Below are 144,179 nucleotides of genomic sequence, written 5' to 3'. Positions count from 1 at the left end.
AAGTTGTATTTACAACACTATTCCAGAACAGTTCAACCCAAATATTCAGATGTGTGCAGCGCATTTTATGGAGGACTATTTCCTGATCCTGGTAGAGTAGACTACAATGCCGGCTGTTCTGACTCACAGACTGTAAGTACGTTTTCATATTTAAAGAATTTGCCACTGACAATTCAAACGCGAGTTTTGAGCAGGCTTGTTGTTTGTCATTTCTCTGATCACAAAAGCAGACATGGTTTTATGTTTATGCGGCGCGATGCAACGCAACGTGTAAAAAGACAGTATACGTCACTATAATCCGTAATTATGTCCCCACTGGATGCAACAAATGCCTCGTTTGTAATGGGTTTTAATGTTTTTGTCTCGCTGCTCCATCACAATATGGTAAGGGGCGTAACATTTCCGTCACACGCTTGAGGTATTCAGCCAATCACAACGCACTGGATAGCTGGCCAATCAGATCACACCTCACTTTTCAAAACGATGAGCGTTGTAAAAATTGACGCGTTTCAGAAAGGCGGGGCATAGAGGAGAAACAATAATATATATAGAAAATAATGTGTTTTTTGAACCTTAAACCGCATAAACATTTCATTACACCAAATACACAAAATAATGTTCTTTTTAGCAACATCATATGACCCCTTTAACCTGTTCTATAAAATGCACAAATTAAATATCTCAAAACCAAATAAATGCTTTCCCAAAAAATATATATATAAAAATTACTTTGCTTTATTCTATGACATGCAACAACAATCAGCGTGAATAATCAAATAAATGCTTCCACAAAATCTAATAACATTAAAGTAATTTACAGAACCATTGTATATAAATATGACAAGACAATCAAACAGCACCTTTGTATTATACCATCACTGAACTAGAGTACTGGCATGCTACTCTTTTTTTATTTTTTTTTTTTACATTTTAACATTTTTTTTACATTTTCCTCGGAAATAAAGATCTGTAATAAAGAAGCCAACAAACTAACCACAGATACATTCCAATTATTTTATCATGACTTGACAGCTTTGATAAAACCTGATCCCCGGGTGGGGTTGTGAATCTGGTATTTGGGTCAGCTGTGAACAAAAGATTACTAGCGATAAATAGGACAATCTGAGTGATGATGTAAAAGAATATCATAACTTCAGCATGGCGCGAATATTATTCTCGACATCCCCTTTAAGACGGCTCAGTCCAGAAGGCTGGATTTCTATGTATAGAAACAGGAAGTAATTTGTTAGTTTGAAGCTGTCATACTGTTCTATACCATTCACCGTAATAAGTGTGAATGAAAACACATGGAGCCTGAGAGCATCTTTCTCGCTACTTTCAAAATCAAGCAAATGTTAAAGCCGCGCATTAAAATTCAAGACTTAACGTGTTCAAGGAGCATGTCATCTCCAACAAGTTATTATCTGCCAGGTACATGATGAACAAAGTCACTTATAGAAAAATCTCGGCTCAAAATAAAGCCTGTGAATCTCACTGGTGGCTCGTTCAAAGCTCTCGACATTGAGCCGCTGTCACTTTGATTTGGTTCAGACTTCTGAGGCTGTAGGCGTCCCACATTATGACATCAGACAGCGTTGTTCATTCATTCCCACTGTTGTCGTATGAATGCGGTTTGAATCAGGCTTGTAAAAATCAGATTTCATGTGAACAAAGTCTCAGCATGTTGCTGAACGTGTTCTGGAGTGTTCTTGCCTGTTACTTATAAAGTGTGCTTGCGATACTAGGCGTGTGTGATTACGGAGTGCATTCAGGTGTGCGAAAGGCCTCCCGCTTGTGCCTGCGGCTTTCTGCAGGTCATTCATATTCATTAACGCCGCCAGGAGAAGCTTTGTGAACTGAAGGGCTGTTCACCTGCCTGATTACTGCTCGGGAAGAATAAAAGAAAAAGAAGAAAGAGGAGCAGGATCAGGGGTTCTGGATCAAGACGGTAATTAGAACTGTGAGATTTGACCAGATTAGCACAATCGCTCGAGCTGATAACCTATCGAAAAGCACATCAGTGTGCAAATGAGACCGTTTTGTCCAAGGAGGCAAGAAAGAAAAAAAACACAATAATGAGAAAATATTAAGTATGATAACAGTAAAACAATAGTACTATAGTGAAGTGACATGTGGCCAAGTATGGTTACCCATACTCGGAATTAGTGCCCTGCATTTAACCCATCCTAAGTGCACACACACAGCAGTGAACACACACACACCGTGAACACACGCCCGGAGCAGTGGGCAGCCATTTATGCTGCGGCGCCCAGGGAGCAGTTGGGGGTTTGGTGGCTTGCTCAAGGGCACCTCAGTCGTGGTATTGAAGGTGGGAGAGAGCGCTGTACATTCACTCCCCCCACCTACAATCCAAATGAAATATGAGATCAAACAGTGAGATCAAATAGATAATTATTAATACTGTTTAACATTTATAATATGAAAACATTATATTTTATTATATTATATTGTATTTTATAAAAATTTAGGAACTTAATGTAGGATATACATCTATAAAATACACAATTTAATTTTAATATATAAAATATTATATTTATATAAAATAAAGGAAATAGATGTAAGATATGCATACATATAAAATGCACAATATAATTAAAAACATATTGCATTATATTATATTATTATTATATTATATTAAGCAATATTTTATTTTCTTTGAAAAGATTAACTCTCGTGGGGGGTGGAAAAAAATTGTAGGTCAGAATGAAGAACAAAGACAACTAAGATACAGACAACTAGACACAAATGAAGCAAAACACAAGGCAATTAGCTGAAATGGGGTAATGGGGATGAGATTTGCTCACTTCATTTAATGGTTATGGAGGGAATGGAGAAATAAAATGTTGCTACGGTGGATGGTGGAAGAGGAGCAGTGCTGTACCTCAGAGAGAGAGAGTAGTCCAAGCGACTGGTCTCGCTGTTTCGTACCAAATAACTGCACTCCTTACAGAGGGTCAGCAGAGACTCGGCCTCTGAGCGCGAGAGAGCACCGTGATACCATCTGAAAGACAGCATGCATGCAAAGAAAGAGGTCAGCAAATCATAACAAAAGTCATTAACCCGTAAGTGTTAAAGGTACAGTAACAAAAAGAGCTAATTTAATTCTAAGGATCAAAGAGGATAGAAAATGTTCCTAAAAAACTAAATCAACTGTTTAATCATACTAAATCATACTTAAAATGTGTTGAATATGACACCTGTAAATATTTTGTGAGTGAGCGTGTGTTTGCGACTGTCGTGGCATGTTCCCCTGTGAGACCCCAGCTGCCATCTGATGTGTCTGGGGAATTTTGTTTCCTGAACAGCTGACTAATTTGCAGCAATATTTTGGACGCACTTGACTGCGCTTTTTAATGGCTTAACCATGCACACCGCCCCCATAAATCATATTCTCATAGCACTAAAATAATAACACACTAGGTTGGCGTTCCCAAAAGTACGAGACGTCGCAGTGAGAGCATCAAGTGCCTTGAAATTGTCACCATTAACTCCCCCTCATGTCGTTCCAAACCTGTATGACTTTTTCTTTTGTCTGAGAAACACAAAAGAAAAAAATAGCTTGATGTTTTGGACCCCATTGACTTCAACTGTACAGTTGCAACATTCTTCAAAATATCTTCTTTTGCGTTCCACAAAAAGAAAGTACACTCAGGTTTAGCACAACATGAGGGTGAGTAACTGATGACAAGAATTTCAATGTTGAGACCACGAGATGCATTATGGGATAGCAATCTAATTGCGGTATTTTTAGCTTAGCAGTCTCTGTTCCTCTCTTAATTTTTTCTTCAAACCTCTAATGGTTTGTGGTGCGTGTTGGACGTACACTTGTTTCTCCAGGGGCAGGGTGGGATCCACTCTCTCTCCGATCATGGAATGAGGATCGCTGGGCTTGCGTAGCTTCATACTGCCTGTGGTTGGCAGAGGCCTGGAACACCTCAGGCGCTCTGTGGGAGAACAGGAACGGTCCCACTCAGCACCCTCAAACTGCACTGCATGGGCACAGTGAGAGAGAAAAAGACTTAATTCAATGTCAAACAGCAGTAGAAAAGTGACTGAAAAAGTTGTTTGAAAAATCTTTTTTTAGGTTTTATAACATTGTGTAAAATATCTAGGAATGACATGACAAAACAATAAAACTCGATCATGATCATCTCAGATTTAGGGTTCACATGATGAATAGTTTGTGGCATAATGTGAATAAAGCTGACAATTGTCATTGTTCAATTGACAATTATCTTGTTGCACGGGGTTGAGCCACCTATTGTGAAATGTCATCGGTCGAAAATCCTGTTTCATAAATCTGATATTAAACACCAGATATGTTTGTCACATCATGCCTGGTTAGGATAGTTAACACAGCAGGAGGAGTCTAAACCAGAACAGCAAAGAGTAACAAAATAGGAGGGTTGTAGGAAATTAAGGTGGCACATTTATAACACAAACGTACTAGGGTTCAGAGCCAAATAACTTAATGTGAAAAAAGACCTGCTGATCCAGAAAAGGGGTGAAATCAAACTCAAGTATCAAACCGAGTGTGAAAACTAGGGATGCATAAGTTTTCAGCACCTTATCAGTTATCAACTGATATTTTTAAATGTATTGGTAGATTTATCGGTAGATAGGTATTTATTTCTACATGCTCATTTCTCATATTTTTACATTTAGATTATCGTTGCCACCCCTAATTCAACTGTGCTGTTAAGTGTGGACACTAGGTATGCACAATTTATCTGTACCTAATTGGTTATCTGCCAGTATTTTTATTTTTTTATCGGTAGGGTGGATATTTCATTCTACATACTAATTTCTTGTGTTTTTACATTTAGTAGGGATGCACTCTATTATTAGAACGTTATCGGAATCGATATGAAAAATTATGCTGATATGACGAATAACATGTGCTCAAAGTGTGCTAGCGATAAAATCACATCAGCAGTATGGTCATTCTTAAAGGGGTCATATGATGTGATTTCAAGTTTTCCTTTCTCTTTGGAGTGTTACAAGCTGATTGTGCATAGATAAGATCCCTGAAGTTGCAAAGACTAAAGTCTCAAAACCAAAGAGATATTCTTTATCTAAGTTAAGACTCTGCCACGCCCCCCTAAAACGGCTCGTTCTAACACGCCCCCACATATCTACCTCACTATGTGGAAATATTAGCATAATGCGGCCCAAATGTGCACGTAAAGAAAGAAGGCGCGGTTTCAGTAACCGCAGTTAGTGTTGAAGCAGCATGTCAGGGAGACGCTGTGTGTTTCTAGGCGAAAGCAAAAGCACTTTATTTGGCATCCAGAAGTAGATGCATTTAGGAATCACAGAACAGCAATGCATTTTATGGACGACCATTTCATGAACCTAGGAGAGGAGGTAATTCTGACTTTGCTATGACAATCTGGCGCTTCTGAATCAGCTACTGTTTTGTTATTAATTTAAGTATTTGCTATTGACTGTTCAAATGCGGAGTTTTGCGCATCGTGTGTGCGCGCGTGCGAGAGAGAGAGAGAGATCACAGTGGAGTCAGCGGTCTTAACCGTGGCTTGTGTACTGCACACATACCAGCTTCATCACTGTCTGTCACGCGACTCTGTTCTCCTTTCCGGCTCGGTCCTTACATTTATTTTGAAAGATGAAGCTCGCGATTATGGTAAGGGACGTTACATTTCCGACGAGTGCTTGCGGTGTTCGGCCAATCACAATGCACTGGGTCAGCTGGCCAATCAGAGCAAACTGCGCTTGTCGGAAGGAGGGACTTTGTAGAAAACGAAGCGTTTGAGAGGCGGGGCATTTAGGACCTACAATAAATGTACAGTATTTGAAAAATAATGTGTTTTTTGAACATTAAAGCATGTCAACATATTCTGTTACACTAAATACACAAAATAATGATCTTTAAAAAAAGCATCATATGACCCCTTTAAAGCAAACTTTTGCCTGAATGATGATTAGATTCACTTAATTTTGATTCACCGCATTTAATCTGAGAATGCAAGTACAGAATGACCTGTCAGTTGTACAATAGAGTAAACCGTTACTAGCACTTTCAGCAGCAGCAGCCTCCCCCGGGTCCTAATGCCCATCCATTAAGGCCTTTTATTTATTTAGGGGGAGCTGTAGGCCAACTTGTAATAAAAATAAAAGTAAAATACACAAATAACATTAACATTGAGTTTCTGAATAAATAAAGCTGTAATTTATGTCATATAATCACGAGTATGCTTTGATTTAAAGGTCAGAAGTTATTGCTTGCATGAATACAAAATCACAAACATGAGACTTGTAAATTAAATAATTTTATACAGTATATAAAGATTTATTCATTAATGTGCAATATATTTAACGGATTATGAAAACATACATGGAGCTCTAAAAGTTTTTTTTTTTTTATGGCTTGTTTGCTTTAGATTTAGTTTGTTGGTGATTTTTTTATAGTTATTTTCAAATGTTTCAAACGTACGCTCATTATAAAAATAACTTTATTATTGTTTATTCAGTTCTAACAAAACTAACCAAAATTAAAAAATAATTTGTTTATAATCTCTGCACAGGAGAGACTAGGTGTTGTTTCCAAACCAAAGGAAATATATCAGTATCGGCATTGGGTATCGGCCAAAATATCGGCAAAAATCCAATATCATGCATCCCTAAAGATTATTTTTGCTGTCATCTAACGGTCATTTGAAGTTAATCTCAACAAATACTGTTATAATTTTTTTCATACTGTACATTATAAAGTTGCGATGGCTAAATTTGCATTTAAAATGATTGATTTTAGTTTTTAGTCTTTTATAATTACAATATCCACCATTTATAGGTGATCAATCACAAAATGGAAATAATTATCGCCATATCTGTATCTCCTAGTGTTATTTTAGTGTCATTTATATATGTTATGATATTTATTGATATTTCGAATTAGCTTTTATTTTTTAAGACTATTTAAATTTTAGCATACGTTTTTAATAATTTTTATTGCTTTTGTCATTTTTATTAGTTTTTGTATTTTTTTAAATATTTCTATTAAAGGGGTCATATGATGCTGCTAAAAAGAACATTATTTTGTGTATTTGGTGTAATGAAATGTGTTTATGCGGTTTAAGGTTCAAAAAACATACTGTACATTATTGTTTCTCCTCTATGCCCCGCCTTTCTGAAACGTGTATATTTTTATAAAGCTCATTGTTCTGAAAAGCGAGGTGTGCTGTGATTGGCCAGCTATCCAGTGCATTGTGATTGGCCGAATTCCTCAAGCGTGTGACGGAAATGTTACGCCACTTACCTTGCATCGCACCACATAAACATAAAACCATGTCTGCATTTGTGATCGGAGAAATTACAAACAACAAACGCTTCTCTACACTGCTGAAAACTCTTAGTAGTGTCCTCTTTTGGAAGATCAAACAAAGTAGTTTCGCTTTCACAACGAAACACACAGCGGGCTAGAGTGAGGAACGGCCGGAGGGCTTGAGAAAGGCACGGCCGGCGGATTCGATGAAGGAGCGTCCGGAGGGCTTGCGTCAACCACATGTGATGACCACATGTGATGACCTTCGTCCACGGTGAAAGCCGATCTTGGCGATCCACAGCGCGAAGTTGATGTATTCCCTCAGCGACCAGCACAGATCAGCTCTAGGCATGAAGAAGCGGATATCGTCCTCTTTTGGAAGACCAAACAAAGTAGTTTCGCTTTCACAATAAACACACAGCGTCTTCACGACATGGCAGCAGCAACAATACTACAACTAATAAAAGTTACGCCTTCTTTCTTTGCATGAGCATTTGGGCGGCGTTATGCAAATCTTCCCACACAGTGACGTAGACATGTGGGGGCGCGTTTAAACGAGGCGTTTTAGGAGGGCGTGGTTGACTCTTAACTTTTAGAAAGAATATCTCTTTGGATTTGAGACTTTAGTCTTTGCAACTTTACAGATCTTTATGCACCAAGAGCTTGTAACACTTCAAAGAGAAAGGAAAAATTGAAAAGCGCATCATATGCCCCCTTTAAGCTTAATTATTTATTTCATTTTAGCTTTAGTAATATTGTTACAACTTAAACTTCTGTTTAAACTTTCGTTTAAGTTAAAAAATTTAATCTAAAATTTATATCAGTTTGCTTCAGTTTTATTTCAGTTAACGGAAATATTTTTTTTAAGTTATATTTATGGACTTTTTATGCCTTTTTTTTAATGAGACAGGTGGAGAGCTGACAGTAAAGCATTGGGTGGAGAGAGGGGAGCGGGATCGGCAAAGGACCTCGAGATGGGAATCGAACTCAGGAACTCATGTCGGCGCACTAACCACAAGGCTATCGGCGCTGACAATGAAAACAATTTTTCATAGTTTTAGTTAACAATAACAACACTGATATCAGCTCGAATTGTAATATGGTGTCATCCCTAGTGAAAACATAACTGAAAGACAGAACTGACCTCATGCAGTCATCACATGCTACTGTGATGACAGCAGCACTGAGTGGGAGTGATTTAAATCATATGGGAAGCAAACGGGAGGTTTCTAGCAAAATAGTGAATCAGCGAGCTGGACAGATGCAGGACACTGGAGGGGCAGCAGTGGCAAGGGGTTAAAGTTCACCTTGCTCGCCACAGATGGGCTCCTCCTCCAGCTGTCCGACCGGAGAAGGCCATGGCAGCTCGGTCAGATCTTTCATATCTATGTCGGCGCAGAGCGAGCGAGTGATGCAGACAGTGAAAGACAGAGAGAGAATGGTGAGAAACAGAGATAACTGAGAAAAGATATGTTCACACATTGCTTATCAGGCAGGAAATGCAATGCGAGAGCTGACTCAACATCTAATTACCATCTCAATCCTATAAATCTCATTACCAACACATATATACACACTCAAACAGGAGCCATTGGGATGTATTAAAGCTAGATATGCACATTTCACTGCTTTTGAATTCCAATACTTTCAGAATAAATACCGAATCCCATTAAGAACTTAATTGATGATGTACGTATGTGCCACTAAACAACAAAAGGTATGGTCCAAAATTCATCTTATTCTCAGATTATTTTAGGAATTGGTTTTAATTAGCTATCTATTTATCAAGCTAGAACAGGTTAAAACTTCAAAAAGTAAAATTATCGCCTCAAAAACTCACATTTGGGCATCCCAATTGTCTAAATTCCAACTCACACACTTACGTGGGGCGTCTTGTAACACATACAAGCACATCACACTCTCAAACAGGATTACAAGATGAAGAATAGGTCAAAGGGGAGGTGTGTGACATCTTTATAAACAGACCACCATCCGACACCTCCACCCCCTTCATCGCGCCCTCTCAAAAGAAACCACGACGGGGTGATGTTTGGAAAAAGAAACAGGCGGGCCCATACGTCCCCCCACTGACTGGTGAATTATTGAAGACAGAATGTCACAGACTCTTTCGCCCCACTCCCTGTGCATTATTGATGCCTGGCGTGGTACAATGGTCCCATCTGGAGAACCAGAATCAGAGAGTGGACCCGCTAATCCTCCTTCAAACCCAGCTAACCCTCTAAATAATCATCTTAATTCCACCAATAATGCAGTTGATTTCGCAAATAATCCAGCATAATTCTTAATGAACCAACTGAAGTGACTAACCATGTAGATAAACTATACTACACACCTTATCATCTAAGTGAAAGAAAAAAAGTGATACATATACACACACACACACACTGACATTACTGAATAATGATAATATAAACAAACCATATAAAATACACACACATATATATACACACACACACACATATATATACATATAAAAATCAGGGAATATGCTATTAATCATATATTTGTAAATTAGTTATTGAAATGCAACTATTGAAATTATTTGTAATTATCGAAATGTAAAATATTGTCATACACATACACTGATATTAGTGAAACATAAATAAAAAACACAAATTGAATTTAAATAAATCAATATATTTCTGTTGTGTAAAAATTGTATTGTGTATAATAAATAAAAAACAAAAATGTTGTACATAATATAAATATCAGGGAATATGTACATTTTAAAGTACTTAGTTTTATTTTGTTTATTATTTCTATTGGGTAACATTAATATATATATTTTTTTTTTATTCGTTTTAATTTGATTTTTATATATTTGAAATATTCATATATACTAATTTCATTGTGACATTTCTATATACACCTAATAGATCTATACAGACAGAGATTTACATACCTTCTTGTCTAACTCTATAGACCCACAGGTGCACATGCACAACCATCCACTCTGGCTTGAGACATTCCTGGTCCTTAACTGTATGACTGTAATGCTCTACATTAACTGTACCATCACTCCTGTGGTTCCAGCATGCCTGTCAGACACAGTCAGGCAGACAAAGGGCAGCGCATCAGTGCCTGTTAGCGGGCCTGCAAAAAAAACCCACACCGAAGAGCGACAGCCACCCACCACAAAGGTCATCTCTGGGCTACAATATATCAAGCTGGGACAGAGGGCCACACCATTCATACATTACTACTAAAGTACAAAGCTATAGCGAAATCCGTCTCTGGCTAGAAATGTACAGAGACGGCAGATTACTATAAGTGCGAGAGCTCATCTGGAATAACAAAAGCCTCATTTGAGCATGTAATAAAAAGAAACGATATTACATCACTGCAAAACTGTGATTAAGTCTCAATTTGCACAATAGATGTTATTACCGAAGGTGCAAACAAACTCAATGCGTTTTATGCTTTGGTAGAATTTTATGTCAGCCGTAAAACCTCATCTGGTGGATTTTTTTTCTTGGTGTCTGGATTCAATTAACACATGTTGTGGCATCTAACGTGCACAGATTTTATTGCCAATGTGACAATTAAGGCTGGGAGATACAGCTAAGTAGATCTCAATATTTTGCAGCCATTTTACAATATTCAAAATATATCTTGATAATCACAATAAATACCTAATTACAATGTAAGTTTTTGTATTGTTTTTCACTAAAGTAACAAAAAAAAATGTATTCATTCAGTCTGCGTATTTTGTAATCTGAAGAACCTTCTTTCGCCACAAAGAATCTTTTGTGAAACAGAAAGGTTCTTCAGATGTTAAAGGTTCTTTATTGAACCATTTAGACAAAAAGGTTCTTCTATGGCATCGTGAAGCACCTTTATTTTTAAGAGTGTGTGAGGCAGGTTTGTGGTTAACTGGCTTAGGGGCAAAAACAATTATTGCCTTTCTGTGGAGAATACATGTGATGCTGCTTTAGGCTACTTTTACATGACAATGATGTGCTAAAAATGGAAAAGTCTTTCCTTTGCGTTTTTCACGTACAGACAACAATGTCAAAACAATCCATTTTCACACAGATTCGCAAAAACAACTTAAAATGCTGTTTTTTTGCATGCCAGGCCAGTAGTTGGCGATGTCGCTTTGTAAACAAACACTACACGAACATGTAATAAGCAAGCACATGACATCACATTTTCACAAATTCACAGTTTGAGCGGATAATGGTGTAGTTTTCAAAAGTTTGCATTTTCAGGCACCCAAAACACTGTTGTTGTGTAAATAAATGGCCAAAACGCATTTCAAGTTTTCAGCTTTTAGTTGAAAATTATATAGCCATTTCACTTTGGAAAACAAAACGTAATGAAATTAATGTTTCATCTATAGTAACTAGGGGTACAACGGTTCTCGACACACAGTTTGGCATACACTAGGACCGTGGTTCAACTTAAATCTGACAATGCATCTGTAATGCTGCGAGTGCTGTATGCTGGAATAACTGTCATTTATAGCGCAGGTGAGACCTGAACAGCACACGTTGCTATCTGTGTTTAAACTAAACTCATTTAAGCCTTGCCAGTTTAAATATTAAAGAGCCAGAAGACGCGAACTCGCGAGAACTCGCACGCAAATATTAAGCTCTCTTTGACGTATTGTGCTTGAATGGACAAATTCCCACAAAAATTATGTAAAATGCCCGTCTTGGTGAGTATCCTATAGCAGACATAGTCGGCTGAACAAACAGTATCAGTGCTTTCTCTTAAAGTGACAGCACTTTCTTAAAGTTAATTAAACCGCAACAACACGAAAATCACTCACTGCTCTTGATTGAATAACTTTTGTAACTTTAATAAGGAATAATTTTTAATTCATACAGTTAAATATGCAATGTAGCTTTACATTTGATTACTTTATTCAATTTCTGTACCTAAAAACTGTTAGACCTCCCTAAAAAACCTGAAATGCACTGTTTATTTTATTTGTATCTTTGCTCTATTGCATTTATTTGTGCTGTTACTTCTAGTTAGATTATTTGTTCTTATTTTCTTTATTTTTATTTGACAATATAGTTTTGTCCCTAAACATAGCACATACCGAACCGCACCGAAACCGGGACTCTAAAACCGTGATACAAACCGAACCGTGAGTAAGTTGAACCGTTGCACCCCTAATAGAAACTGAGCATCTGATAGGCTGAAGATTTTGAAATGATCCAATCACAGCCCATTTCTCAAATTGAAAATGGCTGTATATGTGCTAAAGATGCTTTAATGTGTCCTTCAGTCTCTCTGTCCCCCTCAGCTCATCCCGCTCTCAATCCAGTCGCCTTTTTCCCTCCGTTCTCCCCTGAGTGTGATAATCACCACTGCTGGAGGGGTAGATGGGGGAGGAGGTAGATGGAGATGCCCCTGCACCCCTGCGGTGGTTTATCAGCCCGAGTGTGTCAGCACTGCAGGAGGACAAACATGTCAGAGCTGAAAGGGTGAGAGAAGGAGGGAGGTTGAAGGAGAGAGGAGGTGTCAGCGTGTGACTGATTGCAGCCCTCCATTCACAAGGCTATAGCCCCCTCCTCACCATCACCCCCGTCTCTGCACACAAATCTCTTCACTCACACTAAAACACACAAGTGCTTTCAGCATTGCTATTCAGAGGTGGAGCTGTGCAGCTACTAGAAAATGTCCAAAAAGATACAAAGATTGGACAATTGACTAGTTAATCTTAACGAAGGTCTCCATTTCCAAAACATTAATTATCCAGTCATCTATAAAACAGGCCTCAAATCAGTAGTATATGAAATATTCAACTTAAAACCCATTTTACTTGTAAAATGGCACATTTATAATCAACATATACAATATTCAACTATTTAATAATATTGATTTTCATTTGCACCATCGAAAATTTTTTTCGGCAGAACAACAAGTGAACCTATTATATGGCCTTGTGGAGAAAAAATGAATTAATTCATTAGTCAGAGCTGAAAGGGTGAGAGAAGGAGGGAGGTTGAAGGAGAGAGGAGGTGTCAGCGTGTGACTGATTGCAGCCCTCCATTCACAAGGCTATAGCCCCCTCCTCACCATCACCCCCGTCTCTGCACACAAATCTCTTCACTCACACTAAAACACACAAGTGCTTTCAGCATTGCTATTCAGAGGTGGAGCTGTGCAGCTACTAGAAAATGTCCAAAAAGATACAAAGATTGGACAATTGACTAGTTAATCTTAACGAAGGTCTCCATTTCCAAAACATTAATTATCCAGTCATCTATAAAACAGGCCTCAAATCAGTAGTATATGAAATATTCAACTTAAAACCCATTTTACTTGTAAAATGGCACATTTATAATCAACATATACAATATTCAACTATTTAATAATATTGATTTTCATTTGCACCATCGAAAAATTTTTTCAGCAGAACAACAAGTGAACCTATTATATGGCCTTGTGGAGAAAAAATGAATTAATTCATTAATTGATTGATTGATTGAATTAATTGAATTTTTCATTTTAAATGATGTAATTTTGTATATTTTATTTAATGTTTATTATTTATTTATTCCTTTAAAAATGGTAAAAATACAAACTAATACAATTAATAATTAATAAATTGGTACACTAAAAAGAGTAAATGTTTAAAAATGAGATGAGTGGCCCACAGAATTACTAAATTCTTTATTAATTTACTTTTGAATTTTTCTTAAATTATGTTAGTGTATATTTGGGTCGAAGACGAAAAATGGTTTAAGCATAAAAACATTAAGTGTAGCACTGCTTTATAATTGTTGTCCCCCCCCCCCCAAATTAAGAAGTTTTCAGTTTAATTTAATTGCAATTTTGTTTTTGTTTTTCTGAGCAATAAATAAATATCATACAGTTTTCCCTGATTTACAGAAGAGACCCGCTAAAATGCCATTGTGTAACAATCTTGCCAGGCATATTTACAACAAAAATCAATTTATGACATATTAAAAGACTAATTACTTTCACTCCAAATACTGATTAGTTGTAATTTTACATTTTTTAAATTTTCCACTATCCTAGGTTTTGCCCATTTGTCAGTAAGAATTTTTTTCTCATTTAAAACACAATAAAATGTAATATGCTATCTTATTCTTTTATATATTTTAATATGTACACGTCAGAATAAGCATGTTGTTTGAATTTTTAAAAATATTTTGTTACACTGAATGACAATGTAACATTATTTCAACCAAATTTCGACATTTTATTCTCCAAAAACATATTTAAAATCTTAAAAGTAGACACTTTCCTTACATTTAATGTGCTTTCTATGGACATAAAATCACTTTTGTAGATTTATTTTCATGCTTAACGTCTTTGACCCATTTATTTTATGTGTCATTATTTATATTTATTTCTCATTATTAAAAAAAAATCATTAATAAATTGGTAAATACAAAAATAAAAGCGTACAAGAAATAAAAATAAGTCAAAAACTTAAATTACACAAATGAAAAGATGGCACTGTGGAGACCAGTCACCTACAGAATGAATGAGCGAATGGACACATGAATAATGAACTAATATGCATAAATGCATTCTTCATTAATTTACTTTTGAATATTTCTTATTACTTATTTTTATGTGTATGTATTTTTGTAATTTATTCATTCATTCAAAAAAAAATTATTTTTTTAAAAATTAATTAATAAATTGGTACAGTAAATATATTAATAAAAAAAGATACAATAAATAATTTTGAAAACCCTGAAATTTATGACCATTTCCTTTTGACTAGTCGGTCTTATCAGGGTCCATCAGACCAGGATCAGATGCAATTTTATAGGGGCACTCACATAAGGAATCATGTCATATGAATTATTTTTCTTTATTTCTGTGCTACAAAAGCAGGTCGTCACATCAGCAGTTGCCACGGGCCCCTTGCGCTCACTTTCTGTCTCTCAGCTAAAAATACACAGTGCTTCTGCAGCAGTAAACCATTGCAGTTTCGATGTTGGATAGTGCTATGCTCATGGCACTGCTGACCACTGGTTCTGCTGTACTGAAGCTCAGACATGCTGAGAAAGGCCTTAATTAATGGAAAAAAGTGTGTGTTTGTGTGTTGGAGGTGTGCGTGGTGAGCCAGGCTGGGGGGATGATTTATTCCAGTGTCACCTTGACCCCTGACGCAGAGATACAGCTCAATTAAACAAGATTGGCCCCACAGCACTGCTTTCATCTACTGCCCGTGAGTTCTGCAAACACGCACACACAAGGGGCCACATTCACTGGATCCAATAACATCCATATGGAGCGCTTTTCACCTCCCTCTGCCACCAAAAACCAAAAATGTTAATGACCTAAACCAAAATGGAGTAGCATGAAGAATTGATTCCTACAGGCTGTATTGTTTCTTCTGTGGTTCCTAATTACGGTTCTAGGCTTCTGTTTCCAAAAACACTTTAAATCATTATCCAGAGATCTATAAAACTGGCCTCAAATCAGTGGTAGATCATGAAACAGAATCAACATGAAACCGAATTCGCAATCCTTTTACTTCCATAACGTGGAGCGTTTGCAAGTGAAATACGGTATTCAACAATTTAATCAGATTGATTTTCCTTTGCACCTTTTTCTGCCAAAGGCAACAGTGAAAAATACTTCCCCACTAAATCCTTCAATTAAATCTTGCAGTTAGATTGGATGAATCCATTGGGTGGTGCTGTGGAGAAGTGCCATCCATATATTTAGTAATTTCTAGTAATATCTTAATTTTTTTAATTAATTTACTTTTAAGTAACTCTTAGGCTTTTAAAAAATATATATATTTTATTTATCATTTAATTTGTATTAAAATGTAAAAGTTATTTAAAAAAAAAAAAAAAAAACGAAAGAATGAACAAATGAATTAATATATGCATTCATTATTAATGTTCTTTTGAATAGTTCTTATAACTTCATTTTAAATTATGTAATTATTCTACATTAATTTTTATTTGTTTGTTTATTCTTTTATTTGTTAATTAAAGCAATATAAATGTAAGCAATATAAAAAATAATACAATTAATAATTAATAGACACTGAAGACATGCTGCTCACAATTAATTCCTTTTTTTTACACACACACACACATATATATATATATAATTATTATGCATATATTGTTTAAAAATGTAATTTAAAAGAAAGTCAGTAAGGTAAATTAATTAAACTCACAATAAGTAATAAACATTTAAATTAGAAATGTAATGCTAACTTTTGATGAAAAACTTAATGAAGCCTGAAGAATAGACAACTTTAGTTTTTTTCACAATTTTGACACACAAACCCAAGCAAGTTAAAGTGGCTAGTCTGTTTACCTGCAAAAGCCTTGGAGATGTGTTCCTTCTTCCACTCCCACGGTTGGTCGTATTCATCTGCGGGCCTCTCGTCGTCCTGCGGCAGCCTGCTCTCCCTCCCCTCCTCGGGCAGATCCGGCTGCCCTGGGACGCGCTCCTCATATGGGGTGTCATAGAGCTGGACCTCCCCTCTCCCCCAACCTCCTGCTCCACCACCAGCTCTCCTCTGCAGCTCTGCAACACCAAATAAACCAGTTATAAACTTTGTTCAACCCTAATCTGGCTCTGTTCTACAAATTTCCACTTAAGAAAAGCTGGTACTGACCCCTTAAAGGAATAGTTCACCCGAAAATGAAACTTTACTCATCCTCAGGCCGACCAAGATGTAGATGATGTTTCTTCATCAGGTTTGGAGAAATTTAGCATTACATCACTTGCTCAGCAATGGATCCTCTGCAGTGAATGGGTGCCGTCAGAATGAGAGTCCAAACAGATGATAAAAACATCACAATAATCCACACCACTCCAGTCCATCAATTAATGTCTTGTGAAGCGAAAAGCTGCGTGTTTGTAACAAACAAATCCATCACCTTGCTTGATCTGTGCATATTTCTCTCCTGATTCAGACAAGATAACTTTTACACTGGAGAAAGCAATAATATGGATAAATGACTCATATTTTAGCTGAAAGCAACAGTTTAAAGTTAAAAACAAAATCTTGATGGACCCGTTTATTACAAACACGCAGCGTTTCGCTTCACAAGACGTTAATTGATGGACTGGAGTGGTGTGGATTATTGTGATGTTTTTATCATCTGTTTGGACTCTCATTCTGACGGCACCCATTCACTGCAGAGGATTCATTGGTGAACAAGTAATGTAATGCTAAATTTCTCTAAATATTGAGTGTGAGTACATTTTCAGCAAATTATCAATTTTGGGCAGTTCGTGATCAGAATAAGTTGCAAAGTGTACCAGATTTGTGTTGATAGTCCAACGTCTGGCCTTGTAAGATTATTGACATAACATTGGGTTTAAAAGCGGATTCAGGCATCTTCTAGAATTTTCACAGTGGCATGTGTTCATTAAAACGGTGCGAGACAGGCCGCGCTGTTAAATCAAGACACAACAATAAATCGATATGTTCTCTGGGCTCCACAGCTGGGCTCCCTCGCCTGGGCCACATTAATTATGAAAATGTCTGGTGAAGAGTGGAGGAGAATGAATCTAAAGGAGAGACAAATTGTGTTTGCACAGCTTGCCGATTTCATACGGGAGGGCTTAACAAAAAGAGAAAGAGATGCATGTGTGCGCATAGATCGAGTCAAACTCAAGGACTGGGGTCTCTCATCTCTCCTGATGTGCATTTTCATTTCCATTATCATCTCTCTCAAACAACAAGCGTTAAACAACAGGATGTCTGAATGACCTTCAAGTGCTTTTCAGCAAAAATAATAGTTGGTTAAAAGCCTATATGAAAAGAACTGCAACTACAAAATGTTTTGAGGAATATTATGCTTTCATTTTAGCTCAAGTTAGCTTGCTAAACTGTTGTCTTGAATCGGTAGATGAATGTGAACTAGCAAGACACCAGTATTACAATTCTGGCCTACACAGATAAACCCATAACCATTTAACCAAATTCTAGAATATTTTGCTTAAATAAATTTTAAATAAAACACTAATAACTAAAATCAATCGTTTTAAATACTACAAGTGAATTAGGGCATCAGGGTTATTGTTGTTAACTAAAACTAAATTAATTTAAAAACAATTTCTGTAATAAAAAAAAACCTAAATGAAAATGAGAAATTTTGCCAGGGCAACTAGTTGAATTAAAATAAGTACTAGAATAACTAAAACTTAACTATATAGACAAAAAAAACTAATAAAATAAAAACAACAAAATTACTAAAACTTTTAAGTTCAAATATCTAATTCAAAATATTAAAGGTCCCATATCGTCAAAACTGAAATTTCCTGGCTTTTTTCACGACTACTGAGGTCTAGGGGCTATTTAACTACCATATAAGTATCAAAACAGTCAGTCCACAGTAAAATGCACACAGCCTGCTTAAATTGAGCTATTTTTCACGAACCGTTGTGACTTCCGTAAAAAGTTGACGTCAGAACTACACAGTCACTGCCTTCAGTCACCACCCCAAACACCGCTCACCGTCCCACTCTCCTTTTGCCAAACCCCCAGACAACATCGCGTCCATGCTTTTGCTGCGCAAGGACAACACGGAAACATGTCAAAAAGGTTAACTTTAACCACGAAACCAGATCGGCCGACCTGTAACGTTACACTCTCACTCAAAGGATGGACGATCTGACAGGATTGTTACTATGAGGTGGATCACATCTAACCTGTATAGTAAAGACAAACTCACCATGTCTATCTAGTCATGATAATGTGTATTGAACATGATATATCAATTTCAGCAGGAAACTATTTTTACAGCTACACTATTGTTCCAGCCACAATTAATCACAACAATGTATATACAATTACAAATGATAATATATAAATCGTCAGTTTGTTGTTTTATACACATGCACACAGACATTATTTCATACACGACATAGTCGTGAGATGCAAGAAACATAGACATATGGCAAGAAATCTGTAGACACGCCCATAACAACAAAAGACAATACTTTATTGAACCTTTTCTGATAAGTATGCGTGCTGCAAACGTGAGCATTTTTGACTATCCTTTCTGTCCAGTCTGCTCGTTTTATCGCGTTTAACCACAGCTGTCATCGGTTTTTTGTCTGGCAGTGGTAGCAGATATGCGATCAAATTTCTAATTTGAGGCTGTATTACGTCGATTCTGGCACCCAACATCACAAGATGACATTTTAAACTCCTTATGTAGCCGAACCTGCGCTGGTTTGAATGGGCCGCCTCCCGTTTCCCCTTTGTTTTGCTACCTCCAGCTAGTGCTGTGACGTCGCTGACCCTAGTTACCTGTAGTTGGCCTGGCCGTGCGTCACTCAGAAAACAACAGGCCAATCAGAAGAGAGGCTCATGAATATTAATTAGACAGACCAAACTCAACCTGTTCTCAGAAAGAGCTCCTGAGAAAGGAGCTGTAAAAATATATTGAGATGGTTTTTGGTACTTATACCGCAAATATATATTCTTAAGGACATCAAAGCCTAAAATAAAACTCCAGAAAGGTGTACAATATGGGACTTTTAACAAAAATATATATATTAAAAAGTATATAATGATAAAAAAATAACATTGTTCGGCTTCTCAGCACTATGAACAGCATGAAAAACGGAAAAGTTTACATTTAACTTGTTATAAATTTTTTTTTTAAAGATATTGACTGTTAGAATATTAAGTGTTAGAAAATAGCAAAGGAAATCTAAACATTAAACTGAGATGTTCATGTTATTTTAGTATTATTTACTTGTAACTTGGTTTATTTCAGTTAGGGAAACAAGGGAACATTTCTAATGTTCATTTAAGCTATTTAATTTAAGTTTTGAATAAGTTTATTGAATATTTACATTATTTTATTTCGACATAATATGCAAAAGCTTTACTTAACTATAACAACACTGGCATGCACAATTAAATATCTACTATTATTCAATACAATAAATGAAATTTTTTATATCAGCTAATAACCTATATGGTACCGATATATTGTGCAAACACCGTATTTAATAGACACTTTAGGTAATAAAGGACACAAATGTTGTTGATTCAAAGTTGTATAGAACTCTGAACATTCTCTTAATCTTTTCAGCACTAAATGTTCAATTACAAAGACATACATGAATTAATCACTTGAGTTTCATCCGGCGAACAGCCCAGACATAAATTATGAGAAGTGTGAAACCAAACAGACAAGACATGGGACGGACCACCTGGAAAGGAGCACTGGCATGTACATGTGTTTCAGTGAGAAAGAAAGCAAGCAGGACAGAGAAGAAACCAGGCAGGCGTACCGTAACAAGAGAAAGACAAACTTTAACCTTCACACATCCTGCTTCTATTGGGCTCCTTAGCCGTCTCCATAGCGACAAAGAGGAGGCCCTGAGGGACAGACCCTGAGGTGGATGGAGAGAGAGAGCTATGGGAGCATGTGTTGATGTTAAGCGTTTGTGACGTGTGAGAGAGGGGCTGTTAGATTCCCCCGTACCTGAGAATTGATGGAGAATGAGAGAAGAGATTAACCTGTAGAGATGGATTGAAAATTAAATGAGGCTGCCTTGAAGGCAAGACCGATCTGAGGAGAAATTAAGGTGGATGCTGGGGTCCTACAGAGAGAAAATGGAACACAATTCCCTGAAAATATCTAAGGAACATCACATTTCAGCTCCGTTCCAAAACCTAGCAAAGTTTGTCTACGGTCTATATAGACAGCTACCTTCTAAGTGTCCGTTCACATAGAACATGTTTTTTATATTGCACTGCGCTGCTTTCTCATTGTTTTCCATGTAAACATGCACTAGACGAACATGTTTGACCATTTCGCTCACAACTTTTGCAGCATCTTGCAAATGACATCCTAATAATGTGACACTCAAGGTAAAAATAGTTAAACTTTTAAAAAAACGTCTCGTTTAACTCAAATGGAACATCACAAGCAATTGATTTGCAGTAGCTAAATAGCACTTCTCACATGAATTAGATGGGAGCCATGTTAGCACATTGCTAAGCTAATGCTAGTCATGATACTCTAAGAATTAAAGAAAATACAACCCCAAACAAATCAGGTACAACAGTCAAGTTTTAATTATGTTGAACTATTTAATTAATACTTTGAATGCGAATTAAATCGTGTCCAGAAGAGTTAGCATTAGCAGTTTTGAGCCACTGGTTGACTGAGGAAATTATGCAATTGTTTTCGTGAGTAAAATAAGGTTGTGTTTTGTTCTACAACATAAATTAGTCATTGACGTCATACCTCCAACGTCAATTTGGAAGAAGTTGTGTGCTTCAAAAAGCAACTTGCTAACAAGTCATTAAATGAGGACTACCTACGATAAAGATCTGAGTTTACATATTTAAATCATGCAACCATGTTAGCAACTTGCATTTTTAAGTAACTTTTTTTAAATTGACATTTTGCAATGCCGGTTAAAAGCCTATATGAAATTAACCACAACTACAAAATTCTACAATATATTACGACATATTCCTTAAAAATATTTTTTTATTAATTATGCTTCCATTTTAGCTAATGTTAGCTTGCTAAACTGTTGTCTTGATTCAGCAGAATGTAAACTAGGAAGGCACGGTATTAATATTCTGGCCGATACTGATAAACAGAGTTATTTAACAATACATGACAATATTAAAAATCTATACTATTTTGTATAGTATCTGGGAGTGTATCCGGGTATAGTATCCGGGGTGTGTGTGTGTGTGTGTGTTCACTACTCACTGCTGTGTGTGTGCACTTGGATGGAATAAATGCAGAGCACAAGAAATTAGTATGGGACTGTTGGGACACAATACTTGGCCATGCGTCACGTCACGTCAATTAAAACACTAAAAACTAAAATGATATTTATTTTGATATTTGCTAAAGATTACTGTTAACAGTCCTATTCAATTATTAGTGCTTTTAAAGTTTGACTTTAAGTGAGCGTTAGATGACAGTAATGGAAATTTAAGATGTAAAAATAGAAGAAATCAGCATCACAATTAAAATTTACATTTGAGGTATATATTGTATGTCATTTATGTTGTATAATAAAACAAAATGTTAAAGCCTACTCAGCTTATGCTAACTACAGACCCCATTTTCTCATAAAATCAAAAAGCACTATTCTAAAAACCCATAGGAAATTCCTGAGGGAACCCATAGTGAATTAGCCTTCCTGGCCAACAAACTGGCATCATGACTAAACAACTCCACACAAATTTGTTATGATCGTCATTTCTTTGGACTCCGCCAGTATAACCAATGCATTGTGGGCTTAGAAAGCAGTAAAATGTTGGTGGCTACTTTTTGGAATGTTCTGTGTGTACCGATGAAGTATTAAAATGCTGTCTACGTCTTGAAGCAGATAAAATCTCTCAAATCAGTAAGTGGCAAAAGTCAATGGGAATAAAACAATGGAACAAATTGCATGAACACAGAACTGTAATCTGTGAGACTCCAGCAGAGAATCAGCAGTGAGTCACTGTCTGACAGCACTGGATGACTGGGGACTTGCTGAGAAAGACACACTCATAATTCATTCTCTCCATACGACTCAAATGGCAAACCAGACTCCCCTGGGCCATGGGAACACACACCAAAAGAAATAGGACGAAATCTGACTGACCAGTTATCACTTTCTGGGCCTCGTAGGGCTCCATATAGCCGTTGTTTTCAGGAGTGATTTGGCTTTGGGTGGTTTCGGGACGGGGGTCCAAACGAGCATCGAATGGGTCGGAGTAGTCGGTATCTCCCATAACTGGAGCTGAAGGGACCACCTGAAACAAGATCAAAGTCATGTGATGATCTTCACCCAGGAGAAGGAACATACGATATCCCTTTTATTCAGTGCAACAAATTGAAGAATATCTCAGTTTGCTGAGGGATGAATGAAAGGGAAATCGTTTTTTTAATTCTGAGGCAAAAAAACACTTCATTTTCAGTCAAACAGACAGCATCTCTCTTTTTTTTTTTACACTGCTCTTTTAGCACCAACAATAGTCATAATTTGGTGTTGTATGGACATTTTTTTCCATACAAGTTCTAACCAGGTGTGCGATAAAGTGACAAGCAGCATGTAAATCAGTTTTTTTTCCTAACTGACTGCAATAAGCAGCAAATGAAAGTTGTTAACTACTGACTAATTGTTCTTATGTAAATATATTTGGTCATGTGCTCATGGTTGTGACATTATGATTTCTGAACGACATGTTTTTGCTATTTACCCTCTTCTTCTAGGGCTGTACTTTTAATCTAAACAAATCCAAAAATCGCAATTTGGCTGTGCAATTATCCCATCGCGAAGGCTTTGTAAAATCTGTGATTCAGTTAAATATTAGTGCTGCCATAACTGATTAACTGCAATTAATCGCATCCAAAATAAAAGTTTATTTACATAATATATGCGTGTAGTGTGTATATTTATATATAATAAATACACACACATACATGTAAATATTTAAGAAACACGTAATATATATTTATATATAATATAAATCATTCACAAACAGGATTATATGTTTTGGTCGTCCCAAACGTCTTCCATTTACGGATTATGGAGGCCACTGTGCTCTTAGGAACCTTAAGTGTAGCAGAAATTTTTTTTAACCTTGGCCAGATCTGTGCCTTGCCACAATTCTGTCTCTGAGCTCTTCAGGCAGTTCCTTTGACCTCATGATTCTCATTTGCTCTGACATGCACTGTGAGCTGTAAGGTCTTATATAGACAGGTGTGTGGCTTTCCTAATCAAGTCCAATCAGTATAATCAAACACTGAATCAGACTCAAATGAAGGTGTAGAACCATCTCAAGGATGATCAGAAGAAATGGACAGCACCTGAGTTAAATATATGAGTGTCACGGCAAAGGGTCTGAATACTTAGGACCATGTGATATTTCAGTTTTTCTTTTTTAATAAATCTGCAAAAATGTCAACAATTCTGTGTTTTTCTGTCAATATGGGGTGTTGTGTGTACATTAATGAGGAAAAATATAACAAAGAGTGAAAAATTTAAGGGGGTCTGAATACTTTCCGTACCCACTGTATGTTCCGTACCCACTGTATGTACATATAAATACACACGGTACACACACAAACTTTTATTTTGGATGCGATTAATCGATTTGACAGCCCTAATAAATATATGAGCTGCATGTTTCAGAGCGAACCTTGGCACAGTCTTCTTTTGATGGTTTAACATAAAAAATTTTTGGGAAGGTTACTTTGGAAATGTAACAAGCTACAGATTACAAGATTACAATTTAAAATGTAATAAGTATTGTAACTATTACAATTACTTTATTAAAGTAATGTAACTGATTACATTTGATTACCTTTCTAAATTTCCAACTGTTAATCATTTTCAAACCAGGCAGGGTTATCCTTACAGTAGAACTCAACACTGATTACTGTCAGATTTACTAAATCATTCATCGCTTGAATTAAGATTATAATAATTTAATTTTAAAGCACAGCCACCACAAAATCAGACTTTAGCACCTCTTTTTACTTTGAGATCGTTCTGAGTTATAATACAGATCTAAAATAATTTCAAGAAATAGTTTAATAGCTATGATACTGTTTTTGAAATCAAATCTTTGCATATAGCTATGACAGGAAACGCTGGCATCTAACAATGACTTGGAAAAAAACAGTTACTGAAACTCCTGAAACATTGGTGTCTCATATTTTAGAGCATTCAATGCACTTTGGAAAAGATATCAATTTAATATGTATGTGTGTGAAAATATTCAGATGTAACCTCTTTTGTAATCATTAACATTTTCAAACTCATTTAATTACATATTTTTTCTCAGTAACTGTAACAGATTAGTTACATTTATTTTGTAATTAAATTGCGTAACGCCGTTACATGTAACTAGTTACTCCCCAACACTGCACAGTGCACACAAACACATAGCCCCGCCTCCAGACTTGGTTGTGCACATTGTTGTGTTGGGATGGTCAGTTGGTTTTACATTAAAAAAAATTTTAAATGGACACTTTCAATTTGAACATTTTACACAATATTTATGCAAAATTCCCTCAATTATTTGAAAACAGGAAAATTTACAATTTACTTTTTACGTTACGTGTTACTCGTAGACTTACGTTAATCGTCCAACGCAGATAAACATAGGCTTTCTACTAAAGTACTGTCATTTAAATAACTCACCGGATCTGTTGGTTCCTCTAAAGACACAGAGCTTAGAAGAATCTTGCTCCGTCCCAGGTCTTGCGAGTCCACCTTTATAAGGCGATGTTTTGGCGAAACAACCTTGATATCCAGACTTGAGGATTTCAGAGGAGAGCCGAAACCCATGTGGGACGTTTCAGTCGACCCATTGTCATTTCTAGCCCTGTTCTCAAAGTCTTCATATGGATCTTCAAAGTCAAGGTTCTTCTGTGCACGATACGCCTTCAATATCTCACTCTCGCTGTAGTCTGGTTTTGGCGGTTGCGGGGGAACTCGTTTGCTCCCGAAACTTAAATAGTCCTTTAACCACTTTGCCATTCTATTCTGTTTGTGAATATCCAACAGTGAAGGACACAAAGACTCCAATGGTCCTCAAAGTGTCCAACGGTGACCTATAACGAGGTCAGGGATCTAGAATATGGATGAGATTAGATGTTTATCCACAAGCTAAGCAGAATACCTTGGGAATAATGCACTGAATTCATGTTTCAGTTCAAAGGCACGAATGTGGTCCTCAAACAAGGTCGATCCCTGGATATACCGACCTGGATTTAGAGGTGGTCCATGGACCGCAATGATCTTGATGTTCTCAACACCTCTGCAACAGCAGAAATGAACATTCAGGTATAAGATAAATGCATGTGACGGAAAGAAAAATAATTTCTTCAGCTAATAATATACACATTGTTAAATCTGAGAAGTATTTTTCAAATATACATATATGAACAGTCTTCTGATGAATATGATGTCCTACCACAGACCTGTCAGAAAGTGATTAGAGATCAACTGCTAGATAGATAGATAGATAGATAGATAGATAGATAAGCTTTTTGCTTTGGTAGATAGTAAAACTGCTTGGAAGACCAGCAGCTGCAACAAGCTGTTTAAGAACAAAAGCAAACAAACTAGAGGATTCGCACGTGCTTCTGATACGCACAAAAAAAACATTTCAATTCGACTATAAGAAGAAATTATTTCACAAAACCTGAACATTAACATTCAATTTCGATTAAGAACAACTGAGAACGAGCAACTCTATGAGATAACACCTGAGAACTTCTCTGGTAAACTAAGCGTGAACAGTCGCACTTTCAGTCAACGTTAAACATTTCACAGCTGACATGATGAACACTTCATCTAAAATATCACTGTAGATGATTTGAGATGAAATGAAAAGCTGATGATGAGACCAAGTTGTGATACTCACGTGTTTGAATTCAGCATTAAATGATCGTGGTACGAATGTTACAGTGTCGCACGAGGACAACAGCACACGCGCCGATAATCTGATGAAGAACGCGCTCGCCGCTGGAGAACAGACGAGAAGAACATGAAGCTCGTCTGAACGCGTCTGGATGTAAGTGAGCGAGAGAGACTCGAGAGACACAGGCTGATGAGCGAGAGAGCTGTAGCGTTTAAAGGGGAGGTCCTCACATCCAGCGGTACTGTATTTTCGCTTTAGCCGATCATTATTAGAAGCTGTATGGCACAGATTTGAAAACATGTATGCTTATTGTAGGTGTATTATGTTGGCATAGTTTAAGATTGATTACTGTTAACATCATTAAATAAATAAACAAATAAAAATATAATTTTTTCCACTCCAGTGAATATTTCTCAGAGTTGGTTCATTTTTGAAACTCAGTTTGTTTGGTCTTTACTACAGAAAAAAACACACACACACACACACAGATGGTCACACTAATGGGGTAAGTTGTCAAAGTGGCTATTAAACAGGCTCTTATAGCATAATTTAATGACATTTTATGAAAATAAACTAAATTAACTGGACTTCTTACTCAAAACCTTTTTACTGAGATATAGTCTTTATGACAACTCTGTGTGACAGCTAGCCTCTGCCTGCCATAATGCTGCAAGCCTGCAACTATTGTCATAATCTATTAATTTATTTGTTTGATTATGTAACTAGACAACTAAAAAGACAAATTGAAACAAACAGAACTTTAAGAATGCTTTTATTCCACATTTTGTCTCTTCAAACACTATAATCCACAAATGTAAATGTACACAATAAAATGATTACATTTGATCCCAATCAGTGAGGATGGATAGAACGATGGATGGACAGACAGACAGACAGATAGAGATAGATAGACAGACAGACAGACAGATAGACAGATAGACAGATAGAGATAGATAGATAGATAGACAGACAGACAGACAGACAGATAGAGATAGATAGATAGATAGATGATAGATAGATAGATAGACAGATAGATAGATAGATAGATAGATAGATAGATAGATAGATAGATAGATAGATGGACAGACAGATAGATAAAGACAGGCAGATAGACGGACAGATGGACAGACATTAGATAGTTAGATAGATAGACAGACAGACAGACAGACAGACAGACAGACAGACAGACAGATAGACAGATAGATAGATAGATAGATAGATAGATAGATAGATAGATGGACAGACAGATAGATAAAGACAGGCAGATAGACGGACAGATGGACAGACATTAGATAGTTAGATAGATAGACAGACAGACAGACAGACAGATAGATAAACAGACAGACAGACAGATCGATAGATAGATAGATAGATAGATAGATAGATGGACAGACAGATAGATAAAGACAGGCAGATAGACGGACAGATGGACAGACATTAGATAGTTAGATAGATAGACAGACAGACAGACAGACAGATAGATAAACAGACAGACAGACAGATCGATAGATAGATAGATAGATAGATAGATAGATGGACAGACAGATAGATAAAGACAGGCAGATAGACGGACAGATGGACAGACATTAGATAGTTAGATAGATAGACAGACAGACAGACAGACAGATAGATAAACAGACAGACAGACAGATCGATAGATAGATAGATAAATAGATAGATAGATAGATAGATTCTGATTAATTAAGTGAAAGCAGCTCCTCAAACAGTTTTCACACCTGTGATCCGCTTTGACAGTCTCACATGAATCAGACAGACTCACCAAAGTGTTAATGATGTGAAGGTGAAGGTGTGTGTAAGTGTTTTGCACACCAAAATCCTCCTCAGTTACACATATGGAGACTGAACGCGGAGGGAGAAAGTCATAAAACTGAGGCCCAGGGCTAATCGTTTACAACACACAACAAATAACAGACGCACATCTGTGCCGCTAGCTTGAGGTTGCCGTCCTCTCATACAGATGTCTTAATGTTCCTCAATGCTAATTGAATTCAAAGAAGAAGCAGATGACATTGAATCAGACAGACTCACCAAAGTGTTAATGATGTGAAGGTGAAGGTGTGTGTAAGTGTTTTGCACACCAAAATCCTCCTCAGTTACACATATGGAGACTGAACGCGGAGGGAGAAAGTCATAAAACTGAGGCCCAGGGCTAATCGTTTACAACACACAACAAATAACAGACGCACATCTGTGCCGCTAGCTTGAGGTTGCCGTCCTCTCATACAGATGTCTTAATGTTCCTCAGATGCTAATTGAATTCAAAGAAGAAGCAGATGACATTGTCAGCATATATATATTTTTTCCCATGCTGTTAAAACGTGAAGCTGAAAATCTCACTATATAAAGACACTGTTTATACGACAGCAATGATCTCACTCTCTCTTTCTCCCACATGGAGGGAAGGATGAGGTCATAGCAGACGCCATCCGCCACCCCCTCCATCCCCAGCCAGCGTCGACACACAGCTTCCCCTCACTTTTCTAAATTGCCCCTTTCAAACGGGGACATGTTAGAGAGAGGAAGGGCCTCCTGGGACAAAGAAAACGCCAGTACAGAGAGGGAAATTGCCCTTTTCTAAAGAGAGACAGAAGGGAATAGGAAAAAGGTTAATATATGATTTGAACATTATACACTTAAATGTGCATTTTTGTACCAGTAAATGCTCTCAAACCATTTCTATACATTCAGAATATATAATGTTTTTTTTATATTAATGCTTTAGCAGTGCAAAATGCTTTCTTAAAATATGAGGCCGCTAATCCCAATTTTAGATTTTTGAAAAGTAAATCTGGAATAAAAGTCCCTTTTTCATACACAATATGTATTACGTCTTAACGGAATATGAGAAGTATGTGATAATGAAATATTTTAAATGAATTAAATTAAATATTAAACTATACATTTATTTTAAATATATTAAATTACAAATTATATTTAAATGAATTTTAAAATGACAGATATTGCATTTTCAGGTCAGGTTTATTTATTTTATTATTATATTTATTTTTTTATTTTATTTACATTGTTGTATAAAGCTACTGTATCTATAAAACACATATTATAATATATAATGTAATATATTTGATTTTTAAACATAAAATATATTGCATATAGATTGGATTACACTGTATATGTCCTATTGAATTGCACTAGCCAATATGAACAAGCGCTTAGTATTTATCGCCCCCAAGTGGTCACTCATATGTGTTGCCACTTCTGAACACTCACTATGTATTTGTTTCTTCACAAAAATCTTACCGTACTAACATAATTATTACAGTGTGTTATATGCACTTTTATTGATTAATCAACTATATAATCGATAATACTATGGGTGAATTAAAACATAGTATAATACTCACCACCAGCTAAATAAATAATAATTTGGGCTCCAAATGAAATATGCAATGCAATATTTGTGCTCTACAGAAATGTCTGGCCGTTGATTGGCTTATATTTATTATTATTTTATATATATATCTTACATAATTCATATTAAAGTCAGCCTCTTATTTTATTATTTAACACTGTTTTATATATATATAAAAAAAGAGGCGCGTCTGGTGAAGCGCACATGACACCTGAAGTTTGAAACATGTGGTGTGCGAAACTGTCAATCAAGACGCTACTGCCCGCCCCTCGCCGCTGATTGGTCGGATTTCGTGCCCAGTCAGCCAAGTCCAACAGGCGTGTGTTCTGCACATGACATCAGGGCATCCCACCACAGGACATCCAGCAGACCTGAGGAAAGCAGAAGAACACCACCTAACATCAAACACTGAATGTAAGTCATTTTGCATTGATCTTGTTTTATTTCATGTCTTCTGTATAAAGCTTCCGTATTTCTATGACTTATAGTGTTGAGTCTTCAACAAGCACGTTCTTAGAGCAAGAATGATTATTCAAAATAAATAATTATTCAAAATAAACTAAGTTGCTATTGATTTAATGCCAGACATATTGAACGCATTAATCATAGAAACTTCTGTATTTATTCAAATTTTATAAGACTTTCAGGAGGCGTGTGTGTGTGTGTGTGTGTGTGTGAAATATTTTTAATAATAATTAATAATTTCCTAATATACATCAAATTTCCTAATATACATAAAATGTGTTTTATTCATTACAGCTCATGGTCCAGAGGGTCTGAATACTTTCCGTACCCACTGTATATATATATATATATATATATATATTACAGTATTTATTAATATTTTTGAATTACATTATTTTTTATAAATATTAAATATTATATTATAATATATAAATTATAATATAAAAATAATATATTTATATATGCATTTGTCTTTTTTATTTTTAATTTTTTTTTTCAGTTTTACTCATTTTAGAACTTCAACTTAAAATTTTCATTTAAGTTTTTTAAGTTAAAGTTTTCCATCTAATATTTATATTTTATTTTATTTCAGCATTTTTTAATTGACAATTTTTTAAAATAGATTTAGTGTTATAGATTAGAGTTAATAAGCAATAACAACACTGAATGATTTTTTTTTTTGTTGCAAAAATTGGAGACAAGTTGTCATTGTCTAATCAAATCCTGCATGATGGTTAAAATCAAGTCCTGGCCTACATTTGTTTATTGTTGAATGTTTAACTCGAAGCATGTCACATTACAGAAGTAACATGTTTTAACCAACCAGCCCAGTTCTCCTCTAAAAGAAGTTCAAAAGAGCTTTTCATCAGACAAAAATATTACTACGCCTTTGTGTGAAAAAGATGAGTCATCAATATTTACAACATGAAAAATGCATCAACATGCCTATATTTGCTAAAAGCTAGTTTTGTCAACTTTAGGAGTGCGTTAGCATATAATTTACCTCAAAGGACTTAAAACCACAATATTATATTATTATTATTATTATTATAATATACATGCATCTGTATGGCATCGCAGGAAGTGATTCAATCAGACTGACTTGGCATAAAAGTGATACAGTAGTGTGCACTAGACACTGGGAGGGGTTGCAGAACCCAAACTGTGTGTGTTTTTATACTTCCATTTAGTCTGATTGCTGAGTGTGTATTTCCCCATTAGCATATAATTTACCTCAAAGGACTTAAAACCACAATATTATATTATTATTATTATTATTATATACATGCATCTGTATGGCATCGCAGGAAGTGATTCAATCAGACTGACTTGGCATAAAAGTGATACAGTAGTGTGCACTAGACACTGGGAGGGGTTGCAGAACCCAAACTGTGTGTGTTTTTATACTTCCATTTAGTCTGATTGCTGAGTGTGTATTTCCCCGTTGTGTTTGCTGAGTTCTCACCCCCTGATGCTAATACAGTAGCTTTGGGATCAGAGAACGATTAGGCGAGACATGAGACGTATAGGGAACGGCGTGGACGGTAAGTGGTGGTTGGAGAGAAGTGAGACAGAATTGGGATGGAGAGTAAAAAAGAAGGGCAACGGGACAGGGAGGTGTGTGTGTGTGCACTAGGCAGTGACTGCAGTGTGTGTCGTATATCTCTGCAGACAGCAGAGCAGGACGGCATAGTAAGAGTTGCACATGACAAAGCTGTATTTGCAGGACAGATTTCAGATATATAATCAGAGTTAGGTATTTAGTAGCATTTAGGCCTTCGTGTTACAGAGAGATTAGATACTAAGTCATAACCTTGGCTGTTTTATGATGGCTTTGGCACAATGAGGAGTGGTCGTGTTCAGGTTCAGTTCAGTTCAGTTTTTGCCAAAGTATTTATTGTCATTGCTGAGAGCACATAGTGTGGATGGGTCGTGGAAAGAAGCAGAGGTTTCAGACGTCCTCTGAGCTCTATGGATCCTAATGCCATCTTTAACCCAATGAAAAGCTTCTGCATGTGTTACAGCGGGATTACGGTACGTACAGCCCCTCCTTGAGAGAGTATACAAGAAACGTTATTATTTGACATTTTTTAGCTAATATATCAATAAAAACCTTAAAACAATAAAAATGTAGCAAGAAATTTTGCACAAAAAAAAAAGATATTGTTGCCACGAATTAAGAATTAATTCCTACGATATATTCAATTGTTTGTTTTAGGTAAATGGTTGCCATGTTATTATAAGATGTTCCATAATTTTAGTTTATCAGATTAGAACAAGGGAAAGAATAAGTACAACATGGTCATGATTTAACTAAAACAAGAGAACGTATTTGTTCAATGTGGACGCGATTTATTAAATCGAGGGAACAAACTAGTACAACATGGTCGTCATTTAACTAAAATGAGGAAACTAATTTGTACAATGTGGTTGCGATTTAATTAAAACAAAAATTCTAATTTGTACGTGTGGTTGAGATGAAACTAAAATAAAGGAACAAGTTACAACATGGTCGCGATTTAATGTGGTCGCAATTTAACTAAAACAAGGGAATGAATTTGTAAAATTCATTCCCTCGTGCATTTTAACTTAAACTAATGCACAATATAACTTAAACGAATGAACGAATTAGTAAAACACGGTCGCGATTTAACTAAAACAACGGAGCGAATTTGTACAATGTGGTCGCGATTTAACTTAAAGTACACGTTAGTCGCCTACATGTTCACGATTTTACTAAAAGGAGGGAACGAATTATAAAACATGGTTGCGATTCACCTCAAAGAAGTACTTAGCTTTAACTAATAAATGGAAAGCAAAGTTACACTGAAATATTTTTTTTTCTTGCTGATCCATGAAAAACGGTAATATGATCCGAACCGTGAGTTTTGTGATCCGTTGAACCACTGTTTGAAGAGTTTCACGATTTAAACTTAAAAAGGGCTATGCAGTAGATTTTGGTCAAATATTAAAGGCCTAATATTAAAATAATATGTGTTTGTGTTCAAATAAGTTATGTGAGTAATAATGTGCTTTGTGTGTTTGTTTCTCTGTGTTTTTAGAGTCAGGACTGGAGTAAGACAGATGACAGATTGTTGCTGGCTGTGGAACAGAATGATCCAGAAAAAGTAGCCACGCTGCTGGTGAAGAAAGGTCTCTGCCCGTTCAAATTGGACGCGGAGGGCAAATCAGCGTGAGTGGACCTTTGATTTCAACCTATGATGTAGCCTTGTCAAAAATATCGTACATTTATGTAATTACTTTATAAAAAAAAACAACAACACATGAACAATGCAAGAAATTGCTGAACTCACAGGTTCCATCTTTGTGCGTCTCGAGGTCGGTTGGACTGTCTGGAGGTCATCCTCTCTCATGGGGTGGACATCAATGTAACAGATGGCACTGGTAAGATTTAGTGTACTAGTAATGGATGTTCATGGATGTTCTTAAAGGTCTCAGATTCATTCATTTCTCTCTGTAGGGTTTAATGCTCTCCATCTTGCTGCTAAGAATGGACAGTCAGATTGTCTAAAGAGGCTTCTTCAGGTAGGAGTCATGAATTATTGTCCCAGAGTCCTAGAAAGAGCCGATGCTGATTTGATGTTGATGTTGAGGTATAGTTCAAATGTTCATTCTGTAGGAGAGGATGCCTGTCGATGCCACGGACAGTTTTGGGAGGACGTCCTTACACCATGCTGGTAATAAAAACTCTTCCAATATTCAAATGTTTGAACATTGCATTTGTTCGCTGTTGTTGGTTTAGATGTTATTCTGCCTTTGTCTTTGTGCAGCTGTAAGTGGCTGCTTGTCCTGCACTGAGATTCTATGGGATTTTAAAGCCAACCTTGATGTTCAAGATGGAGTAAGTTCATTTGAACAAAACACAAAGTAAAAAGAGGATTTATTTTGTACATTTGGCAGAAGATTTGATCTGGAGTGACAATCAGGATACACTTTTTATTATTAAGCATGTATCCATTGGGACACTAAGAAGTATCCTCCCAATATTGTGCACAGCAAGTTGAAAATTTTGTTTTAAAAGGTTTAACTTACTGTTTTCTCTTAGGATGGGTTAACTCCATTGATCCTGAGCGCCCAGATGAGCAGAGTCGAACTTTGTGCCTTCCTTTTGGAACGAGGAGCCAATCCTAATATACAGGACAGCCAGAGCAGGTTATATATGCTTTAAACAGCTTGTGTACAAAATAAGAGCTTTATTTGATTATTATTCTTATTTTACAAATTGGAAAATACTGGATGGTTTAAATCATTGTTGTTATTGTGAACTAAAACTATTAAAAATAATTTTCATTAATTGAAATAAAGCTGCAATAAGATATTCATAATGAAAAAAATAACTTTAAAAAATAACAAATGAAAATTAGAAATGTTGCGTTGGCAGCAAACTGAAATAAAATAATCTGAAGTTGAAAATGACTAAAACTAAAAAATCTATTAAAGCTATAGAAATATTTAGTGGAGAAAAACAAAACCTATAAAAATTGCAAAAGTAAATTAAAAATAAAAATATAATTTTTTTGATTTGTTTCTAGTCCTACAGTTGAAATTTGGAAATTATCATGTTATTTTATACAGAAAATAAATATATATACTTCGATTTCATGTATTGGACATTTGAGTTCAAACTCATGTGTTTCGAGGCAGATCAGCAATGATGTTGGCCTGCGAGAGTGACAGTATGGAGACTGTAGAGGTGTTACTGAATGGTGGAGCTAACCCACACCTAACTGATGCCCTGGGTCACAACTCCGCCCACTACAGCATCACCGCCGGCAACCACAACATCACCCAGTTTCTGCAGAACATAGGCGTTTCCACAGGTAACCACACACACATCTAGCCCTCACCTTTAAATCCTTAGAGAGGGACCATCTGGTGCTTAGTGGTTCTCTGATGTTTGGCCCCCATTTTCATTTGGATACACTCGTAATCTGAGAGGAGAGACTAAAAAGCAGATGTTACGTTGGGTCAGGAGATGAAAACAGAGAAGTTTGCTAACTCAAGTTACAAAGGACGATTGGAAACATATGTCGCACTGACTTGGAAATGGATCCCAGTGTTAATAAAGGGCCCCCGTGGTCGTACAACCTGACAGATTGATAAATGTGCTGCCTGCCTGCTTTCATGTTGCCTCTTTTTTAATGCAACAGTGAGCTTGTGGTGGAACGGGAAGATTATGTATAGTTATGTGTTTGAACGTGGCTTGCAGAGTGTTTTTAGAGTGATAGTGTGTGTGTGAGTCTCACCGCACTGCTGTCTGTTTCTTATTTCTGTCCCATGCATTCCCAGCTGCTGAGGGTTCGAGTGAGGAGGTAATTGTCAAAAGAAACAGCCTCTCCCAACACTTGATCACATGCTTACAAATAACTAAACCACAGAAAATCCTCAAGGACATTCAGGGATGCATTATGATACTCTAAAATACAAATGTTTCACAAATATAGTCAATTTTGTTCCTCAGCTAAGTAGGGTAACTGCAGTATCCAGACAGCTCGATTTAAAGGTGAAGTGTGCCATTTTTGCACCTCTAGTGGAAACATGTGGAATTACAAAGTTGCGAAGTTGGAATTACAAAGTTACAAGTTGCGGTCACATTTACTGTTCTTCAGCTAATTTTCATAGGCAAAATAGTAATTTTATTAGGAATTCCATTGCAATTGTGAATTCTGCATAAGAGCAAACAATTTTTCCACACAGATTTCAAAATTTTGCTTGAATTCTGCCTATGTGACCACATCTTTACATATAGTTGTCTCTGCATGTTGGGAAAGGAAAAAGTATTTAAACATGAAAAAGATGGCGCACTTCCTCTTTAACATCACAAAAGTATGCACTTCACCTTTAAGAAGTCATATTAGTAGTTCGAGGACAGAAGCGTATGTTACAAATCTAACACTGCTGCTGCTGCTTTGCTTTGCTTTCTAACCTGTCTATCCTGAAACTCCGCCCACACCAGCAGGCTCCTCCTCCCAATCCCCCATCTAGTGGAACCACACCCCGCAAAAGGAAAGCCCCTCCTCCTCCTAAGTCTCCTGCTCAGGTACAATGGGATTCATGAATCCCATGAAACATTATAAAAAGAAAAGCATTTAAAAAAATTAATTGTCTTAAAGAGACAGTCCAACCAAAAATTTTATTTTTTTCCATGGAACACAAAATTAGATATTTTAATAAATGATCAAGCTAGTCTATTGAAAAAGGACAAATAAATACCATAAAAGTATGACAGAGTTTCTATTTTGCTCAAAGTATTCCTTGAAATGTATGGCACTGGGTCTTATTCATTAATAATTGTATGTTTCATTCATATTTATGCACACATTCGCAATGCAGATGAATTTGTTCTTTACCTTGTTCTAATGTAAATGAATTTGGAATATTCTAAATTAATATTCTAAATAAAACACACCAAAACCATCTCCATATAAGGGCTTTCGTGAAAATTTGAAAGCTATTGATGAATCATGATTTGTTTTTGAAAACGTTCGTATGCAGATTTCACACACAAATTAATGCATACGTAGGGCCCTATGAAATCTGTTTTATTTTTTACCAAATTCTGTTTTTATTTTTTCCGAAATTCTATTTTTCTATTTTTAATTGTTCTGTATTCCGCATTAATGATTACATTTTTGTTTTTAAAAAACATGTCTAATTAATTGAAATCATGAAACTTGAATGTAACAATTTATTAAGTTTAACAAAAATTTCATTTTCAGGTCTCTATGAAATCAGTTTTATTTTACCCCAAATTCAGAGTTTTTCTTTTTAATTCAACTTCATATTTAAATAGCAGAATTTTTCCCTTTTTATTCACAGACACCAGTCCACATCGAGATTTGATCAAGCGTACAGTCCTTTTTCATTTATTCATCCGAAATTAGCAAAATTCTGCTAATATACTGTAAATTCCATTTTTATGACTGGATTCTCTCCGTGTTTTCCACATCACGGAAATCATAGGGCCCTAGTATCATACACATGGTTACTGAATGACACCCATTGTTACAGTTAAATATGCATGGCTTATGCTTAATAATTCTGCAGGGCCCGCCTCCTTCCTCAGATGCCTCAAGCACACCACCTCCCCCTGTCCCCACCCAATCACCTGACTCACAGGGCCCCGCCCCACCTTCTCCCGCTCCCAGAACCCAACTTCTCCCATCTGAGAACCTTGTGAGTGACAAACTTTTTGCTTTTAACGAACTGTAACCACAATTTGCCCAACATAACCCATAGTCAGCAGTGACAATACATTATAATAATGTAAACATTTAGTAATTTGAAATAATCACATACACTATTTCTACGTTGCAATGTGTGTTTGTGTCAGGTGGAGGATGAGGAGGTCTTTGAAGAGATCCGTAAGCTCAGGCTGGAGAGAGGTCGCCTACTGCAGAAAATCAAGGTTTTGGAGCAGCAGCAGAGCAGCGCCTCCACTGCCCTGGAGGAGGTACTGCACAAATAATAAACTTAATGGCAATTTCCACTGAAAAGGAAGAAAATGGGGTTTAAAAGTCAAATTTCAGTGAAAGTAGTACTTCTGATTGTGCCAAATTTAGGAGTCCAAAAAAAGTTCTGAGTGGCGTTTAGATCAATAAAATATTAAATATGTGCTGCACCCTTTCCTCTCAATAACAGAAAAACCACTCAACAACGAGCATTTTCTTTTGAAATTATGTCACCAGCTTGTTCTTCATTTTAGTTTAAAGTATATCAGGGCCTTAAAGATACAGTTCACCCAAAAATAAAAATGTGTCATCATTTACTCATGTTGTTCCAAACCTATAAGTTTATTTCTTCTGCTGTAGACAACATTTTTTCTTCTGCTGTAGACAATATTCTTATTTCTCAAAATTATTTATTCTGCTGTAGACAGTATTTTAAAGAATGTTGGTAACCAAAATATTTTATGAAAGACATTATCCATACAATTATTTTTTCATATTATGGAAGTCAATGGCTACCAGCAACTGTTGGTTACCAACATTATTCAAAATATCTTATTTTGTGTTCAACAAGAGAAAGAAACTAATACAGGTTTAGGACAACGTGTGTGTGAGTAAATTATGACAGAATTTTCATTTTGGAGGGATCTGTCCCTTTAAATGTATGTGATTTTGTCATAATATAGCATTTATCACTAAATATCAGAATGTTCTGCAGCTAACCAGTCTGAGAGAGCGTCTGAGCGAGGTTGAGGCAGAGCGTGACAGACTGCTGGCCGAGCTGGAGGAGTTGAGAGCGGCTCAGGTGAGCGGTGTGACCTGGGACTCTGAAGACGCGGAGGACTCCGATGATATGTTGGACTTCCCAGGTGAGCCAAGAACACTTCCTGTCACAAAAGTAAGTAGAAGAGCTGGAAAAAGCCCCGGAGCAAATTAAGTGGACATTAATGAACATTTTCTGTTTATGTCATATCAGGAGCAGAGAAGTTACTATCTAAGCAATCACGAGGTCTGGTTGCTGAGGGCGCCTCTCAAGAGAATCCTGCCATGGTGGAGCAGCTTCGCAGAAAAGTGGAGGAACTGACCTCCCAGAATGCAGACCTGGTTCTCAAAGTGCAGGTGGAGTTTCTCTCCTTTAATCACACACATGCAGAATGCCAACAAAGCACTAAATCACAGGCATTCACACACACATACAGATCGCAGACCTCATTGTCTATGTTTAGATGTGTTTTCAGCAGCTTCTTAAAGGTTGTTCAGATGGGCAAGATAAATATGCCCTAACCACATACCGCACCTGACCTGCTTCTTAAAGCCTCGCATCTGCTTTAGAGATTTCAAGATGGGAACACACAACACATGCACTAGTTCTACCTGATGCTGTAAGCTCAGATTTTTTTTGCATATTTTACATTAACATATATGTTGAATTACACTGGACGTTTTTTATTTAGTATTTTTTGCATTCTCAGTGGTAATTCTCATCAGTGTCATTTTTACATTGAAAATAAATCCTTAACTTGTATTTTTTTGTATTCTCACAGCAATTTTTACATCGAAAAAATATAATTACTTAATTAGAAGAGATTTTTTTTGCATTACAGTAATGAGAATTGAGATATAAATGTGCTTAATTGTAACAAAAATAATGTAAAATGGCTTTATTTTCATGAGAACAAATTTCTTTTAATAAACTTAAGAAAATACATATTCATTTGTTTTGGTTTTGAGGTGAAATGTGACCTCAGCATGTTCTTCCGACTGATTTCTTGTTATTCAACTCAAACCCAACTATAATCAAATGTTTCAAGGTCTAAATATGCAGAGTGGTTATTTATATATCTAAAGCACAGCTGACATTATAATAGCACTAATCAGATCAGTGTGGTGCTGTATTCTCGTAAAAATAGCATGGCATGTATGCAAAGCACTAATATGGCATTCCACTTACATGGAAAATGTTTGGGGAACATGTGCGGCAAACTTGTGCTAATAAGCTTTGTAGAAAGTGTTCGTAGCAAATTGATCACTTACACACATTTGACATAAATCAGCAATGTTTTGGGAAGGTCCTCCAAAACTGGGTTCTATTTCATTGAAGTCCAGGGTTAAACAAACAGATCAAAGAACGCTATGAGGATAGTGGCTGAGGCAACATATGGCAACTCATGTGCTGTCTGTAAAAGCGAAAACCAATAAATACCTTTGTTATTGCAATATTTGAAAAAAAATATCCATTGTGTTATGGTCTGCAGATGCTGGAGATGTTTGAAAAGGATGACACTGATATGCAGAGCTCGGGCCCAGATTTTGTTCCCACAGCTCAGTATGAATCTCTGAGGAGAGAGTTTGAGGAACTACAGGAGAAATACTCCAGAGCCCAGGCTTCAACTGAAGCCTCAAGCATCGCAGAGGATCCTGGGTAATGTGGTTAAAATGAGATCAGACTGATATTTTGTTAATCTTTTCCTTGATATAATTCAGAATGTTTCAGATTCAGGTCATTAACTAATAGCACATACTGTATATGTCTCCTGTATCTATACATTTGGTGTATTTTTTCGTTCAGAAAACAAGTTTTTGCTTATTGTCAATGTCATTAATATGCTCCTTGTTTCTTTATTGGTTGTTATCGACCTTATTTTTTATTTAAAAGTGGGCACGGGCATATTTTACATTTCCAAAAAAGTTTGTTATGCTGCTTGATATTTCAAACTTATGATATATTGGGAAATTGCTGAATTGAAATGCTAATTTTACAAAATATTTACTCAAAATGAACAAAAAATATTTGAAAAATATTTAACCATTGATAGAGAATGTTGTTGGTAGATATTGGATATTTGGCTTTGTGACAATGTAGCAATACATGAACGCCAAAGAGCAATATTTTATTATAAAAATTGCAAATATGAAAACCTGATTAACCTTTTGGTTCTGAATAATAAAATCAATTGCTTTTTTATATCATTTATATATTGCTTTACAGTTTTTATGACAGTGTTGGTCAGTCTGTCTGCTTGATATTCTGCCTTTGAAATAAAATGTAAGAAAATCACAATAAAATTGCAATAATATCGTATCATGGCTCAATTCTCACCCCTATTGACAAGGAAGTTATTGGAGCTGGAGCTGGAGCTTACCTAACCCAAACTAGTATCAATCCCTCATGCACTTACGAATCCTGTCAAGTAATTTAAATGTTTGCTTTCCTTCTTAGATCAGAGGAAAAAGATCAAAAAGTTCTAGAGGAACAGCTGGCCCAAGCCCAGGCCGAGTTAGAGGAACTCAAAGAACAGATGCGTCTGGGGGTCTATTCAGTGGAGGAAGCAGGAGAGAAGCCAGAAGGGGGCTCCGAGTCCCCTGAGGAAGGGGCAAATCTGGAGAACCAGCAGCTGAGAGCAAGGGTGCAGGAGCTGGAGGTGGAGCTAGCTAGCAAAAAGACAGATGGGGAGGGGCTTAGTGAAGGTGACAACGACACCATCCAACAGCTGAAACAGAGGGTGACGGAACTTGAAGCAGCTCTGCAGGATAGAGAGAAAGGGAAAGAGGGAGAGGAGGAGAACGAGACAGTTGTGAGCTTTAAAAAGCGGGTGGAAGAGCTGGAAAAAGCCCTGGAGCAAAGCAAGACGTCAGGGCACGAGGAGGGCGAGGGAATGCCGGTGAACGGGTTGCAGGCACGGGTGGAAGAACTTGAGCAGGCGTTGAAGGAGAGTGTCCCTCGAGGTCAGTTTGAGGAGGTTCAAGTCACTTTGGGTCTTCAGCTTAACCAGCTAGATCGAGAACGAGCTGAAGTGGCTACTCGACTCAACCAGGCCTTGCTGGAGCTGGAAAGGCTCCGCCCCTCATCCCACACTGGCAAAGATGAGGACGACGAGGATCCGTCCGAGAGCTCAGAGGTTTCTATTGCATCTGGTGAGTGCACCTGTTGTCCCTCTGAGACTCTCCGAAATAACCATTTGATTCCTGCCTTTAAATATAACTTCAATTTTAAACCAATCAGAGCACTCCCTGCACCTGTCACCAGGCGGACGGACCTTGGAGGCGATACAGGAGGAGCTGGAAGTTGCAAGGCAAGAGGCAGCACAAGCTCTGGACAGCCTGTGTGCCGAGAGAGAAAGTTGGGCTCAGGATGCGCTACAGCAGAGAGATGCAGTGCCACTTGTAAAACACCAGGAGGTGCTGTCTGCAGTAGCCCAGCAGCTGGCACAAACAGAGAAAAAGCTGCAAGCAGAGAGGACACTGCGTGAGAAAGCCCAAACCGAGCTTGCCAGACTGGAATCCGAGCTGCAGGCTGTACAAAAAGACTCAGTTAGTAAGGAAGACCATGATAAAGTCAAGGTAAGTTACATAAGATGCTAAGATGTAGCATTGTCCAATTTGCGAATGAATTGTTCTTTGGGATATGTGTGAATCCGTGAAGTTGGCCAATAAAATCAGCTGTGGGGTGGGAATTTCGCCCATGTAATACATGTTAACACTGCAGAAATGCTTTTTTCCCCTCTATGCATAAAACAGGGGTATCCAAGCCTTTTCCTGGACTGTCCTGCAGAGTTTAGCTCCAACCATAATTAAAAGTGAAAGTGAAGTGTGGCGACCCATGCTCGGAATTTGTGCTCTGCATTTAACTCATCCAAGTGCAAACACGCGCACCGTGAACTCACCCGGAGCAGTGGGCAGCCATATTGCTGCGGCGCCCGGGGAGCAGTTGGGGGTTCAGTGCCTTGCTCAAGGGTCTTACCTCAGTCGTGGTTTTTAGGGTGCTGGTTATGCAGTCCTCCCACCGACAATTCCTGCCGGACCTGAGACTCGAACCTGCATCCTTTGGGTTACAAGTCCGACTCGGTGGGAATTTCGCCCATGTAATACATGTTAACACTGCAGAAATGCTTTTTTCCCCTCTATGCATAAAACAGGGGTATCCAAGCCTTTTCCTGGACTGTCCTGCAGAGTTTAGCTCCAACCATAATTAAAAGTGAAAGTGAAGTGTGGCGACCCATGCTCGGAATTTGTGCTCTGCATTTAACCCATCCAAGTGCACACACGCGCACCGTGAACACACCCGGAGCAGTGGGCAGCCATATTGCTGCGGCGCCCGGGGAGCAGTTGGGGGTTCAGTGCCTTGCTCAAGGGTCTTACCTCAGTCGTGGTTTTTAGGGTGGAAAAGGGCGCTGGTTATGCAGTCCTCCCACCGACAATTCCTGCCGGACCTGAGACTCGAACCTGCATCCTTTGGGTTACAAGTCCGACTCTCTAACCATTAGGCCACAGCTGTCCCCTACACACCTGAACCAGCTAATCATTGTCTGATTAGGCAGGTGGGTTGTGGCAAGTTGGAGTTAAACTCTGCAGGACGTTGGCCCTCCAGGAATAGGTTTGGACACCTCTGGACTGTGGTTTCTGAGCTTGATTCTTCCTCACTGCAGGAAGAGCTAGAGCGCTCTCTAGAGGAGAGTCGGCAGAGTGCAAGAGCAGCGCAGGAGTCTCTGAGTGAAAAAGAGACGGAACTGAAAGAGCTGCGATCTCAGAAAGCTTTAGAACAGGGACTGGTGTCCAAAGAAGACCATGAGGCCCAGAGACTCTCCCTACAGGCTGAGATCAACACCCTGATGGCCCAGTTAGCCGATCTAGCACGCAAGCACGAGAAGACCTGCACTGAGGTGTGTGTTGTCCTTGATGTTGTTAATGACAGTTTCCACTCCACCTATTTGCACAGATCTTAAAAACAAGCCAAGTTTGATTTTTTTTAAAAAGTCCTCCTCTGCAGGTGTTCCAGGTGCAGCGGGAGGCTTTATTTAATAAGAGCGAGCGTCAGGTGGCTGAATCCCAGCTGGAGACCGTTAAAAAGCAGCTGGCGGATCTTCAGGCCGAGTCCACCCACATCCACCAGCTGCACCAGGACATCCAGGACTCACGGGGGCTCATCAAGGAGAAAGACCGCAAGGTGTGAGGGAAAAAAAGTTGGGCTGCATCCGAATATTCTTACTTCCATACTATACAAACTGTAGTATGTCCGAATTCACAATATTCATAAAACAGTAGGCAATAAGTACCTGGATGTCCTCCAGTGGGACTCTGAAGTGCATATCTAATGGACACTTGACTATCCCATCAAGCCACAGGAGAGGAGTTGTGAATAGAATGCAGCAGTCGGGTTCTGAAAGTAAATTCATTGTTAATCAATGCATTAGTTGAAGTCATCATTTTGCATTATTTCAAAATATGCAAAATGTTCAATATTGGAATTAGTGGTGAAAAACGACATTACCCATAATTCTGGAAAAAACTCCACCAATCAGAGAATCACATCAAGTAAATTGCATCAAAATAACACTTTAGCGCCTCTCCATTCCCATGGATCACCATGAATGATGCAAAAATCCATTATATGGAGATGTGATTCTTTTTCAGCTTTCTTACCGTCTCCCTGCAGATCACAGAGTTGTCTAAGGAGGTTTTTCGTCTGAAGGAGGCTCTGGGGGCTTTGACACCTCCGCTGGGACGTTCCCCTTCCCCACCGTCCTCAGGGATACCTGGACAACAGCTGGCACTGCAGAACCGTGTGACCACATTAACACAGCAACTCCAGGTGAACATATTCCTCCTTGCTTTATCAGCCTTATTGATAAATAGACGCTTAAAAATAAAGGTTCTTTATGGGCATTGATGGTTCTATGGGGAAGCTTTAAGATCCATGGAACCTTGCACAAAAGGTTCTTTATAGTGGAAAACGATTCTTCAGATTTTTAGAATGTTCTTCACATTTCTTGTAAGAGCTATTCAAGGTAAGGTTCTTTAGGGAACCAAAAACAGTTATTCTGTGGCATTGCTGTGAAGACCACCTTTTGGAACCTACATTTTTAAGAGTGTAGAAGAACCATTTTTGATTCCCTAAAGAATCTTTCAGTGAAAAGAACCAAGAACATTTGAATAATCTCAACAAACTTTTTCCACTGTAGATAACCTTTTGTGGAATGGAAAGATCCCATGGATGAAGGTTCTTCAGGGAACCACCAACGCCAATAAAGAAGCTTTATTTTTAAAAGTGTATACATTTAAATGAATAACACACATCTAAAGTCTTTCCTTTCATCTTGTGCTTAGGACTGGGAGCGCAAACACAAGGCTGTTGTTTCAATATATCGTTCTCATCTATTAGCTGCTGTACAGGTGAGAACCGTAAACCCAACCGTACATCTACAGGAACGTCTTATATTACACTTATCTATGTGACCGTTTTTGACTCAACAGGGCCGGATGGATGAAGAAGTTCAGGCGCTTTTGCTACAAATCCTCTGTATATCACAGAAAGGTCAAAATTAGTGCTTTGTAACTGACAGCAATACAAAGAGTTCAAGTGACTGCTAAACATACCCTTTTACCGAAGCATATCACCACTGTGTACCGCCAATGAGAGGCATTGAAACTGTGAAGGAGAAGATATAGTTTTACGCCTACACATGTTCTCACACCACAAACAGCTGAGCACGTCTGTTAGTACAGGTTTCCTTTCCTTTTCAAATCAGAGTAATATTTCATGTAAAAATTCAAATGTGTCATGTCGATTGAACCTGTATTGTTCTTTCTTCTGTTAAAAAACAAAAGATGCTTTGCAGAATGTCCAAGTTGCTCTTTTCCATACAATGAAAGTGGATGGTGATACACTACTACCATTCAAAAGTTGATGTTTTTTTTTTTTAAAGAAATTATACTTGAAGCAAGGATGCATTAAATTGATCAAAAGTGACAGTAAAGACATTTGTAATGTTGCAAAAGATTTCAATTTAAAAAATGTTTATTTTTTATTATAGAAGTCCGACTCTCTAACCATTAGGCCACAGCTGTCCCCTACACACCTGAACCAGCTAATCATTGTCTGATTAGGCAGGTGGGTTGTGGCAAGTTGGAGTTAAACTCTGCAGGACGTTGGCCCTCCAGGAATAGGTTTGGACACCTCTGGACTGTGGTTTCTGAGCTTGATTCTTCCTCACTGCAGGAAGAGCTAGAGCGCTCTCTAGAGGAGAGTCGGCAGAGTGCAAGAGCAGCGCAGGAGTCTCTGAGTGAAAAAGAGACGGAACTGAAAGAGCTGCGATCTCAGAAAGCTTTAGAACAGGGACTGGTGTCCAAAGAAGACCATGAGGCCCAGAGACTCTCCCTACAGGCTGAGATCAACACCCTGATGGCCCAGTTAGCCGATCTAGCACGCAAGCACGAGAAGACATGCACTGAGGTGTGTGTTGTCCTTGATGTTGTTTATGACAGTTTCCACTCCACCTATTTGCACAGATCTTAAAAACAAGCCAAGTTTGATTTTTTTTAAAAAGTCCTCCTCTGCAGGTGTTCCAGGTGCAGCGGGAGGCTTTATTTAATAAGAGCGAGCGTCAGGTGGCTGAATCCCAGCTGGAGACCGTTAAAAAGCAGCTGGCGGATCTTCAGGCCGAGTCCACCCACATCCACCAGCTGCACCAGGACATCCAGGACTCACGGGGGCTCATCAAGGAGAAAGACCGCAAGGTGTGAGGGAAAAAAAGTTGGGCTGCATCCGAATATTCTTACTTCCATACTATACAAACTGTAGTATGTCCGAATTCACAATATTCATAAAACAGTAGGCAATAAGTACCTGGATGTCCTCCAGTGGGACTCTGAAGTGCATATCTAATGGACACTTGACTATCCCATCAAGCCACAGGAGAGGAGTTGTGAATAGAATGCAGCAGTCGGGTTCTGAAAGTAAATTCATTGTTAATCAATGCATTAGTTGAAGTCATCATTTTGCATTATTTCAAAATATGCAAAATGTTCAATATTGGAATTAGTGGTGAAAAACGACATTACCCATAATTCTGGAAAAAACTCCACCAATCAGAGAATCACATCAAGTAAATTGCATCAAAATAACACTTTAGCGCCTCTCCATTCCCATGGATCACCATGAATGATGCAAAAATCCATTATATGGAGATGTGATTCTTTTTCAGCTTTCTTACCGTCTCCCTGCAGATCACAGAGTTGTCTAAGGAGGTTTTTCGTCTGAAGGAGGCTCTGGGGGCTTTGACACCTCCGCTGGGACGTTCCCCTTCCCCACCGTCCTCAGGGATACCTGGACAACAGCTGGCACTGCAGAACCGTGTGACCACATTAACACAGCAACTCCAGGTGAACATATTCCTCCTTGCTTTATCAGCCTTATTGATAAATAGACGCTTAAAAATAAAGGTTCTTTATGGGCATTGATGGTTCTATGGGGAAGCTTTAAGATCCATGGAACCTTGCACAAAAGGTTCTTTATAGTGGAAAACGATTCTTCAGATTTTTAGAATGTTCTTCACATTTCTTGTAAGAGCTATTCAAGGTAAGGTTCTTTAGGGAACCAAAAACAGTTATTCTGTGGCATTGCTGTGAAGACCACCTTTTGGAACCTACATTTTTAAGAGTGTAGAAGAACCATTTTTGATTCCCTAAAGAATCTTTCAGTGAAAAGAACCAAGAACATTTGAATAATCTCAACAAACTTTTTCCACTGTAGATAACCTTTTGTGGAATGGAAAGATCCCATGGATGAAGGTTCTTCAGGGAACCACCAACGCAAATAAAGAAAATTTATTTTTAAAAGTGTATACATTTAAATGAATAACACACATCTAAAGTCTTTCCTTTCATCTTGTGCTTAGGACTGGGAGCGCAAACACAAGGCTGTTGTTTCAATATATCGTTCTCATCTATTAGCTGCTGTACAGGTGAGAACCGTAAACCCAACCGTACATCTACAGGAACGTCTTATATTACACTTATCTATGTGACCGTTTTTGACTCAACAGGGCCGGATGGATGAAGAAGTTCAGGCGCTTTTGCTACAAATCCTCTGTATATCACAGAAAGGTCAAAATTAGTGCTTTGTAACTGACAGCAATACAAAGAGTTCAAGTGACTGCTAAACATACCCTTTTACCGAAGCATATCACCACTGTGTACCGCCAATGAGAGGCATTGAAACTGTGAAGGAGAAGATATAGTTTTACGCCTACACATGTTCTCACACCACAAACAGCTGAGCACGTCTGTTAGTACAGGTTTCCTTTCCTTTTCAAATCAGAGTAATATTTCATGTAAAAATTCAAATGTGTCATGTTGATTGAACCTGTATTGTTCTTTCTTCTGTTAAAAAACAAAAGATGCTTTGCAGAATGTCCAAGTTGCTCTTTTCCATACAATGAAAGTGGATGGTGATACACTACTACCATTCAAAAGTTGATGTTTTTTTTTTTTAAAGAAATTATACTTGAAGCAAGGATGCATTAAATTGATCAAAAGTGACAGTAAAGACATTTGTAATGTTGCAAAAGATTTCAATTTAAAAAATGTTTATTTTTTATTATAGATCAAAATTATCTATTCAACAAAGAATTCTGAAAAAATGTATTATGGTTTCCACAAAAATATTTGGCAGCACAACTGGTTTCAACATTGATAATAACAAGAAATGTTTCTTGAACTCAAAATTCAAGGATATTAAAATTATTTCTGAAGGATCATGTGATACTGGAGTAATGATGAAAATTCAGCTTTAAATCACAGGAATAAATAAAATTTACAAATGTATTAAAATAGAAAATAGTTATTTTAAACTGTAATAACGTTTCACAATGTTACTGTTCTATTGTAATTTTGATCAAATAAATGCAGCCTTGGTGAGACTTATTTTAAAAGCATAATAAATAAATCTCATTGACCACAAACTTTTGAATGGTAGTGTACAATGCTAAGCTCTCAAAAAAGAGCATTATAAAAGTAATCCATATGACTCGTGACCAACATTGCAAGTCCTGCATCTTTTAAACAATGACAACATTTTCATTTTGGGAGTACTGTCCCTTTAAAAATAAACCAAACATTTCCTTGTACTTTCCCCTTTCTGTTTAGTTTTATTGAGAATGCTTTTAGAGCACAGAGGAACAACATCCTAAGAAAGTGAAGTAAGTGGTTTTTAGTGGTGGCAAGGAGGTCTAGAATACCTGGAGAAAGTTATCCGTTAACATTCCCATTTATCTCAATGTCAGTTGCTAGACTGGAGCAAGAGCCCTGTGAGTATGTGTTTTGAAATATTGGTGATTTATATGTTGTTTGCAAAAACTCATGGCTACTTTTAAATGGTTGTCAGTGGATAAAGATGCTTTTTGGACCCAAATGGTACAGCTGCAGCATCTACCAGGCACTAACTGAAATTTGCTAACTGGCTAAACCCGGACTCATTATTCCTCCTATTTCTGCCATATCCTAATATTGCTGAAAATGTAAGAGCAGTATGTTATTCCAAATTCAGCTGCTGACATACTGTACACAAGAGCTTCATAAGTGAAACTGATGCAGTAAGAATGAATAAACCCTAAGTAAGTGGAAGGACGTTTTTGAAGTAAAAAATAAAAATATTTAAGGCACTGGAATCTTCTTTTTGGATAGTGGGGAAGACAAAGAAAATGTGTTTCTTTATACACTGTAGTGAGTCAAACTCTTCTTTTTATATAACCAGAATATTTGAACATTTATAGAGGCAGGTTTCTCCAGAAAGCAGCTTTTAGGTTAAAATAAGATGATTTGACATTACAAACTACTTATTGAAATGTATAAATGTTTGTGGTTGACTTTTGTGTCCAGATCAACAGCAAAAGTATATATATGAGGACTTTGAAGGTGCATTCAGTAGTTAGCTAGTGCTAGCATTGCTGTTCTTCGTGTACTTAGCCACAATGGTGTTAAGCGCTTTTTCTTGTCATCAAATCTTTCCACTTTGTGTATGTCAGCATGTTTTGCACTTGTTTTTTTTTTCTTTGGTCGTACAGGTAGGAATTCTTCTGTTGTCTTCACTGGCAGAACACAATAAGTTTCATGGTCTAGTTTTCACTCTTCGCGTCACCAGACTACACTTCGCTACTAGCATATCTATAGGATTGTGAGGATTCTCTCAGACATTTTAGGGTGTGTTCACATTGTACAGCAAAATTGCAGTCATCTGCATAAGAATCAGTGCAGTATGGAATTTTGCATGAGGGACGCATTTACGAATGTGTCAAAATTTTGTGGGAAAAATTTACGATTGTCAATAGCGTAGAGATGTATGAAGCACATAAGTCATTTTTAAACCAAGCAGTTTTTTGTTGGTCAATGTGGCAAATCTGCATGACCAGAAACCCATGTGGGGAAATGTGTGCACGAATTTAAACAAATTTAATTATTTGGGCGAGTAGATTACATAGAAAATCAATGAAAAGACGCAAATAGATGCGAATTCACAATCTGATGTTCAATTCACAAATTGCTGCTCAATTGCGTCGTCCGCACAAGTTGAAAAATTTCAACTCGAGCGGGAAATTAGCATTATGCGTTGTCACGCAAGCCAATCAGCGAAGAGTTTATTGACATGTCTGGTTTGATACGTCTGGTTGTATCAGAAAATGGAGGAGAGCATTATTATGTTTTTATTCGCGCAAGTAATACAAAAAACACCCCGTGTGTAATCTAGAGTGAGTAACGCCATGCGAAAATTCATTTTGCTTTTGGTGTGCGCACACCATTACACTCTCGCATGAAATTCCTGATCGTACAGATTCCTATTGAAATGACTAGATTTCGCCCGCTAATTTTGCTGAACTTTGGTAAATGTCTCGCACCTTGAGGTGAAACATTTCCCCATGGAAATTTTGCATCGTATTCAAGATTGTTATGTAAATTGGCAGCTTGTTTATCAGGTGGTAGTTGATCAGGTGAATGGATTCCTATAGAAATGACTATACTTCACCAATGAAAATTCGCTGAACCTTGGCAAACATGACCACACGCTAAGGCTAAATATTTCCCAGCGCAGATTTTGCATCGGATTCAAGTTTGTACTGTTGCAAATTTGCCACATTTAACAAAAAAAGCTGCTTAGTTTGGAAGTGACCTCTGAATAAGCGGTGCTTCATCCATCACTACACTATTGATAACGGACAGCAGACCTTCTTTGTTTTTTAATCTTACGTTTTGCTAATGTGACTGCTTTTATTTTAATTTTTAATTTTTTTTTATTGGCACCAAATTACTGAATGCACCTTTAAACGAAACTGTGCACATTGTGGGCATTTGTTTGCGACTAAACACAGAAGAGAAATTGAATATTTGTGAAGTATGATGCATGTCTGAATCACTAAGTTTAAAAAAGGGCAATATCACATGAGAACGACCCAAACATTTGGTCCTGAGTTCATAAATTAAACATGTGCATTTGACACGACTGCATTAGTGCGACTGAGCTTATGAGCTTTATATAACGTCCTTAACAAATACTGCATCCTGAGAGCAAACCGCTGATATGCACAACACGATGATGTCCAAAGTCTCAGAGGTGACCATCAGAGAAGATCAGAGCCACGGTTACTCAATACATCACATTTAGGAACAACAGCTCACTGACGACGAGCGCTCGTATGGATGTAAAGGATAAGATGGTTTGTCTCATGTGTTTCTCCTAAGTTCACATTTCCGGCAATGCCAAGAACAATCAGCTGGGAAACTCAGTGATCACAATCACTTTATTTCCCAATGCCAAACTCTCAGTTAGGGTCTTCTCTGTTGAAAAAGGAGTTGATTGAGCAAGACATGCTGAAAGCTGTTTGTGGTCAGTGCTGAAGGAACAGCGATATCCCACAAGTCCCAGTGGAAGCTCAGAATCTGTTTAAGGCAATAGTGTGGGGCCTCTAGATTGGCGGCACAGGTGACTGCTATGCACCCTAAAAAATAAAACACAATACTATAAATCACCCAACCAAAAAGCTTTGATAATCTGTAGAAACATGCCGCAAACCTCTTACCATGCACTCTATATGGGCTTCAAATGGAGGTCAGTTCTTTCTGCAGACCACCTGCTGGAGGTGTAACTCGCTCTCTGCTGCAACAATCGGCAGCTTGTTTGTCAGGTGGTAGTTGATCAGGTGGCTGATGCTCTCGAAAAGCATGTCTTTAGTCCGAACCTAATGAAATGAAAATGAAAAACAAAGATCATATAAGTAAAATGTGAATTCTTGTGTTTTAAGGGTGTTTTCATAATTGGTTTGATGGTTCAAAGTTATTTGGCTCTGCGAACTCAACTTTTTCATAATAATAATACATTTTTTTAGAATTGTCTCTTATTTTCTTTTGTTTTAAATTATTTTTTAAATGTTCACTTTCATTTTTAGCACATGTATCTGTTCATTCATCAAGTTTTATCATTTTTTTAAAAATATTATATTATATTATTTAAACTTTATTTTCACTGACCTTATTGCTGTATTATGTATGTGCTATTCAAATAAAAATATTTTTAGCAATAATAATAAAAATTCCTTTTTTTATTTTTCACTCTTATCTTCAGCATTTTCATCTGTCATAATTTTGTTATTTTTTATTTTGTTATTTTTTTCTAAAATGATATAATTGCTAAATAAATATTAACATTTATTAATATTATTATTATCATCACCAACAGAATTATGACAGTCAAGCACTCATTAATAGTCATTAACTTGCGAATCAGGCTGGATTGCTTTCATACCAGTTGCAAAAAATACTTTGATTCCACATACCTTTACACCATACCCCTGATCCTCCTTTTGAAGAGAACTTGGGGGTTTCATTGATTATATTGTGAGTTGGGAAACAGCCCTGGAATCCCAACTCTGACATCGAACTAGCTCCTCATCAAAATCTACAGTATGAAAACTGAGCTTGAAGCACCACTCACCACTCCTTCAGGATCTACCAACAGCAGATGTTTGGGAAGCCCACACTGCAACCCAGTCAGCACATACTGGCCCGGGTTAGTGGCGCTGTCCCGCACCAGAAAATCTCCATCTCGGCCCAGCAGATTCTCTGCGTCCCTGCGGCTCATGCGGCCGTGATACCACATCTCCCGCTGCAGCTGGTCCTCTGTGGGGGCCACGGGGGCCCGGCCACTAAGTTTAAAAAAGGGCAATATCACATGAGAACGACCCAAACATTTGGTCCTGAGTTCATAAATTAAACATGTGCATTTGACACGACTGCATTAGTGCGACTGAGCTTATGAGCTTTATATAACGTCCTTAACAAATACTGCATCCTGAGAGCAAACCGCTGATATGCACAACACGATGATGTCCAAAGTCTCAGAGGTGACCATCAGAGAAGATCAGAGCCACGGTTACTCAATACATCACATTTAGGAACAACAGCTCACTGACGACGAGCGCTCGTATGGATGTAAAGGAATCAGACGGTTTGTCTCATGTGTTTCACATAAGTTCACATTTCTGAACAGTCTGCTGGGAAAAAGTGTTCACAAGCACTTTATTTCCCAATGCCAAACTCTCAGTTAGGGTCTTCTCTGTTGAAAAAGGAGTTGATTGAGCAAGACATGCTGAAAGCTGTTTGTGGTCAGTGCTGAAGGAACAGCGATATCCCACAAGTCCCAGTGGAAGCTCAGAATCTGTTTAAGGCAATAGTGTGGGGCCTCTAGATTGGCGGCACAGGTGACTGCTATGCACCCTAAAAAATAAAACACAATACTATAAATCACCCAACCAAAAAGCTTTGATAATCTGTAGAAACATGCCGCAAACCTCTTACCATGCACTCTATATGGGCTTCAAATGGAGGTCAGTTCTTTCTGCAGACCACCTGCTGGAGGTGTAACTCGCTCTCTGCTGCAACAATCGGCAGCTTGTTTGTCAGGTGGTAGTTGATCAGGTGGCTGATGCTCTCGAAAAGCATGTCTTTAGTCCGAACCTAATGAAATGAAAATGAAAAACAAAGATCATATAAGTAAAATGTGAATTCTTGTGTTTTAAGGGTGTTTTCATAATTGGTTTGATGGTTCAAAGTTATTTGGCTCTGCGAACTCAACTTTTTCATAATAATAATACATTTTTTTAGAATTGTCTCTTATTTTCTTTTGTTTTAAATTATTTTTTAAATGTTCACTTTCATTTTTAGCACATGTATCTGTTCATTCATCAAGTTTTATCATTTTTTTTTAAATATTATATTATTTAAACTTTATTTTCACTGACCTTATTGCTGTATTATGTATGTGCTATTCAAATAAAAATATTTTTAGCAATAATAATAAAAATTCCTTTTTTTATTTTTCACTCTTATCTTCAGCATTTTCATCTGTCATAATTTTGTTATTTTTTATTTTGTTATTTTTTTCTAAAATGATATAATTGCTAAATAAATATTAACATTTATTAATATTATTATTATCATCACCAACAGAATTATGACAGTCAAGCACTCATTAATAGTCATTAACTTGCGAATCAGGCTGGATTGCTTTCATACCAGTTGCAAAAAATACTTTGATTCCACATACCTTTACACCATACCCCTGATCCTCCTTTTGAAGAGAACTTTGGGGTTTCATTGATTATATTGTGAGTTGGGAAACAGCCCTGGAATCCCAACTCTGACATCGAACTAGCTCCTCATCAAAATCTACAGTATGAAAACTGAGCTTGAAGCACCACTCACCACTCCTTCAGGATCTACCAACAGCAGATGTTTGGGAAGCCCACACTGCATCCCAGTCAGCACATACTGGCCCGGGTTAGTGGCGCTGTCCCGCACCAGAAAATCTCCATCTCGGCCCAGCAGATTCTCTGCGTCCCTGCGGCTCATGCGGCCGTGATACCACATCTCCCGCTGCAGCTGGTCCTCTGTGGGCGCCACGGGGGCCCGGCGCCGTGGGGGACTCGGCCACTTGTCCTCCAATACACAAACTCCACTGGCCTCGTGTAGACGCAGGGCGTCCTCAAACGGTCCTGTGAGGTTAAAAACATTAGGATTTGTAGGATGAAATGACTTGAACACATTAATCAAACATATATATTCTGATAAAACAGTCATTTGTTGTGGACTCACTCATATCAAAAATGTCTTTCTTTGGACTCTCGGGTCTACGTCCTCCACGGGCATCCGCTGAGGTCTCCATGTTGTCCAGATTCTGGGTGTTTACGTACAGGTGTTCCTCGTAATCGCGGCTACCTGGAGGATGACCATCTGCTCGCAGGTAACCATCGGAAGTCAAACCTACAAAAGTGGCCAAAGAAAAATAAACAGATAACTAAACTTCAAAATAAAGGTTCTTTATTAGTATTAATGTTTCCATGGAGAACCTTTAACATCTATAGAACCTTTCTGATGCAAAAAAAGTTTCTTTAAGTGGATAAAGGTTCTTCAGATTATTAAAATGATCCTCGCACAAAGAAAAAAAATGCTTCTTTTAAGGACTGTTCACTGAAAGATTCTTTGGGGAACCAAAACATCTGGAATATCAGACCCTGTCAAAGGCTCAAAAATCACTTCAAAGCACCAAAACATCAGACGAGTAACATAATGCTGATGATTAACCACCAGGCGTCTCACTTGAGCTGTCCCAGTGCACTTCATAACACAAGTGGGTGGCAGGGAGGCTGCCTGCATCTCTTTTGGCCGGTGACCCCATCTGAAAAATATAAGCAGAGGTCTGAGATCACGCTTTGTTCCAGGCATGAGTACAGCACACTTGTATATATAAATATATAAAGATGATGATAGATAGTTAGATATTTGCTATTTGCCTGAAGCAATAAGCGTTATGCTAACACCACTCTTAGTTTATTCAAAACTAAAGAAGTTTATTAAGACCAGCCTTAGTGAATTCTCTCCACAAACCACTTTATGCTGTTCATGACACACATAAAGGCAGCAATAAAAATCCACAGACATCTATAATAAAGTCTACATAATAAAGTTTACCTGAGTGGTTTTGCTCTGTGGTTGCGTATGGACGTGACCCAGTAGGCCCGCAGGAGGCCTGAGCCTAGAGTCCACCACTCCCCCCACAGGAGGCTCCTTTCCTGGTATGCTGTTGTAGTAATCGTGCTCAGATGATTCCTCGTCATCACCCCATGCTGACTCCTCTGTTCGTATGGTCCTAACCATTAAATAAAGCTATTTAGCATCTTAGTGATCAGTGAAAAAGTTAATATAATTTAATATGAATATATAAATCATAAATATATTTTAATACGGTAACAGAAAACAGTTCATCTAGTAGTAGCTACTTAAAGATTGACAATATGTTTAATGATTATAAAGCTGCAGGTGACATCTGCCGTTGTTCTGAGTGAGCAAAATCCAGTCATTTTAATAGCAATTCGGAATTTCGTGTGAGGGTGAATGATTTCCCCACGGGTTCAAGTTGGTCACGCAAATTCACCAAATTAACCAACAGAAAGCTGCTTAGTTTGAAAGTGACTTTTGTGTGAGATGTGCTATATACATTGCTACACTGTTGACAATAGAATTTTTTTTGTCTGTGAAATTTCACTAATGTGACCGCACCTTTAGATTTTGATATTGTTAGCTTAGCAACATGCTAACAGCACACAGAACTCTTGCCTTAGTAGAGCGGTTCACATGAGTCACATTACTTCTATTTTGGTTAGGATGCTGCCTATATAGGGAAGTAGACTACAAGGCAGCCCACTGTGTTTTAGAACACAGTTTATATTAAAGACAAGAAAGCACATGCAACAACTATGATTTGAAACAGACCAAAATGAAAGAAATTATTCATTACTGATGTGACACTGAGCAGTCGTGTGGTTTCTGAGAGCCCCTTAAATGAATTTAGCTTTAAATAACGGCCTGGAATCAAAACAGGATGGCTATATGAAACACGAGCTGTGTGTATCCTGTTTCAACCTTGCGAAAGCTGCTCAGACCTGAAGCTCAACATTACCTGCAGGTGAAACTAGGAACTACCATCATTTTCATGTTGTGATGCATTCAGAAGCCCAAACAGACAATATGGTTTATGCGAAATTATGTGAATCTCACCTATCCATGGTGGGAATGGCTTTGGGCGGGCTGTGTAGGTACTGTTTGAACTGCAGTTCGAAGGCCTGGCCGATGGTACTGATCACATTCTGGGCGAGACCGTCACAGCACTCCAGGATGTGACATGCTAGAGGGACAAGAAAAAGGTAACATTGTTCACATGTGAGAAATCTAGCCAAAATAATATGTAACACAAACAAGACAGAAAATCTAATTGAAATAGGATTCTTTGCATAATATGCATGCACAATCAAATATAAAATGAATAAAATATTTTTCAAATGTATATATAAATCTAAAAATAAATACGCGTACAAATAAAATGTATTTAAAAATTAATCTAATAATTAATATAAAAATACCTCTTTGATTGACAGGGTCTTTGGCTACATAAGCGACGTAGTCTGGTGTATCCTGCAACACAAGATGAAATCAGAGTGAGAATCAGGTGGCATTTGTTAATGGAGAGGAAAATGGTAAGAGCAGAAAGAAGAGGCATTAAACATGCAGAAGAGGCCTCACCGAGTCTCCACCAGAGGCGAAAGATATGGACTGCATGGGGTGATGGGCAATCGCCTACGCAAAGAGATGAGAGTGAGAAGATGTGGTGTTTCAATTCAAATCTATATTCAGCACTTATAAAAAATTATTATCTGTCAAGGAACTACAAGAGTTCTGAAGCTACTTAAAGGGGCAATATCTTTTAAAATAAATAACTATCCAATAATATATTTAATAATTTAATCCGAGCCCTAATTTTCTGGCACAAAAGCAGTTAGGGTTTTGATGAATTAACTCAATTAGTCAGACTTAACCGACAAATGTATAACTAAATTTAAAGGGGTCATATGATGTGATTTCAAGTTTTTCTTTCTCTTTGAAGTGTTACAAGCTGTTCGTGAATAGATAAGATCCCTAAAGTTGCAAAGACTAAAGTCTCAAACCCAAAGAGATATTCTTTATAAAAGTTAAGACTTGTCCACGTCCTCCTAAAACGCCTCGTTTAAACACGCCCCCACATGTCTACGTCACGATGTGGGAAGATTTGCATAACACCGCCCAAATGTTCACGCAAAGAAAGAAGGCGTAACTTTATTGTTGCTGCCACCACCGCCATCTCGTGAATACGCTGTGCGTTTCGTTGCGAAAGCGAAAATAATTTGTTTGGCCTTCCAAAAGAGGACACGACTAGAAATCAGTGGTTAAGCTGTATTTACAACACTGTTCCAGAACAGTTCAACCCAAATATTCAGATGTGTGCAGCACATTTTATGGAGGACTGTTTCCTGAACCTGAAAGAGTAGACTACAATGCGGCTGTTCTGACTCACAGTCTGTAAGTATGTTTTCATATTTAAAGAATTTGCCACTGATGAATCAAACGTGAGTTTTGAGCAGTGTAGAGTAGCGCTTGTTGTTTGTCATTTCTCCGACCACAAATGCAGACATGTTTTTATGTTTACACGGCGCGTAAACTTTTATACTGAAAAGACAGTATTATAATCTGTAATTATGTCCCCATTGGATGCAACAAATGCCTCATTTATAATGGGTTTTATTGGTTTTGTCTCGTCGCACCGTGGTCACAATATGGTAAGGGGCGTAACATTTACGTCACGCGCTTGAGGTATTCAGCCAATCACACCGCACTGGATAGCTTGCCAATCAGAGAAACACCTCGCTTTTCAGACCGATGAGCTTTGTAAAAATCTACGCGTTTCAGAAAAGCAGGGCATAGAAGAGAAACAATAACGTACAGTATGTTGAAAATAATGTGTTTTTTTAACCTTAAACCGCATAAATACATTTCATTACACCAAATACACAAAATAATGTTCTTTTTAGCAACATCACATGACCCCTTTAAGCAGCTTAGTCAAAACATAGAACTCTTTACTTCAGTGCTGCAGAGGAACTTGATTCAGTGAATCATTTATGAGCAAATCTGAATCTATTCATCCAAACCAACTAAATCATTAAAATGAATCAAACTTTCCAAAGCTACACAAGTGAGAAAAGTTGTTTGTTCTGATGTGATTTGGAGGCCAACCTGTCGTGTTGTGGGGATGAGTAGACTCAAGCCGTCAATGGAGATGTTGACACCAATGCTCATTCCAGCAAAACGCAGGTTACTCTTCCCCATGATAGACTGGAGGTTTTTATTGGTGGCCTAAAATGGACAGCAAAACAAACATTTGAATGTCACTACATTTTCATGATTTAGGCTTAATAATAAGAAAAATGACAAGACAATGACCATTTTCTCTCTTACTTTCTTCTTCCAGGCAGGTTTTCCTCCGGGTATAACTTCACACAACCTGTTGATGGACTCCCTGTGTTCACACACACATTTACAAAGATAAAGAGAACTATTAGAGTGGTATTACCAGATATCGCAATCTCACATATCTGGAAAACCTATAATAAACAATTTCCCATGTGTATCAGTGTGACCACATTTTGAAAATGAATGAGTGTGAGTCTAAGAATAATGCTTATTCAAACCAGGTCAATAAAGAGGGACTCAGTGTATTTTAAGTGCATAAAATAATAAACAGATAATAATAATAAAAAACAAAGAAACAAAGCAAAGAAAAAAAAGGCAAAACCAACCAAAATGCAATAAATAATTAAACAAACAAATACATACATGTATGTAAATTAAACAGAGCAAAGACTGCAACAAAGCAAACCAAACAAAACAAAATAAAACCAAAACAACACAAAACACAAAGAAACAAACCAAAAGGCAAAACAATAAATAAACAAAGCAAAACAAAAAACTAATTCTAAAATTGTTGAAAACACTTTTGAAAACCCCTAAACCTGGGTAATAGTGATGGACACCTAAACACATCTAATCAAAACTGTGTCATTTGTGAAACCATATCAATGGCCATGGAGCGTTTGGCACAGGGGCACAGGGGCACATGGGTTGTGAGGTCAACAGCAAACTGAGTGACTTCGAAACACCAGCGTACTATCAAATAACCCATTAATATTTAAAAAGTGCCAAGGACTTTTCAGGGAAAGATTTGCAGTTCAAAGTGTTATTTTAATAATTTGCATTTGGGTGTTTTTGTTGCAAGATTATGCGCCTGTGTGTGTTTTGCTTCTTGGATCTTATAAAAAAATAGCTCACTGGCCACACTACATGACAATGACAAATGAGAGAGCTCACCCACACTCCCTCTTTCCCCGGAGCGCCGCAAATCAGCTGATTTACAAGCCATCCTTTTCTGCTGCAAAATAGATTCTGGCTAAATATGCAGCCTGTTCCAAGCATTCCCATTAAAACCATTATAATGTCATAACAGACTGAAAAGTTCTCTACTCAAAACAATCACTCTTCTCCAGTCCTCCATGTTTATCAACTCTAACTCCACCCCATGCAGTCTGCATCATCTTGGGCCCCAGTGGGTCTCCTCAGTCATTAGTGGGAGCGGTTAATAATACATGGCTGTATCACTCTGTCTCCATCTCGCCTGTGCTATCTCCACTTTAAGCCCATCGTGGGCCGTGGGGTTTGGGTTACTACTGATCGATGAGCAAGGGCAGGGAGACGGACTCCGCTGTTGCCCTTGGGAATCTGGAGCTCCACCCCACTGCCCCCTACAAGAATGCACATGCTCCTACACACATAAATAAATATATACATAAGAACTAATGCAAGCTTGCTGACATATGAATGCACACTTACATACATGCAAACATGATTTTGTACACCAAAAATTAGCTGCAAAATGATAATCTATTGCTTCTGTGGAAAGTATATCACTCAAAAACAGCATAGTGTTCATTCGTCAATTTATAAACAGAAAACATTCAAAATCATTCTCAAAAACAAAACAAAACTAAACAAAAAATTACAAACATGGAAGCTGAGATATTTTGTGATTTAAAAAAAATTAGAAAACGCTAAAATAAACAAAGCAAAGAAAATAATTAAACAAATACATATGAAATAAACAGAGCAACATCAAATAAAATAATAAAATAAAATAAAATTGCGAGTTATAATAGTTAGAAAATTCTAAAATAAAAAGTTTGAAAATTGTAAAATAAACAAAAAGAAAATACTAAAAAATACTAAAAAAAAGAATAATAAAATAAAATAAAATAAAAATCAAGGAAATTAATTCAGCTCAGCAAAGCAAAAATCAAAAATCAAAAACAAAAAGCAAAGCAAAACAAATCAAAACAAAAAGAGGTGATAAATCACAATAAACACATTGTCTAACACAACTCTACACTCTAACACAAATCTAAAGAATAAAAAATAAAAAATAAAAAAAACAATAAGCAGAGTGAACCAAAATAATAACATCATTTTGGGGGGTGTGCAGGGGTATTTGTGTACAACTAAGAAACTACTAAAAAATATTGTTCTTAAAACTTATCTAGGTTTAGTGCAATCCAAACAAAAAACACTTTTACCTTGTGACTTGTGTCCTAGTGCTGAAGTCCAAAGATCTCATTGATTTTAGAACCTCAATGCAGCCCATATACTGCAAAAAAAAAAGAAAAGAATAATTAGTTTTAATTCTCCAGAGGTCATCATTGATTCATGGAAATATGAATCTAATTCCTGTTGGCTAGAGCCAGAGTCCATGATTTAGTTGCTGAAAACAAAAGCAACAATTGTCTCTCACACACACACACACACACACACACACACACAAGGATAGTTTAAGCACATTCATGGCAGCAGGGTGCATCCAGTGTTGCACACGCACCTTTAGCGTAATGGCGCATAATTACAGATAAATACTAAGTGTTTAATTTCAGCAAGACAGCTTGTTCTCAGCAATTCTGAAAAAGACAGCATAATAGCTGTGCTGGGGAAGGTAATTACTGCAAAGTGTGAGGAGATTGACGGCAATAACCGCATCATGGCTGGTGGGGGTGGACTGGGTAAACGGTATTACTGCAGTCTGGCCCTTCTGGGATGTGGAAAGTGCTCTGACGAAGGTGTGGGGGAATATCCATTTAGCAGTTAGTCACTCACTAATGCATTCAAAAGGGTCGCAGGAACATTGCGCAAGATGCCCACCCCCACACTGACAGTGCGACATATGTCTGAATAACGGTGTTTGTGGTTACGGATGCTTACAGAGGATAATCCCAGATCATTTTTGTTGTTTTAGGCTTGGTAAAGGATTTCGGAGGCTTACACCCACCTCGACCCAAAGCACAGATCATGTGGCATACAGTTGAGTCAAAGTGGTTACCCTAGTCATTACAGTTAGAAACATAAATTGGAGTAAAGCACTAACTTAAAGGAATAGTTCACCTAAAAATGACAATTCTGGGGGGTGATGCGGAAAGACTGACACTATATGATGGCGAATCCAAAGCACAACTTTTGTTAATAAAACTTTCATTTATTCGTTTAATAGCCTATAAGTGAGTGTCTTTGTTGCTGGGTTTTCATAAAAAAAATAACAATGAACCACAAATTAAGCATTCGTTTTAAATAAGGGAAAATACCTTATTTATTTGGGTTACAACGGCTATATCCATCTTATTCATTTTGTCAATGCAAGGTAGATGTTTAATATATGCGAATTTGCCATTGTACTATTTTATGGCTGATGTGTTTTAATTAATAAGATAATAAACCACAAACTACGAACATTTTAAGGTAGCCTGAGGGGAAATCCATAGGCTATTTATTTGTGTTAAACGCGAGTAAAACATATCCTTATTTATGTTGTTAATAAAAGTTCAAAATTTAATGTTTTTTTGTTGTTGTTTTTTTCGATTAATAATAATGAGCCATAAGCATGCATTTAAAGTTAGGGGAAAATACAAAAACCTTACATTTATTTGTGTTACAATGCGGGTACATCAGTCTTATTCAGTGGCGTAGCAAGTCAGCCCCCGGGCCCATATGCAAAAAATGTGTACGCTCTTTAATTTGTAGTGAGAATTTGCCTCAGTTCAAGCTGCATATGAATCAATTATATTTTCTTCTTTAATATTTGCAGCACGAAATAAACATGAATATTTGAATGCATGTTGAAAAAAATCAGAACAACTTCATACAAACGAATGTCTCATGAATGATCAATCAGAAAAAACAGTAACGTTACTCTCCCAGGATCAGTAAACAGTCCTCCATAAAATGTGCTGCACATATCTGGATATTTGGGTTGAAGTGTTCTGGAACAGTGTTGTAAATACAACTTATCCACTGATTTGTAGTCGTGTCCTCTTTTGGAAGATCAAACAAAGTAGTTTCGCTTTCACAAACGGAAAACACAGCGGCCTAGCGTGAGGGGAAGCCCCGGCTTAGCGTGAGCTGAGGCCGGGCTAGCATGAGCCGAAGCCCTGGCTTAGCGTGCGCTGAGGCCAGGCTAGAGTGAGCTGAGGCGGCGGGGTCGAGAACGGCGCGCCCGGCAGATGCGACGAATGGCAACCACATGTGACGACCCCGGGCTGAACTCCGCTTCGTCCACGGTGAAAGTTGATGTATTTCCTCAGCGACCAGCACAGATCAGCTTTAGGCATGACGAAGCGGATATCGTCCTCTTTTGGAAGACCAAACAAAATAGTTTTGCTTTCACAACGAAGCCCACAGCGCCTTCACGACATGGCTGCAGCGTCAACAATACTACAGAGAGAATAAAAGTTACGCCTTCTTTCTTTTCGTGAACAATTGGGCGGCGTTAAGCAAATCTTCCCACATAGTGAGGTAGATATGTGGGGGCGTGTTAGAACGAGCCATTTTAGGTAGGTGTGGCTGACTCTGAACTTTTATAAAGAATCTCTCTTTGGATTTGAGACTTTAGTCTTTGCAACTTTACAGATCTTCTTTATGCACCAAGAGCTTGTACCACTCCACAGAGAAAGGAAAAATTGAAATCGCATCATATGACCCCTTTAACTCATATTTAACCGTTGCTTCTTGTAATTGTAGGCTTAGGCTACTTTTTTCAATGAATGTTAATGAATATACTAATTAATAAAATTTATATTATTTATTTTGTATTACATATTGTTAATTCATTTATTTTTAACACCGCACCCCCAGCACCCCCTTTCGTTGGCTACACTCCAGGGGGAACTGCAGCACCCCTACTTCCTGCGGTAATGAACCTGTATGACTTTCTTTCTTCGGTGGAACACAAAAAAATACATTTTTGAAAAACACTGGCAACCAAACAGCACTGGAGCCCATTGACTTCCAGAGTATGTTCCACAGAATAAATACATACAGGTTTGGAACGACATGAAGGTGAGTAAATGAACTCATTTTGAACTACTGAGTGAACTAAAACTTTAAGACACTAGTTCTTGCCGTTTTTGTTCCTGAAATCAACATCCTCTGTGTTTTCTTCTTCAACAAATATAAGAGAGCTTTGAGGAAGTCCCAAGAACTGATTATGAATTTGAAACTGTTCTGTATGAATATAGATCAGTCGCTGTAACACTACATTAACGTTTTCTGCACTCACTCCTTTTGTCTTAAAGGGACAGTACACCCCAAAATGAAAATTTCCTCATTTACTGACTCTTATGTTGTTCTAAACCTTCCTTCTTACTTCTCTGGAATACACACACAAGATATTTGTTTAAACAAAAAAGAACTGCTTGTTTATACAATAAAAGTCAATGGGGTCCAAAATAACATAACATAACAACACAATGTAACATAACATAACATAACATTGGGTGTGTTGTCCCTTTAGTTAGTTTATTTTATTATTATTTTTCCAGAGTATATCTTAACACCAGCCCATTTCTTTCCAAGCGAGCCATTGCAGACATCTCAACTAGATTAGCCGGCAGCGGGAAGTCTTCAATCAGTGTGATTAGACTTCTTCCTTTTATATTTTACTGAAACTCTCCTGCTTCCTCTTCTTCTCAAAGACTTCACTGACTCTCCTCATAGCAAAAAATAAATAAATATCACAATAATACACCATCCACCACTGTGTCAACATGTGACATCACTGAATGATGTTTATCACTTGTTCACTCTAAGACAGGGAAGGCACATGAAATGTTTGCACTGGAGGAAATGACCAGTGAGGTTATATAAAAGGAGAAACTTACAAAATCTGTGGGGGCTGCCTTTAAATGTCTGTTTCTTGTAGTCTTCTGTTCTTAGAAAGTTATTTTGTTCTCATCTAGGAATGACTCGATTTAGTCTAATCTTGAAGAAATTCTCAAAGACTTCACTGACTCTCCTCATAGCAAAAAATAAATAAATATCACAATAATACACCATCCACCACTACAACATGTGACATCACTGAATGATGTTTATCACTTGTTCACTCCTAAGACAGGGAAGGCACATGAAATGTTTGCACTGGAGGAAATGACCAGTGAGGTTATATAAAAGGAGAAACTTACTAAATCTGTGGGGGCTGCCTTTAAATGTCTGTTTCTTGTAGTCTTCTGTTCTTAGAAAGTTATTTTGTTCTCATCTAGGAATGACTCGATTTAGTCTAATCTTGAAGAACCAACTTATTCACCAATGTAAATACAGATTGGTATTTTTAAAAAAGACTTTGAATGCTTTTACGTATCTAGCCGCTAGCATTTCATCGCCACAGTAAGATGAACAATAGAAGAAAATGCAGGCCTGCACTCTTAAAAATAAAGGTGCTTCAAAAGGTTCTTCAAGCGATGCCATAGAAGAACCATTTTTGGTTCCACAAAGAACCATTCAGTCAAAGGTTCTTTAAAGAACCATCTCTTTCTTACCTTTTTATAATCTGAAGAACCTTCTTTCGCCCCAAAGAACCTTTTGTGAAACAGAAAGCTTCTTCAGATGTTAAAGGTTCTTTATGGAACCATTTAGACAAAAAGGTTCTTCTATGGCATCGTGAAGCACCTTTATTTTTAAGAGTGTAATCTAAAATATTTTTGTTTGTGGTGTACCAACGTGCCACAGCGTTATTTGCCTAACAGCCCCCCCTCCATGCCTGTTTCCTCTGCAACACATGTGATACAAATGACTGTGATTAAATGTAATTGAATAAACGAATGAATGGTGCCAGTGTAATGCAATTAAGGAGTGCACAGGCCTAGTCTGGGCTGTTGGAGAGAGGGTCGTGTGGTTACAAGTGCAGGGTGGAGGGGTGAGAAACTGGGTTGAGGGAGGATCGCTGTTATTGACGTCAAATAGTCTGCCAACATTTGTAACCCTTGATTCACCAAGATGCAGCCCAGAGCAGAAGATACTGGCTTATAACCACAACATCTACCAAACTGCAAGAGTAGTTAGCTTTTAGTAGTTGGTTAGCCTATTGTCAAAATGTTATTACAGACATTTCTAGCAAAAGTAAACAAAGAATCAAGCATATTGTGAATATGTTTTGAATGTTTTTATATTCAACATGAGCTAAAAAAAGGTCATATTGAACATTCTGCCTTAACTTTAATTGCAATTTCATTATTATTCCTAAGCGAAAACACATGCAAATAAGGATCTGTATTGAAGGGAAAATTCAGGAATTGCACAAATGTCCATCTTGGGATCAAATATAAATTTTATGAACAGCCATCACTCATCTTCAGTCATAAACAGTAAGACACCCCTCCGCCTCCCTTCAATTCTAGTTTAGTTGTTTACATCTGCAGTTTGTATACCCACGCCTGCCCCCTGCTCTGATGCAGTCGCTGTACCACACTAAGCAATATATCTGGATTAAATTATAGATTCCTCCTTTCTCCTCAAGCAATTGCACCCTGACATAACCAATACACTGCAGAGAATAGAGCCCCATTGTTCTCATATCATACGCAGTTTTGCCTGAACTCAGCTTCTGAAAGAACAAGATGTTGCAGTTGTTTATACAGTAAGCTGCAAGGGGATATCAAGTCATATAGCTCTCCGCTTCTTCAGAGCTGCATAAGATGGTGCAGTGAACGTAAACGAATGACTATTGATAATGCTACAGAGTTGACACTGCTGCAGAGCTGCAAAACAACATTAGGCGGAAAGCTCGTGAGATTTCAAGATGATAAGTAGGTGACTCACCCTGACGATGTACGAAGCCCCCGTGCTGCTGATCTTTTTGTCTGGGTGCAACCACCCCTGCGAGGGCTTGTTGATGAAGCTGCCCTTCTGGGTGAAGTTATCTCCCAGCCACATTCCCTCCACCCTGGTCCTCCGGTTCATCCCGGTCCTGAAGCTCCCAGAGCTCCCTGGACTCCCCTCAGTGGCCCCTGTGCTGGACTCTCTTGGACTGGCCCTCTGCCTCCTGGCGGCCTGTAGGGAACATGGGCCCACACAAACAGGGTCACAGAAGTTGAACACAGCTGCGAGACTAGCCACGGGACCACTGGCGGCAACCGCCCCCCCTGAAGCCGCAGCAGGAGAACTATTGGTCGGGGGCACCCTGCCGGAATCCTTGCTGGAATTGGAGCTGGAGCTGCTATTGGACGGGCTACGACTGAGCAATGAATTGGAGAACTTCCAATGGGGCATCTTAGGAATGAGCATGCAGAAAGTGGTGGTGCTGTCCTGCTCGCCGTCCAGCCCGGGTGAGTCAGCCAGCACCTGGGCCGAAGGCGGAGGAAGGGCAGCAGTCTCCAGGGGTGGCAGCTCCAAGCCAGGCGTGGACGAGGAGGCCACCGGCGTGGCCACCACCTTCCCGCTCATGGCTAGGCTCTGCATCAGGTCGTCGGAGGAGGTCACAGAGTCGTTCCGGAAGCGGCCATATTTTGGCTTAAGTAGCATGCCCGGATGAGCGGTCCAGAGCAGAGAGGACAGTGGGGGGAAGAGGGAGGGGAAGGGGGGATGGCTAGGGAAAGGGAAAAGGAAAAATGCAGAGGAAGCAAAGGAGAAATCCACAAGGTTCTGTGCGGACTGAGTCTAGCCCTGCGTCCTCTCTGTCTCTATGCTTTCTGACAGTTGCTCTGTCCCTTACTGTGGCTTGCTTAATCCCTCCCTCTCTTCTTCATTCCCTCTCTCTCTTTCAGCCCAGCTTCCCCCACTCTCTTGATGATGTCAGTGTTATGGTCTGTCTATTAGCTCTGCCCAACCCAGCTGCGTTCAGGCAACATTAGCTAATGCACATCTGCCTGAGCACCTCCTTATAGCATCTTGCACTTATTAAACTACACACAATCTGATAAATACAAAGCCATTCAGCCCTGCAGCTAGCTACCATACTTTCTCCTTTCGCAGCTTAGGCTGATTCCTCAGAAAGGTGTAAACACTGTGGTGCTATCAAAACATTACAATTTTTTTTAGCATCCCGACAACTGGCTCAACAGGAAAATACTGGTGTGAGTCTAAAATATCAATTATTTTACTAGTTCTGTTTGTTGAGGCTAGTAGTGCATAAATGACACATTTCACGGTTTATGCCATGAGATGAAGTTTTGGCTTGTTAGCATAGCTCTGATATTCCCTGCTGGTGAATGTTGTAACTACATTGTTTGGCAGCAAAAACCTCTTTCTCCGTAGTTATCACTAATAATTTGTTACATTAGGTACACAATTTCTTTTTGTAGAGAGCTTCAAGGGTAAGTTCACCCCAAAATTAAAAATGTCTCCGTGTGATTTTTTTTTTTTTCATATATTGAAAGTCATTACGGTCCAATATTGTCTGGGCCCTAACATTCTTCGAAATATCTTCTTTTGTGTTCCACAGAAGAAAGAAGGGCGTGAGGGTGAGTAAATGATGACAGAATATACATTTTTGGGTGAACTATCTTTTTAAAAACATGAAATTAGTTTATAGCTTTAAATATTTGTTGCCTTTCGTGTCACAGATCAGGATTTACACTTGTGAAATGCTTTTTTTGGGATTTATATAGACATCAATGATTACTTAAAGCAAAAAATAAAGACCTACTGTACAATATCTCAGATAGTAGCTTGATACACAGCATACATACAGTATATGAGTACTCAATATGTCAAAGCGTCATTTACACCAGTTATTATATAATAAATGAACTTTTTAAATACCTCACAACAGCATAACTGGCTTCTCCATTCACACAGAGTTCTTCATATTGCTGCAGTATGGATTATAAAACAATTTTTGAGACTGTCTCTGGTCTGTCTCTCGCTGTTGAAGTCAAGAAACCATCCGAGTTGTCACATTTAAAGGACTTGCGCAAGGCGCTGTGCCTGTTTGACAAATAGTCTCTTCCTTTTACTCTGACGTCACTTTTTTCGCAACTGCCCAAAAAAGTAAATGCAAAGACTCCACAAGGCCAAATAAACAGGAAGCACTAAAATACTCTATATTCCGTTACCGTTGCCTATGTGTACAGACTATTTTGGTGAAAACCTCAGTTTTGTGGTGTTGACAAAGCCTTTAGCTTGCTTTATGACTCACAAGTGCCTTTTTTTCAAGTGTTACATTTTCCTAAATCAACATCTCTTGGGTGACCTCTCAGAGGTGTTGTGCAGAGATTTTGTTGTTTTTTCCATTCGTTACACTGCACATGTAGCTGGGGTAATTTTAGCTTCAAGAATGGGGTCACCGTGACCATTAGCAATTAGTAAGAGTGCACGTGCAGGGTCACGGTCTGGATCAATATCTTTGTTATGAACAAAACCACAGTGGAGAACATAAAAGCAAGACGAATGAAGAAAAAGAGAAAACAAGATTACTTCACTCATTTACTGTCTGGTTCTCCTCCGGGAGCCATAAATGCTCAGTTCTGGAGCGCTCCGACCCTTTCTTCATATTTCACCGTTTCCCATAGGATGCACCTGTCTAATCTAATCTGATCTAATCTCAGATCTTAGATTAAGTAGATTTAGGGAGTTAAATATGAATTGTCACACTTCTCTAAAATCAACTATATAGATGGGATCTTCGACATGAGTTTCACCAAGGCGTACAGTGAGATCCCAAACTGCAAGATGTACATATATATATATATATATATATATATATATTTAATAAGAGCATAAAAATCATTTTATAACCATTATATAATCATTTTATAATAATTTAATCACATAAGCATTCTGACATAAGACAGTTACATATATTCCACAAGAGAAAATATCAACTTAATTTATACATATTATTTTGTTGAAAAGTTTGCATACCCTCGGATCGTACATTGCCACCTCAAGCATTCAGAGCATTGAAAAAAATAAATAAATTAGGATTAAATTTTTATATATTTTAAAAATTTTATTTAAAAAAGTAGGGTTTTTTAAAATGACATGTGCAATTGTACATTAATATGAATCTAAACACATTTCATTGATTTCTTTTTATTTGATATTGATTTTATTTTATTACATTTTCAGAATTTTTTTTTTACTTTAAGACTAATACTATATTAATTGATTACAGCATTATCATTAGGCTAACAGCATATTAACAAAAAAAATCATTATTATGTGACTTCTCAAGAATATTTGAGTTAATTCATGAATATCCTGTAAAAAAAAAAAAATAATAATAAAATCTGCATATTTACTACATTATTTTGTGTCAACGTGGAAAATACAGTACTATTTATTTAATCTGATAAAAAAAATATTCCTACTCAAACAGGACTGTTTAAAAGTCACACGCACATAAATAGATCAATAGCACCCAACAGGTGACATTTCCTGCGAGTTCATTATCTGCTGTAGCATATTATCATGATATTAAACCTCAAATTGTTGTCAGCGTGGGTGAAGGTGCTATATTAATATTTTCTTAAAAATACCACCAAATTAAAATACACCTTCCACATGTCAGACACATACCACATCCTCATATAAAGCATCTGTAACAATGCAACACAAAATACTATTAGATTTTTTACTAAATATATCATGTGGAGATTAAAGATTAAAAATATAGATAAAGAGGAAAGCCAACCATAACTCACCAAATGCTATCTGCTGCAGGTTGCAATGCCAGCCCTACATCAAGCAGCAAAGAGAAGTATTTATTTATATGTAGAGGAAAGCTAAAAGCACATAAGAGTCGAGAGGTGTGAAGTTTGAGTCCAGAGAGTGAGAGAAACCACTTGAACCAAACCAGGAACACACACCATCACACACCTCCTGCAATGACATGCCCAATCAGTTACTGGTTTTCTGGTCTAATGCACTTAACACAAATGTCAATATTTGCGAAGTTGCAAAATGCTTAAACACTGTATAAATGTAAGTGTTTCCAAACATGAAAATTATGATAATAATGGTTGATGCTAGCTGCTAAGAATTGTTTAGGAGTATAAAATGTATATTTTATTCTAACAGACTGTTATATAGCATTAAAACATGCACAAACGCATTCCTCATTTTAATTCACATCTTGAACAAAAGGTATTACGTGTTACTTGTGAAACGGAAACTGTGTAATTCATTAACAAAAGAGTCACTGAAGTTAACCTTTGGTTAAAGTTCTAGCAAGCCTGATTTGTTTTTTTTAAACAACAATAGAGTACCACATTAAAAAAAAGAATACATCTGAAAAAGAAAAAAACAGTGGAAGAAATGTGTTCAGAGAAAGTATCACTGGATAACACAACATGACACCAAAAACCACTATGTATACTGCACAAAATAAGCCTTATATTGTCACATAAACTGATGACTACAACATTAAAAGATAAAATACAGACAGTAAAGAAGCTTTCTGATGCCGTGCTGCTCTGCTTGATTTTGTACTGCAACAATATGTGCTTGTTGAAAAGGTCACAGGAACACTGTGGTCAAATCAGCAGCCATGACATTAAATGTTATACCATTTGAAAAAAAAAAAATGGAGCAAACTTCTGCCACCTGAAATGACTCAATATGAAATGTAGTCATTTTTGTATTTTCGAACGTTCAAGATAAAATACAGACAGTAAAGAAGCTTTCTGATGCCGTGCTGCTCTGCTTGATTTTGTACTGCAACAATATGTGCTTGTTGAAAAGGTCACAGGAACACTGTGGTCAAATCAGCAGCCATGACATTAAATGTTATACCATTTGAAAAAAAAAAAAATGGAGCAAACTTCTGCCACCTGAAACGACTCAATATGAAATGTAGTCATTTTTGTATTTTCGAACGTTCAAAAAGATAACTTACACGGTCACGACTTTTCATGAACAAAGCTTGAAATACTAACTCATCCTTTTAACACATGGTCACATTTTCTAGCTTGATAAACTTTTAGTTGTGTTACGTCGGCGTTTTGCTCTTTGCAAACAGTCTCGTGTGAATATCTTGTCACATCATTATCTAGTATCCTTGCACTTTTCGTGTGAGGTCTTAGGTGGCTTTAAATGCTTGTGACAGAGTTAAAGGTAATAGTCATTTTATAATCACACTGGTCTGATATTAACAGATATGACATTTAAATCATGACTATACTTGAAATAGTGTGTTTTGTCATGTTTATTTCAGTGAAATACTATTCCCCTCAGACTTCCTCTGGAAAAATACGATTTTTATGAACCGAGGGATGGACGAAATTACTTTCTGTTGTAATACAAACTTGTATTTGACCTTAAAATAAAAGTCTTTTGGTTTACTGTATATCTGTAATGTTATAGCTATGTAAAACCCAGGATAATACTAATAATGTGAAGTCTATCATTTGCAGTTTGATCATTTGATGTCGATAGTGCTGTCAAAGACATTTTGGAGTAAAGAAAAGGTTAACACATTTACCACTGTCATATATCACAGAAGGTCACCAAAGAAAATTAGTGCATAGTCTAACTAGCCTATATAAAACACACTCTCTCTTAGCATAAACACCACCCTTGGGTTTCACACTTCTGTCCCACACTTATATGTTCACACGGTTAAACTCACCTACATAAAAAATAAAACTAACCAAGAAAAAAGCTCTACAGTTGAAAAGAAAAACATTTTCTTATATTAAAAACAAGGACTCAAACAAAACAAGGCCAGTATATATCGAACTAGCGCTGTCAAACGCAGCAGGCGTGCGTGGAGGGGGCGGGGCCTAAACGAAGAGCGGCTCACTCAGCCTATCAGAAGCGAGCGAGGGACCGTTTGAGTTCAAAACTGAAGCGGCGCCCTCAAGAAAACACCGTGAGATTTCACTTTGTTTTTTTTTTTAGCATTTAACCACAATGTCTTCATCGAAAAAGCAGATTTACTATTCCGACAAGTATTCAGACGAGGAATACGAGTACAGGTGAGGAATTTCACTCTTTTAACGGTTCACTTCACTTTCGAGATAACGCCACACTTAATAATGACCGTTGTAATGACATTCGGCTGGGTCGGTTTTAAAAAAAAAAGGCGTGCGTGGAGGGGGCGGGGCCTAAACGAAGAGCGGCTCACTCAGCCTATCAGAAGCGAGCGAGGGACCGTTTGAGTTCAAAACTGAAGCGGCGCCCTCAAGAAAACACCGTGAGACCACAATGTCTTCATCGAAAAAGCAGATTTACTATTCCGACAAGTATTCAGACGAGGAATACGAGTACAGGTGAGGAATTTCACTCTTTTAACGGTTCACTTCACTTTCGAGATAACGCGACACTTAATAATGACCGTTGTAATGACATTCGGCTGGGTCGGTTTAAAAAAAATAAAGACATTCATACGGGTTTGAAACTACTTGAGGGTGAGTGAATGATGACAGAATTTTCATTTTTGGGTGAACTATCCCTTTAAATTACGTAAAATAAGCTGGATGGTGTTTCAGGTCTAATAATCGCCCCTGTCCTGAATAGAAGGAATAGTTTTTGTTATACACTACAATGATTTCTGTTGCTCAACTGCTGTTGTAACATCTCCGGCTTGTATGTTGAGCAGTCAATGTCTGTTTGTTCATCTTGTTGTTGTTTACAAATCAATAAATATTATTTTTATTAGCTCACTTGCATTCAAATTTGTAGTCAGTGTAATATGACTAAATAATGTACATGATTATGCAAAGCAACAGCAAATATTCAGAGTTCTCACAAGGAATAATTATTTTTTATTGATCACACAAAAAAATCTAGCTGATATTTTAACTAAATATCATGTACATGATATAGTGTTATTTTAATTGAGATAGTTTTTACAGTTTGTTTTAGTTATTAATTTGAAAGTTTTAGTACTTGTCATTTTTAATTTATTTTAATACATCAAGTTGAACTAAAATGAAATCAGAAATGTCGCTGAAATAATTAATTTTTTTTACATTTTATTTCAGTTAACAATTTTATTTAAAGCAACATATTTTTAAAAATAACCCTGATTTGATATACACACACACACACACAGTGGTGCTTGAAAGTTTATGAACCCCTTAGAATTTTCTATATTTTTGCATAAATATTACCCAAAACATTGATCCAGTGTTACATATCTGTGCAGGGCAAAAGTATTTGCATCTCTGCTTTCAGTATCTTGTGTCACCCCCTTTTGCTGCAATAACTGCAGGTAAACGTTTCTTGTACAAGTCCTGCACAACGGCTTGTAGGAATGTTAGCCCATTTCTCAGTTCAGAACCGCTTCAACTCTGTGATGTTGGTGGGTTTCCTCCTATGAACTGCTTGCATCAGCTCCTACAACATTTCAATTGGATTTAAGTCCGGACTTTGACTCGGCCGTTCCAAAACATTAACTTTGTTCTTCTTGAACCATTCTTTGGTAGAACGTCTTGTGTGCTTGGGGTCATTGTCTTGCTGCACGACCCATTTTCTCTTGATATTCAGTTCTCGGACAGATGTCCTGAAATTTTCCTTTAGAATTTGCTGGTATAATTCAGAATTCATTGTTCCATTAATAATGGTTAGCTGCCCTGGACCAGCTGCAGCAAAACAGGTCCAAACCATGATACTACCACCACCATGTTTCACAGGTGAGATAAGGTTCTTATACTGGAATGCAGTGTTTTCTTTCTCCAAACATAACACTTATTTAAACCAAAAAGTTCTATTTTGGTCTCATCCATCCACAAAACATTTCTCCAATAGTCCTCTGGTTTGTCCACGTGATCAAATGAACTGCTAATCCTAGAGATTCACATACTTTTGCCACTCACAGATATGTAATATTGGATCATTTTCCTGAATAAATGACAACGTATACATTTTTGTCTCTTTTGGGTTATATTTATGCAGAAATATAAAATTCTAAAAGGTTCACAGATTTTCAAGCACCACTGTGTGTGTATATATATATATATATATATATTATTTTTTTTTGTTTGTTTGTTTGTTTTACCGGGGGAAATTTAAATAATTATAATACTTACAATAATTAATTATAATAATAATAATTCCATAATATAGAGCTTTATAAGAAAAACAAGACTATGGAAATCGGGTCTAAAATTTTTCACTGGCTAGAATTTTTTTTTTTGTAAATGTGAGCTCTGTAAAATTATTTTTATAATTTTTCCCCCAGTAATTCTGAGTCACTCGATAAGTCACTGAAATTTTTTAAATCTTAAAATGATGGTTATAGTTGACTCTTATGCTCACTTTTAGAATATTGAATTGACTACAAATAGTCCTTTGTAAGCATGATCTCCATCAAATTATTTTTAGACAATAAAAATACAATTATTTTTAAATGATTCTGAGCGACCAAAAACAGTAATAGAAATTCAGTGGTCGAATGGTGTGAGAATGCTGAATATTTCCATCTGAACATCAGAGTTCATTATAAGACAAATAGCAAACCATTGTAAACATGCAATTAAATTTTTCAAGCTAAAGACAGAAAATCTGTATGTAAAAACATACCCTTCAAAATACCACTAATCTACAATTAAAGGGGTCTCAAACTCTGAGTGCCTGATCCCTAAAGAGAAAGCAGGAGGTCTGGATTTGTGCACTGTCACTTTCTCTGGGTTATGACTTCCAGGACCTGGTACCACTGTGGACTCCGTTGCAGCAGCGTGTCTGCCCAGCATAGAGAACGCCGGCTGCCTCGGGAGGTAGACACTGGGATCTGTGCGCTTGTATCTACCAGGACCTGGAGTTTTAGATAAGTCCTCAGATGGACCCCCGGATTTGCATCTCCTAGAGATGCTGTAACTGGCACTGGATGCTTTGGTCAAAACATTGGAGCCCATGAGAGAAGGGAGGGTGTATTTGTTAGGGGCAGGTATGGTGTCCACGGAGCGATACTGTGTTCGATAGCCCATGGTGTGGGATGGCGGTTTGCGATGGATGCTGGACAGAGAGGCTTTCTCGGGACTGTATGCTCCTGGTCCAGGGGTGGAGAAGACTGATGCTGCAAATGTCAGATACAACAAGGGTTAGGAACTGTCAAACTCAGTCAACTCATTCCAGCTAAGTGTTTCCTGGTGGTTTCGACATGAAGTAGTTTGATCGACCAGTAAATAAGGAACTGTTTCAACAGAGTGCCACTTCGAAATAACCGATTTACCTTGACTTTCCATCCTGCCATGTATGGAATAGGCAGGGGTGCCATCTCTTCCAAAGCGAGTCAGTTTGTCATCGATATGATATTTAGGCCCTGGACTACAGTCAATGCTATGCACTGTACAATCAAAGCAGAATAAACAAAGCATTATATCACTCAGGAAAGAAACTCATACATCACAATACTTTTTAATATTGTTCAAGTAATATTCTAGTAAACTGTTTAACACACGTGAACTGCAGATATTTAATGTGTATTTACTTGTAGAGTTAAACAAGTTACATTGTAGGTTTCAAGCATCTTTTAATTTTATTTGATCATATGCAATGAATGATTAAATGTTAAGTAATCTGATCTAATATTTTAATAAACTTTTAAATGTTTGAGATTTTTTGTAGCTAATGGGAAGGCCTTGAACATACAAAATATCATAATTCCAAGGCTTACACTATACTGTACTATTGTGCAAAAAAAAAAAATTTAATAAAAATAAATTGTGCACCATTTGCTGAAGTATGTATTTAAATTTTGATATAATTTTAAAATCTTTTACCTTAAATATCTGGTTTAGAGTTCTATGGTTTTAGTTCAAAACAAAAAACTTTTACCTTTTTTATATAAATGTATATTGATCAATATTCAGTAGGAAGGAAAAATAAAGCAATATTAGACACACTTTGATGCCGAAAAAGTTAAAAAAAAAAAAAATAAATCCTTAAGGCAAAATTAAGCGGGGTTGTACCCTTTTCTGTAAAGTAACATGAAAATAATATTAATAAAAATATCACTTCTGATTTACTAGCCTATCAACACAGTAATGTTCAAGAATGGACATTTCCAGCAGTCTGTCTCCCTCTAGAGGTGACATTAGCAAAATACATACAAGGTTATGAATGATAAACTGTGTCAACATTGATGATTTGTACATTCCTGGCATAAAATGAGCTAGAATGAATCCAGCTGTTATTTTGGAGTTATTTCCCGCTGAGCTCATTTATTTTACTTCAAGTTAATATGAACTCACTGTTGTTAGTCATCCTGCCATGGAAGGAGTAGGCAGGACTTGTTGACTTGGTGAAATCATGGCCTACAAAGCTGATAGCCGGTGGAAGGATGTATCGACCAGGCCCTGGCCCTGTAAACAAGATTGAATAAACACAGCCGTCATACTGTAGTCATGCACACAAAACATATGCACAGCCCTACTTGTAATCAGAAATATGCTGTGATGCAGTTTTTGGCAGGCAGCTGTGACAGAATCTGTTAAGGAGATCCACACCCTGTAGATGCAGCCCAGCAGGAATGTGAGCTCATCGCAGTGGCGTGATGGGTTTTCCTGGAGTGGAGGACAGACAATGCCTTTGGCTATCTTCTCTGACACTACCAGGGGAATGCCATGCCATCAGCCCACAAATGTTTGAGGACCAATTTGATTCCGCACATACTGATACTTCCTCCAAACACAATTTTCTGACATTGAAGGTAAGACTGTTGTTTAGTACATAGTATATAGATTAAAACAGCTCACCTTTTTCTCTGGCAGCAATGACCGGACGCTTCCTCTCCGTGTCCCTCATAGTCAAGATCGCATTTGGGACCGGAGGTTTAACCCTTCTAGAAATGTATGTCCAGTCAAGATCTCTACCGTCTGATGATGTCAGAACTAAAGTGGAAAACTGAACACTTTTGGAGTAAATCTTCATTCATCCTGGTTGACTCAATTAGGGGCTGCCAGACCCATAAAATATACACATGCGTTTGAGAGACAGAAGCACAAAGGTGTTATCACTTGACTTCATGGTCATGTATATCCATCAGATAATTCCTCCTCTCGCTTCCCTTTCTCTTTAATACCTTTACTCTGTTCATCTGAGCAGAGATGGACCATCAAGCATGGGTCGCTAAGGAGACCAGCAGCTGGGGGCCCCCCTGCAAAGCTGCATAGAAAAGGCCCTCGACATTTGAGAAGATGGGAACTTCTGAAGGACATCTAAGTGAGTATGTACAGTATTCCTATCTATCCAACTGAAATGCATTGTAACAAACTCTGGGAGAGCTATTAAAATCACTGGAGGCATGATAGGTGAACATGTTCACCACTGCACTGACCATCAAACATTAACAATCCTAAGGTAACCTGAGCTGATGTCAACATAGGCAAACTCTCACAAGCTAGGGTCAATGTTTTGCCAGGACCTTCAAACAAGTGTCAGAGAGCTTTGAAGAAGCTCAAGCAGTTAACCAGGAACAATAGATTCTCTCAAAATAGTTTAAAAACAACTTTAACATAAATGTATGTACTTTTAGTACATACAGTATTATTGTGATTACATAAGATTGCTCTGCAATAATAAAGCACAAAGTATACTAAGGTTTTTTACAAATGCATTAGGGTGTGTGTACTGTGTGAGATGTAAAGTCAGAACTCTGAGTTCATAACTTGCAATTGTGAGAAAAATAGTAAGAATTGGGAGATGAAGAGCACTTTGACATACTACACATTCGACTGTATGCATATGCGAAGCGTTTGCGTCAGAACTGTAGTATACGGTCTTTACACATTGGAGAATCATCATCACAAACCAAATTCTCCGGTATAACTGATTGTGAGCAATGCTTCCTAGAAATTTCCACCCAAAATATACATAAGGTATTTTCAATATACATTTGGTATCCTAATTTTGCATATTATATGGAACAGACCAAATGCAAATTGCAATTCAAGCATAGCAAAACAGCTTTCACACATGATACAAATTGCATACAAAGTTTATTCTCATTTACTTTTTTCCAAACGTGTTATCACTGAAGGTTAAATTCATTTTAAGTGATTTTCCAAATTCACATAAGGCCATTTTGCAAATCTGCATTGATTTTAGGGGAATTTAAATACAGTAAATGTTAAATGGGACTTGAGAGTAAGAGACTCTTATTGGTACCTTAACACATCATTAAATTAAACCAAATTATTCAGTGAACTTGAATAATCACATTAGAGACATTCTGTTTAAAAGTGCAGATTTCATATGAGCCTGCCAATTTTCATTTAGCGTGGAGGCGTAGTCAAAATAGCTTATATTCTGTACAAATCATATTCCATTTTGTGTAACGGAGTTTGTTTTCTGTGATGCAAAGACTAATTTAGCATAGGGTGACTGGGAAAGAAGCTTATTTATCAGTTGCAGTGTCCTCTCCGATTAATAAGTCAGACGTCAAGAAGTAAAAATACCGGTAGTAGCTACACACCTTAACACACAATTTTGTGCGTTTTTTTCTGCTCTGGAAGTGCACGTTCCATCACAGCACATTTTAACGGGTTGTAAAACCACAACAGTAGATTGTGTTCAGAAAGAAGAGAGGATCTGACTGAGGAATTGAGAAAAAAAAAACAACCAAACAAAAAGGCACTAGCCACAAATAAATACCACAGATAGAAAACAAAAACAATAAAATATTAGATTTTTAGGTAAATTATACTTACAAACATAAATACTGGACTATTAAAACTAGATTACAAGAGGAATACAGGGAGACGTCATACCATCACTAAACTTAATGAGCTATGGAAATGAATTAAAAAAATAAAAGAAAGGAGAACTGATATAATCTCTCTTTCTGTACACACACACACACACTCAGAGCTGTCATTTCATTGCAACAGACTGGGTACCACTCTTTTTCCCAGCCCTTCTTACACACAAACATATTCACAGAGAATGTACAATGTGGAGCTCCCGCATTTGCTGCTGGTGGCCAGGGGTCTCTGTTGTAGAGGCGGCAGAGAAACAGACAAAAGATTGATGCTTATTATACACATAAGTGAAAAAGAAAATGTTTTACGAGGTCAAGACATTTTTTAGAAGAAATAGTCCTTTAAGTGACTGCGGTAAATGGGTTGTATCTCACCATCGCTCAGGTGAGTCCTTTGTGTCCACTGTGAGGATATGTCCACCCAGAAGTTGTGCGGTGTCTGCCGCCTCCTCTTCTTCTCCTATAGGCAATAACTTTTCCTCACTCTCTGGTGAAAAGCTGTCCGTGTCTGGGTCATACTCGTAAGAATAATAGGACACCTCAGCTACAGAGCCTGGCTCCTCCCCACCTATTAAATAAATCACATGCTGCAAAACTATTTGCCATCATCGACAAAAGCATTGTTTGATTTGTTTCAAAGACATTTAGATGTTTTTTCTGGAAATCAAGATAAGAAAACTTTTCTTTTTTTTCATTTGGGCTGTGGTGTCCCTCGAGTGTATGTTTTTGGCCCGTTTGACTTTTTATTAAAAACATGTTTGCGGAATTTAAGTAAGATTTTAGCAGTTGTTAATAATAAAAGTTGTTAAAAATAAAATGGTCTTTTAAATTAATATAGTTAGCAAATATATACATTGCCAGATTACATGACAAATAGAAAAATAATACATGTACAAAATGGCCTGAAGGGGGTGCTCCTTGCAAATATAAAGCAGCAACTCAAGCTGATTCTATTACTGTCATATGTTTCAATAGACCAAGTGTGTAAATGTATCTCTAATGTTAAGAATTCACAGCTTGGGTGTCTAAACTCATTTATCTTTCCACAGATAATGTTTGCAAGGCTTTAATGTAGAAATGTCCATAAATTAGAAAAAAAAAAAAAAGAGACAAATCCTAGTTTATGGGCTTTTGTTAACACAGCTGCTCAGCACCACTTAATCATCAATGATAATAAATGTCTTTCTTGCAGTTTGGAATTATACATGAAACTGAAGTCTACTTATTTTCCATATTATCCTTCAAAATCATTACATCACAATCATTACAACATTCATCCATATAAATAAAACTAATGTAATAGAAGAGTAGAATAAATGTATGTGTTTTTTTGTTGTTGTTCTTTTTGAGCTTAGGTCAGAATAAGACCTCACTGTAAATCAGAATTCTGATTGAATGTGTTTCAATCAGAAAACACAATTGAATGCGTTTCAAACACATTTGTGATCTAGGACTAAGCTGAATTTGTGTCAAGGAAATGCTCTCACAGATTTCCAAAACACATATTTCTGCTACACAGGTAAATGGTGTGAGTTTTCCAAACAGATTTACAAATGGCAAACCCAAGAGAGTCACCTCAATCATTAATAGGTCGCAAACAAACTTGGTAATTACCTCAAGCAAAAAAGAACTGCAAATTCTCGCAAACATTTAAACAGGAGGCTCCTAGGTTAAGTAAACTTTAAACAAATAAATAAATAAATAAAAGCGGGCCAAAACCATAACCTTGAGGAACCCCAATAACCACAGCCCTATAGACACATTTTCTCAGCCCAAACACAACACTAGGCAAGTCTTAACAGCTCTGCAAGAGACTGTCTAATCAGTCTGGGAGTTTTCCAGAGGACACAGACGCACATACCTACACACACACACCTAGATGAGAGTGCATGTGATATCATGAGCACTTCTAACTTGCTAATTTTGCTACTTAATGGGTTGTAATGTTTTTCCTTATCAAATTTTGCCCTGTTTTCCAATAAAATATCCAAACATCCTTAAAACCTGATACATTCTTGAAAAGCTCAATTCTGCGGAGATAAGACTGGGTTTTAGAAAAACGTATCTTGAATCAATTGTTAATTCATAGTTTTTTCATATATTACAAGGACTCCAATCAAATCAAGAATATGAGGGATATCTATTGTATTTATCTTTTATATTTGTTATCAGTCATACTGTCCACACTGAATTAAGTCAATGAAAATTGCTATTGTCATTGCTGGTAACTGTGTTTGCAAGAAAAGCATAATGAAGTATTAGTCAAAAAAAGAATAAGATACTACAGCATTGATTTCCAACCTGTTGCATTAAAATGTGTACTTATCAAATCCAGCCAACTTTTACTCACAGTTAATGGTGTTTGAACAGGCCAAGCCCTATACGGGAAGGTGTGAGGTGATCGACAGGAGGCTGGGATACTAATTATCTGAGCATTAATGTAGTCTGGACTGGTATGCAGGCCTGTGCATGCATAAGCTTCTACGCATGTAGCATCTGATCGCTGAACTCTTCAACACCTGCCCATGTGTGGCACATGCTCATACCTGCAGGGCACTGATCCAGATGTGTTCAAAGAAAAGAAGAAGAGAAGAAGAGGAGATGATGATACCTGCAGGAATGAGTAGAGGTTCCTGTTCTGGTTCTTCTCCTGTAGCACATTCTCGCTCTTCTACGGCCACCTCCACTGTAGGATGACAATGCACATATAAACATGTCAAATTAAAGTTCAATACAGTACTTTATTTAGGAAACAGATACAGTAGTTGCTCAGTGTTTCATATCTGGTTTCCAGATCCAAGTCTAATATCATTTGTTTGCACTTGTGATGCCAGATAGTCTGATATTTTGTTATCTATTACTTCAGACATTTCCACAATGTTTTCACTAAATATATGTAATTATATTAATGTATATGGATTTACAATACATGGCAATAAAAATCAACATTTAACCCATTTATATTCTTACTAAAACAATAGTGTCAGAAAAATACCATAGGCAATAATGTGATAGAAGCTTATTGGAAAATTCTTTAGTGATGCACAAAAGAATCACTGAAGGGTTGTGAATTGATCCCTTGAAACAAACTATTTGAACAGATTCACAAAATGAATGACACTATCCAGTAGCGACATTTTTGCTTCAGAATTTCTAGTAAGAGCACCAACGATCCTGGAATGAATCCAATGACACTTTAGATTCATAAATGTATCTTTATAAAACTTGATTCCAAAATTATTTTTTGGATTCAGTGATGCACAATAGAAATTGTTGAGTTTTGAACTAATTGTTTGAGACAATTTTAACTGATTTACAAAAATGAATCACACTGACCAACACACAGACACTAATGATTCTGAAATTAATCTTTAGGAAACTTGATGCAAAAATTTTAAATAAAAGAATAACAATCACAATATTCACAATGGTGCTTCAATTTAACCAGAAAAATCACTGTGGATATATAACTGTACCAGTAGACTAAAACCAAAACTGCTTGTAATTTAGGATCTATAACCTGCAAAAAAAATTATCATGCAGCCCTAAACATGCTACTGTTGTCTACCATATTGGCACTGATTTCCCACATAATCATTTTTGTGTCCCCCTCCCGATGGCGGTCCTCTGTAAAACAAGAAAGCCCCTTTGTTGTTGGTCCACTCGTTGGAAAGGAATGTGACAGGATTGTTCTAACCCTCTGCCTCCCCCTTTCTTTTCTCTGTCAAAAGGCCCCAGACAAAAGCGCTCTGTCATTTGGGGAGCCCTGTAATACACCATATACTGGTGTGTGTATGAGCATATGTATGTGTTTATATCATCTGCAACTGCAGCACCTGAACAGCTGTTCCTACCAAAGCAGGTACACGCACCTTAGTTTTTCTCGGTAGTGAAAACACGGGTTTGATTCTTCGTATTGGGCCTGTCTGGACACGGATAATTGCAAAGTATTGAAAACACTTTGATTCTCTTTGATGTGCAAGTGGATGAGGCTTTAATCTCGCCTGTGATATGAACAAACAAGCAACCGGATGTCAAGTGGCAAGGTACGAATCTCAGCAACAGACCAAATTGAACCTATGGAAGCTCTGATCCACATTACAGTGATCTAGGTTGGAGATTTGTTTGGCTGAAACATTTGCGGTCTTCCCCGCATGTCCATGCCTGTGCGTATCCAAAAGTCCTGCGCATTAACCTCTTAAAAGGAAGGAAAAAACATGTCTCTAATTATGCAACAAGCATGACTTCATCTTAAAGTGTCTAGGGAGGGTAGCACCTGGTTCAAGGTCACATGGCATAAATCTTGGTGAAAACGAGTTTCGTAATGAAATGGTACAGGTTTACAAAGCTTGGGTCCTTAAGTTGCGTAAAAAAAAAAAAAAAAGAGGAGAGGATTTATTCCATAAATTTGCATGGAGGTCGCAGAACTTACTCTGTGGACAGTGGCTGAAGGGCATCTGCTCGATCTGTGTGCCGTTCCTGCAGGCGGACACCTCCATCTGGCACTGGTTTTGGTAGATTTGGCCATCAGAACCACACACGGGCTCGCCATCATAGCCACAGTCACGATAACACGTACATCGCTCGTAGTGTTCCTCCTCCGGACAATCAAAAATGTTGTTGCACTGGCTGCCTTGCACAAAGCCTGGAGGGGAAGAGTGAAAGAGTCATTAAATATGAAGTATTTGATATTAGAAGTAGACATAATAGAAGACAAAGATGTACCCATCCAGTGATTGCTGGAGCTTTCCACTTCATTGCATGTGGTGCCATCACATAGTTCTCGTGCTAGTGGACTGCTCTCGCTCACGTTGTAGAAACGTGTGGCTTCAAATGCTGTATACACATACACACAAAGGCGATAAAAAAATTGCCTTGTGCAAAATTCATGTCATTCAAAAGACAGAGAGACTGAATATAACTAAAAGTAATAACTTGCTGATATTTCAGTAATGAAAAGTGAGTGAGGGAGCCATTTAGTTTATCCATTTATGAAGCACTTTTCTGATTCATTAAAAATAATTGTTTGTAAGATTAATTTAGCCACAAACTGAATTTACACTGGTACACCACCTGTTTGTTGTTGCGTGTAATCTGTAATCTCAACAGAAAAACGAGTTGTCCATGTATTTTTTTTATTGGATTTTTCAAATAAAAGAACTGGTTATGAATAATGCTGCCTTTAAGTGCACCAGGGAAGCTTGTACCAAAGAGTTATTACAATGTCACGTTCAGAAGTTGGAGAAGTCTGAAAAATAACACTGAAGTAGCCTAAACAAAACAAAAAGTGGTTTCCCGTTGACCCAAATAACTACATCTGAATTCATAATGATGAAAATAATTGCTATCACTTGTACATTGTATCTAAGCAAAAATATTGTTTTTGTAAACAGTAAAAGGAGAGTGACTAACTTTACACTTATTGTAGGCCAACGTTGCGCCTTTAAAATTAGTGAAATGCAGCATGTATAATTAAAATAATAACTTTGCAAAATCATTCTTTACCAATCACAACAAACTTACTTTCCGATATGATTCAAACTCACCCTCTGGACATTGATATCTCGCATGTAATCTAAAATTCAGAGTTTCTCCCAGTGTAAATACGGCTGTTCAGTCATTCATGGGCTCGGAACTCGTAATTACGATATTTCTGACTCTTGTGTCTCTCAAACTTACAAAGCATCCATGGTTTTACTGTCTTGCAAAATAATACCCTGTTATTCTTTGAAATACCATGGTATCATAGTACTGAATGATTACCATATTCATATACCATAGTACCATGGTATTACCATCTAAACAAATACCACTTCTATACTATGGTGCCACCCCGATACTCTTTTGTTTGGAGTGGGATGGTCCAAACTCACCTGGTTCATAATAGTCATAGACTTTCACTGGCACTGGAGCTGTTTTGCCCACAATATACTCCCTCATGGCATTGAAGACCACACAGGTCATACACTGACTGGGGATCTGTGGAAAAGACAATACCACAGCAGACTTTACAATGATAAATCCTTAAAGGGGTCATATGATGCTTTTTTAAAGATCATTATTTTGTGTATTTGGTGTAACCGAATATGTTGACATGCTTTAATGTTCAAAAAACACTTTATTTTTCAAATACTGTACATTATTGTAGGTCATCTATGCCCCGCCTCTCTCAAACGCTTAGTTTTCTACAAAGTCCCTCCTTCCGACAAGCGCAGTCTGCTCTGATTGGCCAGCTGACCCAGTGCATTGTGATTGGCCGAACACCGCAAGCACTCGTCGGAAATGTAACGTCCCTTACCATAATCGCGAGATTCATCTTTCAAAATAAATGTAAAGACAGAGCCCGAAAGGGGAACAGAGTCGCGTGACAGACACAGTGATGAAGTTGGTATGTGTTAGCAGTACACAAGCCACGGTTAAGACAGCTGAATCCACTGTGATGTGACTCTGTCTCTCTCTCTCTCTCACATATGCGCCCGCGAGCACAGACACACACACACACACACACACACACACGATGCACAAAACTCCGCATTTGAACAGTCAATAACAAACTTAAACTAATAACAAAACAGTAGCTGATTCAGAAGCGCCAGATTGTCATAGCAAAGTCAGAATTACCTCCTCTCCTAGGTTCACGAAACGGTCGTCCATAAAATGCATTGCTGTTCTGTTGTAGGTAATCTTAAAGATTCCTAAATGCATCTACTTTCGGAAGGCCAAATAAAGTGCTTTTGCTTTCGCCTAGAAACACACAGCGTCTCCCTGACATGGCTGCTTCAACACTAACTGCGGTTACTGAAACCATGCCTTCTTTCTTTGCGTGCACATTTGGGCGGCATTATGCTAATATTTCCACATAGTGAGGTAGATATGTGGGGGCGTGTTAGAACGAGCCGTTTTAGAGGGGCTTGGCAGAGTCTTAACTTTGATAAAGAGACTTTTGAGACTTTAGTCTTTGCAACTTCAGGGATCTTATCTATGCACAATCAGCTTGTAACACTCCAAAGAGAAAGGAAAACTTGAAATCACATCATATGACCCCTTTAATATGCTCCCCTGACAAAACACCTGAAGTTATACGAGACTTTAACCTCAAGTATTTTAACATACAGCTCTCATGTTATGCAAAAGTGCTGCTAGAGCTACACAAAGCTGTAGTTATGTGACTTTAACTCACCTCGTCAAAGTAGAAGAGAACCTTTCGTCCGTCTACTTCATACCTCTTCAGCCCCACTCGTTTATCCAACAACAGCTGGGAACAAAATGATTACAAAGAAGGATTATTTAGCACAGTAAACAATGCTAACTTAAATGCTAAAGCTAATATGTCATTTAATAAATGGTTTTATCTTATAGTACATTTCTTACAAGCACAATACACATGTAAACCATTCTTTGAATGTGGCTAACAGGTAAGTTTCAGGTATAAACCAAGATTTTTCATTCTTAAAAATAAACTAGCATTTAGCTAGCTCTGTTAAAGGGAGAAACTCGAGTTAAAGAGAAAAACTTCACTTTCTATGTAAGTAACAGTTATAATTTATAAGTAAACCACGTCAACCAAAAATCTGACTTTAAGGCAGGAATTCCTCAATCTTTATACTGTATATTTGACTTCTTAAACTTGCTAGCTGTCATGCTAACAATTCAACCAGACTGCCAATGCACAATATCACTGCACATTTGCAAAAAGTTGGAACTCCTCATGTCGTACACTCAGTATGTGAGTATCTGTACAGCGCTGCCTTCCACAAGCTGTTTAAAGATGTCATATTTAGTCAGGGCTGTTTAACATCCTAACATCCTTCATCCTATGTGTGTGTGAGTGAGAAAAGAGAAAGGAGGCGAGCGCTCGGACACAGTTTATGAGGGGCCCAGTGTGAGCTGGCGCCACAAAGACACATTCGAACATAAACACACACAAATATACACAGTATGACTGCAGCCCCAAATAAATGACCAAGAGTGATTTGATTTGTCCAAAGGCCACAGCAGGGAACACAATTTCAGAAAAAGTTGTGCTTGTTAGCGTTGCCAAAATAAAAAGTCTAAAAAAGGAAACATGTTGCCTTAGGGACCAAAGATCGTTGTCGTAATTAGACATTTATAGACAAATACATAAATATCACTGTTGACTTCACTGTTCATTGTAAAAAAAATATTGATTTTCACTGTGGAATATATGAGAAGCAAACAATCTTCCAAGCATGTCCTCCCTCTTACTATAAATTAAAACAATGAGACATGACGGTGTAAGCAATCTCGCTTCCCATAGCGAAACGAGGAATGTGAACAGCCTGGATCGTGTAATAAACATGGAGCCAGCCAGAGGTGGCTGTGTAAAGCCAGCTCATTACTGGCTAATGACGCTAATGAGACACGTTCCACCGCGGTGAGCTTCGGAGTTGGTTCACGTTATACAGCTCCCGAGGTAGTGTCGGTTTACTAGCGTGGAGGACATGAGGCCTGGGACCTATAACATGACTAATGAGGGACAATCAGCTGACTGGGGACAGCAAAGGTGACTTAACCAACCTCTATTTACCCACATACCCCCAGCTAGAGGGAGAGGTGGGGCTGATTGACCCCCCTGAGCATTTCCTGTTCCAGGCCGCTGCTCTGGACATTATGGCCCTTTCATATATAATTTCTTGTTTTTATTTTATTTGACACAATCCAAATAAGAACGACTGTTAAGTGTTCTGTGTGTGTTTATGTTTATGTGTTCGTGAGAGAGAGAAAGAAACTGGTAAATTCCATGCCATACTGCCTCCTTTGAGATGGCCTCCAGATGTAAAAACTGTTCATCTGCCAAGAGGACACATGCAGAAAAGGAGAAAAGGAAAGAGCGAGACAGAGATGCACTGTCCTATTACAGAGACACCTTGTCAATCTCGTGCCTACTTTGAATAATGTGAAATGTGAATGTGACAAATGATTGGAAGTTCTAGGAGAGATATTACACACAAAAAAAAAAAAAGAAATCTCACTCTTTCCAAACTCTCGATATCTGCACGGAAGCCAGACAAAAGTGGGACTTCTAGAACAGCCATATTGGATGAACCAACATGCAGCCACCTGAGGAGGAACAGGCGGAGTTAGAGCATAAACAACACCTCTAAAATCAAAACTCAATCTAAGGTTATTTATTCATATCAAACTAGATCAAGTGAAATAGACCTCAAAATGCATCAAATCCTTTTGTCGATGCTGTTACCTGGTGCAAACCTCCAAAGTTACACGGTAGTCCAGGTGGTCTTGGTGGGCCGCGGGGTCCTCGTCGTCTACAGGAGCTCTTCGCTTGCGACTCAGCTCTGATCGGTTATCAGCACGAGAACGGGAGCGAGGAGACATGTGTCTTGAGGACGGCTGGATGTGATGTTCCTGTCTGGGTTCCTTGAGATCGACTTTAAGCTGAAAGGCTGGCTTAGCCACTGGATCAGGCACATTGTAGGATACATCAATCTGAGGATGGAGACAAGGATATGATCGATACCATTAGGTCAGAGCACTATGGTTTCATCTGGCACCCCATTTCTATTCAAAGAAATGTTAAAGAATGGACTTTTTTCCATTTAATTGCCTAACCAGGAGTAAATCGTTCCACTGGTGACCTAAAAATGTCCTTATTTAATTTATGTCCTTAATACAAATCATGCTAATTACATGCCAAAATGTAATATTTAGTGTAAGGGATTTTGTTCAAAATGATTTATTTGCGCACAGATGCAAGATTCTTAAAACTTGCATTGCTTCCTCTAAACAACCTGAGAACAGAACGTTCTAGGTCAAGGTGCTGACGTGGTTCTGCTTATTTTTGTGGCCCAGAATGAAAGACATTTTACCAAAAAAAAAAAAAATACAAATTATTAGACCATCCTATCTAGGGGGTAGATTACAGGAGAAAGAACATACCCCTGGCATACAATTGCTTAAGTTTTACCAGATCTTTCCATTCTAAAATCAGGAATGTGAACATTAGTACTGAATTTCCCCTGGAAAAAGAGCTGGCTGTCGCCAAGGAGGGATTCGCCTCTAGATGAGGAGGAGGAGGACGACGAAGAGTACAATCGTTTATCTGTGGAGAGAATTTGGGATTAGGTTTACCAGAAACCAATAGTACCTGCATTAGACAGCAACCTTCTCCTTTAGCGCTGACAAACAGTCCTGTAGGAATGCTGGGTATCTGAACAAAAAGAGAGAGAATGCAAGACTTATCAATCAGATTAACAGCGCAAGTATAAGCAAATACATTAACCGTCTGGCCCCTGTCCAAAATCCAAATTACATGCATTTAAACTGACACTGCTAATCACAAGATGGAGTGATGTGCCAAGCAGATGCTGAGAGGAGGGACATTTCAAGTTCAGGCCCTCACTGAAAATACCTCTCCGACAGTAGAATGTAGAATTGTCAATAGTGTTAGTGAAGGATTTTTTTACCACAGCTTTTTGTAGAATCTTCTTATTGCCCCATTGGAGCTCAAAGGTTTCTTGGAAATCCAGATTAGTGGAAGCCAGAGATATGGTGAGATTGACCCCGCCCACATATGACAGGATGGCATATTCAGACAGGGCTTGCAGTGCCACACAAGTATCCTGTTTTTGGAAAAATAAAATAAACTCAAGTCCAATAAAGCATATTTAGCCTACACTATATTTGGACACACTAATGTAGTCTACTTACTGTATCCACCTTATTTTAAAGAAAGAGCAGGTGCATGTAACTTGAATGTGTGAGGCTTTCGGTATCATCCGCTTTCAGGTATTTTAGCGGTACAAAAGCAGTCCGTTATGCTGCTTGATGTTGATCATCGTAATAATAAAATTACTGGTTGGAGCGCAAAATAGTTTTTTTAACACTGAAGGAAATAGCATAATTTAGCATAAAAAAATTATGTGGATACTACACAGTGTACACTTAATACTTAAAAGAGAGTATTCTTCCTTAAAAGCATCAACAAAACGCATATATTTAAATGCACATGCTTAAGTTGTCTACAGTTATTATCGGAGTAATAGAATTGATCATTTTTGATCCACTCTTGCCAATTAGATCAAATAATGAGACTTTAAAATCATTGCTGATTTTACTTCTTGTTCATTTGTGAGAGTTGCAATGCATGGGCTGATTTGGGAGAAATAGTAAAAGTAGTATGCTATTACAAATTCACCTATTGTCAGGTTGAATCTGGGAAATTGTGGGAAACAAGATTTGCACTTCTAAGCAAATGTAGTACATTTTAGGGGGGGGGGGCAAACAGAATATTTGCATACTATGGATTGCACAATAAGTAGATGCAGTAAACGAGCATAACATGAATCTTTTATTCACAACCAAGGACTGAAGAATGTACCAAAGATTTTTCACCTGAGTTGAGGAAAAACCACCCAGAGCATTCCGTTGTTGTGATAGCCATTTAACTACAGGTAGGGCCGATGCCACATCACCCAGAAGTGTGTAGGTGAGTAGACCATAAGCTGTCATCTCAACTTCAGCTGACACAACTAATAAAGCAGAAAAAAGGTTTAATATATTGAATATTGTTGGTGAGTTGATTAACTGATTGATGACTGACTGATGACCTGATTGGGAGAGGCCATCATTGAAGCCCATGAACGTGTCTTCATCAGTTACAGTCCTGCCAGTAAGACTCCAATGAGTGAAACCATCTGCAAACACAGTAGAACATTTTGGATCAAGAACATGCTAAGCTATCATCACCAACAACTATCTTTTAATACACGTTAATAAAGTACCTTGGGTGATGGCCATGTGGTTAAGTCGCCGCAGAGCCAATGGAGCATAAGGACTACGAAGCAAAGTGAGTGCATATGCGGACAAAGCAGTTGTATATGGGTCGTCAGCAGAGTAAGTGTTGCTCTCCAAAAACGCTTTAGCTTTAGCCACAGCAACCTTCTCCTCCTGAACAAAAACATTCAGAACTATTCATTAGTTGAGGAGAATAAATATAGCTTAGTAAAAGTGTATTTGAACATACTTCTAGGTGTTGTTAAGGTGTACTAAAACATTCCCAAATGATGTTAATTCATCACTTAGCTTTTACAAAGCTAGCAGGTGTTTCTTGAGCTAAACTTCAAAAACCTTCAGTACAAATCCATTTCAATCCTTCAGCTTTTCCTTCCTAAGAAACGTACAACCTGCTAATGATCTTTCATCTGTTTAGCGTCAGCGGACTGACTTTCATCAACTTGCACAATTGGTGGCTGACTAAATACTTTTTTGCCCCACTGTATGTCCCTTTTCTCATGGAACCTGGGTCCTAGCCCTGAGCAGCCATGTACGCTAATCTGACAGGTATTCTTTTCATCAAGTCGATTTTAGAGTGAGAGAAGAGGGCCTTTGAAGTGTCTCATTCTGTCTGTACTTCGAAGGCTGCAATGCTACACATTACCAAAGCGACATATCAAAGAGCAGGTTGGCAAGGCTTGGCTCTAAACCAAACTAACCTTAGCGGGAACGAGCGAGTGCTGTTTTGTTAATGAAATCTCTGATTGTAAAAATGACTGAACCCTTTCAAATTAGGGCTATCAAACAATTAAAATATTTAAATCAAGATCAACGTCATCATGCAGGTCCAATCAGTTATAATATCTAATCGAACAAATTTAATTACATGTTAACTTTGACAGCCCTAATTTATATACAATTTGGTTCTTTTTTGTTGTATTTTTAATGGCAATGAACACATGTATGCATTAGTTGGGCAATGTATAGAAATTGTGACTTGGTCTTCATGTGTTTTTAATGGAATTGTCAAATCTCTTTTAAGTTTGAAGAAAGGAATGTTGGCAGGGTGAAAAATTCAAAAGAATTCCATTGTCTCTGCATGTTCTTATCATAAATCTTTAGATTTAGACAGCAAGCTTCCATATTAGATTACCTATCACAAGGCTGAAAGAAATACTGTCGGTTCTTTGCCAGAACATCCATCATCTTACGAACAGGAATGCCCTCTTAACACGGATCCCGGAAATTTGTGCGAAAAGAGACTTCACTGAGAGGTAGTTTAATGAGACACAGGATAAACAAGATGTGGAAGATGTGGTTGATCTCTCACCTCAGTTGTAATCCCAGTTTCCATAAGAGCTGCCACCACATACGCAGTCAAGGAGATCTTTCCATGAATCCCACCCTTAAAAGGAATTGGACAGAGCAACTTTCACCAGGATGATGACAAATAACACCTCTATCCCAGCTTCCTCAGTTTGATGAGAGCTTGTAAACCTAAGGAATGTTGGCTTAAATAAGCAATGTTCTGACACAACTAAACTGAAATGGTTCTTCTAGGATTTCTAAAAAGGATCTGAATCAAGTGTAAACATATCTTGGTTTAAGCTATCCTTTTTGTAGAAACTTTTGTCTAAACCTTTACAAATTAAGTGTGCCAGAGCACAGATTTTCATATGGACCTTTCCCAGTTCACACATCTCACTCAAATCTCAGAGATACTCCAAACTGCTTAGTATTAAACAAAAGGAAGGTCTCCATTTATGTACCTGCAGGTCTTTGTTGAGTATCCGGCCCACTGCTGGGAATGATCCTTCTTCCTTTTGATGAGTGATCAGCCAGGATTTGGCAGCACGTAGTTCTTCAGGATCAATGAAGATGAAGCCACGTGACTGAGCAAATGATTTCAGTACGAATGCAGTCAACCTGGAGGACCAAGAGGTAACAGATACCAACACTGATGTCTTATGCTAGGAGTTCATTATAGGCAACTTGTAAAGGATTCTTGGAAAGTGTAAAAAATTACATGAATGTCCATTGTCTACTTTTTTTTTTTGTTGCCTGGAAGTCAAGCTGCATAATTTAGTGTGGATATGAATAGTAGATTTCAAGTAGATTTTCTTGGAGAATACCAAATCAAGTATGCAAAGTATGGGATCCCATACATAAACTGAAAGCTATTTGAAACGTCACAGCGAGGATGAACTTTGAAAGATGTAAGGAACAGCTAAATGGAAATGCTGGGTGACTTTGCCTTGTAAATGCTCTCACCTCTGTGAGTCAACTGAACCAGGGCTCTACAAACATGCAAACCATGTGCTAATTTGTTTTAACTGCAACATGGCATGTCATGACGCCATTCCTCAAAACGGCCAGATGATGATACAAGTGACTTCACTTAACATAAAGGTCAATAAATAAACAATGAGGGAGTTTTTCTGCAGCATGTAATTTAGGGATGTCAAAACAAACACCCAAACAACACTACGGAGTCCTTGCAGGCCTGGCCTTGAATGTTATGTTCCCCAAGAGAGATCATAAGACTGGAGCATTGGGCCAACAGGAATTTTTATAATGTTAAGAAATATGTGTCAGAGACTTTAACTGCCTGACCCAGGGGAAAGGTTCTAGAAAGTGTTTGGATTATATAAAGAGCAGCAAAGTGAAGGGGACACCCCTGATTCTTCTAGTTAGGCTTGCGCAAGACGTTCGGTCAGAGGATTGCAAGGTGCCTTTCTCACAACATAACCCTTGTAAGAAGTCGCCTTACCTAATGCTTTGGAATGCTCAGAAATCTCTGCCAGGACTCTCAAGGCAAACAGGGCTCTTGAAATGATCCTGAAACATCTGTGGCGAACCACTCCAAGCATGCATAAACTTGAGGTGAAAAGCTACTAACCTTAAGCATATAATTTTTCTATGTGGTTTTAAGGCACCCCAACAACAGAATGTGACCTGCATTCTGTTAATCTGGGATTCTTCCTCCATATCTAGAGCATTTGTTGTTGACCTCAGCAGCCTGGATCCCTTTTCACTTTTAATATTGAAAAGAATAGCCAATACATTTAACATTTCACAATAAGTGGTTCACAGAAGAATGTCAAGCAGGTTTGAAACTACTCCTTTAGTTTTAGGTGAACTACACCTGATTTGCTCAAGTTCTGCAGCAACCTTAGAGGAGTTTGTGGGATTGCTGGGGGTTACTGGGGGTTGTAGAGTAGATTACTGCCGCATGTGGCTCACATTGGATCCAGACATGCTGATGCCAGCGAGTGATGCCAGAAGATGGGCTGCCAGATCTGGTCCAAGGTCTAAACATCTTTTCTCCACTTTCGAAGGCATCCTCACACTTTACAAAACTCTGCTAAAGTTGCACCAACCTTCCAGGCATTTATAAATAAAAGTTTCCACTGTGTTCCAGAACATTAGCTGCTCTTTCCACTGAAGAAGATTAGGTTCGAAGGCCTTGGCATTACTAGGGCACCAAGGCGCTGATGGGGACATAAAATACTTGCTGCACCATTATGGCCAATCTTTTCATTAGGAACCACAATTTCCTGTTCTATCATTCAGCCCAAGCGGGGACATATTAGCCCAGCTCTGGAGCTGCTGCTCACCTGGCAATAAATGATCAGTGCTAATAGCTGAAACTGGACCAGAAACAAAAGCAGGGTTGTTTCGGACTTATACACATTTTCAGACGAATGTAAAATCTGGGAGAGGGTCTGACATACCCACTGGACCATGTCCCAACAGCTTTAAAATGGAATCCCCCATCAAGTACACTACTTAATGCAGTATTCTTTAGTGGTGTCAAGGTTTCTCAATTCATTCTTACCTTGCGTCAACACATTTGTTTCTCACCTGTGCTTAACTGTGCAAACATTTTCTCCACTCACATACTCTCTGCCAATGCAGCATTGAACTTTCCAGAAACAGCAAAGACCAAGGATAGGAATAAACATTAGCCTGCCATATAGTCGACTACTTTTCTGGATGACTAGTTAACTAGTTAAAATGAGTAGTAATGCAAGTTTATTCAGGAATGAGGAGCGACAAGGATCAAGTATGTGCCCTGCTTTAACTTAGCCAAAGCCAAGTTAATTTTCCTGTAACACAGGCTCCTGTGTGTCCAGCGGCAGAGCAGGCAATATAGTGGGGGTTAGGGGCTGTTGATCTCACAGAGGGAATAGTTAATGATGACTATTCTGAACCACGGGAAGAAATCCCCCAAAACAACCAATAAATCTGTACACCAGTGTCTGGAGTCAGGGAGCTTATTAGTAGTTTGTTAATAAGGCTCCAGGGTACAGTCAGTTTGGCATTTTACAATCCATGGCTCTATTAAAAGTCAGCCAACCATGCATAAAAATAAATGAATCATTGCTTTCAATCTGAGGTTTAACTTTCTATAATAAATCAGATAGAGAAGCAGGGTGTGTGAATATATGAAGATATTTGAAAAAAAATATAGAAACATGGATGTTTGTGAAGTTCACCTTTCTCTGACTGGAGATTGGGGTTAAATAAAGGACATGCAAGAAACAAAAATATGGCTTACGCTATTGTAATTAAAGCCAACTTCTTAGCAGACACGGCATGTACAGACTTCACACAGCAGAAGCTTACCACATGCTTCCGGAGGAATCTCTTTCCCCAAAGGCACTGTAGGAACCATCCTGCCTCTTGTATGTCAGTTGCCTCTGATAACCTGCCAGGTACATTGGAAGACCCAAGGCATTGTTTGCACTGCATTCGTACAGACATTCAATCACTTTATAATAATTCTTCAGAAGATTAATAATCAAGAAGACACATTTAAAAAAGAAAGCATGTTCTGTCTTGTACCTTGCAGTAGGTAGTCAGTGGCCTCTGCCTCCACCTCTGGGCTGAGCTGATGGGTTTTCTGAAGGTACTTGAGCACAAAGACATTGGGAGCGAAGTGGATCATGTTCTGCTCTCCACAACCAAAAGGGAGTCTGAGGAGCTTGTCAAGATTTTTGAGGGTGGGCCCCATAACATCACCTGGGACACAAAAGATAGTCACAACAGCAATTGCATGTTTAAATTAAACACATTTTAAGGTGAAATAGTAGCTTGTTCTGTTGGGTTGGCTACTCTATAAATTCATCCTTACCTATCATGGCGGCAGTGGCTCTCTCTGAGCCTGGCACCACATTGTGTGGGACTCCCAGAGTGAAGGCCTCATTGTGGTTCTCGTCTGCATCTTCTTTGCGCCAGATCCTAAACTCACCTACAGAACCCCAGCCAGTGGAGAAACCAATATGCCGCACCTGAGCAGGGAGTGGTCCGACCCACTGCAGAATCAGGGTCTCACTGGATGGCTCTAGGCCATGCCCCACCTATCACCAGAAAGATTATGTAACTATGAAACCAGACTATAGTGTTAAGCTGATCTCCACGCTAGGCCAAGATGGTTTGTCTGGTCTTTTTAGATTGTTTCAAAAGGGTTTGAGGTAGTTTTCAACTGGTCAGGCTGGAAGACCAACTAATCGACCAGCTATACACAGAGAAGCATCTAAACTGAGAAGCACTGTGCAGGTGTCTTGTATTTGCTTTTAGAGCTTGTGAAAATAAAAGCCTATTTTCAAATGTTTCCTTTTCGGAAACACCCTTACAAAATTATGAACTGATCCATGCATGACATGGTGGAGATATGCATTCACTCATTCAGAGGAAACTAAGCAAGTATGACAACACTTTAATTCAATAATAACAACAACATGGAAACCAATTAAGTTCTACTCAAAAAACAGTTTGATGAATACTGCATTTAACAAGCACAGGGAGCTCATAAAAAAAAACTGCCAAGACTTGGCAAAAGCTGCCCACATCACCTTAAGCCTACATAGACCCAGTTTGGAATCTCCATGAACAGACAAGACTCCCTTAATATTATCAAGAATTTGTTGTCAAATATTTGACCATTTACAATGAAACATGACTCAACATCCAACAATGAAAATACATCACTTTCAAAACAAATCTAGCCCCAGCTACACTGAACAAAATTATAAACGCAACACTTTTGTTTTTGCCCCCATTTTTCATGAGCTGAACTCAAAGATCTAAGACTTTTTCTACGTACACAAAAGGCCTATTTCTCTCAAATATTGTTCACAAATCTGTCTAAATCTGTGTTAGTGAGCACTTCTCCTTTGCCAAGATAATCCATCCACCTCACAAGTGTGGCATATCAAGATGCTGATTAGACAGCATGATTATTGCAAAGGTGTGCCTTAGGCTGACCACAATAAAAGGCCACTCTAAAATGTGCAGTTTTATCACACAGCACAATGCCACAGATGTCGCAAGTTTTGAGGGAGTGTGCAATTGGCATGCTGACTGCAGGAATGTCCACCAGAGCTGTTGCCCATGAATTTAATGTTCATTTCTCTACCATAAGCCGTCTCCAAAGGCGTTTCAGAGAATTTGGCAGTACATCCAAACGGCCTCACAAACGCAGACCATGTGTAACCACACCAGCCCAGGACCTCCACATCCAGCATCTTCACCTCCAAGATCGCCTGAGACCAGCCACCCATACAGCTGCTGCAACAATCAGTTTGCATAACCAAAGAATTTCTGCACAAACTGTCAGAAACCGTCTCAGGGAAGCTCATCTGCATGCTTGTCATTCTCATCGGGGTCTCGACCTGACTGCATTTCGTCATCGTAACCGACTTGAGTGGGCAAATGCTCACATTCGATGGCGTCTGGCACTTTGGAGAGGTGTTCTCTTCACGGATGAATCCCGGTTTTCACTGTACAGGGCAGATGGCAGACAGCGTGTATGGCGTCGTGTGGGTGAGCGGTTTAATGATGTCAACGTTGTGGATCGAGTGGCCCATGGTGGCGGTGGGGTTATAGTATGGGCAAGCATACGTTATGGACAACGAACACAGGTGCATTTTATTGACTGCATTTTGAATGCACAGAGATACCGTGACGAGATCCTGAAGCCCATTGTTGTGCCATTCATCCACGACCATCACCTCATGTTGCAGCATGATAATGCACGGCCCCATGTTGCAAGGATCTGTACACGATTCCTGAAAGCATCCCAGTTCTTGCATGGCCAGCATACTCACCGGACATGTCACCCATTGAGCATGTTTGGGATGCTCTGGATCGGCGTATACGACAGCGTGTTCCAGTTCCTGCCAATATCCAGCAACTTTGCACAGCCATTGAAGAGGAGTGGACCAACATTCCACAGGCCACAATCAACAACCTGATCAACTCTATGCGAAGAAGATGTGTTGCACTGCGTGAGGCAAATGGTGGTCACACCAGATACTGACTGGTTTTCGAACACCCCCCAATACAGTAAAACTGCACATTTTAGAGTGGCCTTTTACTGCGGCCAGCCTAAGGCACACCTGTGCAATAATCATGCTGTCTAATCAGCATCTTGATATGCCACACTTGTGAGGTGGATGGATTATCTCGGCAAAGGAGAAGTGCTCACTAACACAGATTTAGACAGATTTGTGAACAATATTTGAGAGAAATAGGCCTTTTGTATACATAGAAAAAGTCTTAGATCTTTGAGTTCAGCTCAAGAAAAATGGGGGCAAAAACAAAAGTGTTGCGTTTATAATTTTGTTCAGTGTATATGCAAGTATACCAGTGCAGCACAGTAGCAGTGCTGGATGGGAATCTTTCTGTGCCAGTGAGAGCTACTCAATGGTCATAAACCACAGGGTCTTTGCAGTGGCATTAACCAGTAGAATATGACCTCAGTATGCAGTGTTGGGGAGCAACTAACTAAACATTGCGACATTACAAATGGCGCTTTTCCACTGCGTGGTACGACACGGCACGGCTCGGCTCGCGTTTCCACTGCAGTTCAGTACTGCTTCAGAGTGGGCGGGATTATTCACATGTCGTTATAAGTTGCGCCGCCTCTATTGCCATGACTCCTGAAAAACCTTTTCATTCCGCGTCACCCCATCAAGCTCGCTTGATCCGCTCCTCTGCTATCAACGGGAGGAATGTCTGTACTTCCTCAACAGACAACGAAACAGCCACTTTTTGGTTGTTAAAAAAAGGTGTGCTCGTTCAAAACAGTTGCATTCGATCCTTCGCTGGCTGTGCTAATTTAAATCTAGCGGTTCTGTTGTGTTTGTGACGCAAGTTCAGTGATGCAGGTAGTGACGATTCTCTCCGGCCAATCCGTGATCAGCAAAGTTTACACGTCACGTTTTGGTAACGGTACGGTTCACTTGGAACCTCAACCGAGGTGGTACTAAAAAAAGTACCAGGTACCTGGTACTGTACCCAGTGGATAACCCCCCTAAAGTGAACCGTACCGAGCCTTACCATGCTGCACCATGCAGTGTAAAAGCACCATAACATAACTACATTTTTCAATAGCATGACAGTAGCTGAGCGGTTCTGAAAATGGTGTAGGCAGTTTTCCAGTAACAAGCTAAAAATGTAGCGCAACACAACTCCTCCAACAATTTGCATAACATTTTTCACTATCATCTCAGATATTTACCAAATGACAAGACTCACAAAATGTACCGAATGGATTTCTGATATTCAGAAACGTTACTGATTACCTTCTAACAAAGTAAACTGTAACTCAGTGAAACTTTTTCCCTACAGAAGTGAAACTTGGTAAGCGTTACTGCTGCCATGTTCCGAACAAACCTGTTCAGTTTGATGACAGCAACCCTTTGTGGTCATAAAATTCAATAAATCTACTTAAAACTCCCTATAGTTTGATGTAAAGTCACATCTGTCACATCCTGAAATGCCATCTAAATGGTAGGTATCAAATCAAAAACGGCATCTCCTAATATTTTCAAGTCTACCTTACCTGCACTCCACCTCCTCTCCAGCCGATCCAAAAGCTTCGGAACTCATCCCAGGATAGAATTCCTGGCGTTGGGGCACTGGCAACAGGCTCTCCCATCTTACTCCGCGAAATCCAGGTGCGTGAGTTTTGCCGCCCACCCAGGACAATTTCCACCATTTCGGAGTTGTCATGTGCGCTGGGCGAGAGGGCAATGTGGGCGTCGTTATGACTTTTGATGGCCACCTGTATGTGTGTGACTTTTGCTGGCTTCTTGACGTATTGATACTCATATTTGTTGGGTGTGGAGATATGGATTCGTTCTGTGAAATGTCAGGGAAGAAATATTGGAGAATAAACTTCCCATTCTTTTGATTCTAACACGAATCTAGCAACTATTACTATCAGTTTGAACATATTAGGGAAATAATAAACAACAGGAAAGACCTTACCATTTGGACAGAAAAAGACGCTGTATGTGTACTCTCTAGGTAAACCTTCAGGCTATGGAAAAATAAGAAGGAGGAATATTTCAGCAAACACCAAAAACACACTCCTTGCTCCAGGCAAAATCGCATAACTCCTCTGCACGCTCCTTTTTAACTTTGTACCATTTAAATTCTCTGGTCTGGAACACAGCAACAACAGATTCCCAGTGCTAACTATACAGTGCTCGGCCAATCAATTGGTACATTCAAAAAGTATCTGAACAGTTACATAATACACCTGTTCGTAACACAACATATAGTGACAATAAGATCCAGGGTCCCCACCTCTACCAGCACGCTTCTGCGCACATAGTCCATGCCCACGGGGCTTCTGCTGTCCTCCTGTTCCTCACCCACTTTGCCTGCTTTGTTGGACTGCAGCCCATCGGAGCAGCAACTTGGCTCACTGTAGGCCACGGCGCGAGCTGCCATGGAAACAAATATGAGAAATGACAGATCACAGTGAAAATGGTTTACTTGCATTGTGGGTGCATATGAAAGGAAGAGTTGCTGTTTGGCAAAGTATACATGTACAGATATAAACAAGTGCAAAAATGGGAGACTTCTAGCAGCATGCTTTCTTCCTTTTTTTTTTTTTAAACAAACCCCGTAATGTCTTCCGAGACCCTGATGGCCTGGGGATAATAGGATACACACATGGCTTCGCAGCAGAATGGCTGCTTGCCAGCAAAGCCCCTTTGTATGCGTGTAGTGAGAAGGAAGGACTTGGAGCCAGGGGGACTAGGAAAAAGCCATGGGGGGCCCCATTGGCCAGCACTGTCCTGCAAATTCATTGAAATGCCACAGAGAAAAGACCCCCACCTCTATGCCCTTATGTTCTTTTCCTTGTTTGATAGCCTAAAAAGAACAACATTGTTGTCCAGCATGGGTCATTACATATGTCAATGACAGGCTGAAACAAGTCAAAGAGTCAAAATATGCGATAATGATTGATTAATACTCCCAAGAATGTTTGCAATGTCTTGTAATAATACACCGTCTGTAAACAATAGTGAGAACAAATACACAATTCTTGTCAAACATGAAACAAGCACAAGATTTTTAAACCTCTAGTCAAACGTTTTACAGAATTTGTTTCTCATGATCCTAAAAACCTTCTGATCTAAGTGTCCAAGCATACAGGTGAACTCCTTCAATACTGTTTAAAAAGTATCCCAAGATGCACCTCGTGAAGTTTTTTTGATTTATTATACTGTTTCTGTAAAAGAGTTGGTTTACCTATTGGTGAAGTATTCAATGGACTAACCTGTGATGTTGACAGATACCAGTTCAGAAAAGAGCAGTACTATAAAAGCGGGTGTGGCCTCCCCAGGTGCCACACACTTTTTCCGGGTAAGATGGTGTTTTCCTGGGTGACCCACAAACTTGATCCCTTTGGGCACTGACACTTTCACATGGACCTACAGATAATGGGCATAAAAATAAGTCATGGAGTTTCTCCGTATCACACAAACACATGCTCTCCGCATTTTCAAAGTTATAAGGCATGGACTCCCAAGGGCTCCTAAAGGATTCTGGGGAATTTTTGAGGTGCATTGCACATTTTCCATGCTGCCTAACTCATTGCCTCCCATTGTTCCTCAAGGATTCAAACTCTAAACCCCTCAGCGCCAAAACTGCTGCAAATCTTTTCTCTGCACATACCTCAAGTCAAAAATAAGCTGATACTAAATAAAATTTGAGTCCACATGATATGAAGGCAGAAACTGGTTTCTATAGCAACTATGGTAGTCAAAGACATGCAAGTGTCTTGGTGCTTGTCTGTGCAAAATTCATTGCCATGGTGCCAAAGTGTTGCTATTCAGTTACTAAGTTTGTTGGCATGTTGCTTGGCAATTGCTAGGATGTTTTAGGTGGTTGCTTATTGGCCCTAACTATCTGTGACAACTTATCTTTTGAATCATAGTTATGATTGTAGCAAATGGTGATCAGTTTTTCTATGTAAAAACACATGCACACACACCTCTGCACATGTAGGAAGGTAGTTATACACTGTCAGTGGGACTTTGGTTTGTTCACCACGGACAACGCTGTACGGTAGGGTGAAGTCGATGAAGAAGGGCTTGAATGTGCGCAGCTCTGTGATTTGAGCCAGGCCCAGACCCTTTTCCGCAGACAGACCAATAGCTTCTGTCACCCATGTGGTGATGGAATCAGGGATGTCCAAGCGTAACTCAGCCTCTCCAGTAACACTGCTGTCAATCAAAGTTACACACACACACACACATACATACATACATACATACATACATACATATATATATATATACACACACACACACTCACCAGATCTGCATTTATTGGATATAGTACAAAAATACAGTAGTAAAACAATTTTTTTTATATTAAAATAAATAAAACCCGTAATATTGTAAAAAGTTATTACAATTTAAAATAACCATTTTCTTTTTGAATATATTTTAAAATGTAAGTTATTCCAATGATGGCAAGCTGAATTTTCAGCAGCCATTTTTACTCCAGTCTTCAGTGTCACATGATTCTTCAGAAATCAGTCTAATATGCAGATTTGCTGCTCAAGAAACATTTCTTGTCATTATTAATGTTGATTCAATTGCGGTGCAAATGGGATTTTTTTTTTAGCATGCTTTGAAAAGAAGAGGACTTATTTGATCAATTTAATGCTTAATAAAAGTAATAATTTCTTTAAAAAAATCTTAAATCTATACATTTTAAAGTAAAATTTTACTACCTGACGTTAAAGCAATGCCATATCCATGTTTCTGGGAAGAATGTACGCCTGCGGTTCTCTGCCCTGAAAAACACACACTGACATAAGAAACAATTCTCTTACTGACCCTAGAGACAACCAATATTAACCTTATAATTTCAGACACTGCGTGTATGTGTACCGTGTCCCAGATCGGGAATGCATAGCTGCCACTAAGGTGGAGGTGTGCGGTTGAAAAGCGGGCACGGCCTCGTCTGTGTACATCCCTCCACTCTGCCTGTGATTCAGACTCACCATATCTGTCATCACCACCAGCCCTGCCTCCTGCATTACAGTTACATAAACATATTAGCATTTACTATCTAATATAAAGGTTTAAGTTTTTTGAAATATGGGAGACAGTGATGTCCTCACCGTAAAAGCAAAACGGGCATCTTTACTGATATCCCAGTGCCACGGAAACACAGAGGAGCGTCGTCTTCGCGATGACAAGCCGGGCCACCAAAAATGTCCCTCGTCTTTAGGTACCCCAAACGCATCAGATACATCAAATTCAGCCAGTTCCTTGAACACCTGCAAACCCATGATCGCAGCAAACTGTTAAGACAACTTCTGAGCTATTCTGATGGCATGTTTGAAGGTTCATATGAGAACCGACCTTCTCAGGAGTGAGCTGGAAGCCTGGTTTGAGAAGGTACATGCTTTTGTCCACAGAAGCTACACATACACATGAGCCACTCTCTGCTTGGACCTTCATGCTGACTGGACTGCCCGGCATCGACTCGTTTGTGGACAAAGACACAGAGACCTAAGGAGAAGAAAGTCATATGAGTTTGGAACAACATGAGGGTGTATATACAATGACAGAACTGTGCCTTTAATAAATTCTAAACCAGATTAATGATTAATGAGCTGAAATAAATTCAACCATCAACCCAACCCACTTCATTTTCGAAACGGGGCTGCACAGGAAGTTGCACACTGTCAGTCACCCCCTCTCCATTTTCCCGAACATAGTAGACCAGTAGGCGACTGAGGGGGGCCATGGCGGGAGTCACGTTGAAATGCAGAACTGACATGCAGCTGTCTGTTTCAGCCTGAGAAGAGGACACACCAGAGTCTGGGCAGAAAGAGGACATGATCATAGACAGATAACAAATGGGGAGGAAAAAGAGGAAGAATAGTGCCTTTATGAGCGAACGGTAAGCTTCATTAATAAATTCATGTTTCAAAATATTTTTCTTAGTATGATGCACAGTACACAAAATTGATAAATTAGGAATAATGAAAAATAAAGCATGAGGTATTTAAATTAAAAGTAACAGATAATCCACTACAAATTTATGAATTGCCTAGAAGACAACAGTGTAGATATGAACCATTAGTTTAGAGAGAAAAAAAAAGGAAATCAAGGTAAATGTCACGTGAACAATATTTTTTGATTATTTGTCAGTGTCAAATTATGCAAAAAAGTTCAAATATAATTTAATTGTATTTAGGATACATACAATTTTATATTGCTATAATATTAGCCATAGCAAGCAAATTTTTAACATGTCACTTAAATTGTAGAATGTTATTAAAAACAATCCATAACTATAGATGTGATAGAAATGACACTATATGTAATATACATAGTAATATATTTTATGGCCAAAGTTGTCCATAGTTGAAGAAACACCAATAAATAAGTAAATACATTGAAAGGCATATTGCAGTTATTGCAATAAAACTGACCTGAGACTCGTGGCGGTCTGGCGGTGGTGTGAATGTTGGCGTCAAAGGTGATGGTAGCTCTCTTTTCACGGTAAGCCATGCTCTTGGTATGTCTTTGACCCGACTGCACTATATTCCCACGAGAGGCGACCTCGTAGTGCAAGGTGAAGTTACAGGGACAGGTGGACTTCAAGGAGATCTCTGCTTCTTGTCCAATCTAAACACAACAGGTGCTTCCATGATTAAAGGTTGTTTAAACATACAAAATATTTCTGTATGTCTTATCAAGCATTGCTAATTATGCAGTGTCTCTTACCACAAGAGGAGCACTGGGACTTAGAAGCTGGATGTGGCACTTGCTAGGAGAATACCAGCTACTGATGGACAGATAGTTGGGGAGATACTGGTCTTCTACAGGCCTGCCATCAATGGCACTCACTTTTGACTGCAAACAAAAAGAAAAGAAATGAACTAAATCTGAAAGTTAGAAATAGAAGGTACTGTGACTTTGACTATTTGGTGCTAAAATCAAACTATTGGTGAAAAGCTATACAAAAACAATCAATAGAACAATAAACAATAGAATTTCTCTTTCAGACTGCATTCCCAACTTTCACAAAGCATACTGTACCAAACTAAAGGGGTCAGTTGCATAAACATAGCCGCTACGTTAAGACGTTAAGACAGAGTCTTAAGAACTAGTTTGACCAATTAGCAGTTAGCAAAGGGGTAATCAGTTTTACTTTTCGGATTCAAATTAGACCAGTCTACCTTTTTGCAACAGACTTAAAAGTTATGATCAGTCTTGAAGAAAAAAGAACAAGAGGACTCATTTTTTAAGACTAATCTAAGCTGTTTATGCAACCAGCCACAGACCACACAGATGCAAATGTGGATCCTTTGTTTACCTGAAAGACGTCCTTCTAAATGATCAAACAAACCAAACTTCATGGTCAATAAAACCTAGGTTTAGATCAAAACTTCTAGTGTGAAAGTGACATTACAGGAAATGTCCCATTGGCACTCGAGCAACCTGGAAGTCAACTGCCTTTCTGAAAATTGGGTGTTCAAGATTACTTGTAAATTACAGGCAAGTGTGTTGGAGCAGAACTGAAGTCTGCAGGAAGGTAGCCCTCCAGAAGTAGGGTTGGAAACCCTACATCACCCCTAAAAGAAGCTTCCACCACATCTCCAAATCCCTCTCACTGACCTCCAGCCAGACGTACTGGGCAGCTGTGGGGATGGAGGGAATCTCGAAAGTGGCCTTGCCATTGCGTGAGACCAGCTCACTAGTGTAGATGTTGTCCTTCGGGGTAAGTTCGGCCTTAACCCGCACTTGTACTCCTTCCGCTGGGCTTCCATCCGGATAGGTCACTTCAATCTGGGGTCAGTGGTGAAAAAAACAATCATTTCAAATTAGCATTGATTAGTAAAAAGGATAAAAGGAAACATTATCTGCTTTCTACCAGAAGACTGATCCTCCTCTCACCATCCCTTTGTAGGGCAGACCAGGTTTGAACTGCTTGCGAGTATCTTTGGAGTACTTGATGTCAATAAGCTGCTTGTGGACGGGCGTTGAATCATCAAACACGGTCTGCTGTCCACCATCCAGACTGCTCACTGTCACCCACATGTTCACTGCACCTCTGAAATGGTCTGTAACCTCTAAGGGCATCATGTCCTTTATGCAAAGGCTGAAAGTGGCTGAGCCTTTAATCTATGTAGAAAAGAATAGAAAAGAAACTTGTTGCAGAGAATTGCTACTTACTTTTGATCTTTTGATGTTACAAGGGCATAGGCTGCTGAAAAGCTGAGAAGACTAGCTTGGACTAGTTAGTTAACACTGGATAGTTACTGGACTATTTTGCCCCTGTCCCAAATGGTGCTTTTTAGGTGGACTTGCAGTTTTGCCCATGAAGACCACAAGGAGTGGCTTTGGAGTACGCCTTTGTGGAAACCACGTGCCAGCAATGTCTCCTTTTGCTGAGCTTGCATTGGTCTAGACATCACAGTGGACTACTACTCAACAGTCTACATGCCGTTACAAGTGTGAAATTAGAGGAGGACCGCAAAGGGTGAGGCTAACATTTAGATAGAGCCCTAGTAGACCAGTGCAGCCATGCATACAAAACAACTAAGGACGTTTCGCTGTTTGAGCAAGTTAAGGAACCTCATGGAGACAACAGCATGCACAGCAGAACATCCTTATGTTCATGCACTCACCTCCATTGATTTCACCACCGAGTTGCCAACTTCATGTCTGTAGTAGCCTACTCCATTGACCGTCATATTTACTGTTAATTTGCCCAACACTGGCTTTCCAAAGGTGTACCTGGAATAAGGCAGGGTGACTGAGAAAATGGGGGCCATTGTAAAACAACTTGCTTAAGGTGTATGGCAGGTTTTTGTCCTCTTACCTTGCCTTGACTGTGACCTGTTCACATGAATTGAGGTCTCGAATGTAGGGAGGGGGCTCAATGATGAGCTCAAACCTGGGCATGACTGTTCAAGAGAAAAACAGACCAAAATCAATCATATTCATGGGTTTCTATACATTTTACTCTTACTGAAACGGAAGTTTTCGTCAACCATAACATTTTAGTTAACAATACACAAAAAAGCTATTAATTTTCCATCTTTTAAAGGCTATTTACTATATTGTGTGGTTAAGATTATTTGAATCAGTTCTTTAAAAAGGATAAACACTCCTTACCATACTTCTGCACTTCAAATGACTTGTTGTATGTGTGGCCTTGCATCTCCACGAAGACTAACCATTCACCGAAGACCGGTTGGTCTGACAGCGGAAAGCTCATATTGACAATTCCTGATAGAGACAATAGTGACATAAAAATACCAGCACTTCATATGTATTATGGTGGTCAATGCTTATTAGATATCATAGTGACTGTCATAAACTAAAGTTGTACAGTGTGATTACACAATGATTGCAACATCATTAAAGTAGACGGAACACAACAGTAACAATTCTTACCACAACAAACAGACTTCAGATCTTTCCAGTGGATTATGCGGGATCCTCTGGGGTCCTAGGCAAACAAAGTGGTAATCTTAAACAGTATGTGGTAAAAAATAGTCACACTCTTGCTTATTTGTTTGCCTTAAATCCAGAGGCCACTTTACACTTGTAAAAAGGCAGCAAAGAATCAAGCTTAAGCAAACATGTTTCAAATCCAGCGATGCTTTTAAACAAACTGACCTTGCCCTGACTCAAAGGGCCTACACTCCAGAAGCCCGTCAATCAGGGCAAAACTACACACACCCCAACTGACACTTCCTCCAGCGAGAGCCAGAGGCTGACAGTGCTAAACTAACATAAACATGAAACATTGCATACATAGCAAACATTTTTTCTGGTTCCCCTTTGGCCATTTGCACAGCTTTCAGAAGAATTTTCTGGAACTGAGGAAGAGTATTTGCCCCAGAGATGCTTCAAAGACCAAGCAGCATGTGGGAAAGAGATGGAAGCTAAGCACAGAGCAGTGGGGGGCAACGCCCCAGGAAGACTTGCTCCCTTTTATCTCCTCTAGGGTCTGCTCTAGGGTTGAACCCAACACCGTTGACCAGTTGTCAAGCTCTATAGCTGTGCAACATGGACCCTGCTGGGAAAGAAACACTCCAATCATGCTTCCCAACCAGAGCAGTGTCCACCCCATGGCCTCCACTCACCACTATGTAAGCTTCAATCTGTAAAACAAAAAACAGAAGTGATTAGTGGGGTGAGGACGACAAACTGTACAGCTTTAGCTACTTTAGCCCTCCTCAAGATTTGAATCAATCTTCCATCTGAGAGAAGTTTTGCAGAATTTTGCCAGCGTGCATTTTTTAGCAGCCCAATTTTCAATAAGGATACTGTCCACGCACTATAGCTAGAGCCACTTTTGGGAAAAAAAGCTTGTTTCTAAGTGTCTCTGTTGAACGTGTTTCTGTAATTTGCGTTTTTGTTTGTGCATGAGGGTAACACAGCTAAGCTTCCTTTTGCGCCTTTCTAAAAATGTTAGCAAGATAAGCTTTAAGATACTAAATAAACACTGATCATGCTAAATAGGACAATGATCCTCTAATACAAATCATCATTTAACATTTTAGCATATAATTTCAGAACTTCACCTTTTCACTGGTTGGCCTTAGGTCTGGTGTGACAGCATATACATTGATAAGAACTAGAGAAGAGAGAAAGAAACATACAGTAATTAATTAAAATTCTACTTGTTTCTTTCACAAAGCTATCCATGACACATTGGGTAAGTTTGGAATAGCATGCAGGATGTACAGTGTGCAAAATAAGCACATTTTGTGTATGCACAGAATGCAAATTCTGCAATATGTAAAAGACCATACAACATAAAATATTGTGTCCCACAATGAAATGCACTCAAAATAACCTTTCATTTCTAGTGTGTGGAATGAATCAGAAGTGATATCGGCCAAGTTTTTAAAAAACATCTTTAACCAGCATGGTAAGAGTTTTAGCACAAGATAATAAAAAATACCAAATAACTGTATAAATTTAAAAGATAATAACTGGAATTGTACGGAGGTCATGTAACAGCAATGTAACAATCAACTGTTTGGAATGTTTTGTGCTGCATGATTTTTTGCATTTAAAAAAACATATTAGGAAAGTATAGAGTGTGTATTTAATATGCTAAATTACATATTAAATATCAAATATCAACAGCACTGAGACATGTAGCATTACAAAAATAGTTAGCATCATCAGCAACCCATTCCCGTTTGGTGAAAGGAGAGAGACCTTTCTGCCGGGGCTTATAGACAGGCTTGTCAGTCTGGATGAAAACAGTTGTGCCTTTGCTGTCCACTGTCACAGTGGTGTGGTTGTGGAAGATGTAGCCACCCTCATTGAGCTGACGGTTCCCCCAAACCTTCAGATGTGCCTGGCCTCTGAGATCTGACGGCACCTGGGAACATTGTGGTTATTAGGCATAAAGGTCCCATCCAGCTCAGTGCAAACTGCTGCTTTAAGGACTATGGACTAAAACTAGCTTATGATTGGCTCACCTTTATTTTGATGGTACCTTTATCTAAATGAAAAAGAAATGACAGGTAAAGTGAAACCTGCACAAGCACCAAGATTTCTGCAACAAAGCGTGAATTTATAGTGAAATAAAGGGCTTTATCGAACAAAACCATAAATTATGATCATTTAAGATTGGTGCCATTTTTAATTTGACAATTTATGAAAATGAAGCTTAAATAATACTCAGTATTGGTGTTTAACTTTTTAACCAAGGACAGTGATCTTTGGTGGGTCAAGACATTGCAAAAGGAGCTCTTGGTTTGTTTGTTTTTAATGCCATGCCAATTTCTATGACTATTCACTTGGCAAAAACTATACTTTAGTTAATACAATTTTAAATGGAAACTAAATAAGACCTTTAAGACCCAATAATTACAAATCTAAAAATTAAAAACTAAATTTAAATTACCTTGATTAAAAACGTTTTTTTCAAAGGTAAGAGGAGCTCTTAGCACCACAGCTGTTGTTGGACGTTACTTTGAGATGCTGAATTGAGCAGTTTTAAATTGTAGTAAATACCCAAAATAATTTTTACCTCGTACAGTGCCATGGCTATGAGCCACAATCTCGCTCTTGACGCTGAGCTGCAGCTGCACTCGTGTGTCCTCTACAGCATTGAAGATGGTCACACTCACGGCCTCTTCCACACCGGCACGGAACACAGACGGCGCGGCAATCAGGTAACCCCTGTGAATCAAAGGACGGGAGTACACAGCAACAACTGTGCGTGTTTACATCACAAGACTCCAGGTACCAATTATGCTAACACTTTGTTTTGTCTAGAGAGTATATCTGAATCTCACATCATAGGGCACACAAATCAAACAAACAAGAGTGCTGAACCTCACCACATGGGAAAACATAAAACAAATATCAAATGTTCAAACACTAACTGGCAAGTGTTTTGTTTCTTTGTTGCTCATGTTGGGTGTTGTGAGAAGGGTGGAACGTTATGATTGATCTCAAAACAACAATTTAGACTACTCAATTTCGCCTACCGAAACAAAATACCAAATAATGTAAAATAACAAATTGCTCTTGTTGTTTAAATTACAATAATGGGTTGACCACTATGGAAAGGAGCTCCAAAGTCACTTTGCAGGACTATGACCGTGTCTGAAATGGCCCCATACGCTTAAATAGTGCACAAGGACCACTTGTAGTGGACATTATCAAATGCACTCATGCACTCCCATAATGCACTGCAATAACAAATGTACAAATGATCGATCAACGGTTAGAGGATGGACTCTATGCAGTCACTTCTGCGTTTTTTTTAGTGCGTGCATTTAATGCACCATGAGGGCTGCGCAGTATGAATTCTTGCATCTCGATGATGTAGTTGACAGTGGAATCATGCAGGTACAAGTTGTACCTTTTTTGACTTGTTATTAAATTGTTTAATTATGGTTTACGCAAGCCATTTTGTTTTGTTAATTGTTACTATTGGAGCTTACCAGATGCATTCAACTTTATTTTACTATTAAACAGAAAGCATAAACAATGCAAAAGCAGCAGTTTTTCTGGAGCTCTTAGTGTCCAACTCTGCTCACTCATTTTCAGGGCAATGCTGTTATACAATTAAATTAATCATAATGAACCTAATTCTTTAAGTGTTTTTCACCTCTTTGGAATCCAAGTTGTCTAGACTTCTTACACAAATCCAGTTACAAATTTGGTTCCAGTGACCTTAAACGATGAGAAAAGTTTGGAAGGTGACTCTCGGACCCATTACATGCCCATATAAACTCGGCAGCTCAGTGTCGTTGAGTTTAATAGCATGCCTGAGTGTGAGATATCAGGTGATTGGCATTACGGTTCAGCGAGGCCAGAGACAATTTAAGTCTCAAGACATGAGAAAATCCCTTCCAAGACATCTACGTGGAATTGACTGCATTTGATCCTCACCTCCCTATCTTACAATGCTCTCATGTGTGCGATGGGAATAGAACTATTCAGTGTTTACATGGTAGCACTATCTTGTTGAAGGAAAGTACAGCTACTGGCTGACTCAAGAGAATGTAGCTCTTTGTCATAGAGAGGGCAAGCTGGTTATTGACCTCTTTCTCTGGTGCTCGAAATACTTGGCACAACCACGTGTAACAGGTATGGACACTGGCACTGAGCTCAGGATGAAATTCATGGACTTCTGTGGTTCTTGGGTCAATTAACCCAACAACATTCCTGTCAACTAATCTTTACGGGGTTTGAACAAGGTTCTTGTCAACTTATTGTCTGATGCTGGGGTATTTAAAGAGATAATTAAAGAAATCTGGTTCCAGCATCAATAAAAATGATTTAAAAAAACAACTTGGCAACATCGTACCCATCAATATAACATCAATAACTTTCTCCAAAAAAATTAAAATAACTAAAAAAGAACCAAGTACAACCCTACAGTGAAAATATTCTTTGATAAGAAAACATTATTTGCTGAACCCAATGTACTACAAAAGAATAACCTTTATAGGTATAAAGACCTCAATCTTCGAATATAGCCTTGGGAAAGCGAGTGTATTCTGAATAACATGAGGAGAATAAATTGGTTTCAGCACATACACGTAGCTCATTACAACATAGCAGCATCAAAGCTGAAAAATGGAGTAAATAACTTCTTGATCATAATAACAGTGGGGAAAATGCTTGCAATTTATGAAACATAACAATGACCTGTTTTTGAAAGAACGTCACTTGGGAGTTTGTTCATAACATAATGTCAGCTGTACCACCCTTTACAACAATGTACCATGGTAACCTTAGTTTCTATCAAAATAACAGACTCTACGGTTGCTGTTACATCAAATCTGTAGTATCTTGGCAAGTACATGCAAACTTCTTTGAAGAGGATCCCATATTAGTTAACCATGGTGTGTTACACTAGTAAACGCAGTGACTTTTTTGGTAGCAATTATAGTTACCAATACCATAAACATTTTTGTAACGGATTACATGTTATTTGTTAGTAACACCCACAAACATCAACAGCTGTGCTGCCGGGTTGATTTATTCTTGCACAAGGAAACATTTCCACAGGCGCTCGGCAATATAGTGAGGATGCCGTTATCACCTGACTGAAGTCTTATTAAAACGCTCCGCATCATCCATAAAATAGCGCTACAAACATACTTACTGTCTTTCTTGTGAATTAACTCCACTCATTACACACATGAACACGGTCCATAGAATCCAGGACTTGTGGTGCACATGTAACACTCTCATTTTGTCCCTCGTTTGTTTGTGTGTTGAGTCTCTCCGGCGTATATTCCACAAATAATTATTACTTCGAGTGCAAACTCAAGTATCCACGAGGGATAAGCTCGAGCCTCCGGTGCAACGCGTGCTACGTTTTGTATCCCAATTACCAGTGTTGCGTCCGTGCAACTAATTTTTTTGAACTCCTCTCCACATGTAAAGACGATCCCTCTTGGCTTGCCTTATTTATCCGCCTTAGTTTCCTCATATTTCAGCATTAAAACGTATCTCCATCCACCCTACCCCACCCCTTGCGTAGCACAGTATTTAATGCGCATCAGATCCAGTGAGCTGGGCTCCATAGCCTGTAATGTAACCGGTGCAGACTGCTTTTGGCCCTTTGAACTCTCCAGGCTTTTGTCTCATTCAGTGGTGTGTCAGAACAAGTCTAACAGAGCCCCTCTGAGCTAGTAGAGACAAGACCGCACTGTCGCCTGGAAGCTTTACAGGTCCGGCTGAATGAGACTGAAACGATCCGAACGTTTAGTCGCATTAAGCACAATTTTAATGCATGTGATGAAATTCATTTTGATTACTTAAACTGAATATCATTAAACTCAGCTGTTTCTTACATACCTAGTTGCATAATAAAAGTATGGCTTTAAAATATCAAACTTCAACATGACGTGAATTCATTTCGACATGGAAGCACGATAAAGGTTTTTGAATAACATAGGACACTGGCGCCGCCTAGTGGCGCTTTAGCGTGAAACATTTAATATTAGCGTTCATAAAATGATAGATTTGTATAAATATAAATAATTTAAAAAATGGTATTTACGTTAATATATTAGAGAATAAACATCTATTGCATTGCTTCATTATAGAGAATACTTTAATATTACTATAAATATATATATATATTCATTTCAATAAATTATGCCTCTGTTTGCTTAGTCACAAACCATATTTTTGAGTTTTGTCCCAGTACGCAAGCAGTGAGGTGCCAACCGCCAATAAAATTTCAAGAAGAAGAAGAAGAAGCAAGCCGTGAGGTGACGCCACATGACGTTGTATTTAGGGATGGGCGATACCACTTATTTTGTTTTCGATACGATACCGATATTTTTCAAGGCAGTATAGAAGAAGAAGAAGAAGAAGAAGAAGAAGAAGAAGAAGAAGCAAGCCGTGAGGTGACGCCACATGACGTTACCCAAACAGGAAGTGAGTGCAACAGCGTGGCTACATGAAACGATACACATGTTGCTGCTCAGGTGATTTATCAGCCAAGCTACGAAAACACCAAGAGCACAGTTTCAGCAACATGGCAAGTTAGTTTTGCATTCCTTATCAGCTGAGACGCTGAAAAAATATTCAATATTAGGGCAATATTAATATTCAAAATTTTCAGAGGCCCCGATTTAAGCAAGCTACCAGTGCTTAGAGCAGCAATATGGTTAATGATGTCTCTTTTCTCCTGCAGGATATCTCCAGATGGAGTAGATATTGTACTGGACTGTTTGTGTGGAGAGAACACAGGAAAAGGCCTAACTCTGCTCAAGCCCATGGGAACGTACATCCTGTATGGTTGGTACAAACGGATGAAGAGCATTTGCATAACACTGAAATTAATTAAACATTTCAAAATGAAAATTCTGTCATCATTAAGCAGTGTGACTTTCCATCTTCTGTGGACCACAATATGCGTTGTTTTGAAGAATGTTCTTGCAGTGCTTTTCCTTATGAGAAACATTTAATCACCGTAAGCTGTAAAGCACCAGAAAGGACAAAAAATGTGCTATAAGCGATGTTCCCAATCCCTTGTGAAAAAGAAGTACATTTTAGCATACTTTAAAAAAAAGAGGACTTTTAAGGGAAGTAATGTACATTAAAGGAATGTACTTAAGTGCAAACTGAACTGCTTTTGGACACTTAACTGCATGTTATTTAAAATGAAATGACAATTAGTTGAAATGCAGAGTGCTTTTTTTTGACCCACTTAAGTTGAATGCAAGTACAAGTTATATGCCGTTTCACATAGAAATATGGTTTAAGTGTACTGCTGAATGTACTGACAAACATTTATGGTAAACTGAAATATTCTAATGTCATTTTCTATTCATGTCATTTCTATTGAAACTTGTATGTCATGTATTTAAATACATTTGTAATTACACATTTGTTATGATGAAATTACAATTTACTACATTTAAAATATATTAACTTTAAATAGAATATTGAATAACACACTAGTTAAAATTATACTTAAATACCTTTCACGTATTTTAGTATGCTATTCAACACATCAAAATAATTATACTTGTTTAAACATGACAATAGTATATTAAAACAATTATTTAAATTGCAATTTAAAGTACATTTAATTTGACATTATTACAAATTAGACTTTAATTTGACATTATTACAAAGTGCATTTTTAAAAGCACATTTAAGTGTGTTAGGAAACATAGCGTACTCTCTTAAAGTACACTTAAGTGACCTTATACTTCATCAATGTTAAAATAGCTGCAAGTACAGTATTTTAAAATATATATTTTTTAGATTTAAAATCCCCATGAAATCAAAATTAAAGTTTTTTGGGTGTTAGTAACAATATGTTAGTCTTAAGGTTATCTATAAGGCAGTGTGCTCCAAAACAGTGACAAAATTCACATTTAGAAGATATAAGCATTCAAAGCTTGCAGTTCGTCACTTCCGCCAAAACGGCACAATTAATTTTTTTGACGTCACATCGTACTTCATCTTCTCATCAAATCTTCTGACCAATCAAATTCTCTCCAGAATCCGAAGCACCCACCCCCTGCTCTATAAATAGACACTGAAGCGGCTTGAGATTAGGGATGGGCGATACCACTTATTTTGTTTTCGATACGATACCGATATTTTTCAAGGCAGTATCGTCGATATCGATACCGATTCGATACTTCTGCACTAAACTTTTAAATGATGAAATGTATTAAATTATTAAATTACTAAGAGTAAAATGGGTAATAATAAGCACTTAACTTTGTTTAAAATGCATTTTAACATTCAATATGCCTTATATATTTCAACGTTCACTTTAAATAACTGTAATTGCACAAACTATGTAGGCTACAATTTCAATTTGTTTATTGTGAAATAACTCAAACATATGGTTTTTTCTGTCCTCTGATAAGTATTGTTCAGGGCTGCTGTTCCCAAAAGCTTTAATGCTTTCTTATGATACTTTTGGGAAACGCAGCCCTGTTTGAATGCACTTTTAGAAGTGAGTGAACGCTCTCTGTGATTGATTAGTTATGTCTTGCAACATTTGCGTGTGTTCAGATGAGCAGGAAAATAGTTCTATCCTACACAATTACTTGCGAACAAAGGTTATTTGTTCAATTCAATGCATTTGTACGCATTATTATTATTATTATTATTTTAAATAAACGAAATCACTGGTAAATAAAACACACCTTAGTATCGATATTTTTAGTTTGAGTATCGATACTTTCGATACTCGCGTCAGTATCGATATATCGATACTTAGGATCGATACGCCCATCCCTAGTTGTATTACGCGAACCCAAACAGGAAGTGAGTGCAACAGCGTGGCTACATGAAACGATACACATGTTGCTGCTCAGGTGATTTATCAGCCAAGCTACGAAAACACCAAGAGCACAGTTTCAGCAACATGGCAAGTTAGTTTTGAATACTTAGCTTGTATCATATAATCACATTTAGGAATAGTAAATGACTAGAAATAAATACAACGTAGCGAACTGGCTAACGCTAGTATATAAAGAAACTTACTGTACATTTACATCATTTCATAGTAATAAAGTTACATATGAACAAAATAATACTAAATCATAAATAAATACATTGTTTTTAAATCACTAACAAAGTATTATCGTGTTTCTGACTTATAATGGCATTATTTAAAATACCGATTAAATAATATTGTGTGTGTATGTATATATATATATATATAGCAAGGGATTCATATTGAGTTTTTTGATGTTTGCGACTTGTGTGTCTATTCTATCTTTCATTTTTTTAAAGGCACCTACAGATTTCAAAAATGTGGTCAGAAGATTTGCTGTACTTCAAGCTGAGCGTGTGGAGGCATACAAGCTATTTGAGGAGTCAGTTTATCTTTATCTATCTGTCTGTCTGTCTGTCAGAGGGTATTTGAGGTAATACAGTTGTTGTTTTTCTCAGGGGTCATGAGGCGTAATTAAGGACGGGGCCCCACTATGACTTCGAGCACTACAAACAGCTGGTGCATGAGATAACAAAAGCATTCTGTGGCTTTTCCAAAGAGGTTCTGGAGATTAAAGAGCAACTGCACCAAGACTTTGACAGGCCCGACCTCTCCGAACACATTGACAAACTGCAGATTAAAGAGAAGGAGAAACTAGAGCTGGTGGGCAATGTATTGTTTTTAAAAATGTTTGGGTAATACTACACAATATGTATTATATACAGTTATTGTCACAAACAAATAAGTCTAATTTGCTTTTTATTCCAAAATTGACAGCACTCTTTCATTTAAAGCTCAGATTAATAGTATAACCCGGTCTTGTTACATTCATCTCCGTAATATTGCTCGCCTTCGTTCATCTCTCACCCCACACAGTACTGCCATTCTAGTTCACTCACTTGTCACCTCTCGCATCGACTACTGTAATTCTCTTTTATTTGGTTTACCACACAAGCTTCTCCATAAACTCCAGCTGATTCAGAATTCAGCTGCTCGTATCATAACCCGGACTCCATCTATACAACACATTACTCCCTCTCTTAAACAGCTTCATTGGCTTCCCATCAAAGTTCACATTGAATTTAAAATTCTTCTTCTCGCATATAAAACTCTCCATAACCTCGCTCCAACTTACCTCTCAGATCTTATTCAGCCCTACACCCCTTCTCGAACCCTTCGTTCTTCCTCACTGGGTCTTCTCCATACACCCACAGCTCGTTTAACCACCATGGGTCATAGAGCTTTTAGCCGTGCAGCTCCTCGCCTTTGGAATTCTCTCCCAGCTAACATCCGCAACTTAGATTTGTTATCCCAATTCAAAGCTATTTTTAACTTTTTCTTTTTTTTGGTTCATTGATATTGCTATTTATTGTTATTTATTGCTGTTTTATTTATTATTCATGATGTATGTTGATGCCTTAAATAAAATGTATAATTATTATTATTATTATTATTATTATGTTAGGATGTGCACTGTCAAGCATACTTAGGAAGGTGATTGGTTAAACATTTCAGTCCTGCATAACATAAATTAGACCGTAAAATGATTTTGCTCCTCACTCCTCACTTGCATAAGACTGAAACATTATTATATAATACAATTTTAAATAATAGTATTAGAATTAATTATAAAAATAAAGTATTTATTAATTATGCTTTATATTTTTAGCTGTTTGTTTCTTGCATATTAGTGAAAAAAGCTAATTGCTTAATAATAAAAAAAATCAACAGGAGTAAGTGCAAGTTTTTCTTACACACCTGACAATGACAGGTAAATTCAGTAAAACTACTGGGAACACGATTGTATTTAAAATCTATTTTCAATATTAATTTGTAATTTATTTTAATTAGTTTTATATACAGTGGGTATAGAAAAGAATCATCTCCTTTAAAATAATCACATTTTGTTGCTTTGCAGCTTGAAATGAAGACCAACATGTCAGAAAAAAAGAAAAGAAAAAAATACGGAATCACTGAGTTGGAAAAAGGATCACCCCCTCGAGTCAGTATTTTGTTGAACCACCTTTTGCTTTAATTACAGCCTTTAGGCTGTTGGAAAATGTCTCTACCAACTTTGCACATCTAGACTTTGCAATATTTGTCCACTCTTCTTTGCAGAACTTCTCAAGTTCAGTTAAATGTGATGGTGACTGTTTGTGGACTGCAGTCTTCAAGTCATTCCACAGATGTTTTTAAGTCTGGGCTCTGAGTAGGCCATGCAAGGACTTTCACATTTTTTCTCCTTCAACCACTGTGTGGTCACTTTTGCTGTGTGCTTTGGGTCATTGCCATGCTGGAAGGTAAACCTTCTTCCCATTGACAACTTTCTGGCAGAGGGCAGTGTATTTTCCTCAAGAATTTGACTGTATGTTGCCCCATCGATTTCTCCTTCTATCCTGACAAGTGCTCCAGTCTCTGCTGCAGAGAAACACCCCATAACAGGATATCACCACCTCCATGCTGTACTGAGGGAATGCTGTTATTTGGATGGTGAGCTGTATTGGATTTCTGCCAGACATATCATTTGGTGTTGAGGCCAAATAATACAATTTTAGTCTCATCTGCCTCAGAATCTTCAAGGTGTGTTTTGGCAAAGCTCAGTCTGACTGCATGTGTTCTTTCTTGAGGAGTGGCTTTTTTCTTGCAACCCTCCCATACAAGCCACATTTGTGGAGAATTTGTGATATTGTTGTCACGTGCACACAATGACCACTCTGTCATAAATTCCTGCAACTGCTTCAGAGTGCTTCTTGCCAGTTTCCTCCTGGCTCTTTCATCCAGTTTGGAGCGACGTCCTGATCCAGGGAGGGTCTGTGTTGTACCAAATACCTTCGGCTTCTTAATAGACTTCACTGTGCTTCTAGGAATTGATAAAGCCTTTGAAATTTTTATGTATCCATCTCCTGACTTGTGCCTGTCAACAACATTATCCCAGAGATCTTTTGACAGTGCCTTGCCACCCATAGTTGATTGTTTGCTTCAGTTGCACGTCCAAGGACTGAAATGCTCCAGGAAAGCTCTTTTCATGCTGAGCTAATCAAAATGAACACAGTTGATCACAGGTGAAAGTCAAATGGCTTTGGCTGCGTCCAAAAGCTCTAAAATGCCTTCGGAGGACGCATTCTAAGGCAGGAAGGCATCAAGGCACATCCGAATCCAAAGTTAGCTTCACTTCCTGTCTCATGAGAAACATTCATCTGTTCAATTTTTGAAGGCAGCATAGATATATCCTTCGCTGCCTTTGATATCCCACAATCCTGTGCGTTCCATTCCGTGATGGTTGAACTAAAAAATAAAGATGGTGTCTGAAAGTTGCGTTTGGTGGTCAGTTTGTGTGTAAATGTATATTTCTGACTAGGGATGTAACGATTACCGGTTTGATGATAAATCATGATAAAATTCCCCACGGTTAGTATTACCAGTTCATATTTTAATTATCATTAAAATCGATAAACCGTATTAGATTACCGCGATTCGAACAACTTGCGATAAATAAATACTGTCCAGCATAAAGCCCAGTTTTCAGTAACAGTCTCACGTGCGCACAGCAAGCAGAGCAGTTTCGTTTTGAGTGAAAACAGGGCGTAAAAGCTGGGAATTATACAAATTAATAACAGCATAAAGCCCAGTTTTCAGTAACAGTCTCACGTGCGCACAGCAGGCAGAGCAGTTTCGTTTTGAGTGAAAACAGGGCGTAAAAGCTGGGAATTATACAAATTAATATATGAATGAATTAATTATATGAATGTACCTCTGAAGGTTCAGACTGTCTTCAGAAATGATTCAATGGCATTTTGTTTTCATCTTCGCTCCATGTAATACCTAAAGGAAGTGTTCTTAATCGCAATACTGCTTTGTCCTCTGAGGTTACGGGAAACAGCTCTAATTCTGCTTTTCCACAAGCGCCACCTGCTGTCAGCGAGTGGATTTACAGAGACTTATATTTACATTCAGCCTGTGTGCAGTTTCTGTCTGGCCAAAAATGGACCGAATTTGCATGCTCTGCTGTAAATTTAGACCGGTTGATGAAAAACAAGCTTATGTGGATTCTACACATTTAAACAATTCCGATAAGTTATCTAGAATTATTTATGGAGTAGATCAAATACATATAATAATTTATTAATCAATTATCATTTTGACTTAACCCTTTTCTTTATTCAAAGGCTGAAATGTGAGGTTTACCTTTTTATGAAACTTTTTCAAAGCTTTATTTGAACATTTACATTAGATATTTGAACATGCTATAAACTGTTGTCAGTCAAGTTGTCATTTAAAATCCGCACATCATTGGTAATGTTATTGTTTTAGTGATTATGCAAACAAAAAGTCATTTTATTTGTTGTATGATTTTTAAATATAAAACTTGAAGTGATTTATGTGTCAGTACTTTTTAAACATCTCCAGCACATTTTAACAATACTGTGATATTACTGATAACCGTGATAATTTTGGTCACTATAACCGTGATAAGAAATTGTCATACCGTTACATCCCTATTTCTGACTAACATTTTTTTTACTTTTGATGTTAGTTCTAGCGAGAAATCAGTATTATAGTAATTAAATATTCGTTTAGTTATCACCAAAACTCGTTCTATTTTGTTGTAGATCATTAAACCGCCAAGCTGCCTCAGAAGCCTGTCCGAAATCAGTTTAATGAGGAGCCTTCGTGCAAAAACACTGCCTGCAGAGGCATTGCCTGATAGGGCAGCGAGGCAGCAAGTCAGCTGTCTAGGCTTTCGGACGCAGCCTTTGTGTGCCATCGAGAAGGTGATTAGCTACAAACGAAGTTTACAAGTCATATTTAGGAGGGGGGTGATCCTTTTCTCAGGATCTCAGGACTGAACTCAGTGATTCTGTTTTTATTATTTTATTTTTTTCTGACATGTTGGTATTATATCTTTCACTTGGATGTTACACTGAGTAAATACAGTTGGATAAAACAAAAACTTCATTTCAGGCTGCAAACAACAAAATGTCATTATTTTAAGGGGGGGTGATTCTTTTCTATACACACTGTATATAATAATTATTTGTAATTTATTTGTATTTTAATCACTTATTTATAATATATATTGTATCACTGTAATTCATACATTTTATATAGAATATAATTTAAAATGGTAATATAATTCATTTTGAAAATAGTATGTTTTTATTAATTCCGCTATTTATCACTATATGTATCACTTTGTGTTTCATCCTGGATTTGATGTACAGTACTTGGTACATCAGGTTAATGATTAAAACCTATTGTTCTTCTAAACATCCGAATGAAAAAACTTTCTGTTTCTCTCCATCTTTCAGTATCATAAAGAATACAGCCGCTTTGAGTGAGATTCTGCAAGACTTCAAGTATGACTCAGATGAGCCGGAGTGAGATTCAGTCAGTCAATCTCAGGAGACGGAGATGGATTCAGATCCTCAATGAGCTTTCCTTTCATCTAAGGTATCGATCGCTGTCTCAGGCGTTGTCGTAATTGGTACCAGCCATTCTTGTGGCAGTGTTCTTCAAAGGACAGTGTGACTAATGAAGCGACCTAAGTTTCCCAACAGTCGTCAGTGCCAAAGCAACAGTAACCACTGAATCAGTTCAGAGAGCGTGCAGCGGATGTTGGTTAGCGTTCGAGAACGCCACACAAGACTTCTCGGGCTGTGTTGGATCGCAGCTGAAGCTTTGCTGCGCAGTCTAACCTAAAAGGAATTTATAAGCATTCCGGCTGATTACTTTGACTGGCCGTTCCCTCTCTGTTGTGGTAACGTCTGAAGATTATATGATGCTTCGCTATTAGTAAACGCAATCAAATGTGAGCCTATTGATCAGAAGAATAAACATATCTTTTGGTTCTCTTTTTTGTGGGTCACATAAAACCGCAAAATGCCTTTTTTTTTCTTTCACACAGGCCCTATATCATGTGTGCCAACGGTAATGATTTGCTGTCTTGATATGTGTCGCAGAAGGAGGTACGCTTTGTCCTTACTGACCTGGTCGTGCGTTTTCTGGGCTTTCTGCAGCCAGACGCGCCATTGGTCGTAGAGTTTGATGCTGACGTCTGTACAGCCGTAAGAGTGTTTGCGCATCCAGCCGAAAAACTGCTTGAGCTCCTTTCGTAGTGTTGAGTTGTGCTCACTGGGCTTCGAATCGCATGAGCCAATATGTGACCTGTCTGTTGGGGAAATGACAATGGCATTAATTTGATATTAAATTCGAGTTTTTGGTGAGAAATTAAACAAAACATAACTGGAAATAGTATTGGCAATATATATATATATATATATATAGATAGATAGATAGATACTGTATATACATACACATACACTAGGACTGGGCAATTCTAAAAAAAATTGTTTTCCTATTTTTCAGCCTTCTGACAGTATTCAATATGGGATGCATGATATATCAGGAACATTAATATATATAATTTTTCATACTGTGCATTAAAATGAATATAAATTCACTTAAATTTTTTTTGTTTTTAGTGTTTTATTTTGAATTTAATTAGAAAAGACGGAATTTTAATATCGGTCATTTATTGGCCATAAAAACAAAATAATCATAATCTTATTAGTAACAGCCTTAATTTTTGTATTGGTGAATCTCAATATTTATTCTATCGAATCTTTTTGATAAATTTTTTTATACTTTTATAGAAATTCATTTTTATCTAGATGCACCAATATAACAAAAAAACATCAATGTTTACAGACATAATTTTTTTATTTCAACATATTACACATTTTTGACTGGTGATGATACAAGTGAATTATTAAGTTTGGAACTACTTTTACATTTGGAATATTAATTATAGATTATTATAGTTTTTTATTAACATTTTAATAATTAACTTTTATTTTTGTGTTTTTAGTTTTCTTTTTACTTTTTAATTTAAGATTTAGAAATTTGGTTGTGCTGTCATTTAATTAGTTTTTGTTTTTAATATTCCTAATTAGCTTTAGTTTTAGTAATTTTAGTACTTCTTTTACTTCATATAGTTGCCAAAGTTATTTCTATTTTTTTTTGTTTTTCAACCAATATTTTTATTTAATTTGATTTTATTTTATTTCAGCTGTACTTCAATTAAAGAAAATTATATTTAATTGTTTTAGTTTTAGTTAGCAATAACAACACAAGAGTGAAATTGATAAATTCATGAATTCGAACCATTGGAACTGATTCACGAAAATAAATTGAAATTACCAACAAAAAAAAATTGTTCTAACACTTTCATACTGGAGAGATAATGATTGTGAAACTAGTTTAATGACACACTGTTTATAGGAAACTTAAAAGTGATATCCACAACATTGATTCATTTTAAATCACAATCAAATTCTTCCCAAGTATATCGTTATTCTTTAATACTGAGTATATCACCCAGCTATATGTAGTACCCATTATTTGCTTTTTTTAAATTAGTGTCTACATATTTTCTATACGAATCATCAGATAAATGCATTTGTAAGACATTTGTTAAATTCAACCCCAGTTGACGACAGTTGCTTAAATGCAGTCGATTGTACAGTGTTGCCCTGAGCGATGTGCACATACCCATGAATAATAGGCTATTTACCAGCTCCCTGCTAATGAGCTCCAAAGCATTAAACATAGAATGCAGGAGGGGGAGCTCAGACTTGCCATAACTCATATTGCTTGACATAAAACAGAGCTTAATAACATCCTCTCTTTAATACAAAACATGTAACATCCTTTCTTATGAACCGAATCTGTTTCCACTAAGTTTCAGGTTGACCGCCCCTTTAATCTAAACATGCTCTAAAGAGTTTTTTAATTTATCAATCTACAAAAAGCCCAAAGAATTCATCAATTGTGCCCTAAAGAGCTCTGACATTTTGCTGAAGTCTTTTGAATCTACTAATGAGAGATCTCTATCAAGTAGCTTGATGTTTTTGCAGTGTTTACATATGGTTTGAATCTAATTAGCTTGTGATGCAGAAGCCTTATGTGAAGTAAAGGGACGTTGCATTATTGCATTTTGATGTAACTCACCGATGCCAGGTGTCGATGCGGCAGTCGAGTAGCTCCAGTCGCTCCAAATGCCTGCTTTCTTCGAGCCGTAGACGCCTATCGGGTTGCAGCGTACCTGGGCGAAATACACTGTACCGGCCCTGAGACCCGCTAGCCGACAAGACGTCTGGTTCCCAGCATCATCTATGACCTCATGTGAAATAGAAAATTAAAACTAAGAATAATAATCTTAAGTATGTGCACCAGACATTATATTGGGGAAAGCTGTTCACCCAGAAATGTAAATTCTGTTTTTTTCCCCCCCACCTTCATGTCATTCCAAACCTGGTAAAATTATACAGGTTTGGAACAGCATCATAATAGTGGTCCATAGGACTAGTGCACTATATTCCAAGCCTTCTGAAACCGTACAATAGGTTTCTGAAAAGAAGCGTGTGAAATCACAGACAGATAATCTTCCTCTCTAGTGAGAAGTTAACTGCTGGATCCTTACGTCAGTGAGTTGAATGTGAGAACTGGATTAGTCAGTAATTAAATGAATCATTCAATCAAAAAAGCTATCATATGACTTCAAAAGACTTAGAATAAAGTGCACAAGTCATATGGAGTACCTTTAAGAGGCAGGACACCATTTTGGGGTCAGTCATCATTTAGGGTTCAGAAAGGAGTGGCCAGGAGATTCCTTACAAATTCTAATTTTGTGTTCCAAAAAACAAAGAAACTTATGTAGAATCACATGAGGCTGACTAAACAATAACAGAATGTGAATTTTGGGGTGAACTGTCACTTTAAATTTTGCTCCTGGAGGGTCACTTTCCTGCATCATCTTAAGAGTTTAGCTCTAATATACCTGCTTGGAAGTTTCTAGTGATCCTGAAGACCTTGATTAACTGGTTCAGGTATTTTAATTAGGACTAGAGCTAAACTCTGCTGGATGGTGGTCCTCCAGGAGCAGGATTGGCTATCCCTGCATTAAATGTAATTTTCTATTAGATTAAACCAGGGGTGTCAAATCTTGCTCTGTGCGCTTTAAAAAAAAAGTTATTTATTGGTCTATGATTATATCTATGATTCCATGAAGAACCTTTAACATCTAGTGATGTTTACAGAACTTTGGAACTCCAAAATAAACTTTATTTTTAAGAGTGTTTGGCTCCAACACCAGTTAAACACACCTGAACTAGCTAATTAAGGTCTTCAAGATTAACAGATATTTCCAGACAGGTGTGTTGGGGCAGATTGGAGCTAAATACCGCAGAATGTTGACTCTCAAGGAGCAGGATTTGAACTCCCCTGGACTAAACCATTCCAGCCATACCTTCCATTCATCGCTGTCCTCCACACGGTATCGTATCTGATACTTGGCCTGAAACAGGTAGTCTTTCAGGGCAGGAGGACTGCCCCAACGTACACTTAACTGATCTTCCAGATCTCCAACGCGGCTCACAAGGACATCAGGAGGCGGATCTGTAGTCACTGAACGTAATATTTCACATTAACTAACACTGTATGAAAGGCATTTTCAGAGCTGTTGATTAAACCCAATAAAAGTTGGTAACTGTTAAACTATTCTTTCTTTCACTTCAAAGACTAACTTCTTGTAATTGAACCTCCCAATAAACCTTCATTGGCGCTCATTAGCTCAATTATATTTTGCCGTTACTACGGCAATCTCCCGTTTCTATTGTTGTTTAAAATGGATGTGCTCCACTGCTACGTTTTTTAATCAAGCTTGCCTTTAGGGCAAAGCCAATCATGGAGCTTATTGTTTCAGAAGATGAGGAAATTAGGCCTTGAAGATGTAGTAATGTAATATATTTGCTTTTCTCAGCAAAAAGTGCTGATTGATGGATATAGTTTAATTGTGATTAATTCGATTAATACATTGGTATATCAAATAAGTCATTTGATTAGCATAGCAACATTATATTATGATGGAGTATATCTTCTAGAGGAAGGATACCTAACTTAATGAATTAGCTTTTTTAATGAATGTCTTTAATAATTGTATCATGACTGTTTCATAAAAGCAATATTGCACTCGAGGACGAGTTGTTTTGGTCAATAACACTACTTCTTTTACCTTAGGTTTTTCTGTTTATTAATACACAGTTATTATCCTATTATAGATCTATTTACAACTTAATATAGCATGTCTTCACACACATTTACATTAATTTCCAATAGTTTATTCCAAATGCAATTTACTATTAGTGCTGTAAACGATTATAAGGTCGCCTTTCAAACAGTATGAGAAGTTTTCAGAACATTTCTCTCAATCTTTTTCTTTTTGATGAAAGCCATCGCTAATGACAAGTTACCACAGTTAAAATGAATACATCTTTCTTAACTATTGAATTTGACCGTAAACTAAGACGAATATGACCTCTAAACTGAGTAGAGATGAAAATGAAAACGTATAAACACCTCCAACAAGACCTTTAAATGAACATGAAGTTTGAACACAAAGTAAACTTCAAAAATATTTGAAATGGTACTTACGTGCTGTGAGCGCATATGGAAGAAGCGCAACAAAAACCGACAGAATGACTAAAATTGTCATTTGTCTGGCGCACGCGTAATCCATTCTCCTTCACATAAATTGCTGAACATAAAAAAAAGCCTTAATCACCAGAAAGCTTCGTAAAAATCATTGCTGCTTCTGGAAAGCACCATTATGCGGAGAGGACGTTCAGATTCACCTTCACTCTCAATTCTGGAGAAGAATCAACATATAGCGCACGCCTCAAAAGCTGAAAAAGTTGATTCTTCTGAAGCTCCTCCCATGTCTTACCACACAGCCACAAGGCATTATTAGTAGCGCATCTGCAGCCAGTGTTTTCTTTTCTTTTTTTGTATACTAAGTTGGCCACAACAGAAAATAATGGAATAAACCCTTTCCAAAAACCTTTTTGTACTGGTCGGCCGTTCCTCAAATAGTGTTTTTAATCTAAAATTGGTTCTGTAGCCAATACACACGATTCATTTTTGTCTACATCGCATAGTTTATAATGGTCTGTTTTGTGCAATGCAGCTCCACACCCAATGCTTTACAACGAATTGTGCAATGCCTGAATAGTTAGGATACACTATCATTTTGAGATTATTTCATTCATTTCTCGTAACCATAAATACATTTTTTATTTATTTATGCATGTGTATTAGACTTCAGAGCTTTTATTAGACTTCAGAACTCATTCAATCCTTCTCAGGAAGTATTAATCAAACAAACTGTGCTTTTTCAAATGAAAATCGCTATAGAGAACGTAGCGAGATGAAATCCAACGTTCATTTGGACACAAAACTGTTCTGCGCAAAGACACTGCGCAAAGATGGGAGCATTATTTGGCTGCACCTCGAGCCAATTCTTCATCGATTCATGGATTTCTGTGTCCCAGTTCCTGGCACCGCATGGGAAACGTTACTTTGTATCCACCAAGAACAGGCCGAGGATGATGCTTTATGATGCATGAATTTAACGGTCAGTGTGTAGATCTGTCTGGCCGTATGTGTTATTCTCAAACAAACAGCAATGAACGGTCTACGTGCTAAATGCGCAAAACGGAGCATCTTTTTTGTTTGATGGGGGTCCATAAACGCTTGTAAAGACGTGGGTTGGTGGTATTTGCTTGATATCAGGAGGGCGACGTGGTTTGTCTTTTATATAATGTGAAGGAATTGTTTTTAAAAATATATATATATTCAGAAGCTGAGATCCTTAGTTTCCTTGCAGCCCGCATCATTTTGGCCTGAAACAGCAATGAACGGTCTACGTGCTAAATGCGCAAAACGGAGCATCTCTTTTGTTTGATGGGGGTCCATAAACGCTTGTAAAGACGTGGGTTGGTGGTATTTGCTTGATATCAGGAGGGCGACGTGGTTTGTCTTTTATATAATGTGAAGGAATTGTTTTTAAAAAATATATATATATTCAGAAGCTGAGATCCTTAGTTTCCTTGCAGCCCGCATCATTTTGGCCTAGAGGTGGTTCGAATTGATTTGAACGATTATTATTCTCATCAATTCTAGCTTTAACTGCCCTTAAAGACCAATGAGTTAATTTGTTATAAACAGAACAGATATAACAAATAAACAGTTTAATTTGAGTATTGGAAAAGGTGCGTTAAATAGACTTTTAATGACTTTTCTTCACATACTTTTTTTAGAGACCTTTAAGTGCAACTCATAATTTTTTTTTTATAGAATAGCATTGATTACACCAAAGCTCACAATGAAAAGAATCATCATTTATTTCAAGTGGAACATAACGAAAATAATAAATTGATTGGTCTTGCAATTCAATAACTGCTTCAACTCATTCGTAAGTATTTGTGACCCACTAAAGCAGGGGTGTCCAAACTCGGTCCCGGAGGGCCGTTTGCCCTGCAGAGTTTAGCTCCAACTTGCCTCAACACACCTGATTGGAAGTTTCTAGTATGCCTAGTAAGAGCTTGATTAGCTGCTTCAGGTGTTTAATTAGGGTTGGAGCTAAACTCTGCAGGACACCGGCCCTCCAGGACCGAGTTTGGACAGCCCTGCACTAAAGATATGTTTTTTGAGAATCATTAAATCGTTTGAAAATCCGACTACACGGGTTTGCGCTGTATGTTTTTAATTCGCTGAAAAGGACAGGCTCATAGCAATCATTTGTCCAGGAGTTGAAAAAAATAGAACCGATGAAACTTCCCATCTGTATTCGTTCGCGAACACATCATTTATTTGTCTATCTAAGAAAATCGAATCAGATCTCGATGATTTTTCAGGTGATAAGAGTGATTCCAGTACTCACTCGTGACCCAAAAAGACTCGGTTGTCACCAACTACTAGAGTAACAATTCAACTTGTCAAAAGATTCACTAGAGAACGGATTCAAAATATTTCAGTGGCAAAGATGAATCAAAATCCATATCATTTCTGTTTCCAATCCATGTTTTATTATTGACAGAATCAAGATGTGTTGCTTCTGAAATCCATCTGAGCTTTATTCTTGTAATTAAGGTATTTATTGGTGATGATTTTATTTAACGATTTCATTGTTTTAATTGGTTAACCTCAACAAATGTAATCTAAACATATAATATATACATTTTATGTTGCTCCCTGTCAATTCTGATGGTGATACTGAAGGTCACTGCAGGGTCGGGTGACTTCTGTTACTCTAAATGTCATGAATCGACCTTACGTGGGTTTGAATCACCACACTTTGCCCTTTCATCTTCAAACCTCAACCAGTGCTCTGCTGTCTCCACCGATAATCAATCCTCGATTCTGATGTGCCATTCAGAAAACTGCATGTCACATCTTGCATAATGATTTTTTTAGGAACTCATGTTGGATACTCTATAAAACATCCTTTGAGAACACCTCCATGTGACCACAACATCCCTCTGGATATGAACATCTATTAGAGTGATTCTTGGAGTTACATATATCACTGTACAAAAAGATTTATTCTGAATGAAGCCCTTTACCGTGTTCCTACAGGACTCCATCATGAATGCCTGTCACCGCGGCTGTCGGCTCTACTCCATCTGCCAGTTCGTGAATGGAAATCAAGGCATCAATACCAGCAAAGAAGAGTGCCAGGGAGGTATGACCTATTTGGATCAGTTTTGGGAAGTAGCTAGCTAGCTAACTAAAATTAGAAATGCTACTAACTTAACTCCATCAAACATGCTTACCTAAACAGTGAAGAGTTGGAAAGCCTGATTCATTCGAGTCAGTTTGTCCTAAATGATCCAAATCATTCTAATGAATCAGTTCATTCAGACAGTTCATGTAAATGAACAGATTTAAAAAATGATTTACTGATTTGACTCCATGCTCAATGATTTGGACTCAGTTATGTAAATTAGTTTTGCTGTGTGAATGTAATGTAAATTTACCTGTGCAAGTTTGATTTTATCAGTCTGAGGATGATTCATTCAATACCCTTTTTTTGTGCTAGCTAAACTTATTAAACTAAACAGTATCTTTTGCTACTTTTTGTAAGCAACTTGTAGCTAACTACTTTAATATAACTCCGATTGCATTCGTCTGAAAGAAGAAAGTCATATACACCTAGGATGGCTTGAGGGTGAGTAAATCATGGGGTCATTTTCATTTTTGGGTGAACTAACCCTTTAAGTCCTGCAAAAATCTCTTGAAATAATATCATAATTACGATTTCAGCGCTTGTAGATACAAACTTCCCAAGAGGACTTGAACGCAGTTTAATGGCACAGTCACGTTTGTGAACGTTTGTGGGCAAAAAAGGTCAACTGTCTATCGTCAACAGTGTAGTAATGTATGAAAAACAGCCTATCCACTATCCAACCAAGCTGCTTTTTGTTGATCAGTGTAGTGAATTGGTGTGACCAACTTGAACCTGTTGTGAAATCTGTGTGGAAATTGTTCACTCTCACACAAAATTTCCAGTCACTTGGAATCATGTGTAAATGTCTGAATTTCTTCAGGAAAAATTCGCCAAACAATAGAAAATGTGAGTACAGCTTATCTTTCACCCATTGCGAAATTCCCAATCATAGATGATTTTGCTGAAAATTTGCCGAATAACGAAAGTTGTGACGAACTAAAGTCTTGTTTTTGTGTCTGAAATCTCTTAAATGCATGCCGTAATTATGATTCCAGCGCTTGCAAGTACAAACTTCCCAGGAGGACTTGAACGCAATTTAAGAACTACAAAAATATTTCGAATTGGTGTGCTAGTACAAATTCAAAGCGAGAAAAACTATCTTTTTGCCTGTCAAAATGCATTTGACGAAGCTAATGTTTTGGAATAAAGTGTCCATAGCCCAAGGACATATACTATAGAGTGTGCAGACAAGCTGATAGCGCTCATTTTTATCCAGAGATGGTATTGTGTGCTAGTGGCAAACAGAGCTGTCTGTGTGAAGCTGCTAGGCATGAGGGAAGCTGTTTTATTGAAAATCAATCCTGTGCTTTCTGGTGCGGGAGGCTGCTGCTCAGATGTTTGTTGATATTGATGACTGCTTGACCGTGGGGAGGGTTGAATGGAGATGGAGCCGCCTGACAGGTATCGTTTATTTGTGTGTGCGTGCAGCATGTCAGGAGGCCTACAGTAAACTGCTGGAGCAGGAGGCGTGCAGCACGGGGTGTGCCAGCCAACCCGCTGAGCCAGAAATCAAACGGAGAAAGGTATGACTCTCGGATGTTTCCTTTTGGGGTTGCAGTGATGTTTTGACATCTCTATCAAATTGCTCTTGGCTTGATCTGCAGCTCAAGGCCCTGACCAACCGGCCCAAGCCCATCTCTGTAATGGATGCCGTGTCTAGCTGGTGCAATGACATCGTCAGTTCTGCCCAGAGCTTCATTTCTTCCACCTGGACCTTCTACCTGCAGGCTGATGATGGGAAGGTTGTTGTGTTTCAGGTTAGTCCGTCGGCATCTCTGCTTTCTGAGTAAACCTCTAGATTTTGCTTTAAACGGTAACAAAATTGTTTATTTAAAGGGTTAGTTCACCCAAAAATAAAAATTAGCCTACAAATTACTCACCCTCAAGTCATCCTAGGTGTATATGACTTTCTTCTTTCAAACGAATCCAGTCAGAGTTATATTAAAAATGATCTTTGATCTTTCAAGCTGTTTAATGCCACTCAGCGGGTGTTGTATGCATCAGTCCAAACGAAGTTAAATAAAAAGTGCCCATCCATAAAAAAAAGTGTCTCACACGGCTCCAGGGGCTGAGCAAAGGCCTCCTGTTTTGTTTTGATCTCTCCGTTGCGGCGCATGCACAAAGCTGAACTCATACGTCATCCGCCCGGAGCTGCTTCCATGTAGGACTGTTGCCACAAGCTACATTAAAGTGATTATTACATTTTGAATAGGGATATTTTTCTTACAAAACGCATCGATTCGGAGCCGTGTGAGACTTTTTAAAATTTATTTATTTATTTTTTTTTATGGACGGGCGCTTTTTATTTAACTTCTTTTGGACTGATGCATGCAACACCCGCTGAGTGGCATAAAACAGCTTGAAAGATCAAAGACAATTTTTAATATAACTCCGACTGGATTCCTCTGAAAGAAGGAAGTCATATACACCTAGGATGACTTGAGGGTGAGTAATTTGTGGGCTAATTTTCACTTTTGGGTGAATTAACCCTTTAAAGTTGAGTTTTGTTAAATCATTTTGTTACCTAATATCCTGAAAACATTTACATTTATTATAACTACCATGAACTGCACAAAATGGCACACTGTTATTTTATTTTAGTATTGTTTATATACTACAGTATTTATTAATATTTCGAATTAGCTTTTCTTTTTACATTTTCAGTTTTCATTTTAATTAGTTTTAGAAATTTAATGTAATCGTTTTCAGTTTTGTTTTTCTATTTAGCTTTTTTAATTTCAGGTTTTGTTTTGGTACTTTTGTCAGTTAATCACCAAGGCAACATTTCTCATTTTCATTCAATTGTTTTATGTTGAAGTTTTATAAGTTTAATATATTTTATTTAATTTCAGTTAACAAAAATTGTTTAATAGTTTTAATTTTAATTAACAATAAAAACATTGGAGTTCACATCTCAGAGTAAAAAATAAAAAAAGGAAATTAGGTTTTGCTTTTAATAATCTTTATACCTTTTGAGTTTGAGAAATAACATCCCAATTGTAAGATATAAAGTTGCAAACTTAACTGTTTTTTAATTTAAATTAGATGATTTTCATTACGTTTTTCTTTTTTACTCTTCTATTCGGCAACTTTATTGACATGATTAATAAATATATTTTAATAATAAATATTTAATAAAACTGACAATATTTAATTAAAAACATTTAATAAAATGTAAATAATTTTTACACATTAAATATTTAATTATTAACCTGACATAGACCAAATTCTTTTAAATGTTTTCAAAATGTCTCTTGAATTTCAAGGGATCCATGCTCTTGGCATAATAAATTAAGGAGAAACAAGCCACTCAACCTCTGATGTCTGTAACAAAATATATGGGAAGCATTTTCTCCTCCATTTCAAATGTTTTGAGTTTTATTATTTGCATTTAGCATTGTTTTGTTCCAATCAGATCAGACCTGTGACCCATTTTTGGGTCGCAACCCACCAGTTGAGAATCACTGGTGTAGAAGATTCCACTAGTGACTCTCATATGCTCTTGGTTTCAAGATCTGGTATGTTTTACGAAGGTTGCGGTCACATCACTGCACTATTGGGATCATATGAGCGCAGGGGGCTGGTTCTTCAAAGAAGAACCAGTGATGTTAAATCAGAAACCTTATTCTCCCTGGAGGTCATCCAAATGTATCCATAGCCTAACATGTTTTTGTGAGATTCCTGCTGTTTCTAAACCAACTACAATTATTAGACGACCACAAAAATATCTTGTAAATAAAGACAGTTATGTTAAATTCACTTCACAAAGCTTTACTTAAATATGCCAAAACAAATACAAATGTAGAAATTCATCATTACGAACTCATCCATGATTTCTCAGTTTAGTCGCAGCCATGATGAATGTGCGTTTAACAGTTGTGACAGGAGAAGAGGCGAGAGAGAACCTCCACAGCCGCCCTGCGGCAGGCCTAGCCTGTATTTAGTGGTCAGCTGGAAGACGGCCAGCCCAAGTGAAGGACTGACATGGGCCAGAGATTGCACAGATGGTGAAAGCCCAAGGTTTAGCGGTAGCATCGTGCGATCTAAACACTAAATCAAGCATATGGAATTAGAACTTTCTTCAAAAATGGCAAGACTCAATTTCTGGGGGAAGTGGAGCACTAATGATGGGCTTTTTGCCTCGGGCGTCTAAACGGAAAAGGAAAACAGATTGTTTTTCAACAGACCTGCTGTGGTGTGCATTTGGCCCAGATGATGCAGATTTCACAGTTACGTGAACCTCCGCACAACTGTAATATAAATAGCACGGCATAAAAAAACAGAATACGGAACTTTAGACTTCACTGGGTGTGAGCCCACATTTATGTCACATTTATCACATTTATGTTATAATCTCTTTGATTTTTGTGATGAACTAATGAAACGTATCTTCGAAGGAAAGTCTGGAGGGAATTCTTGCACTTCAGAAAGACCTTCCCCAAGTGTGTCCAACAGCTCTGCACAAATTTCCCTGAAGTTGCATGTTGAAGTATCGGTAGAAACCAAATGTCAAATTCTTTATGAACCAGCTTGTTCTGCTCTTTGATGCTTGAAGTTCTCTAGTAGAAGTTCCCCTGACACTCAAGTTCTTCATGTACTTTTTTTCTGGAATATCTTTAACAGTAGACAACATTTGTGGGAATTTGTAGACATCCAAATAAAACCATAAAACAGGTATTTTTAGACTTTTATACCAAATTATTCAAGAACAGGCAATATGTTTGTGAATAAGAGTAGCGCTATGCCATTTTTTAAAAGCTTAAATATTAAATCTGGTTTGCATTTGCAGGTGGACAGTTTATTAAAGGAATATTTTGGTTATGTACAAGTAAAGCTTAATCAACAAAATGTTGATTACCAAAAATAATTTTGACTTTAGAGTTTGTTGTAAAATTGGATATACCAGTAACTTTACACAGAAAAGGTTAGTAAGCAATTTTCCCACACTAAAATCATGTTAACACACACAATGTTTACATCTTGTGGTTGTACTATTGAAACAGTGTTTTTTAACATTTACAGATTGGCCCCATTCACTTCACTGTTTATTTAAAAAAAAAACAAAAAAAAAAACTTGTAAATATCCCACTGAGCAAAGGGTCTGAATACTTAGGACCATGTGATATTTCAGTTTTTCTTTTTTAATAAATCTGCAAAAATGTCAACAATTCTGTGTTTTTCGGTCAATATGGGGTGCTGTGTGTACATTAATGAGGGAAAAAATTAACTTAAATGATTTTAGCAAATGGCTGCAATATAACAGAGTGAAAAATTTAAGGGGGTCTGAATACTTTCCGTACCCACTGTATATATACATATACACTATGATCTGTAGCCTAGTTTCACATCAGTACCAGGCAGACATTTGACATTGGTTACGCTGCAGTCTGGGCTTAATGTTTGTCTGTTCTGTCCAGGGTTTTGATGAGTCCCTCAGAGGTAGTCAACAAGAATCAGACTATTTCCTCCAAACTGAAGGTTAAACATGACTCGGTCGCTGAATAGCCACTGATTGGTGCAATGGATTTTTGTTTGGAAGGAGGTCAGCCATCTTGTTTAAATTCTGGACTAGTTCAATGTGGACGGCTGCTACATGCGAAAAGACAAGTTTGGAGAAAGCAAGCAAATTCCTAATAAGGGAAATGGGATTGTTTACTATGAAGTCAACAATCTCGGCTTCGTCTTCTTGGCAGTCTTGTAAGCTGCATTGATCACCTTTGGCGAGTTCTGCAGTAATGCGTGACAGATGCACATCAGACCGCTTTCACTAATGGCAAGATTCCATTGGTCTGTGGCCAGTCAACATTAACTTCCTCAGATGTTCAATTTTCCCCCTTTGATTCTCATCTCTTGTGGACATCTGGATTCAATATTTTTGACAGCATCCCTTTCAATTAACGCAACTGCGAGACTCAAGCTTTTCGCAGAGCTAAATTGCCCATACTATGTTGCATTTCATGACTTCATGATTTCCCATGTTTGTTTATGTAAACAATTAGTTCATCCAAAAATTAGAATTCTATACTCACCCTCATGTTGTTAAAAACCCATATAATGTTCTTTCCTCAATGGGACACAAATGACCATATTTTGAAGTATGACCTCTCTTTTCAATACAATGTAAATGCCATTCAGAAAGGATGCAAAAAACACCATAAAAGTGGTCCATATGACTCTTTCGCTATACTTTTAAGTCTTGAAGTAGCATTGTGAGGAACAAACCAAAATTCAGTCAATTAGTTGATCCTGTTCACAAAACCAATCTGGGGTGCTTTTCCCAAAAGCAACATTCGCCATCTATGTTTGCAAGTCATTAGCAATGTAGTTCCAATGAACATTTGCAAACAACATCGCAAAGTTGTGTGATACTATAGCTCTCGACCTGTGGTTTGAAACATAGTTTCTTGTTAGTACAACATGTGGACTTTATAAATGATGCTTGAGCAAAATACGTAAGCTAACGTGTAGTGCAATCTATGTCTTTCATTCCATACATATACTAATTTAATTCAGTTTCTTTTGGCTTGTCAAATGAATAAAAGCACTGTTTTTGAAGAGCGTGCATGTGTGAATGTGCTAGGGGTGTCACCTGTTCCTTAAAATACGGAATCGTCCCATATTTTAAGGTAAAATGATGCGTCCTGTATCAAATCAATACGGGACGCGATTTGTCCCGTATTTTACAAAGGCCAACAAGCTGAATCAACAAAAGTATTTTGCACAGCTTATAATGCTAATAGCAATTATAATGAAATAAATTTCATAAGAAGTTAGAGAAGCTCATCTTGGCATCTTTGTTTCCATGGCAATGATGGAGTCTCCAGAACGCGTGCCGTTAAAGCCCTTTCACGCGAGCGCAGCATGCGCTAAACCTGTGTGGTTTAAAACATCGAGGAGCTCACGTCCGCCCTTTGAACACAAGATTCTCCAGATGTAGAGCTGAACAGGAAAGTTATCAATGGGTCTGTCCAGTAACTAATGATGAACGCGCAGTTTGCGGAGAAGCATTTGCTCATGGTTGACTGTCTGACTTAAAGGGATAGTTCACCCAAAAATTAAAAGTGTGTCATCGTTTACACTCCCACAAGTTGTTCCAAACCTGTAATAATTTATTTCTTCTGTTGAACATAAAAGAAAATACCTTGAAGAATGTGGGTAACCAAACCGTTTCTGGTCCCCAATGACTCTGATAGCAGCAGAGTCATTGAAGCAGGACCAGCAGCTGTTTAGTTACCCACATTCTTCAAAGTATCTTCTTTTGTGTTCAACAGAAGAAAGAACTTGCAGGTTTAGAACAACCTGGGTAAATTATGACAGAATTTTCATTTTTGGGTGAACCGTACTTTTAAAGTGACACACATCTGTGCTTCTAAAGGCATAACCCTATTGTTTTATTCAAATTTGGATAGACACAATTATTATATTTTTTAGACATTATTAGACCAATGAATTAATAGATTATAATTAATGTTAGACCCTATTTATTAATTTATCATTTATATTAAGCATATACATAATAAATAAGCATGTATGTCATATACATTTTGACATTTTAAAAAGGTAAAAAAAAAAGCTAAATTATTTAGATTTAATGTAGTCCTAATTTAAGCAAATGAATAAAAAATTAAATACAAATATAAATTAATCTCATCCATGTAACAACTGCAGAACTGTCAAAAAAAGACTAATAAGAATTAATCATTTACATTCATGAGCATGTTTTCTCATGGTGTATTGTTGAGCTATGAGTTCCTCACTGACTATTTGTGTCCTGGGTGGGGTCGTGAATGGGTGTCCCTTATTTTGGCTTGCTGAAGGTGGCAACCCTAGAATGTGCTGTAGTACCATGATTGAATCCAACATCTGAAATAAAGCAAACGAGAATTAGACCTCAGGTGCCATGTTCGTTATTTACAGCAATAATCTGAAATTAAATTTGAAATAGAAAAAAAAATAGAAATTAAGCTCTGGTGATAATTGACGCATGTGGAAACACCAGTTCACGAATTAGAAGTATGAAATAAGGATTTCGAAGTGGAGACTGGTTTTCCTTTGCTGTAAACAAAACTTTGTTCTCGCATTACTAGCATATTCTCACCAGAGTTTATGCTACACCTACATCATCTGCTGGAATGCCACTCTCTCGTGAACGGGCATGACAGTTAGCTGAAGGTAGAGATTACGTTTACAATGTTTTAAATATGGATATTTTATTCTTAAATAAATGCATCGATTCACTTCAGAAGACATTTATTAACTTCCTGGAGCCGTGTGGTGCACGTTTTATGATGGATGGATCCTCTTTATTTTGCTCTTCTTGACCACCGTTCAATGCCATTATAAAGCTTGGAAGAGCCAGGACATTTTTTTTTATATAACTCCGATTGTATTCATATGAAAGAAGAAAGGCATATACACCTAGGATGGTTTGAAAGTGAGTAAATCATGGGGTAATTTTCATTTTTGGGTGAACTATCCCTTTAAACAGCGAGTTATGCTGTTGTACATGAAATGCACCCTTGAATGATTTGTTCATTTATCTGACCTATATAGTTCTCAAGATCAATGTAGTGCACATGTCAAATGGAGATACTTTTACCCTTTTTGAAGCTTGAAAGCTTCACTCCCTGTAATTGCTGTAATTCACTGTAATTGCGTCAAAAAGCGTACAGAAAACAGACTTCAGATTTTCTCCCCGCAGAAGAAAGTCATATGGGTTTAGAACATGATGAGGGTGAGTAAATGATGACAGGATTTTCATTTTATCTGAACTATTCCTTTAATCTTTAGAAATTAAGATTGGACACACTAGTCAGTTATACATATGTAAAAGTACAATCCCAATGTATTCCTTATGTGTCCAGTTACAGACTACTACACTATAGGAATAACATGACACTCCAAACATGAAACTCCTTGTTCTCGTCTACCACGGCTTGACATGAAAAACCATGTGTGTTTGCCTCTCTGTGGTCATTTCGGAGGTTCATATGAGCCTCCCTATAAGATGTTATCTCCAAGGTCTGCTCTGCTGAGCCCGATTTAGAAGAATTCAGTGGAAGAGAGCAAAAATCTCTTTAATAAGATCTCAAGGGGGAAGTTAGGCTAACCGAGACTTCCGTACCCACTGTATATATTGTTGCTCTTTTGTTAGTTTTGACATCAAATCAGGTATTATACTTTTATCAGTGATTACTCTTGGGAATCTATTTCTGCTCTTTCTAGCTGTACATAATACAGGCGAAAGTAGCTGCATTAGCAGCTAGTTTTTTTTGCTTGTATTTTTGAAACATGCCCTCTAAGTCATCATATTTACCTGTGCAATTTGTCGTCTGTATGTTTGTAAGAATCCAAGCATTTTTGTCACTCTGCAAATTGTATTTCTGCTTTGCCGCTCTGTGCATGATTGCGTTGAAATCCTCACCACAACAAAATGGTCACAAACCCAACCGTTTCATTCAGAAGCCTTTCTGCTGAGTAAATCCCATAATGCTGTTTCCTGCCCTTGACATTGTGTTTGTTGATTCTCTCAGAGCCAGCCAGAGATTGAGTACTCCTTGCCTGAGTTACAAGCCCCGCGCTCTAACGTGGTCGACAAACCCTGGCCCCAAGTCAACTCCCACACACAGCGGCCACATACTGGTAAGAGTGACCGCTTTCTCCCCAGATGGCTGCTGACAGCTTTCGTTTTTTTTTTTTTCCTCTGAAAGCTCATTTAAGTGGAGCAAAGGACCAGAGCTTGAGCTTTGACTTTCATTTGAGACACATCCTGCGCCGCCCCGCTGTAGTTTGTCCGAAGCTGGAGGGTCATAAAATCAATGTCCACTTGCTGAAAGTGCTGCCTCTGCATCCTTCCAGGTAGGCGGTCACATGGGGAGAGGAATGCGGCAAAACCTGGGATGAAAGGAAAGCATGTCAGCCAACATGCTGAGGACCCAGCTGCTGAGCACGACTTCCTGGGCTGCATGTCAAGGTGAAAGGGACTTTTTTTCAGTCAGGACATGTTTAAATGTTCAAACTGCTTGATGGTCTATTGATAATGTACTAAACACATTTAAGTTGTATTTGGGCAACAGTGTGGTTATGTCAGTAAAATGTTTTAAAAACATTTTGCAAAAGTAAACATTTTAATTTGTAACTTTTATCAATTTTATTTAAAAAACTGTGCATACACAATGTTTATTTTATATATTTATATATATATATGACTTCAGATGCAAAAACCATCTGAGATTTTTTTTTTCTTTTAAATGAGCATTTTTATCAGGCTCCTATGTTTAGGTTAAGTAATTTCACTTTAATGGCAATGAAAAGGTTAAGTTAGTCTTAGTTATTGTATGCCTTATTTATTTTTTATAAGTATATAAATGTAATTTCCATCCTTTTTAAATGTAATTGATATATTTTAATATTTTGTACACATTTTACAAATGTATACATTTGAATAATTTACTTGCATATACAGTGGGTACGGAAAGTATTCAGACCCCCTTAAATTTTTCACTGTTATATTGCAGCCATTTGCTAAAATAATTTAAGTTAATTTTTTTTCCTCAATGTACACACAGCACCCCATATTGACAGAAAAACACAGAATTGTTGACATTTTTGCAGATTTATTAAAAAAGATAAACCGAAATATCACATGGTCCTAAGTATTCAGACCCTTTGCTCAGTATTTAGTAGAAGCACCCTTTTGATCTAATACAGCTGTGTATATATATATATATATATATATATATATATATATATATATATACATACATACATACATACACATATAAAAACGTAATACACTTTGAACTTTTTTTAAAGTGTCGTAATTTCTTAACATACATCAATATGTAACTTCTTCATGTATCTTTCCCCTAGGCGCTCAGGACTACCGCGTTGGATTTTAGCAGCATGTCTCTTCCTGTCTATCATGGTGATGCTGTGGCTGAGCTGTGCCAGTCTGGTCACGGCACCTGAGCAGCATGTCAAGACTCAGGTACCCATTCATTCATCAAACAAACACTACCAAAGAAATATAAGCCAGACAAGGAGAGAGCATTTCTTTAAATGGATGAGTAGGAGCAGAGGAGAAGCAGCCAACAAGTATACAGCATATATATGAACTTCTTCAAAAGCGTGGCTACTTGAAAGAAGCTCAGATATAGTTTTGAATACATAATTTGGCACAGAAACAAGTTAAATGTTGATGATCAATGTTGTATCTACAGCTTAGCATCAATGGAGATAAAGAGTACATGGATGACGCCCAGAAGGTCAACCCCTACCACTTGACGCCAATGATCGCAATGACAATCGGCCAATCGGAGGAGGGCAAGGAAGCGGGGCCGCTTCCGGTCAAGGTCGACCTCAGCAAAACATCTCTGTAAAAGCACAGAAGCGGTCAATACTTTTGGCGACTAGGGTTAAACTCATCTCCAGAGCAATTTCTCGCAATTTAAGGGGAAGTTACATTGTTTTTCTAAATAAAAAAAACATGCATGACTGCATTTATTATATCAGTTACGACGTACATCCTGTCTGAATACTAGTCTCCTCACTGAATTCGCAAAACCTCATGGAATTGTAGTATAGGTGCTTGTTCACATAATGTACTAACTCATTTTTGACTATAATGTATACATACACTAGTAACATTTGAACTCATGAACAATTTCGCAACAAGTTTCTTACCAAATTTTTTAAAAAACACACTGTATAAACACAGGGGCTCAGATGGTAGATTGCGCCACAACCTTAAAAGAAGAGCAGGGTTATTTGTCAAGCTTCAGCGTTTAGATACTACAATGAACGTTTAGTTTAACGATGAATACTTTCAAAGCGCCCCTCCTTGTTATTAATTGGTGTAGCATTTGAACTGGAAGATAAGCTTTGAAGGTAATCTGTCAGAGAGAGTCGCACTCGTAGATTCTCACTTTGATGGGAAACAAGCAACGGAAAAATCAAACGCAGCCAATTAGCGAACGATCTGTTTCGTAACGACATTTACAAAACATGAATGCATCCTTTGAACTGATATGTAATCAAACTGACTTAATTACTTTACAGATTGTGAATTCAGGTAGTTTGAAGAGTTAAATTAAGATTTTGTTCAAATGTATAGTTAAATTAAAAAAGTCTTTATAGGCTTTAGGATGTTTTGTACATGATTGTAAAGTGCTTTGGGTGTACAACAATACACAATAAAGCGCTATATAAATGCATCATTCATTCATACACGTAGAAAACGTATCCTTGTGTCGCGGCTGACACAGAATAGCGTATGCAGTTTGCGTCCAGCGGATATTCTCCAAAATGGCGCTACGGTGATGCTCCAAAGCTAAAGTTCAACTTAGTGTTTTATGGTAAAATGTATATGAATCTATACATCAATAATTATTGTTTTTGTTATTTTTATTCTGAAAATATAGTACTATACTAATATTACAGGCCAGATAATTCTCAATTTTATATATTGGGAGTAATAGGAGTCCCTGTCTGAAAAAGGTTGAAGACCTCTGGATTTCGTTAGATGTTAATTATAACTACTTTAGTCACTGTATATTGCAAGAAACGAGCGTTGCAATTGACCTTCCTCATCCACCGCAACCACATACTGGCAATCAAGTCATCTGCACACTTTTACAATGAAATTCCACTGTAATTGTAATAATTCAGCAACCACACGGGGGCGCTAGAAAGCTGTTGGTTACTGCAAAATGGATTAAAAGTGTACATTCACACTATGGCCACTAGACAGCGCACACTCACATAGTTTACTGTAGACGCCCGGGGGTTATTTTATTACATGCACACAGATGTAATTGAAATGAATCACTGGTTATATACCCTCAATTTAACGCCGGCATTACATACAGGGTGTCAAAAACCCATTTCTGACACATTAAAACTCTGCTTCTCAGACTTTTACAGCTAAAAAAAAAGCCACTGCTTCTCTTACCATTTACAGGTATTTTCCAAAAACAAACCACCTGTGCTGTGAAGCAGGTGCGAACCTGTGAAGGTCAGTGGCACATCTTAGGTGAGATGTCCAGCAGACTGTTCTTCAAAAATAGCTTGCTTCAGATATAACACCCTGTCACACACACTCTCCATGTGCCCATCGGCTGTGATAGAACATTTCCCACCTGGCTCAATGGATCTACCTACACAATCGATGAGGTGCGTCATATATATTAAATATTTAATAATGTACCGCGGAGGGATTTTGTATCACCCAGTCAGGGTTTATTATGTTGTAACGACTAGCTGATTTCACATTATCCCGTTTATTGTACTCGCAAATAAATACATGAAATTCAAATAAAACTATAATCTTACCTGTGCACTGTCTTAAAGCTTCCGCAACGAAACAAAACTAGTA

General features: G+C 37.9%; 8 protein-coding genes and 1 long non-coding RNA gene across 12 annotated transcripts in view; 3 read left to right on the top strand and 6 right to left on the bottom strand.

Annotated features, from left to right (window-relative positions):
- Positions 1 to 26,861, bottom strand: part of LOC107586400 (SH2 domain-containing adapter protein D-like) — a 29,026-nt gene extending 2,165 nt beyond the window's left edge. Inside the window, exons 1-8 of the mRNA XM_016273744.1 lie at positions 26,658 to 26,861; positions 25,996 to 26,048; positions 25,430 to 25,861; positions 22,883 to 23,033; positions 16,604 to 16,816; positions 8,611 to 8,688; positions 3,845 to 4,010; positions 2,903 to 3,022 (exon numbers count right to left, since the gene is read on the bottom strand). Coding sequence (XP_016129230.1) covers positions 2,903 to 3,022; positions 3,845 to 4,010; positions 8,611 to 8,688; positions 16,604 to 16,816; positions 22,883 to 23,033; positions 25,430 to 25,768 — 1,067 coding nt within the window. The 5' untranslated portion in view covers positions 25,769 to 25,861; positions 25,996 to 26,048; positions 26,658 to 26,861. The remainder of the gene's footprint in view (positions 1 to 2,902; positions 3,023 to 3,844; positions 4,011 to 8,610; positions 8,689 to 16,603; positions 16,817 to 22,882; positions 23,034 to 25,429; positions 25,862 to 25,995; positions 26,049 to 26,657) is intronic.
- A 5,620-nt stretch (positions 26,862 to 32,481) lies between these two features.
- Positions 32,482 to 45,609, top strand: LOC107586441 (ankyrin repeat domain-containing protein 24). The gene is made up of 22 exons (XM_016273808.1): positions 32,482 to 32,544; positions 33,573 to 33,703; positions 33,827 to 33,915; positions 33,992 to 34,056; positions 34,151 to 34,208; positions 34,302 to 34,372; positions 34,577 to 34,683; positions 35,176 to 35,351; positions 35,821 to 35,843; positions 36,488 to 36,571; positions 37,579 to 37,707; positions 37,865 to 37,984; positions 38,698 to 38,848; positions 38,956 to 39,098; positions 40,235 to 40,401; positions 41,200 to 41,894; positions 41,983 to 42,320; positions 43,406 to 43,639; positions 43,747 to 43,923; positions 44,413 to 44,568; positions 45,084 to 45,149; positions 45,231 to 45,609. Exons 1-22 carry the CDS (start codon positions 32,482 to 32,484, stop codon positions 45,300 to 45,302), a joined length of 3,315 nt encoding a protein of 1,104 aa, XP_016129294.1. The 3' UTR covers positions 45,303 to 45,609.
- On the top strand, positions 45,440 to 48,081 carry LOC107586440 (ankyrin repeat domain-containing protein 24-like). Its single transcript, XM_016273807.1, has 6 exons — positions 45,440 to 45,472; positions 45,976 to 46,209; positions 46,317 to 46,493; positions 46,983 to 47,138; positions 47,654 to 47,719; positions 47,801 to 48,081. Exons 1-6 carry the CDS (start codon positions 45,440 to 45,442, stop codon positions 47,870 to 47,872), a joined length of 738 nt encoding a protein of 245 aa, XP_016129293.1. The 3' UTR covers positions 47,873 to 48,081.
- Positions 48,082 to 51,005: 2,924 nt separating this feature from the next.
- Positions 51,006 to 52,938, bottom strand: LOC107586399 (uncharacterized). The gene is made up of 3 exons (XR_001609359.1): positions 52,738 to 52,938; positions 51,827 to 51,985; positions 51,006 to 51,745 (listed from the first exon to the last, which is right to left on the bottom strand). It is a non-coding gene; the product is annotated as an uncharacterized lncRNA (long non-coding RNA).
- Positions 52,939 to 52,956: 18 nt separating this feature from the next.
- LOC107586398 (SHC-transforming protein 2-like) lies at positions 52,957 to 71,911 on the bottom strand. Of its 3 annotated transcripts, XM_016273741.1 has the most exons (16): positions 71,872 to 71,911; positions 70,679 to 70,712; positions 68,796 to 68,898; positions 66,855 to 67,620; positions 61,295 to 61,365; positions 59,130 to 59,190; positions 58,908 to 59,027; positions 57,381 to 57,434; positions 57,221 to 57,272; positions 56,859 to 56,985; positions 55,773 to 55,950; positions 55,401 to 55,479; positions 54,897 to 55,064; positions 54,507 to 54,796; positions 53,601 to 53,759; positions 52,957 to 53,519 (listed from the first exon to the last, which is right to left on the bottom strand). In XM_016273741.1, the coding sequence occupies exons 4-15, from the start codon at positions 67,554 to 67,556 to the stop codon at positions 53,631 to 53,633; spliced, it is 2,031 nt and encodes a 676-aa protein (XP_016129227.1). In that variant the 5' UTR covers positions 67,557 to 67,620; positions 68,796 to 68,898; positions 70,679 to 70,712; positions 71,872 to 71,911; the 3' UTR covers positions 52,957 to 53,519; positions 53,601 to 53,630. The 3 variants fall into 3 exon arrangements, with proteins under 3 accessions (XP_016129227.1, XP_016129228.1, XP_016129229.1); XM_016273742.1 differs by lacking the exons at positions 70,679 to 70,712; positions 71,872 to 71,911 and having other exon boundaries at positions 53,594 to 53,759; positions 68,796 to 68,967; XM_016273743.1 differs by lacking the exons at positions 70,679 to 70,712; positions 71,872 to 71,911 and having other exon boundaries at positions 66,855 to 67,085; positions 68,796 to 68,961.
- A 3,603-nt stretch (positions 71,912 to 75,514) lies between these two features.
- On the bottom strand, positions 75,515 to 77,723 carry LOC107586461 (outer dense fiber protein 3-like protein 2). The gene is made up of 4 exons (XM_016273830.1): positions 77,675 to 77,723; positions 77,171 to 77,281; positions 76,150 to 76,263; positions 75,515 to 75,993 (listed from the first exon to the last, which is right to left on the bottom strand). The coding sequence occupies exons 1-4, from the start codon at positions 77,721 to 77,723 to the stop codon at positions 75,515 to 75,517; spliced, it is 753 nt and encodes a 250-aa protein (XP_016129316.1).
- A 1,274-nt stretch (positions 77,724 to 78,997) lies between these two features.
- On the bottom strand, positions 78,998 to 113,843 carry LOC107586397 (C3 and PZP-like alpha-2-macroglobulin domain-containing protein 8). 2 transcript variants are annotated; one of them, XM_016273738.1, is made up of 43 exons: positions 113,365 to 113,843; positions 110,770 to 110,921; positions 110,216 to 110,238; positions 109,950 to 110,115; positions 109,304 to 109,356; positions 108,863 to 108,880; positions 108,168 to 108,222; positions 107,886 to 107,999; positions 107,590 to 107,674; positions 107,396 to 107,504; positions 106,662 to 106,889; positions 106,383 to 106,553; positions 105,489 to 105,617; positions 105,194 to 105,389; positions 104,401 to 104,576; positions 104,115 to 104,264; positions 103,871 to 104,029; positions 103,638 to 103,780; positions 103,478 to 103,540; positions 102,731 to 102,962; positions 102,014 to 102,167; positions 101,032 to 101,171; positions 100,711 to 100,762; positions 100,283 to 100,581; positions 96,569 to 96,794; positions 96,280 to 96,456; positions 96,061 to 96,142; positions 93,201 to 93,357; positions 92,762 to 92,836; positions 91,440 to 91,605; positions 91,266 to 91,352; positions 91,051 to 91,187; positions 90,123 to 90,278; positions 89,804 to 89,866; positions 88,898 to 89,145; positions 88,671 to 88,758; positions 86,858 to 86,932; positions 85,551 to 85,656; positions 84,403 to 84,513; positions 84,110 to 84,322; positions 82,289 to 82,363; positions 80,053 to 80,245; positions 78,998 to 79,909 (listed from the first exon to the last, which is right to left on the bottom strand). In XM_016273738.1, coding segments are annotated over exons 1-43 (5,592 nt in total). In that variant the 5' UTR covers positions 113,454 to 113,843; the 3' UTR covers positions 78,998 to 79,908. The 2 variants fall into 2 exon arrangements, with proteins under 2 accessions (XP_016129224.1, XP_016129225.1); XM_016273739.1 differs by having other exon boundaries at positions 102,731 to 102,959.
- A 9,234-nt stretch (positions 113,844 to 123,077) lies between these two features.
- Positions 123,078 to 126,655, bottom strand: LOC107586439 (cytokine receptor-like factor 1; the record flags this gene model as incomplete). The annotated part of the gene is made up of 3 exons (XM_016273806.1): positions 123,078 to 123,349; positions 125,191 to 125,359; positions 126,488 to 126,655. Coding segments are annotated over 3 exons (609 nt in total), but the record flags the coding sequence as incomplete, so codon positions are not given.
- A 3,966-nt stretch (positions 126,656 to 130,621) lies between these two features.
- On the top strand, positions 130,622 to 142,954 carry LOC107586396 (transmembrane protein 59-like). Its single transcript, XM_016273737.1, has 7 exons — positions 130,622 to 130,759; positions 132,233 to 132,327; positions 132,409 to 132,561; positions 140,338 to 140,446; positions 140,663 to 140,777; positions 141,677 to 141,794; positions 142,027 to 142,954. The coding sequence occupies exons 1-7, from the start codon at positions 130,627 to 130,629 to the stop codon at positions 142,183 to 142,185; spliced, it is 882 nt and encodes a 293-aa protein (XP_016129223.1). The 5' UTR covers positions 130,622 to 130,626; the 3' UTR covers positions 142,186 to 142,954.
- Positions 142,955 to 144,179: the final 1,225 nt, after the last annotated feature.

Source organism: Sinocyclocheilus grahami, unplaced genomic scaffold (assembly GCF_001515645.1).
Source record: "Sinocyclocheilus grahami isolate Dianchi unplaced genomic scaffold, SAMN03320097.WGS_v1.1 scaffold81.1, whole genome shotgun sequence".
Taxonomy (NCBI): Eukaryota; Metazoa; Chordata; class Actinopteri; order Cypriniformes; family Cyprinidae; genus Sinocyclocheilus; species Sinocyclocheilus grahami.
Note: the sequence above shows the minus strand (reverse complement) of the source record. Positions and strands in the feature narration are given on the sequence as shown.

Bases quoted from the DNA above. Each gene is read 5' to 3' on its own strand.
- LOC107586441 (XM_016273808.1), top strand. From the start codon at position 32,482: ATGGATCCTAATGCCATCTTTAACCCAATGAAAAGCTTCTGCATGTGT. The intron at 32,545-33,572 runs GTACGTACAGCC...CTGTGTTTTTAG, and splicing joins TGTGTTACAGCGGGATTACG to AGTCAGGACTGGAGTAAGAC. The intron at 38,849-38,955 runs GTGAGCCAAGAA...ATGTCATATCAG, and splicing joins TGATATGTTGGACTTCCCAG to GAGCAGAGAAGTTACTATCT.
- LOC107586440 (XM_016273807.1), top strand. From the start codon at position 45,440: ATGTTCTCACACCACAAACAGCTGAGCACGTCT. The intron at 46,210-46,316 runs GTGTGTGTTGTC...CCTCCTCTGCAG, and splicing joins ACGAGAAGACATGCACTGAG to GTGTTCCAGGTGCAGCGGGA. The intron at 47,139-47,653 runs GTGAACATATTC...TCTTGTGCTTAG, and splicing joins CATTAACACAGCAACTCCAG to GACTGGGAGCGCAAACACAA.
- LOC107586398 (XM_016273741.1), bottom strand. From the start codon at position 67,556: ATGCTACTTAAGCCAAAATATGGCCGCTTCCGGAACGACTCTGTGACC. The intron at 61,366-66,854 runs GTGAGTCACCTA...TTTTTTTTGCAG, and splicing joins GGGCTTCGTACATCGTCAGG to TATATGGGCTGCATTGAGGT. The intron at 56,986-57,220 runs GTATTTTTATAT...TTGTCCCTCTAG, and splicing joins AGACCCTGTCAATCAAAGAG to CATGTCACATCCTGGAGTGC.
- LOC107586461 (XM_016273830.1), bottom strand. From the start codon at position 77,723: ATGAGGGACACGGAGAGGAAGCGTCCGGTCATTGCTGCCAGAGAAAAA. The intron at 76,264-77,170 runs GTGAGTTCATAT...TTGATTGTACAG, and splicing joins TGGCAGGATGACTAACAACA to TGCATAGCATTGACTGTAGT. The intron at 75,994-76,149 runs GTAAATCGGTTA...TGACATTTGCAG, and splicing joins TGGCAGGATGGAAAGTCAAG to CATCAGTCTTCTCCACCCCT.
- LOC107586397 (XM_016273738.1), bottom strand. From the start codon at position 113,453: ATGAGAGTGTTACATGTGCACCACAAGTCCTGGATTCTATGGACCGTG. The intron at 110,922-113,364 runs GTAAGTATGTTT...TTTGATTCACAG, and splicing joins GTTAATTCACAAGAAAGACA to GGGTTACCTGATTGCCGCGC. The intron at 103,781-103,870 runs GTGAGGACATCA...ACTGTAATGCAG, and splicing joins ATGCCCGTTTTGCTTTTACG to GAGGCAGGGCTGGTGGTGAT.
- LOC107586396 (XM_016273737.1), top strand. From the start codon at position 130,627: ATGAAGCCCTTTACCGTGTTCCTACAGGACTCCATCATGAATGCCTGT. The intron at 140,447-140,662 runs GTAAGAGTGACC...GCATCCTTCCAG, and splicing joins CACACAGCGGCCACATACTG to GTAGGCGGTCACATGGGGAG. The intron at 140,778-141,676 runs GTGAAAGGGACT...TCTTTCCCCTAG, and splicing joins TTCCTGGGCTGCATGTCAAG to GCGCTCAGGACTACCGCGTT.